This window comes from Emys orbicularis, chromosome 19 (genome assembly GCF_028017835.1).
Source record: "Emys orbicularis isolate rEmyOrb1 chromosome 19, rEmyOrb1.hap1, whole genome shotgun sequence".
Lineage (NCBI taxonomy): Eukaryota > Metazoa > Chordata > Testudines > Emydidae > Emys > Emys orbicularis.
Window position 1 is genome coordinate 23,557,591 of NC_088701.1, and position 115,312 is coordinate 23,672,902.

The 115,312-nt window shown below is 60.6% G+C and overlaps 6 protein-coding genes across 7 annotated transcripts; 5 read left to right on the plus strand and 1 right to left on the minus strand.

The window, feature by feature from the left end:
- Nucleotides 1-10,250: 10,250 nt before the first annotated feature.
- On the minus strand, nt 10,251-15,636 carry TUBA1C (tubulin alpha 1c). The gene is made up of 4 exons (XM_065419342.1): nt 15,535-15,636; nt 12,752-12,974; nt 12,481-12,629; nt 10,251-11,325 (listed from the first exon to the last, which is right to left on the minus strand). Exons 1-4 carry the CDS (start codon nt 15,535-15,537, stop codon nt 10,351-10,353), a joined length of 1,350 nt encoding a protein of 449 aa, XP_065275414.1. The 5' UTR covers nt 15,538-15,636; the 3' UTR covers nt 10,251-10,350.
- Nucleotides 15,637-38,013: 22,377 nt separating this feature from the next.
- On the plus strand, nt 38,014-40,321 carry LOC135891739 (tubulin alpha-1A chain-like). Of its 2 annotated transcripts, none has more exons than XM_065419391.1 (3): nt 38,014-38,239; nt 38,362-38,510; nt 39,341-40,321. In XM_065419391.1, the coding sequence occupies exons 1-3, from the start codon at nt 38,119-38,121 to the stop codon at nt 40,319-40,321; spliced, it is 1,251 nt and encodes a 416-aa protein (XP_065275463.1). In that variant the 5' UTR covers nt 38,014-38,118. The 2 variants fall into 2 exon arrangements, with proteins under 2 accessions (XP_065275463.1, XP_065275464.1); XM_065419392.1 differs by having other exon boundaries at nt 38,022-38,179; nt 38,448-38,510.
- Nucleotides 40,322-48,078: 7,757 nt separating this feature from the next.
- Nucleotides 48,079-53,527, plus strand: TUBA1B (tubulin alpha 1b). The gene is made up of 4 exons (XM_065419301.1): nt 48,079-48,168; nt 50,013-50,235; nt 50,358-50,506; nt 52,325-53,527. Exons 1-4 carry the CDS (start codon nt 48,166-48,168, stop codon nt 53,300-53,302), a joined length of 1,353 nt encoding a protein of 450 aa, XP_065275373.1. The 5' UTR covers nt 48,079-48,165; the 3' UTR covers nt 53,303-53,527.
- A 4,257-nt stretch (nt 53,528-57,784) lies between these two features.
- LMBR1L (limb development membrane protein 1 like) lies at nt 57,785-74,345 on the plus strand. The gene is made up of 17 exons (XM_065419300.1): nt 57,785-57,856; nt 64,371-64,455; nt 68,466-68,502; nt 68,931-69,070; nt 69,173-69,276; nt 69,360-69,486; nt 69,921-69,989; nt 70,882-70,946; nt 71,709-71,784; nt 71,892-71,975; nt 72,123-72,199; nt 72,362-72,439; nt 72,774-72,847; nt 73,085-73,175; nt 73,642-73,708; nt 73,966-74,127; nt 74,287-74,345. Exons 1-17 carry the CDS (start codon nt 57,785-57,787, stop codon nt 74,343-74,345), a joined length of 1,467 nt encoding a protein of 488 aa, XP_065275372.1.
- A 6,324-nt stretch (nt 74,346-80,669) lies between these two features.
- DHH (desert hedgehog signaling molecule) lies at nt 80,670-91,984 on the plus strand. Its single transcript, XM_065419528.1, has 3 exons — nt 80,670-80,978; nt 89,088-89,349; nt 91,317-91,984. The coding sequence occupies exons 1-3, from the start codon at nt 80,670-80,672 to the stop codon at nt 91,982-91,984; spliced, it is 1,239 nt and encodes a 412-aa protein (XP_065275600.1).
- A 7,452-nt stretch (nt 91,985-99,436) lies between these two features.
- Nucleotides 99,437-104,639, plus strand: RHEBL1 (RHEB like 1). Its single transcript, XM_065419724.1, has 8 exons — nt 99,437-99,505; nt 100,532-100,603; nt 101,991-102,058; nt 102,560-102,642; nt 103,176-103,232; nt 103,555-103,602; nt 103,813-103,897; nt 104,356-104,639. Exons 1-8 carry the CDS (start codon nt 99,454-99,456, stop codon nt 104,443-104,445), a joined length of 555 nt encoding a protein of 184 aa, XP_065275796.1. The 5' UTR covers nt 99,437-99,453; the 3' UTR covers nt 104,446-104,639.
- The last annotated feature ends 10,673 nt before the right edge of the window (nt 104,640-115,312 follow it).

Genomic DNA, 115,312 nt, shown 5'->3' on the forward strand with positions numbered 1-115,312 from the left:
CAGACCCTCTCACATGCCAGGGAGTGGGGGGGGTGCAGGGATCTGCCCCCCCTTAACCCTTCCAGTGCTGCCCCCCTTCCACACCCAACCAGAGGGCACTGGGCAGAGCCACGCCCTGCAGCCCCAGAGCAGGACATGGCATCTCCCACCCCCACTCTGACCCCTGGAGGGGGGGGGGGGCAGCTCGAAGGCCTGTCCAGCTCTCAGCCGAGGCTGCTGGTTAGCGTGACACAGCCGCCGGGGCAAGACCCAGATGCTTGTGTCCAGTGGGAGGGGGGGGAGGCTGCTGGTCAAACAGCAAATCCCCTCCCCCCCCCCCATGCACACAGACCGCACTGAACCCAGCCCTGCAGAGGGGCTGAGCCGCTCCAGGCCCCGTTCCCGATACAGCAGGACACTTCCCTCTCCAGCCATGCAGCAACCCCAGGATGAAGCAAAGGGGGGAGCTGAAGCTGTGGTGACCCCCCACCCCGACTCTGCCTGTATCCAACAGGTGGGAGTGGAGGCTGCAAACAGCCCCCCTTGCATGCCATAAACCCCCCGTCAGCCCCCTCTGCTGCACCCCCTCCCATCTGGGGCAGGGGCAGAGCGGGGTGTCCGGCTGCGAAGCGCTGGGGAGGGGGATGTGGAGCAGCCGGGCTCACGCGGGGTCACTGGCTCACGGGGCCCCAGGGGGGGCCTGCCTAGCTCAGGGCTATTAGAGATAATGGAGCTGGATCAGCCTCATGGATCCTTCCCCTGCAGGGAGCTGCCAGCCCAGCCCACAGAGCCAGCCTGGGACAGCTGCTCCAGCCCCCAACTGCCTCTGTGTCCCCCCGACCCATGGCTGTCCCACCCCCCAGACGCCTCCATCCTCGCCATTCCACCAGTCAGTGCTCTGCTTTTGACTCACCCCCCAGCCCCTCTGCAGGGTCCAGGCCTCCCCAGACACCCCCCCAGCCCCACTGCAGGGTCCAGGCCGCCCCAGACACCCCCCCAGCCCCTCTGCAGGGTCCAGGCCTCTCCAGACACCCCCCCAGCCCCTCTGCAGGGTCCAGGCCTCTCCAGACACCTCCCCAGCCCCACTGCAGGGTCCAGGCCTCTCCAGACACCCCCCAGCCCCTCTGCAGGGTCCAGGCCTCTCCAGACACACACACACACACCCAGCCCCACTGCAGGGTGCAGCCCGCTCAGCCCTGTGTGGCACAGGAGGGGACTTTGCTGGGTCCCATCCACGCCTCTCTTGTCCCACGCGGCAGCTGTTTGGAGGCCAGTGCTCCACGCGCAGGAGGGGATGAGGTGCCGTCCTGGCTAAGGACCAAATTCTGGTCCCACCCCACAAGAGCCAATCGGTGTAGCCTTGCGCTATTAAAATTGGCATAATGGAGCAGACACTGGGCAGGAAGCCAGGACTCCTGGGTTCTATTTCCAGCTCTGCCACCAACCTAGTGTGTGACCTTGGTGACGTCCCTTCCCGCGCATCCTGTGTCTGTCTAGCCCGTGAGCGGCCTGGGGCAGGGACTGTCTCACTCCGCGTCTGTGCAGCTCCCGCTGGGGGCTGCGGGTAATCACTATGGCCTCGGAACACAGACCCCCATCTTGCCCCCTTTAGCCCCGATCACTGACTCCCAACGTGTGTGTGTGGGGGGGGGGGGCAATGCCATGTGCCCTGAGCAATCCGGCAGCCTCATGTCTTGTCACGGACCCCCTCCCATTCCTGGCTTCCTTCCCCCCACCTGTCTCATGCCCGTGACCCATGGGGCGGGGGAGGGAACAGCTTTTCTTGGCCCAGTCTCTGCTGGGGAGGGAGAGGAGCTTTGGCGCCGCTCAGCGGGCTGCGCAGACAGACGATGCTGGGCTAATGGCCTTTAAATGGCCCCAGAGCGCCGGACTGGTTTCTTCCTGACGAGCATTTCCCTGCCAGGCTGTGGTCGCTGGGCTGTGTCCCTTCCCCCACAGCTGAAGATTGATCGGGGGGGGGGGAGGGAGGGAAGCGCAGCAGCTTACGGGAAGCGCAGACCATTTTGTGTCTGTGCCCAGGGACCTCGAGGCCTCGTGAAAAGGAGGGTGAGGGAGACGTCAGCCAGCAGCGTTGGATTTCCAGTCTCGGCTGCAGCCCGACCCGCGTGGGGAGGGGAGGAGCTCCTTGGCGAGGCCGCTGCTGGCTTGAACCCCGCTTCCGAAGGACAAGGCTTTGCTTTGGAGGTAGCCAGAGAGAGAGCTCAGCTCAAAGGGATTCCTGGGGAAACTGAGCCGGGCGGACGGGGCTCTTGGCCCCATTGGGGTAAATCTGGTGCGATCTCTGGTCTCACCCCAGCTTCATGCTAGGACCAGAGCACCTTGGGATATGGCTGGATAGATAGAGGGGGTATATCGGGACAGATAAATAGATCGAAAAATTGTGGAAAAATTGGAGAGAGTCCAGCGGAGGGCAACAAAAATGATTAGGGGGCTGGAGCACATGACTTATGAGGAGCGGCTGAGGGAACTGGGGTTATTTAGTCTGCAGAAGAGAAGAATGAGGGGGGATTTGATAGCAGCGTTCAACTACCTGAGGGGGGGTTCCAAAGAGGATGGAGCTCGGCTGTTGTCAGTGGTGGCAGATGACAGAACAAGGAGCAATGGTCTCAAGTTGCAGTGGGGGAGGTCTAGGTTGGATATCAGGAAACACTATTTCACTAGGAGGGTGGTGAAGCACTGGAATGGGTTCCCTAGGGAGGTGGTGGAATCTCCTTCCTTAGAGGTTTTTAAGGTCAGGCTTGACAAAGCCCTGGCTGGGATGATTTAGTTGGGGTTGGTCCTGCTTTGAGCAGGGGATTGGACTAGAAACTTCCCAAGGTCTCTTCCAACCCTGATATTCTATGATTATATAGAGGGGGTGTATGGGGATGGGTGGATGGATCGATAGACAGAGGGAGTGCATGGGGATAGATAGAGGGGGTGTACAGGAACAGATAGACGGGGGTGTGGGGATGGATGGATAGAGGGGGTGTACAGGAACAGATAGACGGGGGTGTGGGGATGGATGGATAGAGGGGGTGTACAGGAACAGATAGATGGGGGTGTGGGGATGGATGGATAGAGGGGGTGTACAGGAACAGATAGACGGGGCTGTGGGGATGGATGGATAGAGGGGGTGTACAGGAACAGATAGACGGGGGTGTGTGAGGATGGATGGATAGAGGGGGTGTACAGGAACAGATAGACGGGGTTGTGGGGATGGATGGATAGAGGGGGTGTACAGGAACAGATAGACGGGGGTGTGGGGATGGATGGATAGATGGGGTGTACAGGAACAGATAGACGGGTGTGTGTGGGGATGGATGGATAGAAGGGGTGTACAGGAACAGATAGACGGGGCTGTGGGGATGGATGGATAGAGCGGGTGTACAGGAACAGATAGACGGGGCTGTGGGGATGGATGGATAGAGGGGGTGTACAGGAACAGATAGACGGGGGGTGTGGGGATGGATGGATAGAGGGGGGTGTGGGGATGGATGGATAGAGGGGGTGTACAGGAATAGATAGATAGACGGGGGTGTGTGGGGATGGATGGATAGAGGGGGTGTACAGGAACAGATAGACGGGGGTGTGTGGGGATGGATGGATAGAGGGGGTGTACAGGAACAGATAGACGGGGGTGTGGGGATGGATGGATAGAGGGGGTGTACAGGAACAGATAGACGGGGGTGTGTGGGGACGGATGGATAGAGGGGGTGTACAGGAACAGATAGACGGGGGTGTGGGGATGTATGGATAGAGGGGGTGTACAGGAACAGATAGACGGGGGGGTGTGGGGATGGATGGATAGAGGGGGTGTACAGGAACAGATAGACGGGGGGTGTGGGGATGGATGGATAGAGGGGGGTGTGGGGACGGATGGATAGAGGGGGTGTACAGGAATAGATAGATAGACGGGGGTGTGTGGGGATGGATGGATAGAGGGGTGTGTGGGGATGGATGGATAGAGGGGGTGTACAGGAACAGATAGACGGGTGTGTGTGGGGATGGATGGATAGAGGGGGTGTACAGGAACAGATAGACGGGGGTGGGGATGGATGGATAGAGGGGGTGTGGGGATGGATGGATAGAGGGGGTGTACAGGAACAGATAGACGGGGGTGTGGGGATGGATGGATAGAGGGGGTGTACAGGAACAGATAGACGGGGGTGGGGATGGATGGATAGAGGGGGTGTGGGGATGGATGGATAGAGGGGGTGTACAGGAACAGATAGATGGGGGTGTGTGGGGATGGATGGATAGAGGGGGTGTACAGGAACAGATAGACGGGGGTGTGGGGATGGATGGATAGAGGGGGTGTACAGGAACAGATAGACGGGGGTGTGGGGATGGATGGATAGAGGAGGTGTACAGGAACAGATAGACGGGGGTGTGTGGGGATGGATGGATAGAGGGGGTGTACAGGAACAGATAGATGATGGGGTGGATGGGGATGGGTGAATGGATAAATCAATATTTTTAAATCTGCCTCAGTAATTTGGGCTCCCAGTTCTCAGGCAACTAGGAACAATCTCAGCCGTGTTCATTTCTCTCTTCGCTATTTACAAGAGCCAAATTCTGCCCCCAGCGGCCCCTTGCCGGGCGGTGACTCCATCACACACTCCACAGCCTCTTGTCTCCCCCACAGTCTAAACCAACAGCCCGAGCCCAAGGCCCGTGAGTCGGATGGAAGAACCCTCGTTAACTGTAATGGCCTTTGGATCAGCCCCAGACATGACCCGCGTCCTTTCCTATGGGCCTTGGCACCACACTGGTCCTTAGGCATTCCTGGGGCAGCCCCCTGGGCACTGGAGTCACAATCTAGCCCCACGGTGGGGCCAGGCCAGGCAGCAGCTCCCCCCATGCCCCAACTGTGATCAGGGCCCTCAGTCTAGGGGCCATTCAGGTCTGGGTAATGAGGGGGCCAGTCAGTGCTGATGAGCTGTGCTGAGAACCAGCGAACTCGCTGCATTGGGGGGGGTGTCTCTGAGGAGGCCAGTCACTGCCCCTGGCAGGATTTGAATTGGCCACCTCAAGGCAAAAGGCTCCATAACCCCATTCCAGGGGGCCCAGGCCCGTTGGGTGTCTTAGCCCTGCAGTATGAGCTTCCCACCCCATGGCTTTGTCTTCCCTTCACTCAGGTGGGGCCACCTGCCATGGGAACCAAGTGACCCCCCTTCCCTGGCAGCACCGGGGTGGAGGCTGCGAGCCCCACAGCTAGAGTAGTGCAGATGGGGCTGGGGAGGGGGACCCCTTTGGGGCCACAGATACAGGGGGCCTATGCCTGATGGCCTGCATGGGGACCCCCTCACCCCACAGTGCAGCACAAACCCCAGCAGACTTGGCCTCAGAGCCAGGGGGCCACTGGTTAAAATCCAACACCCCGACCAAGCGGGGAACATGCTGCACCCCAGAAGTAGCTGCATTTCCCTGGTGCAAAGGGCTTGGGGCGCTCCTGGCGGGGGGAACCACACCGAGCTGCTATAGGCTCTCAAGGCGCCCTGCACTCTTCAGGGAGGAGAAATCAGCCCCCAAGTTCACCCCAGTGCCTCCGTGACAATGGGCTGAGCTGTGTCCCCCCCCCCCCCGGCTGAAATTCCATACAGGAAAATCCTGCCCAGGTTCCACCGCCAGAGAATCCCCTGGGGGCAGCTCAGAGCTGAGCGCGCGGCGCCGGCGCCAGGGACGGCTCCACCAAGCCCCCCGGATCGATGGCCCTGGCAGCTGTCCCTCCCGGGGGCTCCGGCCCCCTCCAGCCATCTCCTTACCTAGTCGGCCTGCTGGGTACCTGCGCGTCCTCCCAAGGAGCGGGGATGGGCAGCCGGGGCTGGGGCTGCAGGGCCTGGTTGGGAGCCTGCCGAATACCTCCCGGGTGCTGACGGAGCAGCCGAGGGTCCCCATCGCCTTCCCAGTACGGCACCGGGGCTGTGGCGGCACCGGCTCTCTCTAGCCCTGAGGCTCGGACCGCTCAGCACCATTCCAACACCCTCCACCCCACAACAAACCTCGGCTCCAGCCCGTCCATCCTGCCCCTCTGTTCCCCCGGCCCCACCAGCTGCCCCGCCCCCCCCCAGCAGTGACTGCATCGCAGTGCTGGATGTGGGGATGGGGTCTATGGGCACCATGAGGTCCCAGCTGGGGTAGGGCCATCGACTGTCAGGGAGGGAGTGGGGCAGGCCCCCAGCTCCTGCTCCAGGGTGACTGGGTGTCATCAGGTGTGGGGGGAGGCATTTGCCCTGCCCCTGCCGTGCATGTGGGGGAGGGGCTCCCTGCTGTCCCCTCCCCCCCGCACTGAGGTCTCCAGGACCTTGCCTCCTCACCCAGCCGTTTTGGGGGTGAAGCAGCCCAAAGAAGGGGCCCTACAGGACACGACCTTCACCCAGCTGCGAAGGGAGAAACGCTGCAAGCAGCATCCTAGGCCTTGGCAGTGATTGCACCTCCTTCCGCCAGGCACCCGAGCGCCCGCCCAGGGCAGAGGGAGCGAGGCTGCCAGGGAACCGGGATTCGCTTGCAACAGGGACTGTCCAGCATCTTTCTAGAACAGCGAATCTGAGTGACAGTGCAGGGAAGGGCCCTGCCAGCATCCCAAACAGCTCTATGGGCGGTGCCCCTCTGTCCAGACCCACAGCCCCCTGCGACCGCAGCCCCGGGCTCCCCCCACAGCTCTGCCGGTGCCCCTCCGTCCAGACCCGCAGCCCCGGGCTCCCCCCACAGCGCTGCCGGTGCCCCTCCGTCCAGACCCGCAGCCCCGGGCTCCCCCCACAGCTCTGCCGGTGCCCCTCCGTCCAGACCCGCAGCCCCGGGCTCCCCCCACAGCTCTGCCGGTGCCCCTCCGTCCAGACCCGCAGCCCCGGGCTCCCCCCACAGCGCTGCCGGTGCCCCTCCGTCCAGACCCGCAGCCCCGGGCTCCCCCCACAGCGCTGCCGGTGCCCCTCCGTCCAGACCCGCAGCCCCGGGCTCCCCCCACAGCGCTGCCGGTGCCCCTCCGTCCAGACCCGCAGCCCCGGGCTCCCCCCACAGCGCTGCCGGTGCCCCTCCGTCCAGACCCGCAGCCCCGGGCTCCCCCCACAGCGCTGCCGGTGCCCCTCCGTCCAGACCCGCAGCCCCGGGCTCCCCCCACAGCGCTGCCGGTGCCCCTCCGTCCAGACCCGCAGCCCCGGGCTCCCCCCACAGCGCTGCCGGTGCCCCTCCGTCCAGACCCGCAGCCCCGGGCTCCCCCCACAGCGCTGCCGGTGCCCCTCCGTCCAGACCCGCAGCCCCGGGCTCCCCCCACAGCGCTGCCGGTGCCCCTCCGTCCAGACCCGCAGCCCCGGGCTCCCCCCACAGCGCTGCCGGTGCCCCTCCGTCCAGACCCGCAGCCCCGGGCTCCCCCCACAGCGCTGCCGGTGCCCCTCCGTCCAGACCCGCAGCCCCGGGCTCCCCCCACAGCGCTGCCGGTGCCCCTCCGTCCAGACCCGCAGCCCCCTGCTATTCCCACCCACTGGGGGGCTCTAAAACCCCCTACAAGCTGCTCCCTCCCAGTGTAAGTCTTGGCCATCCACCCCAACCCTGCTACCAGGGCCCGTTCTGCCCTTGGCCAGAGCTGGGGCTGGTCTGCAGCATCTGCTTCCCGCCCAGGCAGCTTGCAGAGGCGGCGCTCGGACCCCTCCTATGCCCCCCGCCAGAGAGAAAGCAAAACCTGGGGGGAAAGGGGCCACCCCACCCCAGTGACTGGCTAGTGTGGGCTGTTACCACCACCTGCTGGGCCATTCTCCTTGGGGAGCAGCTGAGTCCAAGCTGAAATGTCTCTGGGGCAGGCGTTTCTACCCCCAGAGGTGGGGCTGCTCCACGGGGCTCACAGAGGGGAGCAGACAGGCTGAGGAACACGCTGCCATTTGCACAACCAGGAGCCGTGACAGCATCTTAGCAGGACATTTAAACTACCGGGAGAGCGGCCTGTGCTGGCACCAGTAGGCCTGAGCCCATCCCAGCCTCCCCTTGTCTCTCCCCAGCCTGCTGCCCTTTCAGGCCAGGAGCTGGCACCCTACCAGCCGCCTGGTGCTGGGGGAGGCGGATGCCAGGGGCTGTCTGGAGGGAAACCAGCCTGGGCAGGGCCACTCGGAAAGCCAGCCCAGCGATGGGGCTGATGGAAAAGCAGGAGGGGCGGGCAGGCCCTATCCAAACCTAACTGTGGAGCCAGCCCTCACCCACCGGCTGCTGCTTTAATGCCCAGCCTGGCTCCCACAGCTCCCCACTCAGAGGGGGAACTGAGGTACAAAGTCCTGGCCAAGCTCTCAGTGCATGGGGGGCAGCTTGAGCCCTGGGTCTTGTAGATAAATCTCTGCATTGAGCATTTTCACCTAACTTTCATATGACTTTGTATTATGCCTCTATTTTCCTACCACTTTGTACCAGATCCTTATATAGAAAACTTTGTATCAAGTCTTGGTATGATGATCAAAAAGTGTCTTTTTATTTTATTTATTTAATAGAACTGGAAGGGACCTTGAAAGGTCATTGAGTCAAGTCAAGTCGAGTCCCCTGCCTTCACTAGCAGGACCAATTTTTTGCCCCAGATCTCTAAGTGGCCCCCTCAAGGATTGAATTCACAACCCTGGGTTTAGCAGACCAATGCTCAAACCACTGAGCTATCCCTCCCTCACTGTTTTTGCTAGTAGAATAAGATCTCTCTACCCCCACCCCTAATCAATTGCCCTGTTGAATGTCCGAGGTGTGGCTGAGGAAGGCAGCACCTCCAGCCAGCTGCCCCCCTTGGAGAGGGGACAGGAGCCAGACCCAAGGCCAATAACACGTGGCCCGTGGGCTCACTGAAGCGGAGCCTTAGGGGTTAGGAGCGAGCGCCTGCTTTTGGGAACCCCCTCTTCGCAGCATTGGGACAACCCCCCGAGCGAAGCAGCACAAAGGACCAACAGACAGACTTTGAAGCTGAGAGTGTGTGTGTGTGTGTATAATATATCTCATCTGCAGAGGATAGTGTTGATTGATACGTGTATTACCAATAAATGCGGCACTTTGCCTTCTTCCCCCGAAGAGAGCCTGGGCAGTACTTTAAGTACAACAGTCTGGCCTCTGCAAGGACAGGCCCTGGCCTCAGCCTGGAGCACTGCACGGCCCAGCGTCTGAGCCGCAGGGGAGGGGCTATAGCCCAGGCCACGTACAGGATGGGGGCCCAGGACAGCCATGTTTGGGTTCTGCTCCTGACAAGAGCCTTTTCCCTTTGGGCCTCCACTGCCCCGGGAAGGATGCTCCCACAGGAGCAGTTATGGGTAGGGGCAAGGGGTGGAAAGGGCAGGGAGGGGCCTAGTGAGTGGCTGGAGCCCAGGGCTGCATTATCCCCATCTGGCTTTCTCCAGGACGGTGAGGGGGGGGGGGGGGGGGAAGAGACAGAGAGGGGCATTAACACTGCAGTGGGAGACTACTCTGGACTATCTGCACCCAATAGGCCTAGGCCGCTAGATGGAGTGCAGCCATTGCTGGGGAGAACAGGAGGCAGGACGCCTGGGTTCCCGTGCCAGGCTGTACAACACAGCAGCCTGTGCCTGGTTCCTTTGAGCAGAACAGGCAGCTGCACACTAGAGACTGTACAAGGGCAGTCAGCTTCTGCCCCCGCCCGGCCTGCTGGGATGAGCTGGCGGCTCCCAGGGCCCAGGCACTCAGCTGTTCACCCCACGCACGGCAGGGCCTGGTCACCCCAGTCCCGGAAGGAAGTTCTCCCCATTGCCTGCATGGCCGGCTGGGCCAGTAGGGAGCAGCTTGGACAGGGCTGTGGTGGGGACAGGTCCCAGTCTCACCCCCCGCTGTACTGAGCCAGAGCTGCTGCAAGGGGGATCCCTATCTCCCCCTCCCCCCAAACAGCACACTGGGGGTCTCAGTGCCACACAGGAGGCCGTGACCAAGAGCCCGACATATGGCAGATGGATTACTGTCTCGGGAGATGCAGGAAGAAGCTACAGCAAATGCATGGTCGCCATAACAACCCTGGTTCTGCCCCCCCCTCAGCGGGGCTCCATCACATGCCAAGTGGCTTCAGTGAATGGCTGAAGCGTGACGGGGCACTGCTGGGTCTGAGGTGGCTTTGTCACGGGCTGAGGACACTGGGGTCCCAGGCCACAGTGTTTGTCTTGGCAAGGAGCAGAGAACAGCCCCACCCCCCCTTCCATTCAATAGCTGGTCCTCACTGAGGCTATCCTGGCCCATCCCGAGGTGTCCCCAGCCCCCCCCCAGCCCACAGCTCCATCTGTTCCGTAGGCAAGTAAACGAGACAGCCCGAGTAGGAAGAGCACTTTTAATGACTACAGGACACAGTGGAGAGTTTTACAGGAACAGAGAAAACAGAACTGAAGTGACAGCACAGGGAAGAGACGAGGCAAGTTAATACTCTTCTCCTTCGTCCTCGCCCTCAACACTATCCGCCCCCACCTCTTCGTAATCCTTCTCTAGGGCAGCCATGTCCTCCCGAGCCTCTGAGAACTCACCTTCCTCCATCCCCTCCCCTACGTACCAGTGAACAAAGGCACGCTTGGCATACATCAGGTCAAACTTGTGGTCCAGACGAGCCCAGGCCTCGGCAACAGCTGTTGTGTTGCTCAGCATGCACACAGCCCGCTGCACCTTGGCCAGGTCACCGCCAGGAACCACAGTGGGAGGCTGGTAGTTGATACCAACCTTGAAGCCAGTTGGGCACCAGTCCACAAACTGGATGCTGCGCTTGGTTTTGATGGTGGCAATAGCAGCATTGACATCTTTGGGAACCACGTCCCCACGGTACAACAGGCAGCAGGCCATGTATTTCCCGTGGCGAGGGTCACATTTCACCATCTGGTTGGCTGGCTCAAAGCAAGCGTTTGTGATCTCTGCTACAGTCAGCTGCTCATGGTAAGCTTTCTCAGCAGAGATGACTGGGGCATAGGTGGCCAGAGGGAAGTGGATACGGGGATAGGGCACCAAGTTGGTCTGGAACTCGGTCAGATCTACATTCAGGGCACCATCAAATCGGAGGGAGGCGGTGATGGAGGACACGATCTGGCTAATAAGGCGGTTCAGGTTGGTGTAGGTGGGGCGCTCGATGTCTAGGTTCCTGCGGCAGATGTCATAGATGGCCTCGTTGTCTACCATGAAGGCGCAGTCCGAGTGCTCCAGGGTGGTGTGGGTGGTCAGGATGGAGTTGTAGGGCTCCACCACTGCGGTGGAGACCTGAGGAGCAGGGTAGATGGAGAACTCCAGCTTGGACTTCTTGCCATAGTCAACGGACAGACGCTCCATCAGCAGGGAGGTGAACCCAGAACCAGTGCCACCTCCAAAGCTGTGGAAGACCAGGAAGCCCTGGAGACCTGTGCACTGGTCGGCCTGTTAGAGGGGAAAAAAGTTACAAGCTGCCTCTGGAAAAATGCACGGAACTCCTGGTCACACAAGCCTAGCTAGTGCCAGGCCCTGACCCAGGCCATCTTGGCCAGCCCTGCTCTTTGATTGCAGAATTACAGTTTGGGAAACAGACAGGTACCGCAAAGCCAAACAGCTGGGACAGGAGCATCCGCCACTGGCAAGCCTTTTGGCCACAAGACTGACAGCTGGTCCCCCGCCTTGCCAGTTCACTGGCTCCTAACCTGGCCTCCTGTAAGAGGCAGTGGGTTCAGGGCTCAGACCTCTGCAAGGAGCCCACAGCGACGTCTCACCGCTCTAGAGACAGCAGCTCTTCCAGAGCTGAGTCTTTCACACCCAACCGCCTATTACCCATGATTCTCTGGCTGGGGAAGAGGGTGGAGATGGAGGTAGTTTCCCTCCAGCGTCACACAGGGGCAGATGGCCCCCCACAAGGAAATGGGGCCGGGCAGGCAGCTGTTAGGGAGTTTGAGAACTAGCCAGGCTGAAATCAAGCCAGGTGAATAAGCCTGTCTGCTCCTTTCATGCCCTGTCCCGGGGGGAGGCAGACTGTTCCAACCCTGCATTAAATCCAAAACTGCCAATACCTGCAAGAGGTGGGTGCAGACACCCCCCCCTTCACACCCCAAAACCCTCCCATCTGGGAGATCCGAGACAGGATAGTCACTGTACCAAAGGGCTCATCTATGCTAGACAAGTGAGGCAAAGCTCTTTACACACCCGCTGACCCAATCTGGGAATGCAGAGATGCCTTTTCACCACCACTTTCCAGAAAGTGCTCCTAACACGGCCACCTGCTCCAGCGTGGACCGGTACCTCCGACACGGACTGGGTCTGGGGCCAATGCAAGTCCACATCCCTCCCTTCACCAGCACACTCACTGCCCTCCATTACCCTAGCTATCCCGGGCCACAGGAGCTCAGCGCCTCCCTGCTCCGCTGCGGAACAGGGGAGAAGGGTTCACTCTTGTCCGGAACAGGAGATGTTTGCTAGGGAGCCAATTCCAGCAGAACAGGGGTCGGCACAAACACGCGTCAGCGCCGTTCTCCTGCCGAGACTGGCGCCCCAGACAGTGCTGTGGGCACGCCCCAGATCGGCCTCGCTGGCGAGAGACTCACTCACCAGCTTGCGGATCCTGTCGAGAACCAGGTCGATAATCTCCTTGCCAATGGTGTAGTGCCCACGGGCATAGTTGTTGGCAGCATCTTCCTTGCCGGTGATGAGCTGCTCGGGGTGGAAGAGCTGGCGGTAGGTCCCGGTGCGCACTTCATCTGGGGAGAGGAAAGGCAGAGAGTTTGTCTCCCCGCCATCCACGCACAGCAGCTGTCTGCTATAGGCACGTGAGTTACAAGGGAGCCCAGAAAGCAGGCAGATGATGGCTTCGCGTACTCACCTATGACCGTTGGCTCCAAGTCCACAAAGACGGCTCTGGGGACGTGCTTGCCAGCGCCCGTCTCACTGAAGAAGGTGTTGAAGGAGTCGTCTCCTCCGCCGATGGTCTTGTCGCTGGGCATCTGGCCATCCGGCTGGATCCCATGTTCCAGGCAGTAGAGCTCCCAGCAGGCATTGCCGATCTGGACACCAGCCTGCCCGACGTGGATAGAGATGCACTCACGCTGCGGGGAGAAAGGGACATTAACAGCCTGGCTGGGGGTCGTTTTGCACCCAGTGTCACCAGCTGATCATGGGGCATGATGGTGCGAGATTAGATTTATGAATGAGCCACCATGACCTGCAGTGCAAACACCTGGAGTCTCTAGGCCAGAAAGGAGCCATGAGGAACCCAGCAGGAAGGGAGCTGGCCCTGACACCCAAGTACCCTTCCCCCAGGGTGGGAAGACAGGCATCTACCAGAACACAAGGCTCCCGAACCAGGCCAGACAAGGTTGTTTCCCTGACCACAGCAGCAGAGAAGCCACATTACAGGCTGGCTGGGCCGTCCGAAAGCAGCTAGTCAAAGCAGCTCTGGCTTGCAGGGTCAAAGCAGATTTGACCCCATGTCAGACATGTGATGAGGCAGCAAGTTTTCAGCTGCAGCCTAGTACCCAAACTGTTGCTTCTGACTGGGTCCCACCAGTTTCTATACCGGCAGGCTAGCCTCCAGCTCCAGGGAACATTCCTGACGGGCCCCATGGAAACATGCAAATTCCCCTTTTCAGTCCCTGATCCATGGTCCCCCAGCGATTGTGTAACCCTCACTGAGCTAATGCAGCCTCTGCTTCAGTCCTAGTCTTTCAATAGAAGGCCCTTTTTCCCCTTTAAGCCAGATTAAACCAGCAAGCTCCAGCCATCTGACTCACGGAAAAACACGTCAGATAAGCAGCCGCAAGAGCTGTAATTTGAAGGGCTGTGGTCAGCCGTTTTTAACCCCGTAGGGGAGGCGAGTCTAGCACGAGCACAGCCAGCTGCAAGGTATGGAAAACAGCTTCTCATTTCTTAACGAGAGGTTACAGCGGCCAGAAAGGCCCGCCGAAGCAGAGATTTGGCTGCCCCCCCGAGAAGCCAAGGGACTGAACTTGTAGGAGCCGGAAACGTTCCACAAGCATCTCAGAAAGATTTGGAACGTTGTCTCTCAAAGTGTTTCCTCTCCATATTCGCCAGCCGCAGGGCTTCGGAGGCGGAACTGAGTCGCTGCAGCCAGCTAACGTATTACGGCCTGGCTCACCGTTCTGGGTAACGCACAGCGCAAACCCTGACCCTCCTCCCCAGCAGTAGTAGGGCATTCTCCTCCTCCTTACCAAGGGGAAACTGAGGCACCCAGAAGAGCTGGCAAAGGTCACGTTGCAATTTCTGGTTGGAGGCCACTGAACATTGCCCCTCAGTTCATTTTAAATGTCGATTGCCCTAAATGGCCTTTGAAAATGAAGTCATCACTAGCCCTGCTGAAGCACTGACTAACCCATTGTTCTCCTCCTCCTGCTGAGGACTACTCATCCCCCCTGACTCCTCCAAGCTAGCAAGCACAGGTGACTCAGGACTGCGCGCAAGTGCGAGGTGCAGGGCCCGAAGTCTGTGCGGGGCCACATGGGCAGATCCCCAGGGCACAGAACCAGTATAAAGCGCTGGCCTCCCATGCATGTGGGGGATATTTACATGCTCCTATTTGAAACCTGAATATTGTACCCGAGACAAACCGGGAACAGCCGAATCCCTCTTTAGCCAGCGTCACTTCCTCTTGCCAGTCGTGCTGTAAATCGCCCCTCCTACCGCACCTTGCCCAAGCCCTGGGTCACCTCTCTGCTTCCGTGGCATCTTTCCACTCCCGTCCCACTGCGCCCGACCTGAAAGTCCCCTGCAGCTGCGGATGCCGCGTCGGTTCACACGGCACCAGCTTCCTACTCATTCGGAGCCGCAGGTCCCAGTTCTCTGGGCGGAAGCAGCTAGAAAGTCAGGCTCTGGGCCCAGCAGGGAGCGGTCAGGACTCCTGGGTCCCATTCCCCAGGGTGGCTGCAGCAGCGGATTCCCAGGCCAGCGGGGCCCAGATCTCATTATCCCCGACTGTAGCTGGGGGGGGTCGGTCCCCCATCACTGTAATGCGCCCCCCCCCCCCATGAAATACGCTGCCAGGCGTTATACCCGCCTGCCCACAATGCCCCGACCCAGGGCGCTCCTGGCTGCATCGCCCCCAGCCCGGCCCACATGCGAGCCTGGCCGGTCCCGGGGAACTCCCGCCACGCACGAGCTCCCCCCGCGGCCCTGCCCCCCAGGGAAACCCGCGCACGGGGCCGATCCGAGCTGGCTACAGGGCAGCGAGCTCCCCCCACCCCCACTCGAGCGAGCTTCCGCCTCCGGCCGAGCCCGGCCCGCCCCCACGCCCCGCCCCGCGTGGCGCAGCAAGGAGCCCAGGGCGCGGCCCGGGGATGCTCCGGGCCCCGCGGGGGCCGCCCAAGGTCACGGGGCGCCCCGGGTCTCCGCCGGGCACAGCCGGGGCGAGGCGCCCTGCGCGCAGCGGGGGCCGGGAGCGGCGAGTGCGTGGGGACGGCCCACGCGTGCCCGGGGGGTCGCTACAGCCGCTGCCCGGTGCCCCCCCCGCATGCCGATCTGCGGCTGCCCCAGCCCGCCCCCTCCCCCACACAATGCCCCCCCCAGCTCCCTTCCAGCCGACCCCCCAACTGTGCACGATCCCGGGCGGAAAGCTCGCCGAGGTGGGGTCCCGAACCCGGGCCCCGAACTCACCATGGCGGTAGCTGGGCAGCGGCGTCTCTCACTATCCGACCCTTTAGGGAGTCTCCAGTGAGAAGAACTTTGGGCTGCCCCCCGGGCGGGGCCTTATATACCCGAGGGGGCGGGGCGAAGGGGAAGGGGCGGGGCGTTGTGCCCGAGGGACGGAGGGGTAGGGTGTGTCCCTCCTCGACGCCGCGCCCCTCGCCTAAACCCCGCCCCCGATGTGTCCTGATTGGCAGGTTCGAAAGTTTGAACTCGCACGCAGTGGGTGACGGACGCAGAGTGGAATGTGGAGGGGGAGGGAGGCCTGGGGATGGGGGATAGGCTGGGGGAGGCCTGGGGGTGGGGGATGGGATTGGGGAGGCATGGGGTGGCAGAGATGGGAACCATGGGGGGTGGCAGAGATGGGGGATGAGCTGGGGGTGACACGGGGGTGGGGGATGGGATGGGGGAGACATGGGGTGGGGGATGGGGGAGACATGGGGGTGGGGGATGGGATGGGGGAGACACTGGGGGTGCAGGATGGGATGGGGGACACGAGGCGGGGGAGACACGGGGAGTGGGGGATGGGCTGGGGGAGACACGGGGAGTGGGGGATGGGTTGGTGGAGACACGGGTTTGGGGAGACTGGCGATGGGCTGCGGAGGTGGGGTGCAGAAGGAAGTGAGTAGCTCAGTGTTCAGTGAAGGAGGAGGGGGCTGGACCAGGCACCTCCCTGCAGTGGGGAGGACAGTGGAGGGAGGGGGCAGGAGATCCCAGGAAGGGCCTGAGAGGAGGGCGAGGGGGTGGGACCACAGGTGTTGCTGGGGAGCTCGCTCTGAGCAGTCAACCCCCTGCTATCAACACTCCCGCCTTCTGGGGTGCCCCCCTGTAACGAGGGACCCGGGGGGTCTGTGGGCACAGAGCCCCAGCGACATGCGACGTGGCATCGCCCCCGGTCTGCAGCCTGGCTGTGGGGTGCTGTGGGCAGGCGAGGACCCTGCAGGGGGGGGCGTACGGGGGTCTGAGAAGTCTCTAACGTGCACAGGGCCTGAGCGCCCTGGCTTTGCAGGCCAGCGCTGACCCTGTTCACGGGCCAGATCAGCCTGCGCCCCCAAGCGAGACACCAGGAGCCCGGGCGTGGCTTTCGAGGCATTTCCCTCGCCCTGGCTGCCCTGCCTGGCACACGCTCTCCCCATGGAGGTTCCCCTGCTGCGCTTTCCCAGGGCACTTTTCCGCCCGCCCCTTACCCACCAGGATGCCCGGCTCGTGTGGATTCTGCTGCCTGTTTAACCTGTCAGGTGCCCCTACACGCCTGGGAACCGCCGCCCAGCAGCGGCGGGGAGGGGTTAACAGAACAGTGCTCGGCTCTAGTTAACCCTGGTGACTCCCTAGGGGGCCGATGTTACCCCCACGACCCAGACAGACCAGTGGCTGCCCCTAGGCTCCGGCACCCTCTCCCCTCGCCGGCTGGCCCAGCGGGGAACGCGCTGTGGGGACAAGGAGAGACCGTAGCCTGCAGGACGCGCGTGGAGGGAGCCTGGCTTTCTTTCCGCCTTTGTCCTCAACGCTGGGCCAGTCAAAGGTATTACCTCACCACCTTGTCTCGCTAGCCGCCTGGCACCAGCATGGCTAGGACACTGCGGACATCTGTAATCAGCCGTTGTTTGACAACTGCCCTTTCATAGTCGCTGGATTCGCTCCGGGGCCGGGACCCGGCTTTCTTTGCTGCTTGGTACTAACCACAGCGCGGGTGCTGGGCATCTCCTGTGAAAGCCAAGGCCACTTGCCCCAAGCAAACCCGTCTGTGGGACATTCCAGGGTATGGGCCAGTCGCTACCTGGGGAGCTGGGGCTAGTTAGTCAGAGAAACGAATGACAGAGACATTTTCACAGTGGGATCCTGGGGGGTTTCCTTAGGGAAAGACCAGGCAGCAGGCTGGGGGTGGGACAAAAGCAACTCATCAAGGCAGGAATTGAATCTCCTTCTCCGCTAAAGCGGTAACCTCAAGGCGGGCGGAGTGCCAGCTCTAATGCTGCAATGACCCCTCGGCCACTGGGAACGGGGCTGGGGCAGCTTGGACACCTGCTCCCCAAGTCAGGTCCGGCCAAGGCGGCTGGCGACTGCAAGGTGTCACCTGGCGGCAGCTGTTCGGGGGGGAGTCTCGGCCCACCTGCCAACGGGACTGGAAACAACGGCCGTTTGCCATGTCAGCAGAGATACCGAGGACAAGGCGGACCCCAATTCTCAGTACTCCCGTCCTGGACTGCGGGGCTCCCTATTCTGTGGGGCCCGGCAGGCACTGGCCCCTCCACGCCACTCCATTTCCCATTCTGCTCCCTGTGCCCCCCCGCCATGGCACTTCGGCTGTGCCCCTGATCCACCGTCTGAGCCAGGAGCAGGGCCAGTCCCGTTGCAGCTCTCTATGGGCTATGTGTGGGGGGGATTCCCCCCTTTAAGGCCCCTTCGGGTCCATCCCAGGCCCAGCCCTAGGCGAGGGTCTCTTCAGGCTGGGTGTGGGGCGCACCGTTGGGGGGGTGTTGACTTGCTCCACCCACCCCATCCGTCTAGGGCTGTTCCTCTCGGAAAGGGTTGGCACAACCCCCACCTGCTTGTGAGCCCGTCTCAGAGCGGGAGACGCTGGCGGTGGCAGCTCCAGACCGGCGCCTTGTCACCGTGGGTCACTCAAACCACGGTTCAGTTCGCCCCGGCTCTGGCTTCATGTTCACTCCAAGGGCTGAGAGTCAGGACGAGGCCCCGGGTCTCCCCATCGGTAAAGGGACCAAAACATCCCTGCGCGAGCCACGACCGTGGGGGCCAAGCATATGGTCAGATGGGGCTGACGGCCAGCCTCCTAGCTGGTCCCTGGCCGCCGGGCCACGCTGTCCTTACAGAGCTGAGCTCCTCTGGTGGGGCCAGTGAACCAGGCTCGACAGGCCGGACAGGCCGGCAGTGGGGAGGAAAGGAAAACCAATGTTAAAGCAAAACAGGAATTCGAGAGGACAAACAGGGGCAGGAAAAGAGGAAGTCACAGGGCGGAGTGGGGGGTGCTGGCAGGCGAGAGGAGCGGGAGAGCAGCAGCATGCCCGGTGACGTTCCCCTGGGAGCTCGCTGCCCTTTCTCCAGGTGGGGCACTGATGGGCGATGGAGGGGGCTCCCAGTCATGCTGGGAACATCTGAAAATAGGGTAGTGACATTAATACGCCCCCTCCCTGCTTTTCGCTGCAAATTTTAATCCTTGGTTTACTGGCGTTCGCTAGCCAGCCAGCTGAATAAAGCCAAGGGCTGGCTCTGTTCACAGATAGCCCTGTGCCCTCTCCCTCCCACATGACCCCCGGGCATAGGCGGGTGCTGGGAGCAGCTTGGGTGGGATGGGATGGGAAGTGGTCCATCGGCAGCTGTAAGTTAGAGCAGCCCTTGGGTCCCCTTTGCTTGCTCCCCACGCTGAGCCTACAGGGGCTGTTTCTCTCCAGAGCTCAGCTCCTGCTGGGTTTGCACCAGGACGCAGAAGGAAGGGAGGGGGGGATAATTCTCCTTGGCTGGGGTTTGGCCGGGGTGCTGAAGTTACACCTTGTCCTGAGGGACGGGGGTCGGGGGTCTCTAATGATCAGCCCACCCCTGAAAGCCGGGGGCTGGGAAAGGTCTGAGAGGCTGGTCTCCTGTTCGTCCCCAGAAGAGGTACCACTCAGGCCTTCGCGAGGGGCCTCTTCCTGCACCCCATCGAGCGGGGTTTCCCTAGGCTGCAGTCTGGCTGTGACTGGTTGTGGGGATGGGAACCCGTGCCCTCCGGTACCTTACACCCCTCCCACCGCCTCCCGCAGCAGCCACCATCCCACGGGATCGATCCTCTGCCACCCTCCAGAGGGGCAGCCAGGAGTGAGCCACGCCAGGCCCCCGAGCCCCACGCCTGGCCTGGAGGGAGGGACCGTCTTAGCTGGCGGATTTTGATGGCGGTGCCTTCGTCCCACAGGATGGCTCCGCGTCCAGGCCAACCGGCAACACCTGCCAAGCCTGCGAACAGGCCCAAATTCTGCGCTTCGGCCCGGCCCACACTCGCAAATGAGGTTGGTTTCAGCCCGTGGGTCGGACCCAGAAAGATCTGTACAGCGGCGGTGCCGAGAGCCGCCGAAGCACCCCGAATTCCAGCCCCTGTGTCGGGGTGTTCAGCTGGCCTGACAGCGCAGCCTTTGTTTCCCTGCTTCATCCCCCGGGGTCTTTCACTGCTGCCAGTGCCCGGGTGCGAGTCTCCTTCCTCGGTGCTGTTGGGTCCCGTCGCTTCCAGCAGGTGGCGCCGCAGCTACCTGTTCCCTTTGCCAGAGGCCTGGGGTTCCGCAGGCCCGGGGTGCGGGCAAGGGCCGGTGAGCACCCACCAGCCCTTTGCAAACTGTGGCAACGCCGGTTCTCCACTGGCGAGGCACCTCCCTTCTTGTCATGTCTCATTAGATAATGCCTGCAGCTGTCACTTTCACTCCAGGCATCGGAAGAAGTGAGGTTTTTACCCACGAAAGCTTAGGCCCAAAGAAATCTGTGGCTTTAAGGTGCCACCGGACTCCTCGTTGTTTTTGTGGCAACAGCGTTTGCGACTCTGCGTTACCCTGCACCGGGATGGCTCCATGAGCCAGGCAGGCCGGAGCTCGCCAGCGCAAACACCGAGTCTGGCACTGTGCAGCCAGCGCTTTACAAAAGCCACATGCAGGAATCCCTCCTCCCCTCGACCCAGTCATCTCTGGTGTCTCACCCCGAGGGTGCACGCCGCTAGGGAGCCCATCTGGAGTTTACAGGGCAAGGGAGGGAGGCTAGGGGTTTTATTTGATCCGGTTTCCAGCTGGTCAAACTGAAGCACAGACAGATGACGAGTAAGGTTTTCAGAAGAGCTCAGCCCCCCCTCACACACCCGCCCTCCCCCCCCCCCCCCCCGTGGCTCAGTGAAAGTGAAGTGAGACCCGCCGAGGCCCGGGGACTGCAGTGTGCATGCCTCCTACTCAACACGTTGTCCCCCTTTAACGCACTGCGGAGGGCAGCCGTAGATATTAGTCGCCGTGTTCGGAGGCGGGATTTGAGCGTGTGTTGAAAGAAACCTTTGGCTATTGTCCTGGAGGGGTTAGGGCAGCGCTGCCTCTGCTAGACGGAATCAGAGCAACTTTACTGTGGGACATAGGCCCGGCACTGCTGGGAGCGAATGGAGACTCCCCTTTGGTTCACATGGGTGGGAGCTGAGTTTGGGGGCAGGCTGAGTTAAGGCTGGCACCTGGCCAGGCCCTGGGAAATCTGTCCGGGAGCTCAGTGCCTGCTGCCGGCTGTCCAGTCTGGCAGCTCCAGTTCACCCCGGACATGCCAGAGGTGGCAGCCCTACGCTGAGCTCCAGTGACACCCGCAAAGCTCCTGGGGGGGCAGAGGCTGGCTGCACTTTGCCTAAGCAGCCAGACCTCTGGGAAAGCTCAGCCCCCTCCTGCCAGGGCCCAGTCCCTTTCTCAGCACCCCCCTGCTCGGAGCGTCAGCCCCCCAAGTCCTGCAGCGTGGGGAGAGAGGGCATCGGCCTGGGGGGTTGGCATGAAGGAAAGACCAGGCAGAGCTGGGACTGGATTTTGAGCACCTCAAACCACTGGGCGGGGGGGTTGGGTCCTGGGGATTGGGCCCACCTCCATTGATAATTAGCCTTGTCCACTTGCAAAGCGTTGCACAGACGTGAGTTCTCAGGGGCAGGGACTGTCTTGCTGTTCTGTGTCCGTGCAGTGCCTGGCCCAGCCAGCACAACGGGGTCCTGGGCCAGGCTGGAGCTGCCATGCACATCCCATAATAGCCACCGAAGGGAGTGTTTCCAACACCCCAACCCTAGTGGACCTGCCATGGCCCAGACCCGCATGCACCTGAAATGCAAACACGTCCTATCCCTGTGAGGGGCGTGCCGGCCCCGAGGCTGGAGCAGCTGCTCTCCGGCACTGGTGGCAGACAGGGGATTTCACGCTTCCTACGGGGAGGGCTCGGCCGTTTGTGCAAAAGTAACAGGCGGAAAATGTGCCAGGGTCCGGCTTCGCTCTCAGCTGCGGGGGTATTTGGGGAGCGGGCAGCGTGAGCGAGCCCGGGACAGCTGTCACCGGCCTTTTCATTCTGGCACTCGCCGTCACCTCTGTGTGAGCCAGCGAGAGTGTGTGCGGGGGGGGGGGGGGGGGGTCTGGCGCTGCGGCTGCCGCTTCCTCTCGGTCCTCTCTCCCCCTCCTTCCATCCCCGGCTTTGCCGCAATGCGGTCTTCGGCTCCTCCTCCTCTCCCCTTGCACAGAGCCCACGTCTGCAGCGACACCCCCCCCCCCCCGCCGGCGGGTAGCCGCAAGGAGCCAGCATCAGCCCTTCGGCTCCCCAGCACAACACTGGACTCCCCCACCCCTGACCCTGCTCCTCAGACAGACCCTTCCTCGCTGCCCCCACCCCAGAGAGATCTATGGCGGGGGCATCACCCAGCCTGCACTGGCTTGTGCCAGGGAGGGCTTGGTTTGGTGCTTGGCTGCTCGCTGCTCTGCCCGGGCTGCCTCAGTTCCCAGGGTCAAAGGGTCTTTAATCCACCCTCCGTGGCTCTAATCCACCTTCCCTTGGCTGGGTGGGAAGGGAAGTCCTGGGGTGGGGATGGCCGAGGGGGGAGCAGTCGGTCGGGGCTTTGCAGGGGAGTTGCCTGAACTGGAAACCCAGAGCCATTTCTCCCCCCCCCCCCCCCCGCTGCTCTCCCTGGCTTCCCAGCCAGACCCCAACGCCGAGGCTGGAGCCCTGCTCCCTGAGATGTTTTCTGGGTCACGGTCCTGGAGCAGAAATGCTGGAAACCGTCTGCGAAGGGAGACGCAGAGACAAGGCGCATGGGGCTCTTCCGCCAGGAAATGACTCATCCCCAGCGCGGGAGGCAGAGCTCAGACGCGGGGCATCCCTAGGCCGGCCGGGCCGTCTCTCCCCGCCGGGCCTTGCCATCAGCCGGCCTGAGTGACGGGCGTTGGCCAGGCTGCTGGCCCCGGCTGGCGGACACTCTCCCACCAGGCAATGGAACCCCCCGAGCTCAGCGATAGCCCCCAGCCGGCCGGAGAGCCCAGCCCAGCTGCCAGGCAGAACCACCCTGCGAGCTCTGCCGCCCGTCTGGCCTTTGGAGAAGGGACGAGAGGGGCAGTGGGTGGGTCCCCCCGGGGAGGGGAGCGACTGTCAACGTGTCCGCCTGGGAGATCCCCGGAGCAGCCAGCTGGCGCACAGACCCCTCCCTCCCTGCCGCAGGGCCTGGGGAGGGGAGGGGAGGGGGGACAGACAAAGGGAGAGGGGGACGCAGGGGAGGGAGCTGGGCCGCTTTGTTCTGCAGCAGCACAGCCCCTTTGTCCAGCGCTTTGTGAGGGGATCAGGAACAGCCTGGTATGAAACCAGAGCGACGGGGGCACGGCCGGGCGTGGGCAGGGGGGGCTCCCTCTTGCTCTCAGGCCCACCCCTGATGTCAGCGGATCTTACAGGAGATCAGAGCGGGGCTGCCTTGTCCCCTCCTGTGGGGGGGGGGGGGGTCGGGTGAGACCCTCCCCGATTGTCCCCTGTCATGCAATGCGGGGGGGGGGGGGGGGCCGTGGGAAATGTGTTTCTGACAGGCTCGATGAAGGTGGAGGAGGGGATCTGAGACCTTTCCAATGGCCCCTCCCGGTGGACGGGCTGAGCGGCGATTTCTGCTGCATTGAGGGACCCGGCTCGCAACTCGCAGCGTGGCTGGGGCCAGACCATGTTTACTGGGGTCCCAACAGCCCATGCTCTAGCTGTGTCTGCCTAGACCTGTGGTCCCCCAGCCCTGCTCGCTGCTCCCCGTGTTCTGCGTCAGCCTCCAGCACTCCAGCCCACGCCAGCGCCCAGCCCACTCGGCCGCCCTTCCTGAGACTTGGCAGCCTTGTGACCTGCTTTAGGGACGTGGCTCAAACGTGGTTAGTTCCTGCAGCCAGGCCCAGAGCTGAGTTTTAACCCGACCAACCCTGCACGGTCCAAGCCGGCGTGTGGCTCTGGGCCGTACGCAGTGCAAGGCTGAGCTGTGTTTTCACTGGGTAGAAATGAGAGCGCAGCCAGGACCGAAAAGGCCTTTTGAGGCTGGCACACAAACCCTGTGTCTCCCCTGGCACTGGGCTCTGCCCCCAGACCAGATCTAACCGAGCTTTCCTCTGCAAAGCTCTCTCACCCTGAGAGCTCACAGCGCACGGGGAAAGGGCGGGAAGGGGAGTAGCACAAATCTCCTCTGCCCGGCTCTCGTGCTCCTCTCCTGAGAGCTCAAAGCGTTTTCCGAAGAGTGGTGAGTTAAGCGCCACAACTCCCTTTCAAACCCCATGGGGAAACTGAGGCACAGTGAGAGGAAGTGAGTCACTGGCAGAGTTGGGACTAGAGCCTAGATCGCTGATGGCCAGTCTCCCGCTCTAACCACTACATGGGCTTGCTCCCAAAGGGAGACAGGTCTGGTTTTGCGTTGCCATTGTGAACTGTCGTTTTCAAAGCTTTTAACTCTGCCCTGAAAGCTCCTTTGGGTTCAAGAGAGGCAGGTGGAGACCCTGCGTTTCCTGGAGCGCCAACCGTGCGAACAGCCACCTTGGCTAACAATGGTTGTCAAGCCCAGGCGCCTTTCCCAGGATGGTTCTTGCTGATAGGGTTGTAGCGTGGTTTCCCACAGCCCAAACCATGTGGTAGATGACCCATAGAGAGGTCTGTCTGCGGGTAGCTAGATACATAGCTAGACAGATGGGTCTGTCTGGGGTAGCTAGCTAGATATGCACTGGAAGGTTTTTCAGGAGGAACAGGAACTGCCATACGAGATCAGACCAGGGGAATAACATACATTGATTTTAAAGATAACCATAAGAATGATAAAAACACACTGGCTTGTCAGATTAATTGGTTGATATCTGTTTAGTAATTGGGAAATATTCAGATCTTAATGAATGGTCTTATTAGAGTTATTTATTATTCATAGTAATACTTTTCAGGGTTTTTCCAAATGTGATGTGTTTTTTACAGTGCATCCAGTGGTGACGAGTCTTTTGTTTTAGACTCAGCAAGAAACAAATGGCTTTTGCTTCTCAAATTGTGTGAAGGAAAATGTGCCCCCTTGGCTGAGACCTGCCCGGCCAAGGTATCAGCTCAGGCCTGATCCAGCCTCATTGGGGGCTTTTCTTGACTGCAGTGGGATTTGGATCAGGGGCGATAGCCCCATAAGGGAAGGGCTGGCAAAAGCTGAATGCCGGCCCTGTCCAATAGCACTACATGCTGCATGCACAGAAACCACAGCATGGCGTGCGGCCTCTCGGATCCCAAAGCACCCATCTCCATGTACACCCAGCAGGCACACGCACACGGGTTCAACGCGCTTGGTCCCCATGCAGCCTCCCTGCTAACAGAGCAATGGTGCAAAGGGTCCCATCTGCCTGCTGTGACAGGCGTGTTTAAAAGGATACAAAGGGCTTGACTCATTCCGCTGAGATCCATCAATGCGCTGCCGGCCCAGCTGCTGCAGCCCCGCCCCGAGCCTGCTGGGGCACAAAGCAGCTTCCTTCCCCGAAGCCTTTCTTACTGCAGACGCGCATTTCCTCCCCCCCCCCCCCTCCTTCTGCATTGACTCGCTCTGGGAGAATTCTTCCATTCTGCACCATTACATTAGCTCAGAGGGCCAGGGCAGCTGCCAGCCGAACTAACCCGGCTAAGTGCAATTTCCTGTTCCCCATTCTTCTCCTGTCCCCCGTTAACCCTGACCCGCGCTGCCCCTTTCCCCTCACTAGCCCGCGGCTTTTCCTGCCGTGTCTTCAGGCCACCAGGCTGCAGGTGAGCAGGGCGGGGACAACCTGGCTAAGTCTCTGTGCAGAACGACAGTCCTCCTATTGCCTTTCTAGCCAAGGATCCTGAAGCACTTCACCCTCCCCACCGCAGGGCAGGGAGGAGGTTTGCTCCCATTTCACAGAAGGCAAAACAGAGGCGTGGCATTACCCAGCAAGCCAGGGCTGGGAGTGGGACCCAGGAGTTCATAGAGTCATAGAAGATGAGGGTTGGTAGACGCCTCAGGAGGGTTCAGCTGTGGTAACTTGAATTTTCCCCGGCTAGGTGGACAGGCACAGACCATGTTATAAACATGCTGGGGAGGGGGAGCTGGGTTCGGATGGTTCCGGTACATGGTTATAGCATATTTCACGCAAGCGGGAGAGGTTGGGAGGGGAATACACACACACACACACACACACATACCCCAGCTGGGCCACAAACGAGTTCCACACGGGTTTAAACACCGTGTGTTTTCTGAGTCTCTGCTGGCATCCTGAGCAGCTGCTCTGCCATCTTAGGCCCACACAGATGCCCCCCCATCCCCATCTCCCACCTATGTGTCTCCCACGCTTGGCTGTGCTTATGTCTGCAGCAAATGCTTTCTGGCTGGGAAGCCGCGGGGGTGTCTGTGCTGGGGTTCATCTCAGAGGCTGCTTGCCTCTGGCTGGAACGGGTGTGTGAGAGACAGGAACCTTGGCCCAGCCGTGGGGTCCTGGATCCAGCAGCTGGAAAATCTGATTGCTCCTGAAGCTGCACATCTGGATGTGGGAAAACAAGAGCGAGAGGAATTGCTGAGCTGGAGTTGGTGGAAGGCCCTGCCCTCCGCCAGGCCCTCTCGGCCCAGGGCCGCTGCGCAGAAGGGAGCCTGGACAATCTCTGGATTGGGCTTTAGTATGTGGGTGGCGGGGGGATTTGTTCGCCCCTTGAAGGCTGAGCCAGCCTGGTCCATGCTCCTGGGAGGGAGGGAAAACCAGCTTCTCTGTGCTCTCTGCAGGGTCTGAATGGAGAGATGATCCCCCCACCCCACGCAAGGAATCCGGACACCTCCCTATCTAGTGTGTCTCAGGCTGGGCCCCTCCCTGGTTCCCACCTCTCCATTTGACTTCCCTGCCCATTTCGCAGGAACCCAGCTCCAGCCACGGTTCCCTTCACTTCCCCACCCAAACTCACCGGTTCTGGAGACATTCTGTCCCCCATCCTTCTCCACCAGGCCCGTGGGATCCGCCTTTGTTCTGGGGGTCGGGGGGATTCCCCCTTGGTTTCCAAAGGGGCACCTGAGTGCTGGCCCCACAGTTACCCCCTTGCCACACCAAGCTGTTGGTACTTGGTGGGTGGGCCTGGGATGTGGGGGGTGTTTCATAGAATCATAGAATCTCAGGGTGGGAAGGGACCTCAGGGGGTATCTAGTCCAACCCCCTGCTCAAAGCAGGACCAACCCCAACTAAACCATCCCAGCCAGGGCCGGCTCTGGCTTTTTGGCCGCCCCAAGCAAAAAAAAACGGGGCGGCCAGAACCTGCGGCGCGGCTGGAGTGCAGATGCAGGGGGACCGGCTGGGGAGGGGGGAGGGGGAGGGAGCCGGCGGGAGAAAGAGAGAAGGGGGCGGCCAGGGCTACAGCAGGGGCGCTGCCACGCGGCCCCTCCCGCTGCGCCGCCTCCTGCCGCCTGCCGGGAGGGCTCCGCTTCGGTGGGGGGGAGGGAAGGAAGAGGACTGCCCTGCAGGGCGCTCTGGTTCTCCCGGTCGCGTCCCCTACAGGGGAGCCGGAGCGGAACAAGAACAAAAAAAAAAAGCGGCCGTGCCGCCCTAGGATTGGGCAGAATGACGCCTCCAACAATCTGCCGCCCCAAGCACCGGCTTGCTCAGCTGGTGCCTGGAGCCGGCCCTGATCCCAGCCAGGGCTTTGTCAAGCCGGGCCTTAAACACCTGTTTATGGCGGGAGCACAAGGAATAGCAGTGGGAGAAGCCCCATGAAACAGGAGGAAGCTGGGGGGGCGGGTGGCAAGATGCGGGGGGGGGGGGGAGGTGAGGTTCCCCCCTACCCTGTTGTTTGTTTTGGTTTTTATTTATTTTAAATGTTTTTAGTCGGCCAAAAAAGGAAATCGCTGCGTTTGCAGACCAAGGAAGCAGGTGGCCGGGACAGTGTCGGGCAAACGCCGGCCCAAGACGGGGCTCAGGGCAAGCGCTTTGGGTCTGTGCTGAGAGACGAGGAAGCAGGGGGGGGGGGTGTCAGCCGCCAGCCCTCCCCCGAAAGCAGCAAGTGAAACAAGGGCGGGGGGAAGTGCTGGATGCCGTGAGGGGGTTTGAGCTGCACGTTTGCTCTCCTGGCGCTGAATGCAAAGGAGCCCACCCCTGGGGGCATGCAGCATGTGTACAGATGGGTGCCCTCCCTGCACCGCGCAGCGCTTAGCAGAGAACCCCCCCTCGGGGAGAAGGGATCTTCCCACCAGAGCGAGGGTCTCTCCGGGGTCTGGAAATCTGCATTGGTCGGTGGTTTAAGAGACTAAAAGACACAAAGGATTTTTCTGAGGAGCCCAAACCTCAGCCCAAGCTCCGGACACCGGGGAAGCGTAAAGCTGGGTCCCTCTCGCTACTGAACAAACAAGAATCTCAGACCCTGATCCAAATGTGCTGGCCCGGGCCCCTCTCAGTGCGCACTGCTCTGGCCCCTGGCTCAGCAGATCCGCCCCGGGGAATAATCCAGGAGAAGGGGAAGGTGGTGGTTGGCTGGTTGGAGCCACCAAGGCTGGGGATCTCTGCTCCCCCTGTCTCACCCCATCAGCATGGCCATGGGGAGGGGCAGCGGCACCCACAGCTGTCCGAACTTTGCACACAGGGCAGGGCCACTCCGAGAGGGGGGCAAAATGGGCAGTTTGCACCCAAACCGAGCGGCATTACGACCTGGCACACTGGGTTATGACACCACTGGCTGCCGTCTGGCCCATGGTGGAGGGGAAGCCGGGACAGACCGGAGGGGCGCGGTGCTACGTTTGAGGGAGAGCGTACTCCATGGAAAAGTGCTGGGGTGCAAGGACTCAGGGAACACGGGCATTGGGATGATCTTAATGCGAATCCTAAGTGCCGCTCGCTCTGCCTTCCCCCATTAAAAGGCGGGAGCCCCTAGAGAGGGGAAGATCCCCACTGCCAAGTAACCAATGCAGCCACCACTGTTCTCTGGCCCCCAAAGCCGGCCGGTAGAGCTCTGGACTGAGCCTCCTGGCTAGCCCCAGAAGCAGAGCAGGTTTTCCTAGCCACTTGCCTCCTCTCTGCCCCACAGGACCAGGAGTTCAGTTCTGGGGGTCGTTTGGTGAGGTTGGTACCTGCTGGGAGCCGACAGAGACACCCCCCCTGCCTCATGTAACCCAGGGGCCACCCTGCAGCCACGGATACCGTGAGCCTGGGGCCAGATTGAAGCCAGCAGCCGACGGTGAAAGGCTCTGCCCCCAGCCCAGCCCTGAGCCAGCCAGACCCACTTCCCCAGCGCCGGCTGGGCCAGTGCTACCTGGCTCCCTAAGTTGCTCCCTGCGCATTGCAGCAGGGGTGTAAGTGGCCCCGTGGAGGAATTGCCGGGGTTCGGGGCTCCCCTCCACCTGCAGCAGCCTGCCCTTGCTGTGTAACTCCCCCGCATTGCTTGTTCGTTGGCTGCGGGGCGGTTGGGGGGTAACCGGCTCCTAACGGCCCTGGACACGTTCCTCAAGTGGGTTTTATCGGTGCCTTGCTGGCACTGACCCTGCGCCTGCAAACACAGCCGGAGAGGCCAGGCAACGGTCGCTAGGGAGCTGCTGGTTGCTACCAACAATACACAAAATGCTGCCGGAGGAAGCTTGTTCTTTCTCCTGGAGATGCTGGGTCCAGGGGAGCGTCCGGGGGACACGGCGGGGCTGGGGGAACGTCAGGGGGACACAGCGGGGCTGGGGGAACGTCCGAGGGACAGGGCGGGGCCGGGGGAACGTCCAGGGGGCAGGGAAAGGCCGGGGGGATGTCCAGGGGACACGGCGGGGCCGGGGGAACATCCGAGGGACAGGGCAGGGCCGGGGGAACGTCCAGGGGGCAGGGAAAGGCCAGGGGGATGTCCAGGGGACACGGCGGGGCCGGGGGAGGGCCGGGGGAACGTCCAGGGGACAGGATGGGGCTGGGGGAACGTCCAGGGGACACGGCGGGGGCTGGAGGAACGTCCGGGGGACAGGGCAGGGCCGGGGGAACGTCCGGGGGACACATGGTTCTTCCATGTTCCTCCTCCTTGGGATACAACTTGAAGGTTCCCGTTGGTCCCACCCTGCTTCTCTCTGGGGCCCAGGAGGCTGCCTGCTCAGTTCAGTCTCTTTCAGAGGCCAGGGGGGCCAGTCCTGCCTCTCCAGCTCGGAGAGCCCCAGAGGAGGAGGTTGGGGAAAGAGAGAGGGCAGCGGACGCAGTCGTCTCTGCTCTACAGATTTGGCATGGTTGGGAGAAGCCGGAGGCCCCAGTGCCAGAGCATCGTTTGCTTCTGTTCTCAAGGCCAAAGGTGAGGAGAGCGGAGAGCCCCGGGCTGAGGAGAACCGCAAGTGCTCCCCACGGGGCACAAGAGAAGACGCTTCTCCAGAACTCCAGCAACCCTTTGGAGAGGCGCTCCGACGGCGGGAACCCAGGGAGCCCAGATCCAGGGCCAAGCGGGCAGAGTCAGTGCTGCCTCCTGGTCACGTCCAGGCCCAGGCCGACCGACAGCTGTTCCCACCTCCTGGCTCTTCCCTGGCTGCTCCAGTAAATGAGATTAGAAACTTGAGTTCTTCCTCTATCCCCAGCAAAGGTACAAGGCAGGCTGCCCCTGCCTTGTTCAGCCTCCCTCTGGAGGCCCCCTCCCCCAGCAGGGGAAGGGGGGTTCAGTCCCCAAGGCTCATTCAGTCCTGGGCCTCTCTGCCGAGACTGCCAGCAAAGGGGCCAGTCACTGCTAGCTGAGATGTGGACACCTGGCCAACGGGGGCTGGACTGAGATTCGCCAAACTCACTGCACGCGGGCCACGGCTCAAGTCACTGCTGACCTGCCACGAGGCCTGTGTGTGTGTGTGTGTGCCTGTGTGCATGTATGTGCCTGTGCCTGTGTGTGTGTGCCTGTTTGCGTGTATGTGTGTGTGTGTGCCTGCATGTATGTGTGTGTGTGTGCGCACATGTATGTGTGAATGTGTGTGCCTGTGTGTGTGCGCCTGTGTGCGTGTGCGCACATGTGTGCCTGTTTGTGTGCCTGTGTATGTGCGTCTGTGTATGTGCGTGCCTGTGTGTGTGTGCCTGTGTGCCCGTGTGTGTGTGTGTGTGCGTGAGTGTGTGCCTGTGTACGTGCGTGCCTGTGTGTGTGACATGTGTATGTGTGCGCGCGTGTGTGCCTGTGTGCATGTGTGTTTGTGTATGTGTGTGTGCACGTGTGTGTAGAAGTGGCTGTGCAGATGGGCTGCAGAGCTGTGAGTATAACGGTGCCTGTATTTCTGAACGTGGCTTTGTCTGGGTGTGATGATGAGCGTCTGTCTGTCTGTCTGCCTGTGCATTCCCGGACTAGCATCTCAGACCTGAGCTGTGATAACCCTGGAGGACTCGCTCCTGGCTCTGGCTGGCGTGCGAATGACATCAACCCCACGGAGCTTGCTTGGTCGGAATGTGGGTGCCATGAACCCCGCGCGCGGCTCTCCACTGGGCTAGGAGCCGCAGCAGCCTGGATTCGTCTCCTTCTTCCTACCCCAGGCCTCTCCCGAGAAATGCAACCTCAGCATTCTGTGATGGGGGTGGGGCTGAGAAAGGGCCCAGGCCCAGGAATGTGTCTTGAGAAATAATGTGACCCCCCGTTGCCAAGAAAAGAACCCCCTGGATCTGGCCGTTCGTATTAACATCTGAATGTCAGCCAGCCGGGGGGGCAATAGCTTTCTCAGGGGGGCCCTCCCTGTTTCCCCAGCTGTCTCTCTGTCTTCCAGCTTTTTCTATCCTCCTCTCTCCCTGTCCCCTCCCCTCTCTCTCCCCCTCCCAGGACAGCTTTCCCTGGGGCACAGTCATATGACTTGCTAGGTGATAAAGGGAGACCAAATGCCACCAGGGATTCCTGTTCCGTCTCCTAGCAACTGAACAACTCGTTGCCTAGCAGCGGATGAGCAGGGCTCTGTCTTACATACCTAATTAGAGAGCAAGCATCTCTGGGGCTCCTGTGTCCTTGGGATGGAGCCATGGATTTTATTCCACAGCACACTGGGGAGAGTTCATTGATCTCTCTGCTGCATCTGCAGCGCCTGTACCTCCTGCTGTAATCACAACCCTCGGCCCTTCCCCAGCACCTTCCACCCAGGAGCTGAAGACGCTTCACAGACTTTAATGAATTCAGACTCACAGCTCCCCTGGAAGAGGAATGAGTGGTATGAACTCCATATTACAGATGGGGAAACTGAGGCACAAAGTAATGCGGTGATTCACACAAAGTCACCGTGCGGGGCTGAGGACAGAACCCAGATGTCCCAGTCCTTTGCTGTAACCACTAGTCCTCCCTTCCTCCTAGTGCATGGAAAGGAACCTGGGAGTCCTGCTGCCCAGACCCCTGCTCTAACTCTCACCTGAAAGATGGCACTGTCGGCAGCAGCACAGCCCCCCCTAAACTGCCCTGGGAATGAAGCTGTGCCAGGTGCCTTGCATGAGGCTGGCGCAGGGATAGATCTTGTGGGGAGGGTTCTGAGTGTGCGGAGTTATGGTGTCATCTCCAGTCCTCTCTATGTGGGTGGTGTCCCTGTGCACCCAAAGAGACCCCCCCCTCGGGCCCCACAGCACAGCTGGAAAAGTCAAGGTGCAGCACCACAGAGACACAAACCCGAGCACAGCATGGCCTGTTCTGAAAGGGCAGCTGGGCGTGGCGGGTGGACAGCAGGGCATTCCAGCTTTCCGTGGAAGGATCTAGGAGCCGGCTGTCTGAATCCTGCCCAGCCAGGGCGCTCCGGCATCAAAACCCTGGTTAGCCCACACCTGACCCACCCTTGGCTTCTATTTCCAGTCGCCGTGCTCTGCCCTGGCCTGATCCTAAGCAGGGATAAGCAGCGTCCTGCTGCTCAAGCTCATGTGAGAGCAGATGGTTTGGGGAGGGGGCGGGAGGGAGCAGCACTGAGGGCACACAGGGGCCGAGCACCTGGCCTTGTCGCCCCGCAGGAGCAGGACAAGTTGCTCCTGAAACCCAGGCTGAAAGAGTGGGGCTGGCTTCAGCGGGTGACCTCAGGGAGGAGCAAGGCCTGTGGTTCTTACTGTTTCCATCCAACCAGAAGACTGAAACCCAAGCTCCAAGGACAGAGGGGAGGAGTAGTTGGCTTCCTTGGACATTTCACGGCCAGCGTTAATTTAGGCAAGTTCTGCCTCTGGGCTTAGCCCCCAGCGGACTGTCCGGCAGCACAAGGAGCCAGGAAGGGACAGAGGAACCAGGCGGCTGTACAGAGGCGTGGAGATCTGGGGGTTTGCAGTAGGGGGCAGCCGGGGGACGGGGGGAACTGCATGTTGAAATGCAGTTGATTGTTTCCTGCCTAGATTTTTCCCAAATAGGGGATGATCTGGGATCATAATGCTTTGCCCAGGGTCTTAAAGTGTTTTACAAACATTAAGGAATTAAACCTCACAGCCCCTCTGGGAAGTGGGTCTTTATATTATCCACCATTGTGCAGCTGTGGGTTCAGAGTGACAGCATCATGCCCCCCACAGGGAACAGAGCCCAGATCTCCTGATTCTCAGTTCTATGCCTTAATCAATGAACAATATTCCCTCCCTAAATACATCCACCCTGTTAACCCCACCCGCCCCACCCTGCCCCACCTCTCCGGGTAGGTTACAGACACTGGTGTAGCTGCCCCCGTGCAAACCTCTAGTGTAGACGGTGGGGGGGCTTGCTATTTTCACTGGTGCAGCTACAACAATAGCTGGAACCAGGGCAAATACTTGACGGGTGTAAATTGACACGTGCTGAGGATCTGCCCCCGCGTGTAACTGAGGCCATAGATTAGAAGTAAAATAGAAGGAAGCCAGGGAGGAACAAAAAGGCAAAAGACATTTCCTGTGCTCCATCCCGTAAGCATGTAACAGATTTTGGGGAGTGTTCAAATGGATGATTATGTTTCAGCCCTGGATCTTCCAGTCACTAATGCACTAATGACGAGTCCCCACAGGGAATTGAATGTCCTGGACTCTCCTCCCCTCATGCTGCTCGGATGAGACATGTGTCCAGGAAGCAGCATGTTGTACCATAAATGACTGTAAATGTAAAGGCAAATTTTGCTGTGTCCTGGGGTTTAGCTAGGAGTCCTGACAGCTCTACGTGCTGGAGTCAAGAGCAGGGTGTTTCACTACACCACGTTCGGAGATTGACAGGTTTCCGTGGCTAGAGATGAACTTGATGAAAAAAGCCCAGCTCTGACCATGGCCAAATTCTGAAACCGGATACGGACCTTTCCCTGGGCTGCGTCCTCAACTGGTGTAAATCAGTGCAGCTCCATTCATGTTAATTTGCACCAGCTGAGGATTTGGCCCTTTGGTCCTCAATGAGCCCAGAAGTTCCTTTGTTCAGTTGTGCCTCTGCAATCCTGGATTCTTCTTGTATCTCCTCAGCCCCCTGGGGAACAGAGGGACCCAGCCTGCGTCGGCAGGAAGGCGCATTGGGTCTAGGAGGTCTTTGTCCTTTATTATTCAGGACTCACTCCAGGTACAGTCTACGTGTGCTGCAGCGTTGCAGGTCTTGGCCATTCTTGGGGGCCAGTTCTCATGGGGGTTGGGACCAATATTCACTGGGATGTTGTTGCCCCAAAATAGGCCGGGGTCTGGGACTGATGAGTTATTTAAAAACAAAAAAATGGATCAGGAGGGAAATGTGTGTGTGAGAGAGATAAACGTGTCAAACTAGTGAAAAAGACGGGGGCAGGAATCTAGAGCAGCTACAGAATGTGGGAAATGCGCAGAAAATTTGGATTCCTTGCAGGGAGGGATTAAAAATGTTGCTCTCCAGCCTGCAACAAAGCAGCCAGTCTCACGGCTCCACCTGCAGCAGCTGCTGCCTGTCCTCTCCCTACCCCCTCGCCCCCCCTGCAGAAATGGGTGTGTAAAGGCGCCTGCAGACCCGGGAAAGAGACTCTGATCTCACCCTGCGGAAAAGGGAGACATCAGGGTTGCAAGACACCCCCCATGTGCTACCCACCTCCATAAAACACCCCCGCTGCCTTGCAATCCGGGGGGCTGGAACAATTTGTATAGTGGGGGTGCTGAGAGCCACTGAACCAAACTGTAAACCCTGGATATCAGCCAGGGGGTGTGGCAGCACCCCCAGCACCCCGAGTCCCAGCACCTGCGCTTGCAATGCTCTGGCATTCAGCACCCCACTCCTGCGTGCCACACAAATCTGGAAGGCGAGGTCCCCGCTCGGGGTTGCTGCATCTTGAACCCACCACACCCGAGCTATGCTAGGGACAGCCCTGGCTCACCACAGCCCTGCGGGGAGGGGGCAGCTGGTTCCGTGGGGTGGGCGCATTTCTGAAGATGGGGATGCAGAGCTCCAAGGGTGATCTGGTGCTTGCAGCCCTGTGTGCACCTAGGGTGACCAGACAGCAAGAGTGAAAAATCGGGAGGGAGGGGGGGTAATAGGAGCCTAGATAAGAAAAAGTCCCAAATATCGGGACTGTCCCTATACAATCAGGACATCTGGTCACCTATTGCACCCCCCAGCTCCACCCCCCTCCGTAGAATTCCCCCATGTCCAGAATGCCAACTGCCCCCCAGCAGCTCCCGTCCCTCCCTAGGCTTAGCCCGGGATTGCCCTGCCCCCAGTCTTGGGGGGAGCCATGTACTCCCGGCTCCGCTGGGGACCCCAAAGACAGGCGCTCTCCGTGGGGCTGGGCGGGGGGTTCACACATGCTCCGGATTTCTCGGGCTGCAGAGTCGTGCGGCAAAGCCGCCCCGCCCGCTCTTTGTCTGCAGGACGGGAGGGGGTGCGGGGGGGGGGGGGACAGAGGGGGCGGGGCCATTACCTCATCCCCCCCCGCGCTCTGCACCAATCCCCGGGCGGAGCCGGGCGAGCCGACCAACCGCGGGAAGCCCGGGCCGGTCGCCATGGCGACGGGAGGGTATATAGCAGCCGTGCCGCCGCGCGCCCCCCAAGTTCTCTTACAGCGACCCCCTAAGAGTCGCGCGGTAAGAAAGCGGCCAGCGCCCCCGCCCGGCAGCCAGCATGGTAAGGGGGCGCGCGTGCGCGCTGGGGGGCTGCAGCCCCTCTCCGGCCGGGGCTCGCCTTTGCACCCCCCGCAGAACAAAGGGGGCCCCCCCCGGCCGCCGCTGCAGCCCGTCCCCGCGGGGTGCGGGAGGGAGCCTGGCCCGGCCGCTGCCCCCTCCAGGGAACGGGGCAGAGCCGGGAGATAAAGGGGGGCGCGGCTGTTCCCCCGCCGGGGGGCTCTAAGGGGAGGATGGGGGCACGCGGCTGTCCCCCCCGCCGGGGCGCTCTCGGGGGGGGGGGGGCGCGGCTGTCCCCCTGCCGGGGACTCTAAGGGGAGGATGGGGGCACGCGGCTGTCCCCCCCGCCGGGGGGCTCTCGGGGGGGGGGGGCGCGGCTGTCCCCCTGTCGGGGATTCTAAGGGGAGGATGGGGGCACGCGGCTGTCCCCCCGCCGGGGGGCTCTCGGGGGGGGGCGCGGCTGTCCCCCCACCGGGGGGCTCTCGGGGGGGGGCGCGGCTGTCACCCCACCGGGGGGCTACCAGCTCTAAGGGGGGCGTGGGGAGCCAACCGTCCAGGATTGTCCTGGAGGTCCGGGCATTGGCGCTGACTCTCATTACTGGGATCGGTGCGGTCCGACCGAAATTGGCAGCCCCGGTGCGACGGGGGCGGCTGTACCCCGCGGCTCTATGGGGCGCGGCTGGCCCCAGGGGCGCTCCCGGGGGTTCTGCGTGGAGCTGGCAGATGAGACGCGTTGTCTGGAGCCGGCGGCTCTGGGCTCTGCCCAGCCCCCTTTGGGCGCAGGGACCAGTGGGGCTGCGGGAAGGGGACGTGGCAAACCACCGGGTCCCTCCCAGCTCCAAAATCCTTCCCGGGAGAGCCAGAAACTGCCGGCAGCTGCTGGCTGCCCGGGGGTGGGGAGCATAGGCTGGACGGGCCACACCCTTGCGCCCCAGAGAAGGGCTGTCTGCCCAGCCCCAGAGAGCAGCAGTGCCGGGGCTAATTCCTCACGGAGGTGAGACAAGCAGCAGGTCCCTGCAGCATCAGGCAGGGCAGCCCTGGCAAAGCCCCCGCCTGCCCCCCACTCCCCATGAATTGTGAGTTGGGTCCATGAAGAGGTAGCACAAGGGGGCCTGAAGGAGGACAAAGCAGGGAGAGGGCTCAGGCCAATGTGACCAGAATGATGATTCCTGGGCCAGCAGGACAAGGCTGCGCAGTTACTGGATGGGGCTTGGAAGATAAATGTGCTTCAGAGCCAATATATTTGAGTGCGTGTGCACATGCGTGTGAGCGTGTGTGCACACTTGTGCACATACCTGTTCTTGGTAGCTGTACGTTCATTCTAGTAGTGTAGTATTTTAGCTCCCCAGGCAGCGTCCCCAATGCCTTGTGAAGGAAGGGGGAGCTTTCCAAATGCAATGGCCACGTTTTCAATATTCGATGTAAAGTGCATGAAAGGCCGAATGTAAGTAATGGGGAATTGCATCCAGCCTCTCTCTCACACCCCGATGCTCACTCTCTTGGCCTGTGAATCGAGGTTTGACTTTTGTCCCGCCCGCTTCATTGATTGACTTCGTTCCCATGTGGGCATGTTCTCCGCTGAGGTCAGCGGAGGGAAATTGGCAAACCAGTCTAATGAGATCATGCTGGAAATAGCCCAGTCTGTTAAGCCATTGCTGTCCGCACAGACTCCAGCAGGCACGGGGCAGAGGGCGGGTTAGACTTTTCGCCCAGCTATGCCATTCCCTGGCTGGGTGTGGCAGCTCCGTTCATTATTCCCTAGGGGAGGCTCTCTTGGGGGTTAGCTATCTGTGCATCGTGGGAGGAGGCTGGTAGTGGGGGGACAGAAAAGCAATCGCGGTGGTTTGGAGGCTGATCTTACCAGGTACTGAGCACCCCGGAGGGGACCCTGGGGACCAGACTCCTGGAAGGGTTCAGCACTCTCAATGGGGGCTGGCTTCTCCATGAGAACAATGGGGAGCTGCTCCTTGTTTTGTAGGATTGGGCCCTTATTCACAGTAATACCCATCGCCGCAATCTGCTGTACCCAAATCAGTCAGCGTTTCGCCAGTTACTTCCATGGGAGCAGGAGCAGGCCCCACATAAGGAAAAACTGGGCGTGGCAGACAGACACTTTTCAAGAATTGTGGTACTGCTCAATTGTTTCCAGTTCCCACCTGCCTCGCCACGGTTCATGAGTATTTTCTTCTTTTTGCTTCCTTTCCTGCCAATTATCTGTGCTCTTCCTTTCCCCGCAATTTCGAAAGCATCTGGTGCGTTCAACATGGGGGGTTACACAAAGGGCTGGCATCTGTGTGACATGCTGCTTGCTGCGATACAGCCGAATACTGAGTCTGTTCAGAGCACACCCAGAGACAAAGCTTAATGGTGCCTGATTTTATGCATCGAGGAGCCAAAAAGGCAAAAATGGAGGTTTCAAAGGGAGCTTCTAGAGATGCCTCGATTAATCAAAAGCCACTTATTAACATGCAATTGCAGACCAACCCAATGTGTTTCCATCTTCTCTTCCCACCTCCCACCATCTTCTCTGCAGCGTGAGTGCATCTCTATCCACGTCGGCCAGGCTGGTGTCCAGATCGGCAATGCCTGCTGGGAGCTCTACTGCCTGGAACATGGGATCCAGCCGGATGGCCAGATGCCCAGTGACAAGACCATCGGCGGAGGAGACGACTCCTTCAACACCTTCTTCAGTGAGACGGGCGCTGGCAAGCACGTCCCCAGAGCCGTCTTTGTGGACTTGGAGCCAACGGTCATAGGTGAGTACGCGAAGCCATCATCTGCCTGCTTTCTGGGCTCCCTTGTAACTCACGTGCCTATAGCAGACAGCTGCTGTGCGTGGACGGCGGGGAGACAAACTCTCTGCCTTTCCTCTCCCCAGATGAAGTGCGCACCGGGACCTACCGCCAGCTCTTCCACCCCGAGCAGCTCATCACCGGCAAGGAAGATGCTGCCAACAACTATGCCCGTGGGCACTACACCATTGGGAAAGAAATCATCGACCTGGTTCTCGACAGGATCCGTAAATTGGTAGATCCCATCTCTTTTGAGGGTGATCTGGGCAGGCCGTGAATGGGAAGCTGTTTGAAAGACATAAGTTCATAGCTGATGGTTTCTCCCCCTGCCTCCCATCCCAACTAATCATATTGTTGATGTATTTAGTGTCACCGTATTTCCAGGTGGTCCTAAGGTGAATTAAAAAGTCCTTTGACATAGAGTAGTCACTCAGAGTGGTATTGGGCTAAGAATACCAGGTAGTGAACACAGATTAGTAACTTTGTAACAGATAAGTTATTAAAGGGCATAGTTTTATCTCTGTTACACTGGATTTACACTGATGGAACTCCACCAAGTGTGATGGAGTGGGCCCAGATTTAATAGAACAGAATTTGGTCCTAAGAGGAAACATTTCTAGGATGGGAAGAAAGTAAGTGAACTTCTCACCATGGTATAACTAGTCGGTTCGGTTATCCAATCAACTGATGAAATTACCAGGCAGCAGGTTTAAAACAAAGAAAGGAAGTATTTCTTCACACAATGCACAGTCAACCTGTGGAGCTTGTTGCCAGGGGATGTTGTGAAGGCCAAAAGTATAACTGGTTTAAAAAAAGAAATCTAGTTCATGAAGGATAGGTCCATCAACCCGATGCTTGGGGTGTCCCAAAGCCTCTGACTGCCAGATGCTGGGCTGGATGACAGATGGATCAATCAATAATTGCCCTGTTCTGTTCATTCCAGCATCTGGCATTGGCCACTGTCAGAAGACAAGATACTGGGCTAGATGGACCATTGGTCTGACCCAGGATGGCTGTTCTTATGTTCTTAAAAATAACTTCCTTTGTGTTTCCACCTTCTTCTAGGCCGACCAGTGCACAGGTCTCCAGGGCTTCCTGGTCTTCCACAGCTTTGGAGGTGGCACTGGTTCTGGGTTCACCTCCCTGCTGATGGAGCGTCTGTCTGTTGACTATGGCAAGAAGTCCAAGCTGGAGTTCTCCATCTACCCTGCTCCTCAGGTCTCCACCGCAGTGGTGGAGCCCTACAACTCCATCCTGACCACCCACACCACCCTGGAGCACTCGGACTGTGCCTTCATGGTAGACAACGAGGCCATCTATGACATCTGCCGCAGGAACCTAGACATCGAGCGCCCCACCTACACCAACCTGAACCGGTTGATAGGCCAGATTGTGTCTTCCATCACCGCCTCCCTCCGATTTGATGGTGCCCTGAATGTAGATCTGACAGAGTTCCAGACCAACTTGGTGCCCTATCCCCGTATCCACTTCCCTCTGGCCACCTATGCCCCAGTCATCTCTGCTGAGAAAGCTTACCATGAGCAGCTTTCTGTAGCAGAGATCACAAACGCTTGCTTTGAGCCAGCCAACCAGATGGTGAAATGTGACCCTCGCCACGGGAAATACATGGCCTGCTGCCTGTTATACCGTGGGGACGTGGTTCCCAAAGATGTCAATGCTGCTATTGCCACCATCAAAACCAAGCGCACTATCCAGTTTGTGGACTGGTGCCCAACTGGCTTCAAGGTTGGTATCAACTACCAGCCTCCCACTGTGGTTCCTGGCGGTGACCTGGCCAAGGTGCAACGGGCTGTGTGCATGCTGAGCAACACCACAGCCATAGCCGAGGCCTGGGCTCGTCTGGACCACAAGTTTGACCTGATGTATGCCAAGCGTGCCTTTGTTCACTGGTACGTAGGGGAGGGGATGGAGGAAGGCGAGTTCTCGGAGGCTCGGGAGGACATGGCTGCCCTAGAGAAGGATTACGAAGAGGTTGGTGTGGATTCTGTTGAAGGGGAGGGTGAAGAGGAAGGGGAGGAATACTAAAGTAAAATGTCACAATGGTGCTGCTCTTACAGGGAGCTTAAACTATTCTAAACATTCAAAATGTTTGGTCCGATCAGTTAACTTGTATGTAGCAGTGTATGCCCAAATGTGTGTGTTTGTTGTCTGGTAACTGATCTGTGCTTAAAATCATGGAAATTTTTGGTACAGACCCAAACCGTCCACTTCTCTTGTGGGTTTGTGAATAAAAAAGCATTCCCTGTCTTAGAGGATCCGTGTCTTGTGTATTTACTCAACACACTCTTGACATCAATCTTCATTTAAACCTCCACACCACTGGTAGGGGCACGTAGTTGCACACAATAGACACACTTTGAGGGTCTTTTAGAAGACCATGAAACTGCCCTCTGCAAAATCTAAAACTGCAGACTTCAGCTGTCAAAAATGTCACTTTTGATTTAAAAAAAAAAAAAAAAAAAAAAAGCTGAATGTGTTTTTTACAATGACTGACGCCCACGCTTGTAGGGGAGATCCAGCCGCGATGGTTTTAAGCCACCACTGCGCTTCCTTAAGCTTGAACTGTTTATGAATTAGTGCAGCCCTGAGTCTCACCAAGTCCTGTCAGTAACCCCAAGGAACCCTAGTGGCCGCCTCGCTGTAGGGAAGACCAGGCCATGCCCTCCCCCCATATGTTCTGTAAGCAGGTCTGGAAACTGGCCTCCTGTTTTCACTCCAGAGCAGACTTAATAACATTTCAGCTGGGTCCATTTGGGGAAGAGAGGGGGGTTCAAACCAGCCAGTCACTGACCCAGCAGCTAAAATAACTAAAACCAAATCAGTGCCTCTTATTTCAGGATGTCTGAGGGCTTTTCATAACCCCTCAACCAGAAGTTTATGAATCTGATGACTGTTGCTAAAGCTACATAGCATTACCCAGGCGACAGTGACATCTTAATCCAACATACCCATTGAAAGCACAGTGTCTGGTCAAATTTTCCCTGAAATCTAAAACTAATGGATATGCTTCATTAATTTATTTTTAAAATACCCATTTAAACTATTTTCCTTGACTAATAAATATTCCTCTGCAGCATCTGCAATCAAAACTCTGCAGCATTGCGCTAGTGCATAAGCACATGGGAATTAAACGGAGTACAGCAGAAGCAAATCCAACCATTAGCCAAATTGAGGTGGTTGGAAAAAGCAAATTAAATCTTTCAAATATTTTGCTTTAGTCCTCTAAGTTGTGGCTTGCAACATCCACCGAAGACTTTTTAAAATATACAATTTTTGCCATGAGTGTCACTTCCCAAATGCAGGTGCTTGCAGTCATGACAAATAAGCACCTAAAATTTGCTTGTAATTCTGTGTTGCTATTGGCTTTCACAATTAAGAGAATCTTCCCTTTCTCATTCACACTAACGGAACCCTGAGGTAGAGGAAAGGAAGGAGGATTTGTCATTCATGAATAAAGAAAACACAGGTGATCTTTGAAAAGGGTTGGTGGCTAGTATCTGTCTTCAATGTCTTCTGCAAACAGTGGAGTTTTCTATGAACCATTCGCCCTGGCATGGAGCATTTATCTGTGACCTGGGGAAACACACTAGGGAAGACTGGACTGAAGAGAGGGTGGAATCCTGGCCTCATTGGCAAAACCCCAATGACTTCGAGGGGTCCAGGGTATCCCCCAGAGCCCTAATGCATGATCCACTACTGAAAGTGTAGCCCCAGGCCTGTGCCCATTGAAGTCACGTAGAGTTTCACTATCTGGGTAGCCATGTTAGTCTGTATCCACAAAAACAACAAGGAGTCCGGTGGCACCTTAAAGACTAACAGATTTATTTGGGCATAAGCTATCGTGGGTAAAAACCCCACTTCAGCCATGCAGCTGAAGTGGGGTTTTTACCCACGAAAGCTTATGCCCAAATAAATCTGTTAGTCTTTAAGGTGCCACTGGACTCCTTGTTTTAGAGTTTCACTCTTGGTTTCAGGCAGAAGTTACTAATTTTGGTCTTAATCCTGTAGCCTTTCCTTACTCTGTGTGCCTCTGCCTGCAGAATGAGGCACTGTACCATGCACCTGCCTCCAAAGTTTGGCTCATAAAACATTCACTTGCCATCAGTATTTCAGACCAGATACATATAGGATAATGCCAGGACTGCACTGAGATGAAAGTGAACTGAGGGGTTTTGGTAACAGACTAGGAGAGAAGTGACTGGAGCTTCCACGATTAAAACAGTTCCTAGTTTCACTTCTTTGTTTTATTTCTGTAACATGCAAGTTTAGAATTTTTAAAAAATTCCCTTATGTTTTTGCAAAACCTTCCTGGTCTTTAGTGCCCTTTACGCCAAAGGGGGAAGACAATTTGTCAGCAGCAGCATTGCAATATTACCCTCATTTCACACCTTTTTGTCAAACAAGATCAACCCACCCCCTCCAGCATTGTCGGTTCCTAAAGCCCTTCCTCCTGCAAAACAAACAACAACAGTTAAAGGGCAGGATGCAGGCTACAGCAAGCAGAGTTAAGTACCTGCTTTCAGTTAGAGCCACTCACACACAAAAACCCTTTTTGGTTGGAAAGATTAAAAAAGAGGCTGCTAAGTGGCATAATGCCCCACCTTTGCTATTCAATGTTAGCTCCAAAATGGAATAAATAATGGAAGTCAAACAAGGTGAAATTTGAGAGGGGAGAAAGGGTAGCAGGGGCTGGGCATGCCTTTAAGAAAAGCTCATATTGACAATGAAAATGGGATCAGGGAAACAGCCCTGAATGCAATGAGCACAATGGTCTGTGTGTTCCTAGCCTGAGAAGAATTAATTCTATTCAGGCATGCAGCTTTGAATACAGTATTTTTTTGTAACATCCTGCTGTCATTTGTGTAGGGGAACCGGCAGCTTATAAATGAGTTCCCAACATGTTTTAATAGTTATCAGAAGAACTTTGCTGGGTATAGATTGGGCATTTTGTTTAGGTATTAAAAGCATCAAAGCTCTTCTGAATGTTTAATCAGTAGAAGAATTACCACTGGAGGACAATCACTAATGGGCTTTCTCCAGTATCCTTGTCCAAACAAGATGGCTACTCAGAGATGCCAGATGCAATTAAACACAAAGCACTACATTCTGTGCTGGAGTAATTGGTCATGAGTCTAAAACTACGGATTCATGCATGCACAGGAACCATGCTTCAGAGAGCCACTGTTCAGATGCACCTATGCTGTCCTCCAGTGGCTAGCCCGGAGACAAATAAACACAATCCATGTAAGCCTTTCTGGAGGGCAGTTGTGGCAAGCCCTTTCTTACCCATCAGGACTGAGTGCATGTTCATTCTTGCAAACATCTAATCTTTGAGAGGTTTGCATTCACTGGCTACAGGAACCCCCTAACAAGTTTCTTAAACGCAAGTGTTCATTTCAACTGCCCTCTTTGCTGAAGTTCCCTGAAGGTGATCAGTTTACAGCTTGAAGCATGAGATTATTATTACCTTGTTTTATCAGTGTTGTTGATCAGACAATTATCCAGGTCTTTATAAAAGCTATCCATTGATTTGACTTGACTTCCTGTGGCAGTGAGTTCCACAGGATAACAACATGGTGTACAAATAAGTATTTTTTTAATCTATAGACCTTTTCCTCCTGTACCATAGGACAACATAAGGGACTGAAACCTTTTTAACAATACCCCATGTAGTTTGCTTTTGCTTGCAAGTAAAAACTGCTTTGGAACGTGTAATACTTTTGTGTGAACGATGCTTTCCTAAGTCTTGTCTACATGGGCAAAAATGGAATCTGTAATACTCAGCCCAGGGGTAGCGATGTTAGAGGCTGCAGTGGAGTTTAGAGCATGGTTAGATGATGGCACAGTGATAAAAATGCACAGGCTTACCTGAGCCCTGTCTACAGCTCTCACTTCCACCGGCAGCCCTGCAGCAGTGAGAAGGGGGGTGGGGAGGGGTAGTAAATGCTCCAGCTTTGCCAGTGTAGAAGCAGCCACTGTGTGAAAACAGAGGTTTCTTTGCAGCCTGTGGTGAGAGAGCAGGGAGGTTATTCATAAACCACTCAGAAAAACAACAGGAAATAGGATTATTTAGAATGAGCCGTGTAAGAGATTAGATCAAACACATTTCAGTTTGGAGGTGGGACGAGAGAGGAAATGGAGACAAAGTTTTGGCCTAGTGAAAAATGGACCATTTTTGTTTTAGAAGCCTCTGAAAGGTCTTCAGGTATTCTTGGCCTGCCCCTTTTGTTAGTCATTGTACAAAATACAGATCAAATAACACATCTAGCTAGAGCCGTTTGCAGATCCCGCGAGGGAAGGGAAGAACGTTGACATGTTATCAAACTGCCAGCCAAACACATTCACATGATTCTGGGTCTGTCTGCACTAGCCTTGTTTTCCCCTTAACATTCTCACAGTTGCCTGCTGTCAATGCACTTCCACCAGTAGTAGCAACTGTGGGAAATTTTAGGAAAAAAGCATCATGCAGACAAGGCCTGAGTGCTAAGCTCTGGGACAACAGAAAAAGCCCTGCAAACTCTGCATAAAAGGGGAAGGAGGTGTGGGTTTCCTTTTGTCTATTTTGCAAACCTTTAGAAGGTAGCCTGACAGGTAGCAAACAGGGCTTCCACCCAAGCAAACCTCTCTATCGCTACAAAGACAGCAGCTGCCTGCCCCATTTGAAATCTGAGCAGGGCCCATCCGCAAGAAGTCGCCTGCTGTGACTGCACCAAGCAAGTTCTCCTATCTATGAATAACCTTGAGAGAGAGCTCCACATCTTATAACAAATACCAGAGGCATCCTGCTTGTCTCCAGGCGCTGGGGAGCAGGGAATGCTTTGCATAGCTCAACAGTGTCTCCTCTGGCTGACTGAGGGGTGGCATTGACAAGTTTCTGTGAAGACCCACATCAGAGGAGATGTACCGCAGCTGGGCAGTATGCGGCCTCAAGGGCAAGGGATTAAAATGGGGACAACACAGAACGTGCCCCCAGTCCAAGTTCAAGAGATAAAGCTGGCAGGCTGAGATGAATGCTCTGCAACAAGCCCCTTCTCCCTGGGTTTCGGGTTGTGTTTGTGGGCCTCCTGGGAAAAGACGGTTGTGCCAGGAAAGCAGAGACTGGCCATCACCCTCCCAGACTGTTTTCTAGGTGAGTGTGGCCCTGCTGAACACGAGCAGGGTGCTTTTTACATCTGTCGGGCCCATCTTCAGGACAGAGCAAGGCCCACCGGCTGCAGATTGGCTCCCTTGTGTGTGCTTTGAGGAGGGGGCCATTCCAGATAGGGGAGGTCGGCAACAGGCTCTGGGCCAAGAGCAGCCTGCGGCTTTGCCTTGCAGCTTTTTAAAAGGCCTGCATTGCAACCATCATCCAATGCCCAGGCCTGCCCTGCTAGGTCCCTCCCCCTAATACCTTACATGGGTTATAGGATTTTGGCACTGCAGATACCTGTCCTGTTTGCAACACACCACGGGTCCAGATGCCAAAGGCTCACAGTAGTGCACAGGGGTTTTCACTGCTATTATCACTGAAGTGCAAATAAATATCGTTGTGATTGCTGCTCTAGTTGGACTGGACCATCCCCCAATGCTTCTGCCCTGCCTTCAGTGACAACCCAGGCTTTGTCACCTGTCAATCACACCTCCCAGCTGCAGGCAGGTCCCAGAGAAGCCCAGGTTTGGGAATAAAGAAACTAGACGGTTGCAGCCCCTTCTTAAAACCAGGTTATTATTGGTGCCTATGAACTCCTCCTCCTGCATTAAGGGGGCTACAAAGGGTGAGAGCCCTACATCCTCTCCTTGCCCCTTGGCCTCTGGGCAGACTTGGTGCAGTGCAAGGAGGGGGAGAGGAGTCCCCCACTCCTGCTGCCTCCACTTTGCCTAAGGAAATGGGAATCCAGGCAACACTGCTAGGCCAGGCTGCTGCTGTTGTCTAGGTGAGCCTTGCCCAGAGTGAACAACAAACCGGCCATGCTGGGGCCACAGCTCCCCAAAGGGAGAGCAGGGGGAAGCGAGCTAGACTCCTTTGGGTGCAACAGAAGGCAGAGGCTAGAGGGGAGCTCTACACAGGGGGTCAGACACATGGACAGCAGGGGGAAGGAGAGACAGGAGGATGAAAGGATACGTTAAATACTGAGGGGTCCAGGGTTTGCAGGAAGATGTTTGCAGGGGATGTCCCTGGCTGGAGGGGTATGCTGCTTCCCAGTGTGCCCTTGCCAAAGGGCGGAGTTTACAGGGTGATTGGGGTGTGTGGGGATCAGGGCTGCAGTGGGTGTCCAGGGGGCGGTGGGTGCTGCTGTGGCGTGTGCTTGGACTGGCAGGGAGGGCGTTTGGAGAAGCACTGTTTCCCCTTTCTCTCTCCCCTGGGACTGCTTCCCCTCTGGCTCCTGGAGGCTGGAGTTCTTCCCCAGGAGTAACCCGGGTGTGTGAGCCCAGACTCAGCTCAGCCCCCTGCTCCCCTCTGGTGCGTTTCTTTGCGCATTTCTTTGCTCCCGCGCCCTGCCCATGGGAGCCAGGCAGAGCCAGTCCTGTCCCTGCTGCCGCATTTTTCCTCTGCAGCCTGGAGCCGCAGTCCCAGTCAGGCGGCCTGGCCTAGCTCCCCCGCCCTGCACACAGCTCTGCAGCTTGCTCCATTATTGATGGCATCCGGGAACCCAGACCCGGCTGCCTTTCCTCTTCTTCTGCCAGCCTCATCCTCTGCGCATGATGATGCAGTTTTACTGGTTTGATTTTAAAGCCGAGGACAAAGGCTGGCTGTGCCGCCCGGCTGGCGGAGCTCACGTGCAGGCCTCCCAAAGCCCCTCCTAATGCAGCAGCTGCAATTTTCGATCTGGGCGCTTGACAGTAGCTTGCAAAGTTGCATTTTTCTCTGGTCGCGGCGAATCTAAGCTGGCATCTGCGGGGAGGGGGCGAGGGGCTGGGGTGAGAGCTTCAGCTGCTGCTCAGCCTGAAACGATCCCAGTTATTTGGAAGCCAAATGTGCAGAGAAGCCCCTGGCAGCTGCCAGACATTTGTCTTCCCCACCCGCCGGGAGCCAGCAGCATCTGCCTGGCTTGGGGGGATCTAGTTAAAACCCAACCCGCTCTGGCCTGTACTGAAAGGGCCCTTTGTTTCAAACACGGGTTTCCAACGTGTGGCCCCGGGGCTGTGCAGATGGGTCTATGGGGTCTGTGAAACGCCGTCATGACCCTAGACCAGTGGTTCCCCCCGGGGGTCCTCAGCTTTACAAAGGGGGCCGCAGCGAAGGTTTCGGGGGGCTGCAGAGGAGCCAGGTTGAGCAGCCTGGTTTGTGCAGCCGCCAGAGCCGGGTGCGTACAGCACCAGGTGCGTACAGCGCCGAGCGCCGGACCCATCCACGCCCCCACCCTGCTGGGCAAACGGCCCCCGACCGGCCCCGGGTGTTCCCCTTGTACGGGGGGTGTCCCCCTTTGGGGGCCCGCTCTGCAATCTGGGGGGCACGGGGGTACCCCAGCTCTGGCTGCTGCTGGGGGTGTCCCTGGGGTGAGGGGGCGCTGGATCCTGGGGACCCCTGGGGTGGGGGCGCCCCTAAACCCAGATCTTCTGCTGGGGGCGAGGGTGGGGCCGGCTGGGGGTAGTTAGGGGAGGGGCCGGCTGGGGGGGTTCAGTTGGAGGTGCCCCCAACGCCCAGCTAAACACGGGGTCCCCCACAGCAGCCCCCGCATTGTGAGCTCACAGACGGACGGGCCCGCCCGCCAATGGCGGCCGGGCTCGGGGATGACGCAGGCGGCCGGGCCCCGCCTCCCCGGGGACGCGGATAGAAAAGGCGCCGCCGGCGCCCGCTCGCCTCACTCGGTTACTTCCAGCGACTCTTCACTTGTCGGGAGAAGTAACGTCCCCGCCCGCCCGCTACCTGCGCCCGCCCGCCCCGCAGCATGGTGAGCGGGGGAGGGGGGGGCTGGGGGATCTGGCGAGGTGTGGGGGGCTAGGTGGGGGAGGGGCCTGGATCGGGCCAGGGGGCTGCGTTGGCGCCAAACCCTGAGGGGAGGGGCGGGCGGGCGCGCGAGCCAGCCCCCATTGGCGCCTCCCTCCCGCCGGCCGTTACATTTCCCGCGCGCGGGGAAGGGGTCGGGCGCGTGGCGGCGGCGGCAACGGCCGGGTGCGCGCGCATCCCCCGTCCCTGCAAACCGGGGTGTGGGTGTTTTAAAAGGCCACGTGTTGAGTCGCGTCTGCACGTGCGGGGCTCCCCGCCCCGCAGCAGCTGTTTCCTGGTCCGACCTGTTGTATAATCCTCCTCCCCCCCCCGCCAGCTGCCGTGTCTGCCGGTGCCCCCCCCCCCCGCCATCCCTGCAAACTGCCCAGCCTAGGCATGCGCCACAGCCCCTCGTGCCCCCTCCGCACACTCCTCATTGCAAATACCCCCCCCCCCCGTTGCTGCTGCCCTAATTCCCGCCCTGACCCACTGCAGCTCCTGCAACGTCTCCCTCCGCCGCTCCTTGGGGGGGGGGGGACCCCTACGGCTCTTGTCAAGAGAAACCCGGGCGGCTCCGAAGGGCCGAGTGTTCCCGGGATCAAGTGGGGCGTTGCAGGGGAACAGGACGGCTCTCCCTGGCATCTCCTGCTAAAATAGATCCCCCTCCTGCAGCTGCTGGAAACGCTCGCTGGAGAGAAGTGGCCACTGGGTTCATGCTGTGGGTCGTTTCCAGAGGAAACGGAAGCGCTGCATTTGGGGGGGTTATGGGAGGCTGTAATTCCCTGGTCCAGTCGCCTGGGCCCCCAGTGCCATCTGTTCGCAGAGGCAGATCGCAATGGGTTGGGAGTGGGCCCCTGGTGGCAGATGTTCCTGCAGAGAGTAAATCTGTGTGTGGGGAGAGGAACCATTTGCTTAGACCTTTCTGCTTTGCAGATGTGGAAGCTGACCGCATCAGTTCTATTTTTTGAGAGTGGGGAGACGGTCAGCTGATGGCTTGCAAGTGGTGTGATTGCTGGTAAACCACTCAGAGGCTGGTCGCAGTTGCTGCTTTATGCTGAATAGTTCATTCATTTTTAATTTTTTTTTTTCTTTACTAGACCACAGGGTGGAAAGCTCCATTGCATATTTCCTCCTTCTCCTCTGACTAAGACTATTCTTCCTATGCTATGAGAAATGTGATCATGACATGAGATGTAGCATTCTTTATTTAGCTAAATAAAGAAATTCCCTCCCTATGCCAGTGGAGGGGCAGGTGCGGGGAGGGAAAGTGGGCACATGCAGACCAGAATCTGGATGCAAAATGGTAATCCAATCCCAATGTGTGTCATAGGAAATCTGTTCTAAAGTGCAGGAAATCTGACCAGAGATTAGTTCACTAACTACAGATCCAAAACTTACTCCTTCCTGAACCCAGCAATTCAGAGCTCATGCTGTGACTCAAAAGATCTCCTGAAGCACTGACCACATGCTACTGGAGATTGGACCAACGGCCCCGATATCATGATCTATAGACATTGAAGGTGAATAAACAATACTATTCCTGCCTTGTGACTGGGGAAAACCAGGCACAGAGCTTGCAGTTGGGGGAACTGATCCCCTGATCCCCAGTGCAGTGCCCTGCCTGTCCATTGGACCACATCACCCTGTTCCCTTGCTGCCCTTTTAATACAGCGAGAGGAGGTCCTTGTTCCAAAGGGCAGGGTCTAACCCAGAGCAATGAGGTACTTGGGAGTAATGGTGCAGGGACACCGTAGACACTGATTATAATGAACTCATGTCACTAACTGTTTCCCTCCCTTTCTTCCGCAGCGTGAGTGCATCTCTATCCACGTCGGCCAGGCTGGTGTCCAGATCGGCAATGCCTGCTGGGAGCTCTACTGCCTGGAACATGGGATCCAGCCGGATGGCCAGATGCCCAGCGACAAGACCATCGGCGGAGGAGACGACTCCTTCAACACCTTCTTCAGTGAGACGGGCGCTGGCAAGCACGTCCCCAGAGCCGTCTTTGTGGACTTGGAGCCAACGGTCATAGGTGAGTACGCGAAGCCATCATCTGCCTGCTTTCTGGGCTCCCTTGTAACTCACGTGCCTATAGCAGACAGCTGCTGTGCGTGGACGGCGGGGAGACAAACTCTCTGCCTTTCCTCTCCCCAGATGAAGTGCGCACCGGGACCTACCGCCAGCTCTTCCACCCCGAGCAGCTCATCACCGGCAAGGAAGACGCTGCCAACAACTATGCCCGTGGGCACTACACCATTGGGAAAGAAATCATCGACCTGGTTCTCGACAGGATCCGCAAGCTGGTAAATACCGCTCATCTGAGGGGTTTCGTTGAGTGTCTTTATTGGTGTGTGGTGGGGAAGGGAGAAATCTTCAATCTGTAGTACCCCTCCCTCTGGTTACACTTGCGGGAGCAGCTGCCATTCCAGAGGAATCTAGAGACCCACTCTTGTCGTCCAACAGCTGGTTCTTCTTTCTTGGAGTGTTGGAGATCTGTATTAGTCCGAGCTGGGCGTGGCTCTGAAGGAATGTCACATGTTGGGTACTTGGATGTTTACATTTGGTGGAGACCTCGGCACCGTCTAGCACAGGGATGTCTGATGCTAGGGCCACTCGGTATATTTGTGACTTGTGGGACTTACTCATGAGCTGTAGAATAAGCTTTTATTAGAATAATGTTCCATCCTCGTGGCTGTAAAGTTGATCCTCCACATATGGGACTGTAAACCAATGCAAGGCAGTGTCTGCTTGTGCCTGCAGACCGGCTGGAATGGCAGCTCTGAGACGTGAGAACTCCTCCTCCTTCTACCAGCCTCTCACTGGGTGGTCACTTAAACTTAACAGTAACATTTTACCTGTCAACCACTCACATTCCTGAGCATTGTGATAGGCTAGGGTGTGGCATGGGAGTGACCTAGGCTGGGAGCTGGTGCAGGCGAGGAGAGTGCAGAGGAGAGGTAATTTAGCATGGGGAAATCAGCAGCCTTCAACTGAGCACATCCTCCCCACTGATGTTCAGAGTGCCGTGAATACTGAGCAAATCACTAGAACCCTAATTACTGCATACAAGAAAGGTGCTACCCTTGGTCTCTGCAATTCTCCCATTGACACAAGTCCTTTACCTATACAACTGGAATTTGGCCCCCTCAAAAGGGGTCTGCCTGCTGTCCTTGCACCTGTATGTCTAATGGGAGGGAGAACTGGTGACTCTGGGTGATGCTTGCATTTAGAGAGCTTCATCCCCCTTCCTAGGGTATCTGATCTGCTTGAGTGACTTTGGCTCTCTTGTAAAGAGGAAGGAGCTGTGCGACACAACTAAACTACTCTGATGTGGCCCTCCTAGGACTGCTGCCCTAGAAAGGGCTTAACAACGTGAGGCTGAGGGAGTCTCCTGCATCCAGTCTACTGCAGCCTGTGGCGCTAGACATGTGCAGTAGTTCTACTTCAGCCTCTTCCTCCTGTCTGGAGACTGGGATTTGCTGGCTCACCTCCAGCAGCTGGGCACTGACCATTGCTCAGGCAGATCTTCCACACTATGTAAAAGGAGGCATCTTATGGGATCAGGAGGAGTAGCCATGTCTTCCACCATGTCTTAGGATGAGCTTTCTAAGGGGTTGGAGTTTCCACCTGGCAGATGCCGCCAAAGAGGGGCAATATGGCCTCTGATACTGCAAATCTGGGCTGTGTGGGGTCTGAACAGAGGCACAGTGGTCCCTGGCAGTCTCTTCTGATACGGCTCCATCTAGGGATGAATGATTGACAGTTCAGTAAGCGTGATGGATCGGTATTAGGTGGAACTCGCAACAAAGACCGCCTGTCGGGAGCATTCTGCCCCCTGGCGTAAGGGCAGATGTGTAGTGCATGTAACTGACTGGGGACTAACTAGAGCCGGTCCTGCTGCACAGATTTAAACTATGCTGGGGGTGAGGGAAGTAGACACTCTTCTCTCCAGCCTCAAGCCCTACATTCAGGCATCTCCTCTTCAGTGAACACTGAAATGTGGAAGAAAATTGTCAGCCGTGTGGGATGGAAGACTGTTCTGTTCTCTCATACTACATAGCCTGTATTTGCAGCACAACTTGTACTAAATTCCTCTTGCTTTTCTTTCCACTGTCTTCTAGGCCGACCAGTGCACAGGTCTCCAGGGCTTCCTGGTCTTCCACAGCTTTGGAGGTGGCACTGGTTCTGGGTTCACCTCCCTGCTGATGGAGCGTCTGTCCGTTGACTATGGCAAGAAGTCCAAGCTGGAGTTCTCCATCTACCCTGCTCCTCAGGTCTCCACCGCAGTGGTGGAGCCCTACAACTCCATCCTGACCACCCACACCACCCTGGAGCACTCGGACTGTGCCTTCATGGTAGACAACGAGGCCATCTATGACATCTGCCGCAGGAACCTAGACATCGAGCGCCCCACCTACACCAACCTGAACCGCCTTATTAGCCAGATCGTGTCCTCCATCACCGCCTCCCTCCGATTTGATGGTGCCCTGAATGTAGATCTGACCGAGTTCCAGACCAACTTGGTGCCCTACCCCCGTATCCACTTCCCTCTGGCCACCTATGCCCCAGTCATCTCTGCTGAGAAAGCTTACCATGAGCAGCTTTCTGTAGCAGAGATCACAAACGCTTGCTTTGAGCCAGCCAACCAGATGGTGAAATGTGACCCTCGCCACGGGAAATACATGGCTTGCTGCCTGTTGTACCGTGGGGATGTGGTTCCCAAAGATGTCAATGCTGCTATTGCCACCATCAAAACCAAGCGTAGCATCCAGTTTGTGGACTGGTGCCCAACTGGCTTCAAGGTTGGTATCAACTACCAGCCTCCCACTGTGGTTCCTGGCGGTGACCTGGCCAAGGTGCAGCGGGCTGTGTGCATGCTGAGCAACACCACAGCCATAGCCGAGGCCTGGGCTCGTCTGGACCACAAGTTTGACCTGATGTATGCCAAGCGTGCCTTTGTTCACTGGTACGTAGGGGAGGGGATGGAGGAAGGTGAGTTCTCGGAGGCTCGGGAGGACATGGCTGCCCTAGAGAAGGATTACGAAGAGGTTGGTGTGGATTCTGTTGAAGGGGAGGGTGAAGAGGAAGGGGAGGAATAGATTAACCCTCTTAAATCCCTGCAGCACGTCCTGTGTCCACAAAAGTTCATCTTAAAACACTTAGCTTACTTGTTAACTAGGGAAGCGATGGATGGTACCACAATGGTATGAAGGAGCCTTTAAGGAGTACAGCAATCTGACTAGTTCCCACTGTTTCAAATTTTGATCATGTCAATTTTCCATTTGTCTTTGTAAACGTATCATGTCTGAAATAAAAAAGGCTTTCAAAAAAAAAGATTGCTGTGTGTGTCTAATACAAATCGATCCTATGTCCCAGAGTGCATGTGGAGTCCAAACTGTAGGCCCACAGATCAGCCGTTCCAAGCTGCAGTGAACACCTGGCTAGTTCCTTCCCTAATGCTTCTGTCCTTCAATGTTGGCTTCCTTCGAAGACTAAACACCAGCCCGGTGGCGGGCATGTGCCTCCCGCCCCTCATTCCACTGAGAGCCACTGAATGAGAATCTCAGTTCTTCCCTGCTTTAAGCTGACCTTCTGCCAGAGCTCTCCCTCAAGCGGCTTAAAACAAGCCTGGATGGTGAAGGCGCACTCAGCTGGCTCTGCAGGTACTGTGCCTGGCAAGCTAAAAACATGCGCGCAAGACCCCACATTGTGAACAGCAGCCTTCACTACGCATTGTGGCATGAAAGGGACCAGGTGGAATGTTCCTAGTGGAAAGCCAGGATTTGCTAGGCAACATCCCAGCTGCTGGATCCTGGTGAGTGCGTAAGAGGTCTAGTCAGGTGCCTGATGAATACGCTTCTGGCTGACCAGCCCTTTGAGAGTGGCACAGCTTGTTACAAGTTTCACAGACCCGTGTCTTGAATGCTAGGCTGTACGGTGCTCTTAAAGCAGGCTCCATGCATTGAGCCCTTGCAATAACCCAGCAGAACAGAGCTCCAGCTGCATTTTGAATAAACCAGTTTTTGAAATGACTGTGGGCCTCACCATAGTCATGGCAGCTGAACAATCGGGTAAAGACTCACAATTTCTGCCTCAGGCAGGAGGTAGAACGGCTTTCTTGCAGCAAAGGATGTTTTGGAGTTTGTGGCACAGCATCTCCCAGTGAGGCTTGGCTGATGTGATGTGATCAGGCCTAGAAATTCATAGCTCAGTATCTCAATTTCCCTTCTAATAAGCCCTGAGCTGCTCTCTGACGGCAATGGCCAATAGAGAAAGATGTCTCCTCCAAACCTTGCAGGCTGGATTTTTATAACCTGCAGGTTGGAGCAGTCTGCAGTGATGGGTGTTAACAGATGAAACTATGATGGTGATAAAGCATCTGCAACTTGGGGGGTGGAAGGTGACTTCCCCTAGGGGCAGTTTATTCCATAACTACCTGACAGGCTTTCTTGCACCTTGCTCTGAAGCATCTAGTACCAGCTGGTTGGTGATCGCATGACAGGCTAGGAGCGTGTATGGGAATTCCTGACCTGCCTAGGGATTATGCAGCAGCTTTCTGCCAAGGTGGTGGGGGAAGCTGACAAGCTGCTTATCACTTCTATTCCTTGCGGCTGCAGCAGCACCTCCTTCCCTCCCTGGTCATCTGACTCACCTACCTTCTGTGACTCAAACACCCCCTCTTGCGTGGTGCACAGGCTCTTGGTGCAGCTCAGAATACCCCAGGTTTATGGGGAGACTAGTGACGGTCCTAGGGCCTGTCTGCATTAGGGACCCTGCACCAATGTCGTTCTGTTGCTGCATCTACAAGGGAAGTTTATGTTGAACTGTGATCTGCTCTGGTAACCAAGTTGAGCAAGCACCATATTCTACCCCCTAAGCACCAGTGCAGCTACACTGCTGGAAATGCCCCTACTGTGGATCGACTCCAAGGACTTGCTGTTGGCCACGGTCACCAATGGCTCCATCCAGCCCTATCACCATCTCTTTTAAATAAACATCCCCTTAGTGCTGTATGTTTGAAATGCTGGGCAGGCCCTAGGTCTCGAGCATAAAATGGAGAGGAGGGTGGTTATGGAGTCTTTTTTTCTCCCCACTATTTCAAAATATTAAAAAAAAAAGAAACGTGCAATCTTTCCTGGAAGGGGAATTGTCCTTTTAAGAACATACGCCCTAGGAGCAAACTAGGTGCTGTAAATATATTTTAAAACATGGTTGTCATATGCAAAATACTATACAATGTTTTCTAATCTATAAAGCAGATGAGAGCATACAGCAATGCTCCCATTGTGTGCTGGAGACAATAGGCTTTACTGTGCCTGGCTATACAGCTAATGTTTGTTCAGGGTTAGCATGTGGTCTATCGGGTTCAGACATTCTCACTCCTACCAGGGATCACCTCCCAGGGAAATTCAGGGAGCACTGTCAGCATATGATTGCTTGTACAAGTAGGATCACATGTTCCCTGCCTGAGAACGTTAATCTGCTTCATCCAGAACACGGTGGCTGTTACATCCTGGGGTATAAGGTTCCTGGAAGAAGTGCTGCTCTTCTGAAGCGAGGGAGTGGGAAGGAAGCAGGTGTGTGTTTGGGGCATGAGAGGGAAGAACCCAGTGAACCTGTAGAAGGTGGGGTAGCAGGAACACCTGCAGAGGGATTTGAGATGCTTGAAAGCAAAGATGAGGTTGGGGAAAGCAAAGGGGTACTGGAATTTGAAGTGGAGAGAGATCTGGAGTGAAGGGAGGTGCACAGAACTGGCCAGTTTGCATGTGAAAATGTTTTCAGTTTGTACTTAGAAGGTGAGACCGCTGGGGCAGGGGCTGTCTTTGGTGGGTGTGTGTGTGTGTGCAGTGCCTAACACTGGCTACTGGGTGCCTAGGCGTGGCACAATTCACATAATAAATAATGTGTGTTAATTAATCCCCATTCAGGAACCAGAGACCAGACCAGCTACAACAACAACAGCCTAACTCCTCCTTGGCCTGCAGATGGTGCTATTTGCACATGGCTCTTTCCAGTGGAAAGCCAGGCTGGGATCAGGGCCTCACAGGGCGGCGTGAGCTCTGACCTGGGAATTGCAGCAGCTAGGACTGGTCATCAGAAGAGAATGAAACTAGGCTGTTCTCGCAGTGGCCCTGCATTATATAACACTGGGCTTGGTACCCCCTCATTAGGTGACATTACATATTAGAGAACATGGACCCTTATTAATATCATAGACATATTGTCTGGCTTTAAGTTTCTGGGTTTTTCTTCCTCCCCAACTTTGTTTAAGGAGTAAAATGCAGTTGCTCGCCTCGTGTATTAAAAAATCAGTTGTGAGTCTCCCCCACCACCCCCACACACACAAAAAGCATGAGATCGGCTTACAAGTCACGAGGACTGTAATAACAACAGCTGGGGTGCTTTGATTTGCCTTTTGGTGCTGTAGCCTTTCGCGTTTACATTTTCTGCATGACCGTGCTGCCTAGAAGCGGGTTTTTTTAGTTACAAGCGAGGTTCTCCTCTCAATTATGGGACCCCGGGGAACGGGGGCTTTAAGAAAAGCACAGAATCTGGTGAGACTAGCTATAAAATCATGAGAATGGCAACAATTTAGTCATTTTCCACACCCCCCCCCCCATTAGGGCTTTAGGTTCAAAGTGATAACCCCCCTTCCAAAGCCAGTGTCTAAGAACCATTTAAATTTCTTATAAAATTGGGCCAAAGCCTGAAATTTACTCCCCTTCTTCCCATTGGTGAAATCTGCCCACAAAGGGTGTCATGAAACCAACAGAATCTGCCTGCCCCCTGGCCCCACCCCACTCCAGCTTCCTAGGAGCTCATCCCAGGAGCAGACACACCAATGCAAACCCATAACTAGTTGACCGCTGGGTGTGTGTGGGGGTAGGGAAATCCGCTCTCCGAGGTACCAGACACGTGGTCACCCCATGGTAAAATGGGGAACTGAGGCACACGGGGCGAGTGACTCCCCTTGGCCAGTCACGCGGGAAGCATGGGGCAGCGCAGAGCTGTGACCAGGGCCGCCCGGAGGCGGGGAGGGCAAGAGGGGCAATTTGCCCCTGGCCCCACAGGGGCCCCCATGAGAATATAGTATTCTATAGTATTGCAACTTTTTTTTATGGAAGGGGCCCCCAAAATTGCTAAGCCCCAGGCCCCCTGAATCCTCTGGGTGGCCCTGGCTGTGACCCCGGCTCTCCTGGGCTAGTGGCCAAACACGGGCCCATCCCCTGGTCTGTGGGACCGTCCCCCAAGTCTGCCCCTGGGTGCAGCCGGCGGGGCCTCGGGCCCAGCCCCGGGCGGGGGCGGAGCTGCGAGCTCGGCCTATGGGGACAGCTCCCGTCCCAGCCAATGAGCAGCGGCCGATTCAACCTGCTGCAGCCAATGAGCCCTTCGCACGGCTGGGACTGGACGGCGTCACCCCGCCCCCCGAGAGCGGCGCGGCGCGGGGCCCTTTAAGAGCGGAACGCGGCGCCCGCTGCGCGGATACAGTGTAGCCAGCGCCGGGCAGCGCCTTAAAGGGGCCGCCGCAGATTGAGCCGAGGGGCGCCCCCCAGACCTGCCCCAGCCATGCGGGGCGGGGGATGGAGCCGGCGGAGCTCGACGTGCTGGGGCTGCGGGAGCAGCTGTTCCACGAGCGGGTCCGGGAGTGCCTGGTGAGTGGGGGCCGATACCACGGTGATGGGCTCAGGGGAGGCAGGGCCAGCCCCTTGGTCGGCATCTGCTGCTGGAGGGGCACAGGGGGCTGGGCAGAGCAGGGGGTGGAGGGTCCGAGGGGGTCTCAGCGCGAGGGTCTGAGGGGGTCTCAGCGGGGAGAGTCCAAGGGGGTCTTAGTGGGGTCCTTGCTCCCTTGGTGGAGCCCTGGGGTGGCAGTAATGTGGGTGCTGGCAAGGGCCAGGTGTGGCCCTTTGCCTGGGGCCCTTGAATCCCACTCAGGGGTTCAGGTGCCTGGCCCAGGTTGCTGTTGGTGGGGCTGGGCCAGTGGTCCGGGCTGGGAAAACGCCTGGTGCCTGGCTCTGAGTTGGAGTAAGAAAAACAAAACTTTTTGCCCCCCTTCAGCCCCCCACCTTCGGTGCCCTGCCGAAAATGTGCTCGCTCAGGAGTTCATAACCGCCTGTGGGTTTGTAACGTGTTTCACCCCGAACCGGGGTGTGAGGTGCCTGCGGGAGCTGCTTCGGCCTTGCTGAAATGCAGCTACTTCTGATGCGTGGCGTGGCAGGACCCCGACAGCTGCACACGCTGCCTGTTGGGAGAGGCCTTGGGTCAAACTGCCCGAGCCTCCATGTTTCCACCCCCTACCCCTCTCTTCCCCCCAAAAAGAGGGAGCCTTGGGGAGCCCTAGGAGCAAAGCAGCAGCCAGGTGAGACTCTGGTCTGAGTTACCGTGGTCACTGGGTCTCACCGTGGCCCCCGCCCTGTGCCGTTACCCCCGGCTTTGGAAGTCTTGCTCGTCTGTGACCGTTCTCTCTGCTAGACACCCCTCCCTGTCCACGCGCCCTGCTTATCTCTCTTGGAGGCGTCGGGAGCTGCGGCTGCCTTTAAAGATTGCGCCTGTACTGAGTCTGCAGAGCCATTTCCCCCAGCCCGAGAGGGGCTGCCCTGCGGTGGATCAGGGGAGCCACCCGTGGCCGACACCTGCGTCCGTGGGGATCAGGCTGCACTTGGGTGCAGATCACGGCGCTGCTGCGTCACGACAACATCAGCCGAGGGCTGTGTTTTGACACCCGATGCCTGCCGCGGCTCGGTTTCCCAGCGTCAGCTAGAAAGGGGGGATCTAACGAGAAACTTTTTCTGGGACATGCCTCTGCCCAGAGGCAGCTGCCCGGCTAGTCTCTGTGCCACGGGCAGGGTTTCAAGTGTGGTAGCAGCGACCGTGATCTGCTTAGCAGAGAGAGTTTGGGCCTTATGCAGTGTGAGTGGATGTCCCAAGGGTACCGCGTCTGCACAGAGACTGCACTTCCATGGGGTATTGTCCCTGGTACCCGAAAACATCTAGGCAAAAGAATTCTCCCTCCCCACCCCAGTGCAAACCGTGCAGGGCCACCTGGGAGCCCTTCGCCATGGGACAGTGCGGCAGCACCAGCTTGTACGGCTGGTGCCAAGGTCATCGCTCTCAGCACGATTGTAGCTGGTTAGTTTGGGAATTCGGAGGCTCCTGGCAGGATCCTCGCCTCCTTGGCTGTGGTGGGATCCGGACTGGCCAGCTGCAGTCATGCCTAGGAATGTGCCCTCTTGCCAGCAGGGCTCTGGTGTCCGGGGGGGGGAACATGCTAGAACCATTTGACCTCTGTCCTAACCAGCCCCCCCCCCACTCCAGTGTCCGCTGGGCGGGGGGTGGGTTTCTAGCCCCTCCTCTGTCGGCAGCCCCTTGACTTGAGCTGTGTTGGGGGGTGGAGGGGGCCTTGGTTACAGATGGCAGCCTGCTGGCATTGTTACCCTGTCTTGCAGGGCTCCTGGCATTTGTAACCAGCTCCCCATGCCCCACATGGTGAAGTTTGTGGCTTAGAGGGGGCCTTCCCGAATGGAGGCCCTTGGGTCAGCCGGTCTGAAACAGCCCAGTGCTTGGAGCAAGGCAAACTCTGCTCCCGCTGCGCTAGCTCTTGATGGCCCAGAGGCAGGCAGCCTGCACACCAGGGCCCGGCTATCCTGCTTGGCAGGCGAGGGGGAGGGAAGCAGCTGGGTTTGTTTTTCCTGCTGAATTAACATCAGTTAAAGAGTTCAGGGCTGAAGAATTTCCCAGCCTGTCCTGGCGGATCTGTCTGCACGTAGCCATTGCCTGAGCCCCTCCCGTTGGACTGGGAGGTCCACATGGCTGCTGCTCCATGGGGGAGGGGCGCTATTCAGCTGGCTTCCCCCCCCCCCCCTTCGGTCTCCGCATGTTGGTAAAATAATCTCATTTTATTGAGACTGAAGCACCTCCAGGAGAAGCTGGGTTGGAGTCAGCGTGAGTGCCGAGGGGGACAGAACACCCAACGCTGCAGGGAGTCGAGAACCCAGGAGTCCTGGCTCCCTGACCCCTCCTGTAACGCCTAGGCCATGCTCCCTGTCTGGGGAAGAGAACCCAGGAGTCCTGGCTCCCTGACCCCTCCTGTAACGCCTAGGCCATGCTCCCTGTCTGGGGAAGAGAACCCAGGAGTCCTGGCTCCCTGACCCCTCCTGTAACGCCTAGGCCATGCTCCCTGTCTGGGGAAGAGAACCCAGGAGTCCTGGCTCCCCTATCTCTTGCTATAGCCATGAGGTGACGCTGGCTCCTGTCAATTGTGGGTCCCCCAAAGAGGAGCTTTGGTGGCAGGCTGTTGGAGGTGGCGTGGAGGGCACATTCATTCGTGGAGTCGTGGGGGCTGGTTGCTTTGGCGGGCCCCACGGGGTTGGGCAGGCCTAGCAGCTAAAGCAGGGCTGTGGCTTCAGAACGGCTGGGTTCTGGTTTCCCAGCTCTGCCACTGACTCACCGTGATACCTTGGCTGAGTCACTCACCTGTGTGTGAAGGGGATGAGGATGCTGCTCTGCTGCCCGGGCGGGGCGTGGGGGAGGATCCCCGGAGGAAGGAGCACTGCTGGCCTGGGGCCCATGGCAGGGAGGGAGGGGGGAAGTCAGAGTCCAGGACCCGCTCAACTCTTGCTGTCCCCCCCCCTGCCTGGCTCTGTTGCTGGGGCAGCAGAAACTCCTTTGCTTGGCACAGGCAGCAGGGAGTAACTTGACCTTCCAGCGCACACGCTGTGCCTTGCATAAGACTTAGCGCCTCGGAGCCGGGGGGGAGCTAACCCTGCTGGGAATGCAGGTGCCATGCACCGAGTGTCTCCGCTTAGCCCTTTCTCCAGGGGCTGTAAGCTGGGGGCTGGGCAGGGCATGTAGCAGCGGGGCTGGGGGACCCCCCAGATCATCCAGCGGCTTTGCATGAGGGTCTGTGCTCACTGGTGGCCCCGGGTGCTCTGCGTGTGTGGTTGCCGTGGTGCGTGGGCGCTGCTGGATGGCAGCCGAGCTCAGGCTCCGCACCTCTTCAGCCCTGTCGCCCATCGAGGAGTCCTGCTGGCTCCATCGCCCCGGGGTGCTAAGGCACTTGGGGGACGGGGTCTGGACAGTGCTGAAAGCTCCGGATGCGGTGGGGGGTTTGCAAATGGCTTTGATTTCCCTGCATCCCCGCTGCTCCCGCCACAGAATCCTGCCCGGCGTCCCTGGGATTCTGAGCTGGAAAAGACTTAGCTGGGTCCCCTCCCCGCTCTGCCAGTGGAGGGAGGGCTAGGGCATGCAGGCCAATGTGGATACCGGCCCTGGGGCTAGGGGCCGACATGGCCGGCGGTGGCGGGAACGGGGCTGTGGGGTCCAGAAGCAGGACTGGCCTTCGGGGCCTGTGGGTCCCTGAGGGGGTATAAAGAGCCGTGCGGAGTATTAGCTCCCTGAGGGGCATGCGGGTGTCGGGGAGGGAGGTGCTGCTCAGAACTGAGGTCCCAGCCCTTGGGTGCCTGCGGCCGCATCCGGGAGCAGCAGGCTGCTGCCCCGTAGTCCCCTGGCCGTGCGCGCTCGCTCTCCGGGATGGCAGGATGCCCCACTGGGGTGCAGGGGACTCGCTGCGGAGCCGGGATTGCCGCTTCCCGTCAAGCAGGGCTGGGGGCCGAGGGATCCTCCCGGGGGGCCTGCTGCACTTCGCAGCAGAGGGGAGAGGCTGATCTGGGGCAGAAGGGGAACCCCGGACAGCCCCACAAATGGGCCCGTAGCAGATCCATGGACCCAGAGAGGGGCCAGGCCAGGAAGCTGAGGCCCAGCTGGCCCCTTCCAACCCTCCAGGAGGTCCCCAGCCTGAGTCCCCCGTGCCGGATCCGAACCCCGCTGCCGGCTGGACCCTTGAGCCTTCCTGTCTGTGTCCAGGCCTCTAGCAGCTGCTCTCACCGCTGCCCAGACCCGCACTGGAGAGGAGGGAGAGTTCTCGCTCTCTCATCCCTTCCCTGAAGGCGCTGGCACTGGTGGTCTAACACTGGAGAGGTTGGTTCTCCGTGCAGCTGTCCAATCCCTGTTTGAATTCTGCTAACTCCTGTGGCAGGGAGTTCCGCAGGCTAGCTAAGTATTGTGTGATTAACAGGCTTCCTTTGTACGTATTGAACTGGCCACCCTTTAATTTCTGAACCCCTGTGTCCGAAGGGCTGGGCCCCCATCTGCTCCCTGCTAGAGGTGCTGGCAGGCTCCCAGCAGCACGAGAGGTCAGATCGGTCTCTGCCACCTTCTAGCATTGACCTATTAGGAGGACGTCCGAGCGGGTGTGGCCCCAGAGCCTTCAGGCAGGTGCAGCCTTCGAGCGGTTGACCCTGGGCCAGTTCTTTGAGAGCCCTAAATTTAAACCACCCAAACCTGAATGACTGCCCGGCTGGTGGCTGCTGCGAGCTCCGGGCTGGGACGTCTGACGTGTGTAGCCCCTGATACCAGCTCATTGGCATTACAGCCACTGCTGCCTCTCTGCAGAGGCATTTCCTTTGCCTGGGGAAGCAGAACCAGCCGTGCTGGGACCCAGCCTGGGTTTTCTCCAGCTGCTGAGCTTTTAGCAGCGATCGGCCTCTTCTGTCATTGGGGTTTCAACCCCTTCGCCCCACGCGCCAGGCTTGGCGGCTCTAGGAGAGGCTGGCCTGCCAGCGGGGCCTGCTGCTTCTGGAGGGGTTCAGGTTGTGCTGATGTCCAAGGAGTCTCCAGGCCTGCTAGGGCACGGTCCAGAGTGCAGTGGGGAATGAGTTTGTGGTGATGCAATGCAACCTTTACGCCCGGCCTGTCTGACACGGGCTGCAAGTGATCAAAGGTCCTTGTGTTCTTAAAACGTCGCCTGCTCTGCGTGGACCTCGGAGCGCGGCTCGGGGCGGGTGAGCTGTGTTCCCAGGTGCTGCCTGCAGCTCCGCGAGGGACTTTGCCGGCTTCTTTCCAATCGCTGCCACGGCTCTAGTGCCGGTGGCAGGCGGGACTGACCGCACCGGGCCCCGTGTGTGTGTGTGTGTGTGTGTGTGTGTGTAGCACATGCTTCCCTGGGCCCCTCTGAATCCCCCAAGAAGGGGTAAATTACAGAGCAGGGGCATTCTATGTGGCCAGACGTCTGTCCTGCTTGGCATGGCCTGGCTTGGACCCGGCAGAGAGGAATGCCAGCAGTGAGCCAGCCTGACTGTAGTGTCGCGGTTACCAGGCCCCAGTGACCCATTCGGAGCCTAAACACCTTTGTGGGCCTGGGCCAAAATCTCCTCTGTTTGTTCAGAGACTGATTTCTCCAGCTTGCCCTGAGATTTATCCCCCCCCACGCCCTGCTCCAATTGCCCCTGCAAAGTGCAACCCCCACAACACAATCCCCTCCCTCCCTGCCCCTGTCCTGTCGCCCTCTGCGGCGAATACCAGGTTATGGGCTGAGCGCGCAGCCAGGGCTCACAGGCCATTCTAGGCCGACGGATGCTGTGGAGCGGCAGGGCCCAGTGTGGGGCAGCGTCTGACAATGGACCTGGGGGTGTCCTGAGCCACTCGGCCAAGGGAGCCCCAGAAACGTGTCCTGGGGGCGTCAAAAGATCCGGGCAAAATGTCTGGAAATTCTGGCATGTGCATGTGCAGGGCCTCTGGGCCACCGCGTTGGTCGCAGCCACGGTGCAAAGGGGATGCTGCTGGGGGTGGCTGAGCGGATCTGGGGCTGGCCACTTCGTGGGAGGTTCCCTTGTAGGTCCAGGCCCGGACTTCCTAAAAGAGCCCAGGCTGGCAGCTCTGGGTTGGAGGGTAACTTTAAACTGGAACTGCGTCACCCCCGCACCTCCCCTTCTGCTCGGGCACCGGTGGGACAGCAGCTGCAGGGGCAACCCACAAGGGCCTCCGGGCTGCAGGTTGTCCCATTTGCAGCTGGGATGGAGTCAGGCAGAAATCGGTATAGAAGCCCTGTCCCCGCCCCCAGTGCAACGCTGGGTATTGTGTGGTGGGCAGGCCGGGGGCTGCTGTCCTGCGAGATACCCAGCGCAAGCTGCTCCTGGTGGCGGCACCACAGCTCTGCGCTGGGATCCTGCCCGGGGTGTCGGCGCTTTCCCTACAGCTGCTCTTCAGGGCTTGGATAGTAGCAAATGTGGGGGTGGATTGAGGGGGGGAATGGGGAGCGTGGGGGGGGTGGGGGGGGAGATCCAGCTGCCTGGGCCACCTCTGACCCATGTGTCCCTCCCTCCCTCTCTGCAGATCTGCACGCTGCTCTTCGCCAGCCTCTACATACTGTGCCACTTCATCATAACCCGCTTCAAGAAGCATGCGGACTTCACCACAGGTAACAGGCCGGGCCCCCGCTCCTGGCTCCGGCTGGGCCCTGGCTCTGGCTGCCCCTTCCTGCACGGGGCAGTGCCCGGCTCCGAGCCACGGCTCCATCCCCGGGAGTGGCAGACCCATGCGCCCTGGCCTCCCTGCGCGTGGTGTGGGAGGGACAGCGTTTGTTGAATTCCAACTCCTAGGCCCCCAGCAGCCCCCCCCGCAACCTCCCCCCCCGCCCCGAGCTGCTTGAGCCAGGGGCCGAACCTCCTGCAGCAGCTTTGCTGTGTTGTTTGGTGCATCCCCTGGGGAGATCCCGTCCCGCTGGGGAGGGCCCCTCTTGGTTTGTTTACATCGCTGCTGTGTTGTGGTTGCCATGGACAACACCCCCGCCCCCCCCGGGAGCTGGGCTCAGAGACCAGCATCTCCCGAGTGTTGCCCGGGTGCTGTCGCTAAGCGCGGTGTCGTCACTGTGGTGTTTCCCTCCCCGGGCTGTGCAGCGAGCCCAGAGCCGGATGTCAGGAGGCCGGGGGGAGGAGCAGGGAGATGGGGCCGAAACACCAGGCCCCCCCGGCAGAGCCCGTGGCAGGAGAGCTGCCTAGTGGCCTCTCCGCCTGACCCAGCACCATCCTTGTCCTCCCTGAGGAGTTGTCTTACCAAAGGCCGAACCCGTCCCGTCCCCGGGGGTCCCCCCACCGTGCTGGGGGCTGCGTGAGCTGGGGCGGGCAGGAGCCGAGGGGGCGTCTGGGCACAGAATGGGGGAGGGGGCTGCAGGCTCTGGCGAGAGCCGGGAAGGGGACCCTCTGCCCCCTGCCAGCCCTGCATCTCTGAGCGGAAGCTGCGCTCCCTGGGGAGCAGCCCAGTGCCGAGGGTCAGCGTGGGGCTTGTGGGCGACAGGCTGGCGTATTCTGTGCCATGGGTGCACAGGTATCCTTGGCTGTGCGTTGGGGGGTGTAGCGCGTTCCCTGCCAACTTCCCTTGCACACGACTCCCCTGGGGGGCTCTGCAGACCCCTGGATCTGGCCCGACGCGCTGCGTTCCCCGGGCACAGACCCCCGTGTGGTCAGGGACTCGTGTGCTGAGGCCGGGTCTTGGCTTCCGCCGTGCCTGGCAGGGGTCCCCGGGCTGCTCCCTGCTGGCTTGGGAGCGGGCCCGCGTCTCCCAGTGCTGTGTGCACCCCAGCTCTCGCCAGGGCCTGCTGGCAGGGCTATAAATAAATAAGAATTGGCCCATACGTCCCCCCCTCTGCCCGCCCTGCACATGTTGACCCCGGCTGTCTTGCCCTCCCCCCACGACGCTCCTTTGCCCCCACAAGCCAGGGTGTGTGGCTCAGGGCCCAAGCATCTGGTCTGAAATCCAGAGACCCCCCCCCGCCCACGCACACACCTCCTGGGTCCTGGCCCAGCTGGGCTGGTGCAGCCACTTGCTCCGATGAGGCGAGTCCTGTCATCTTTCCCCCCGCCCCATCTGCGTCTTTCCAGATGGTGCATTTCCCAGTCGAGTGAAGCTCCACTGTCTGTCGTGTCTGGCCTTGCCCTGGGGCTGGGGGTGGAGCGCGCTGCCCTCTAGGGTGGGGGTCCGTGCCCTGGCAGCGACCCTGCTGGCGGAGTTGCAGGCCCTGACTCCTCAGCTCCCGGGACGGGGCGGCTTGTCTCTCCTCCCACTCCGTTCTCCAGTCAGCTCCTGAGCAGGTAACTCCGCAGCCTGGGCGAGCGGCGCGGCGGGGGGCCAGCGTGGAAACACACGGTGGAGATTCAGTCAGGAGAGCGCTTCCCTCTGAGCCAAAGCCGGTCTCTGGGGGAGGGCGTGAAACCGAGCTCCTGGCCTGGTGGTGGAGATCCCGGGACCCTTTTCGTGAGAGTCGAGGTCTTGTGTCCGACACGCTGGCCAAATTCCACATGAATCCTGCTGCGCCCATGTCAGTGGGCTGCGGGATGGGCAGCGATGCTGTGGGCTGTTAATCAGCGGCCGGGCCCCACCCCAGAGGTGGCTGCTTTTCAGGCTGGGGGAAGCAATCCCTTACCTGCTGTGCGCAGAGGATGAGGCTTAACTGGTGTCTGTAAAGGGCTTTGGCTGAGAGAGGAGGGGGTATTGCAGGGGCTGGGGGTGGGGGGTTGACAATGCCTGTGTGCCCTGCTCCCCTTCCCTGCCGCGCTGCCCCCCCCCCCCCAGCTCGCTGGCTCTTTTCCATGGGAGTTGCTACCCCTGAGGAAACTCTGCCCTGAATAGCTTTCCTGATGGGACCATTCCACCCTCCGCCAGGGTCTCTGGGTGCCCTGTGGGGCTGACCTGCCTTGGGGACCGCCAGGCAGGGGGTGACAGCCCCGGTGCGCTGCCCCTGCTTTGGGGGTGCTTGGGGTGAGGTCTGCCTGGGCAGACAAACCCTTGGAAACGTAGCCTCCCTGTTCCCCTGCCCTGTGCTCTCGCTGAGCCGCTTTCCCGCGGTTCTCTGGGCAGCATTTCCATAGTTTTTACTGCTGCCCTGCGGCGGCCCTGGTGCCGACCCCTGTGCTGTGCCGGCACTGAGCCGCCTGCCGCACGGATGGGTTCCGGGGTGCGAGGAATGGCTGCTGTAGCCGGGGTTGGGGGGCTTGGTGAGCGTCGGGGGATGGGAACTGGGCTGTGAGCATTTGGGTTGGCACGGAGCTGGGCGGGGCTGGCCAGGGAGCAGGAGGAGAGGAGACGTGTGACCTGAATACGGATGGGAGCTGCTGCTGGCTTGGTGGGAGTGAAGGCGGAGCGGAGATGGGGGAGGGGGGCTGCTGAGCCCTTTGTTAGGAGGTGCTATCTTGTTATAGCCCCCCTGCTCCCCCCAGCCCCTTCCCCTTTTCCCATCGCTCAGCCCCCAGCAGCCTTGGGGTTGGTTGGTTGGTGTAGTGAAATCCAAGCCCAGGATGATTCCTGGGGTTCGGGGTGGGGGCTGCGCCTGGGCTGGGCAGAGCTGGCCCCCTGGCCTGGCTCGGCTGGGCCTGGCCTATGTTGCTGCCCAGGAGATCTGTGCACAGGCCCGGGGGGCGTCAGGCAGCCAGGTACAGCCCCCAGGAGCCTGCCTTGGGGAGACACCAGTGGGCACCTGGGCTGGTCTGAGTCACCGTTGCCCCCGTCTCTTCACTGCGTGTGGGTGGCAATGGAGGTGCCCACGTTCCTGTCCCTGCCGGTTCGGGGTGCCAATCGCTGCTTGATGGGTCGGCTCCTTTACTAAGAAAATGGCAAATAATCCCAGTCCACCAGATTTACCGAGTGTGAGCCAGATCAGTGAGCACAAATACAGAGAGGGGGCTAAATCTTCCCCAAGCCAGGGCTACAGCCAGCATTGGGACGCTGCTGAGGTGTGCGTCTGTCTGTCTGTCTACACACCTCTTAGCCTGTTACCGTGGGCACAAAGTCCCCAAAATTACTTGGTCCTAGTACTTCAGTTCCTGGGCACTCTGACCTTGCTGTCCCGGGCTGTTGGAAATCCGTGCTGTTTTTAGCAACAATTCTGTCTGGTTTTTATTATTGTCTCAAACCTCAGCACAGTTCTCTGCGTGCCCCCAGAACAAAAGTGTCCGTGTGGTTTTTAATGTGGCTCGGTACAGCGATGCTGGGGACAAGGGCTCACTTTAGCAGAAGTCTGGATTCTCTTAAAAACACCTAATATTGGCTGAATAATTCTGGTCCCAGCGCTCTCCGGCCCCGTCCCTGCGCCAGGACGTCCGGCTGCAGGGCAGCGAGGGAGGGGTCTGTCTGGGACAAGCTGCGAGCCGGGGTATTCCGGCAGCTCCTGGGACCCCCGCTGCGACCCGGTGCAGAGAGACCCTGCCCCTGAGCAGTGTCCATTTCCCGTAGGCAAGGCAGACAGAGGCCCCTTCTCCCCATCTTAGCGCTGGGGGAAGAGGGGCTTCGCCCTGGCCCACAAAACCTCCCGCCACACCCACCCCACAAAACCGAGTTGCGGCTCTTGGCCGAAGCTGCCCCGACTCTGCCCCGTGAGGTGTAACGAGCGTGAGGGTCTTGGCCGAGCTGACTGGATTTCTCCCCCCCTCTCTGCAGTTGAGGATGACGAGGATGCTGCTGTCGACAGAATTGCGTAAGTTCCTGGCTGTCCTTCGCCCCTTCCTGTATTGACGCACTTCCCACCCAGCGTGCTGGGACAGGGATCGCAGCTTGAGCAGGGGGGTGGGGCTCAGGACTCCTGGGTTCTATCCCCAGCTTGGGGGGGAGGGGAGGGAGGCACGTGCTGGTTTGAGTCTCACTGAGCTGCTCTGCGCACTGAGACCTGGCAGAACTCGCGTCACCGGCTGCCTCGGGGCGAGGAGCGGCCGGCACTCGCCCCGGGGTGCTGCCTGCTCACGTTCCAGCCATGGCGGGGGCTGCCACCTCTCCCGCAGCCCGGTCCCCTCGCTGGCTCTGCCCTGCGCCCTGGGGGCCATTCGGGGGGCTGGCTGGGGTAGGGGCGGAGGAGACGCGTGGGGGCAGGGCAAGGCTCAGGCACGTCCACCCCCTCCACCCCCCCAGGCTGTCGATGTGCACCTTCACGCTGGCCGTCTCGCTGGGCGCCGTCCTGCTGCTGCCCTTCTCCATCCTCACCAACGAGGTGCTGCTGCTCTTCCCGCACAACTACTACATCCAGTGGCTGAACGGCTCCCTGATCCACGGTGAGCGCCCGCCCCGCTGCCCGGGCGGCTCTGCCCCGGAGCCCACGCTGGCCTGGGGCTGGTCCTGGGGGGGGCTGCGCTAACCTGCCCGTCTCTCTCCAGGCCTCTGGAATCTGGTCTTCCTCTTCTCCAACCTCTCCCTGGTCTTCCTCATGCCCTTCGCGTATTTCTTCACCGAGGCTGAGGGCTTCGCGGGATCCAAGAAGGTACCAGCTGCCCGGCCCGTCTCCTCCCCCGCCCCCCCCCGGTGCCACCCACACCAGGTTAAACTCTCGCCCTCCCCTCGCAGGGCATCCTGGCCCGAGTCTACGAGACCTTCGTGGTGCTCCTGCTGCTGACCCTGCTGGTGCTGGGGATGGTCTGGGTGGCGTCGGCCATTGTGGACGAGGACGCGGGCAGCCGGGAATCCCTCTATGGCGAGTGACTGGGCAGCGTGAGCTCCCCACGGGAGGGGGCAGTGATGGTGGGAGGGGGTGTTGCGTGCTCTCAGACCGAGGACTCCTGGGTTCTTTTCCCAGCTCTGGGAACAGGGAGTATGTTCCAGGGGCTGGGCCCAGACTCCTGGGTTGAATTTTTCATCTCTGCCAGTGGCTTGTTATGAGAGGGGCAAAACTCTGCCCTGCCCCATGCCTCAGTTTCCCTATCTGCATAGTGGGGTGATTGATACCCCCCCTTGCTGTGATGCTCTGGGGTCAAAGGATGACACGCCCTATCAGAGGTGCTAGTTAATGTCCTCCCCACACGTCTCCTGCTGAGTGCCAAGGAATCCCAGCCCCCTGCACCAAGGGTCTCCCAGGCCCCCGGCTTACCCCAGCCTGGGTGTGTAACGTTAACCCTCTCCTCTCCACAGACCTGTGGGAATACTACCTCCCCTACCTCTACTCCTGCATCTCGCTCTTCGGGGTGCTGCTGCTGTTGTGTAAGTGGAGGTTTGATTGCTTTGGGGGCGCAGGGGGATCTGTGGGGTCCAAGCTGAGTTACCAGCCTCCCCCTCCCCCCCCCAAGCAAATGCAAGGGGGCAGGCTGGCCATATGGTTGGGGTGCCGGGCTGGGATCCCGGAGACCTGGCTTCTGTTCCTGTCTCTGACATAGACTGCCTGGGTGACCTGGGGGGGTGTCGCATAGTTCGACTGGGAGCTTTCTGGGACAGGGTCTGTCCCCTCCCCCGAACAAAGGCCCGTGCAAGCCCCTGTAGCCAGACTCTGCCTCCAACCCTGATCCCTGCATCTCCTGCTCGGTCTCCTGGACGTTTTCGAGATGGCTCTGGTCCAGAAAAGTCCTGCTGCGAACACAGAGGCCGGAATTTCCCACCCCCCACCCCCCGACCTGGATAACCTCTGGGTGGATTTTTCTGACCAGTCCCTTTCGGGTGGTGCCGGGGTCTCCGTGACAGACAGGCCAGGTACCCACAGGGTGGAGCGTGCACTCTAGCCAGGCTGGCACCTGGAGGGGGCAGTGCCCCTCCCGGACACCCTGCCACACCTCATGGCCATGGAACGGCAGCTGTGTTCATCAGAGGGGTCTCCCGCTGCTCTCCGAGCCTGATCCGGGTTAGGGAAGGAACTTGCGGGGGGGGGGGGGGGGGTGATTTCAGGGCAGGGGCCTGTTGTCCCAGCCCAGAGCTGCCTCTCCAGCTCTGGGTGCCGAGACCACGCAGGCCCCAGGCTCGAACCCGCCCTGCTGGCATGAACAGACCGGTCCCGGTCCCTTGGGTTCCTTTTGCCAATAGAATGGCGCCCCTTGCTGGTGGAAGGGGGTGGGGGTGCCGGTGCCTGTTCTCACCCTGCTCCTTTGCTCTGTGCCCCCCGCAGTGTGCACGCCCGTCGGCCTCTCCCGCATGTTCACCGTCACCGGGAAGCTGCTGGTCAAGCCCCGGGTAAGGCTCCCTGTTCCTGCCCTCGCCCCATCTCCTGCGCCCCCACCGCCGCGGGGGACCCCCTTGTTTGCTTGGGGCCACGCCCCCACTGGGTGCCGGCTGGTGGGGCAGCCGTTCCAGTCTCTCCCTGCGCTGTGGGGAATCCGGCAGGGGTTGGGGTGTCTGTGGGTCGAGCCCTCAGTGGGGGAGGGACGGGGTGTTGCTTCCCCAGCTGCGTGGTGGCTAACGGGCTCCGTGCTCTCTCTGCCCCCCCCCGCCCCCCCCAGCTGCGTGGTGGCTAACAGGCTCCGTGCTCTCTCTGCCCCCCCCGCCCCCCCCAGCTGCGTGGTGGCTAACGGGCTCCGTGCTCTCTCTGCCCCCCCCGCCCCCCCCCAGCTGCGTGGTGGCTAACGGGCTCCGTGCTCTCTCTGCCCCCCCCCACCCCCCCAGCTGCGTGGTGGCTAACGGGCTCCGTGCTCTCTCTGCCCCCCCCCCGCCCCCCCCAGCTGCGTGGTGGCTAACGGGCTCTGTGCTCTCTCTGCCCCCCCCGCCCCCCCCAGCTGCGTGGTGGCTAACGGGCTCCGTGCTCTCTCTGCCCCCCCCCCCGCCCCCCCAGCTGCGTGGTGGCTAACGGGCTCCGTGCTCTCTCTGCCCCCCCCCCCGCCCCCCCAGCTGCGTGGTGGCTAACGGGCTCCGTGCTCTCTCTGCCCCCCCCCCGCCCCCCCCAGCTGCGTGGTGGCTAACGGGCTCCGTGCTCTCTCTGCCCCCCCCCGCCCCCCCCAGCTGCTGGAGGATCTGGACGAACAGCTGAACTGCACAAGGTTCGAGGAAGCCGCCCTCTCCCGCAAGATCTCTGCCAGTGAGTGTCCCCCATCCCCCGCCCCCGGGCTCGCTCCAACGGGCCCCTTCCCGGGGGGGCTCAGCCCCCCCCCCCAGTTCATCCCTCGGGACTCTCTCCTTCTGCAGGCCCCACCTCCTGCTGGCTCAGCTTGAACGCGGCTCTGCTCCGGGAGCGGTTCCTGGCCATCCAGAGCCGGAGACTGGCGCTGGGTAAGGAGTGGGGGTGGGGAGGGGGCGGAGCCGGACTCCTGGGTTCTCTCCCTGCTTGCTGGGCGGTGAGATCAGTTGGATGCTCTGATCTGGGGGGGTGGAGCCGCGACCATTGCTCACCTGGGGGTGTCCTGTGCTTCCCGGCAGAGCTGCGGCGTGGTGCTTCGCCCTGGCAGCGGAACCTGGGCTACCCCCTGGCCATGCTGTGCCTCCTGGCGCTGACGGTAGGTGCTGCGGGGGGGGGGGGGTGTGCCTGATGTCTGTGCCTCAGTTTCCCTGCTTGTTGGGGTGTGGGGGGGTGATTCTCTGTGGAGCTCCCTGGGGAAGGAGCCCCCCCGAGGGTGCCGGGAGGAGGCCGCACTGACCTCCCGTCTGGTCCTTCCCAGGGCATCGCCGTGCTCGTGGTCTGTTTCCATACGCTGGAGCTGCTGCTGGATGACGCTGCCATGCCGCGGGGGATCCAGGTACCGGGGGAGGGGGTCTGAGCGGAGTTTAACCCTTCCCTCTCTGCCCTGGGCTCAGGCATGAAACAAGTTTGCTGGGTCTTAGCCCAGCTCCCAATAGACGCACCATCAGCAACAGGGAGACCCAGCTACCTAGCCCCATAGCAAGGCCCCTCCAGGTCGGGGGCGGGAGGTTCACCCTGCACTGCATGGATCCGGGGGGGGAAGTGCTCACCAGGTGACCACGTGAAGGGGCTCCGGGACGTCCTGTGACACCAGCCCAGAGCTGGCTGATTGGTTCCTGCTCCAATCTGCCCCCCGCCCCGACCCCCTTCTCTGCTCTCTCTCCCTGCAGGACACACCCCTGGGGCAGGCCTCCTTCTCCATCTTTGGGTCCTTCGGTGCCGCCCTGCAGGTGGTTCTCATCTTGTATCCTTGGGGTGTGCAGCCCCAGCCCCTCTGTCTGATCCCTGCAGGGGGGCTGCTCTCTCTGGCCCCTCGGGAGCAGGGCCTGGGTTTGAAGTATCAGCAAGCCCAGTGCCCCCCTCCCCTGCCCCTCTGGGTGCTGGCCCACAGCCCAGCCCCTGCATCGGCTCCCTGGGCCCAACAGATCTCCTCTCCCCTCCCCTCCCCACTCCGTTATTCCTCCTTAACCCCTGGACTCAGCTATCTAATGGTCTCCTCCGTCGTGGGGTTCTACAGCTCCCCCATGTTCACCAGGCTCCTCCCTGCGAGGCAGGATACCCCCATGACCAAGGTAAGTGGTACCTGCCCCTCCGCCACCGGGTGCCCCCTGCCCCAGTGCAGCCACTGGGGACCACGGTGCCGTGGGCCCAGGACGCCTGGGTTCTCTTCCCGGCCCTGCTGCTGGGGGTGGCTGCACTGCATCATCTCGCCACACGAGGGCGCCATGCACCCGGCACCAGGCTGGATGGGGAGAAGCCCAGCTGTGAGCTGCCCCCTGTCAGATGCCCCCCAGCTCGTCGTGGCCACTCAGCGGGAGCCCCCCACGCGCCCCAGGGCCAGAGTCCAGCTGAGGATCTTGGTTCCCTAATTCTAGGGGTGGGGCCGCAGGTGTCTGGTGGCTCGGTGGGCGGCAGATACGGAGTTGCTGCGGTGATCGGGGGGGCGGGAGGGGTCCTGTGCCCATACTGGGGTGCAGCACCCATGGGGGCAGGGGGAGTCCGGCTCCCAGGTTCAAGGCCTGTCTCTCCCCCACCCAGATCATTGGGAACTGCGTGTCCTTGCTCGTGCTCAGCTCCGCGCTGCCCGTCTTCTCCAGGACACTGGGTGAGTCTCGCGCGCCCCTGGGGCGGGACTGAGTGGCTCCCGATACGCACTGGGCCAGCAGAACTGCCCCATCCAGTTTGCTGGGGGTTGGAGCTCTGGAGCAGCTGCTGTGGGGCTGTAGGTCGGGATTGAGGGGCAGAGGCAGAGCTGGAATAACAAGGGGCTGTGGGTCAGGAAGGGGGGGGCTGGGGCTGCAGGGGGAGGTGCAGTGGGGCCCAGCCTCTCTGAGGGGAGTGCTCAGCCTCTCTCTCTTGCAGGAATCACGCGGTTTGACCTCCTGGGCGACTTCGGCAGATTTAACTGGCTGGGGAATTTCTACATCGTTTTCCTCTACAACATGCTCTTCGCCACCCTCACCACCCTGTGCCTGGTGAAGAAGTTTACATGGGCCGTGCGGGCCGAGCTCATCCGAGCCTTTGGTGAGTCCTGGGCTACCTGTGGGGGAGCCGGTTGGCCAGTGAGCCGGGGGTGTGGGTGAATGGGCTCCTGGCCCCAGCCCAGGCCCTGGCTGCCTGCTGGGTGATGGGCAGGGAGGGGAAATGTCAGCATAGCCCCTAATCAGTGTCTTCCCCCCCCAGGTTTGCACAAGCTGCCCCTGCCTGTGACACGCACCCGCCAGCCCAGCAAACTCTGCTAGGATGAGTGTGGCGCCAGCCAACGGCTGGGACTTGGGGGATACACCCCCATGGGGCGGGGGGGGGGCAGCCCCACCCTGACTCGATGGATTTATTTGGGTCTCCTGCATTCTGAGCCGAAGGACCATGGACCCTGCGGAAGGGGCGGGGCCTGTCTGACTCCGCCCTCGTCTGCTTCTGACCAATGGCCTGCGGGCGAGAAGGGGCCAGTAGCCTGCTGTGGTGCTGATGCTGCACTGGGATGTGGGGCAGTGAGGGGGCCCCATCCCGGGTTGGGGAGACAGGAGAATGCGTGACTGCTGCTGATCAGTACCGCCCCCACCGCTGGAGCCTCCTGGGGCGGGGGGGGGGGGGGTGGCAGCTCTAGGTACCATGCAGGAAGATGTATGGGATTATAATGGGAGCTGAGGGCCAGCACGGGGTGCTGTGGGGAGGGGGCAGGGCCTTGGCTGTGGGGGGCTCCTGCCTAGTCCAGCCCCAGCCTCTCCCAGCAGGGGGCGCTGTGGGGAGCGGGGGTTTAGTAGGTGCCGAAGTTGCCTCATTGGACGTGTTGTTAAACTCCTCCGCTGGCCCTGAGCCCCCGGGCAGACCCCCGGAGCGGCGGTTACATACCTCACTAAGCGGCTGCCGGCCGCGCCTTTGTCTGCGTCGCTGCCTGTGTCTTCGGTCTGGGCTTTTTTATTTTGTTTTAGTTTATTTATTTATTTTGAACAGCTGTGGCCCTGATGTTTTATGGGTGAAATTACCCCTCCCCCCTACAGTAAGGCCCTCCCCACTCCCCTTGCCCAGTGAGCTCAGCCCCTCCCTGCTCTGGCTGTCTGGCCCCCTGAGCCCTGCGCTGCTCCTGTCTCTGACACTCAGTAACTTAGTGTGGGGCTGTGGGGGGGGGCTCATCATTCGAACACCTGGGGTTTCTTTCTCACCCCGGGGTGGAGGGGGAGGGGAAGGAGGTCTGGCTACAGACACCCCTCATCCAGCAGGGGCCAGGCTGGTGCCTGATCCTGCCTCTGAGCGGGAGGAGTGTGTGTGGGGGGGGTTACAGGCCCTGGAGGGGAGGCTATAAACTATCAATTCCCCCCCCCCCCCCCCCGTGGCATTAGAGCTGGGGGGGGCAGAGCTGGAAGGGGTGTGGGCCGGGGTCGCCAGTCCTTCCTGCAGGGCTGAACTCAGCTCTGCTGCGTCCCTCCTCCCCGGCCCCAGAGCGTGGGAGCCCAGGGCCAGCTTGGCTTTGTCCACCGAGTGGGTCAGGTCTCTGCTCCGGCAGGCGCTAGTGACAATGCAGAGCCGCTGTAAACTGCTGTGTGGTTTTTTTTTTAATTTATTTAAATAATAAAAAGTGTCTCTTTTACTACATGGTGGGAGGCCAGCGGCCTGCAAGCCAGCGGCTCGGTCTGTTGCAATTCCTGGTGGGAAATGTGGTTCCCAGGTGCTGGAGCGCTGCATGTCCGTACACACGCACCCTGCAGCTCTCTGCCCTGCACCTGAACACCCCTGTGCCTGCCCCTTGGGTTCCTGCTTCTCGAGCTGGGCACACCTCCTTCCTCCCCTCTCTGGGCCTGCTCTGGCTGCTGGGGCACCTGGGGGTGTTGCAGCAGGAGCAGGGTGTCTGCTCTCTGGCACGTCTGAAGATGGGTGTGTGACTATGCATGCACAACTTCCTCCCCCCCATCATGGAAGGTCCCACACCCTGTCTGACCCCCCCACACCTCCTTTGCTGTTGGGTATAATTACCCATTTTCCTGGCTATAGCTAATGAGCCTCTTCCAGCTCTCCACCCTCTCTCCTCCTCCCATACCCCCAGCCCCAGGGGAGGCTGTGGAAAAAGAGCCGGGGCAAAGGTGAGGGCTGGGCTGCTGGGTGGGTTCCTGGCTTTCAGGGGCCCATTTTCCCTGGCCTGCCCCCCCCCCCACTGTGCCCACAGGCAGAGTCACTGCCGGGTTCTGCGGGTGGCAGGGGGCCCAGGCTGGGCTGAAGCGGTAGCTGAGATGGGGAGCAGGCACTCTGTCACTGAGCTTAGGGGGGCTGTAGGTTGGGATTGAGGGGTAGCAGCAGAGCGATGGGGGAAGGGAGCCCACGGGGGGCCTGTGGGTTAGGACTGGGGGCACTGGCATATCTGGGGGGAGGAAGGGAGCCAGGGCTGGGCTAGCAGGGTTGCCAGTGAAGATGACTTGTTCACCTTTTGGCCCAGCTCCAGTCTGCTCTAGGGGCCTCCCCACTCCCATGTTCCTTTTGAACATCAGAACGGCCAGACTGGGTCAGACCAAGGGGCCATCCAGCCCAGTGTCCTGTCTGCCGACAGCGGCCAATGCCAGGGGCCCCAGTGGGAATGAACAGAACAAGGAATCATCAAGTGATCCATCCCCTGTCGCCCATTCCCAGCTTCTGGCAAACAAGAGGCTAGAGACACCATCCCGGCCCAGCCTGGCTGGTAGCCATTGACAGACCTGTCCTCCATGAACGTATCTAGTTCTTTTCTGAACCCTGTTCTAGTCGTGGCCTTCCCAAAATCCTATATGTGGAGTGGGGGGGGGTCGTGTGAGGGGGTAGCCACAGGCTGTTTCATGGGGTGTTTGTCACTCTGAGTGCAGAGGAAACTGCCCGGGTGCCAAACCTTCCCACCCATCCTGCCCCGGCTCTGCAGATGGGGGGAGCGGCCGCAGGGGGCTGGGAACCGGCCCTGCCTGGCTGTCACAGCTGGGAGTTTGCTGTCTCTACCCCCACCCCACCCAACCTCCTGTTTTTACACGGGCTGATCAGGAAGCTGGGTGTATATTGCAGGAAATGGAGCCATAGCTGCCCGGTTTCCCTGGAACATGATCTCCTCCCAGTGCCCCGGCCCGGCACCGTGATCCACCCGCCCATGGGCACGGCTGGGTGCACCTGCCCCAGCCTGCGTCTTGCCCGCCTGGGGGCCGCGGCACTGGGGGGAGCTGGCTCAGCCCTCAGAGCGTGGGCACTGGGCTGCCACCTGGGCCTTGGACCCACAACCTGCGCTGTAGGTGGCAGAGAGACCCTGGGGACCTGCTGGGGGCACGGGTGCCCTGGGGCGCGGAGCCGGCCGGGGCTGGGGGCGCGGGTGCCCGGGGGCGCGGAGCCGGCTGGGGGTGCGGGTGCCCTGGGACATGGAGCCGGCCGGGGCTGGGGGCGCAGGTGCCCTGGGGCGTGGAGCTGTCTGGGGGTGCGGGTGCTCTGGGGCGCGGAGCCGGCCGGGGCTGGGGGCGCGGGTGCCCTGGGGCGCGGAGCCGGTTGGGGCTGGGGGCGCGGGTGCCCTGGGGCGCGGAGCCGGCCGGGGCTGGGGGCGTGGGTGCCCTGGGACATGGAGCTGTCTGGGGGCGCGGGTGCCCTGGGACATGGAGCCGGCTGGGGGCGCGGGTGCCCTGGGGCGCGGAGCCGGTTGGGGCTGGGGGCGCAGGTGCCCTGGGGCGCGGAGCCGGCTGGGGGCGCAGGTGCCCTGGGACATGGAGCCGGCCGGGGCTGGGGGCGTGGGTGCCCTGGGACATGGAGCTGTCTGGGGGCGCGGGTGCCCTGGGACATGGAGCCGGCTGGGGGCGCGGGTGCCCTGGGGTGCGGAGCCGGCCGGGGCTGGGGGCGCGGGTGCCCTGGGACATGGAGCCGGCTGGGGGCGCGGGTGCCCTGGGGCGCGGAGCCGGTTGGGGCTGGGGGCGCGGGTGCCCTGGGGCGCGGAGCCGGCTGGGGGCGCGGGTGCCCTGGGGCGCAGAGCTGGCTGGGGGTGCGGGTGCCCTGGGGCACGGAGCCGGTTGGGGCTGGGGGCGCGGGTGCCCTGGGGCGCGGAGCCGGTTGGGGCTGGGGGCGCGGGTGCCCTGGGGCGCGGAGCCGGCTGGGGGTGCGGGTGCCCTGGGGCGCGGAGCCAGTTGGGGCTGGGGGCGCGGGTGCCCTGGGGCGCGGAGCCGGCCGGGGCTGGGGGCGTGGGTGCCCTGGGACATGGAGCTGTCTGGGGGCGTGGGTGCCCTGGGACATGGAGCCGGCTGGGGGCGCGGGTGCCCTGGGGCGCGGAGCCGGCCGGGGCTGGGGGCGTGGGTGCCCTGGGACATGGAGCCGGCTGGGGGCGCGGGTGCCCTGGGGTGCGGAGCCGGCTGGGGGTGCGGGTGCCCTGGGGCGTGGAGCCGGTTGGGGCTGGGGGCATAGGTGCCCTGGGGCGCAGAGCTGGCTGGGGGCGCAGGTGCCCTGGGGTGCGGAGCCAGTTGGGGCTGGGGGCGCAGGTGCCCTGGGGCGCGGAGCCGGCTGGGGGCGCAGGTGCCCTGGGACATGGAGCCGGCTGGGGGTGCGGGTGCCCTGGGGTGCGGAGCCAGTTGGGGCTGGGGGCGCGGGTGCCCTGCGGCGTGGAGCCGGCTGGGGGTGCGGGTGCCCGGCCCCCCGGAAAGCAGAGGTCGCTTTCTGCTCTGCCCCTTTGGTGACTTTATTTAACTCCGGGTCCTTTGAACAGCATCTCAAGGCAAATTCGAATGAAAGGAGTCTGCCCTCTGCTGGCCAGAGCTGGAAATGCTGCTGCAGGAGACGCGCCGACCCGTGCCGGGGGTGTGTTTGGGGGGGTCTCTGCAGGTTTCAAAAGTGGCTGCTGAATTTTTGGGGCCCCCACGCTGGAAGCGCCACCTCCCCCGCCCCTGGGGCCTGGCCTCTCGCCAGGGCCCAGCGCCTACGACTCCAGCTAGGACCCCTGGGCGAGCAGGGCTGCCAACCCTCCAGGATTGTCCTGGAGTCTCCAGGAGTTAAAGATGACTTTTTGATTAAAGATTATGTCATGTGATGAAACCTCCAGGAATGCGCCTACCGCAAATTGGCAACCCTTTGGGCGAGGCAGGTGCTGGATGGGGGGGGACACCCTGGGAAAGGCCAGGCTGGCTCAGACCTGGGCCCATCTACCCGGGTCTCCAGCAGCGTTGAGGGCACCCTGCTCCCAGGCTAAACTCTCACCTGATCCCCCCAGAGACTGGGGCCCCAGGCCCTGGCGTGGGGGGCTCTAGCCCTGTGGGGGAGGGAAACCCCAGCTAGTTCCCCTCTGTGCATTAGGATCTTTAACCTTCCTGGCTGGGGGGGGGGGGTTTACATCTGTAATGGGGGCACCCGAGCCCCCCTCCCTGGGTGCAGGCAGCCCCTGGGAGACCAGAGGTGGGTTTACGCTGAGCTGTAGGGGCCCGCTGCGGACTTTACCCCGGAGGGGAGGGGGTGCAAAGGGGGGTAGGAAACGCACTGAGGTGGAAGAGGGCAGGGAGACGGTGGGGGGCTGGGAAGGGGCGGAGGGTGCAGTGGGGGGAGGAAGACTTGGGGGTGCAGGGACTGGGTGGGATGAGGGCTCGGGGGGCGGTAGTGGGGGTGCGCTGGGCCCCACTGTGACAGGAGTAAGGACAGCTGTCAGGAGCGCGCTTCGGAGAAGGGCAGAGGCGCGTTCCCGCTGGCGCCAGGTGAGGAGCGCCGCGCGCGGTTGGAGTTTCGCGCAGGTGAAAGGGCGGGAGCGCGCTCAGGTGCACCGAGGCTGGTAGTGCGCTAGGACGCGCATGCAGGATCCAGAGGGATTACGCGGGGACGCGTGCTGGGTGCTCGGTGCGGGGACGCGCGCTGGGTGCAAGGCGCGCCAGTGAGCGCTGGCCGGGGCCCCGCGGGGGCGGCACCGGGGGGATGTGGCCGCCGCTCCCGGGGGACGGACTCTTAAAGGCGGAGCCGGGAGCCTGGCAAGGGCAGCAGCAGCAGCGAAGGACCCGGCGGGGCTGCCCAGTGGTTGGGAGCAGCAGGAGGGGGGACGCTGCCCGGGGCGCACGGCTGGCACCCAAGGGTCCCTGCACCAGAGGGCGCAGCCGAGCACCTGGGGATGGCGCTGCCAGGAGGGGTCCCCGGGCCCTAGGGGCGGCGGTGCCAGGCGGCGGTGCCAGGAGGGGTCCCCGGGCCCTAGGGGCGGCGGTGCCAGGCGGCGGTGCCAGGAGGGGTCCCCGGGCCCTAGGGGCGGCGGTGCCAGGCGGCGGTGCCAGGAGGGGTCCCCGGGCCCTAGGGGCGGCGGTGCCAGGCGGCGGTGCCAGGAGGGGTCCCCGGGCCCTAGGGGCGGCGGTGCCAGGAGGGGTCCCCCGGGCCCTAGGGGCGGCGGTGCCAGGCGGCGGTGCCAAGAGGGGTCCCCCGGGCCCTAGGGGCGGCGGTGCCAGGAGTGGTCCCCCGGGCCCTAGGGGCGGCGGTGCCAGGCGGCGGTGCCAGGAGGGGTCCCCGGGCCCTAGAGGCGGCGGTGCCCGGAGAGGCTCCGGGCTGTCGGGGGTCCCTGGCTCCGGCCCGATGCGGGAGCCCGGAGCCGCGGGAGGCAGCTGAGCCGTCGGACAGCCCCCGCGATGCCCTGGCACGGCCCGCTAGCGCTCAGCCTGCTCTGCCTGGCCTGTTGCCTGCTGCTGCCGGGCCGGGGCTGTGGGCCGGGCCGGGGCCCGCCGGGGCGCCGGCGACAGGCCCGGAGGCACCTGGTGCCGTTGCACTACAAGCAGTTCGTGCCCAACGCGCCCGAGCAGACGCTGGCTGCGAGCGGGCGGGCCGAGGGCCGGCTGGGGCGCCGCGCCGAGCGGTTCCGGGACCTGGTGCCCAACTACAACCCCGACATCATCTTCAAGGACGAGGAGAACACGGGGGCCGACCGGCTCATGAGCCAGGTAAGGGGCGCCCGCCCCCGCGGACCCCCGGCTGCTGCCCGGGCAAGGCAAGCGCCCTGGGGCCCCCTCCCCTGCGCCCCGTTACCCATTAACCCGGCCCCTGGCGGCTGGTGCCCGGAGCCCGGGTGCTTTGCAGGGCGAGTCCAGGGCCGGGGCCGTCCAGGTACAAGCGGGGAGCGAACTGGCAGGCTGGGGTCGCTCTCCGGGGGGCTGCCCGGCAGCGAGACCTTTGGAGCTGGATCCCGAGCGGCTGGGCCCTCCCGCCTCACCCGGCTGGGGGTCAGTTCCCAGGCCGTGCCCTGAGGCGGGGGGGACCGGCCCGGACCCGCCTGCAGCTTGTTCCCAGACCGCAGCGGGCCCCGGCCATTTGCTGCCGCTTCGCTCGGGGGTTGGCTGAGATCTCCCGGGGCTGCGTGGAGCTGGTCTGGCGGCCCCCGACTCTGCACCCCCCGAACCCCCCCGACTCTGCACCCCCCGACTCTGCACCCCCCGCACCCGCCCTCTGCACCCCCCCACTCTGCACGCCCTCCCCAGGTGTCCCAGCCCCAACTCGGAGGCCTGGGACCCCCCAGAGCAGCAAGGAGCCCTGGAGGCTCCCGGGAGGGGTCCGGCTGTTGGGGGTGAAGGGGGCACTCAGGCTGGGGGGCCCCTCCGGCCGCTCTCTGTGACAGGTGAGTAGCAGCCGGGGGGATGGAATCGCTGCTCTCCCCTGCCACGGCCTCGGAAAGCACCTGGCCGGCACCAGTTCAGCGTTTCCACCTCCTCAGAGCCCAGCTCCTGCAGACTCCCCCATTTCACAGACAGGGACACTGAGGCCTGGGCCGGCCTGGGCCCAGGTGATAGTGTGCTAGACACAGGCATGGTGGCTCCCAGCCCTGCGCCCTATGGCCCTGGCCTGGGATCTCCGCCTGGGGCCTGCTGCAGGGCTGAGCAAAGGGGGCAGACCCCTCCTCTATGCTGGGTGCAGAGATTCGATCCCAGCCCCCCCCCCAACCCCCCCAGGGACCCACTGGAGCCAATGGGGCGGAACCGAAATGACAACAATTAACATGAAGTGGTTTGTGAGACCTTTTGGGGCGACTGACCCAGTGCTGGGGAGGCGGGGGGGGGCGTGATGAGATGGGGGGTGGATTAGAGCAGAGAAGCTGGGGTCTAGTTCTGGCTCTGGTCTGTGGAGGTGTGGGGGGGTAAACCTGAATCGCCTCCCTCGAAGCCAGCCTGGATTTACACCGGAGAGGAGCTCAGGACCTGGGCCTTGGCGTCACCATCTGCCTCGGCCCCTGAGATGTTTGGCACCCTGGTCACTTTCTCTTTGGCAGCAGTGTCTGGGTTGCCAGCGGGGGGGGGGGGGGGAGGAGGTGTCCAGCAGGGGGTGACCAGGGCCCAGTGGAGACAGGGCCCAGGGAGCTTCCCCCCATGTAGCCAGGCTGGGTCGTGGCTGCCCCCCTCCCCCCCGTCTTGGCAGCGAAGATAGGGCCGAAGTGGCAGCTCCTGGGGCGGGGAGGGGGAGAGAGCAGAGACCCCGCTGCAGAGCAGGCAGGGTGGGCAATGGGCGACAGGGATGTCTCATCCCATTTCATCTCCCTGCTGAGGGCTCCATGGCTTGGCAGGGGAGGGGAAGTGGTGCTGCGGCCCTGGCTCACAATAGAGCCGTTGTTGGCCCCTGCTAAGTGCTCAGGGTTACATGGGGAGATGCATTTTAACAACAGGGCCCAGGAAAACCTGCACCTGGCCCCCTTTCCACCCCCTCCCCCAGGACGTGTTCTCCAGGCTCTGAACCTCGGCCGACCCTGGGGACATTCACCGAGGGCTCTGGTTTGTTGCAAAGGTTACGAGGAGACGACTGGCCCCATGGCTTGGCCCCGGGAGACCTGGGGTCCGTCGCAGCTCTGCCACAGATTGTAGGAACACAAGCCAGTCATGCGGCTTCTCTGTGCCTCAGTTTCTTCACTGCACAAATGGGGATAACGGCCCTGCCCTGCTGCCCAGGGGGTGCTGGGACAGTCGGGCAGCGGGGGGCAGATAAGTCCCTTGGATGGATGGAACAGTGCCCCTAACAGGTCTGTTAGCTGGGGAGTGGCTGCCTGGGGGCTGAAGGCTCCAGGCTGAAACATGTACAAAGCAGAGTTTCCGATCCCAGCACAGCTGACTGCGCTTTCTGCGTCTGAACAGTCCTGGGGCAGCGAGTTCCACGGGTGAACGTAGTGCTAGCAACAAGTAGAAGTCATTGGGTCAGGACTGGCCAGCTGTTCCATCAGCCCCACTCACCGGGATTGACCCACATTGGCGCTACAGGGTCTTGGCGACAAGCAATGTCATACGGCGGAGGGGCTGCAGCTGTGCGGGAAGCCCCCGGGCACCCTGGCGGAGGAGGTGCAGGTCCATCTGGGGGCAGCCCTGGGGCCAGGCTGTGCCACGCCCTTTAGTTACGATAGTTGGTGTAACCGCCCCCTAGGGTGACCAATGCCAGGTCCTGGCAGTGCCAGGGGACCGCTGGCTCCTGGGCCGTGCGAGCCGATGACATTTCAGCCTCTCGCGTGTCCGTGGGTGGGCACGCTGACTGCATCGCGGATTCATTTCCTCCTGCTGAGTCACCCGATGCCCGTCGCCTGGGCAAGGGGGGAGGCTGGCAGCCAGACTGGGTCTGGATGGCACAGGATGGTGGGCGTGCCGGCTCTGGGAGTAGAATGAGCCGGCTGTGCTGGAGGAGAGACAATGGAGCGTGGGGGCGCATGGAGAGCGCCGGGGTGGGTGTTTCCTGCCGCGGTGCTGGGGTGAGGAGGGGAGTCTGCTCGGCGAGGGGGCCACACTCCGGGGTGGGCCCTTCCCTCCCGGAATGAACCAGCACCCTGGAATATTCAAGCCGTAGCAACCCGGGAGTGGGAGGGTTAATGGGATGTGTCCGGTGCTGGTTGGAATGGGAGCCAGGACTCCTGGGTTCCGTTTGCAGCACTGGGAGGGGAGTGGGGTCTAGTCGTTGTTGGAGAGTCATAGACACTAACATTGGAAAACCCCAAGTCCCTCTTCCTGGGCACGTTAGTCCGTTACAGCCGGTCCTTGCCTGACCAATTCAGCTCCATCCTTGGGGTTTGCACTGTGGGGATCCCCAGCGTATCAGCCATGGTGCCAGGTGCTTCAGAGGGAGTGAACGGAACAGGGAATTAGCGAGTGATCCACCCCCTGGGGGCCAGGCCCAGGTTGAGGGTCCCTCTCACGGTCTTCACTAACCTCACCCCCTGCTCAGCCCCTCTTCCAGGTCATTAATAACGGCTGGCTTCTATCCCTGCCTGCAGCCCGGACTCACTGGCTAGTTCCTGCCCTGCTCTGTGCCTCAGTTTCCCCAGCTCTGAAATGGGGATACCATGGTACCTATATCCCAGGGCTGCTCTGAGGCGTCAGGACTGTGCTTTGAGAGTCTTGGGTGACTTGGGTCACTGGGGTGCAAGCTGCGCTGGGCAGGGTCTGTGCAGTGCCCAGCCTCCCCCCGCGGAGGGGTTTTGCTGCTGGGGTGTTGCTCCCCCGCCCCCTGCCCTGGCAGCACTTGCTGCTTCTCTTGGTTCCCCCGTCCCCGCCTCAGAGGTGCCTGAAAATGCCCCTATTCAGCTGCTCCGGGACCGTGCTCCTGGCAGCCTCTGGCCCTCGGAGCCATGCAGCTGGTGACCTGCGGCTGCCTCTGCAGGTCAGAGCTCCCAGGGCCACGCAGCTGGACTTGGCCGGCTGCCATGCGGGGGTGCAGGGACTCAGAATGGAAAGCAAAGGTCATGGGGTCCCATACCCCCACTGGGGCAAATGGGGGGCGGGGAGAGCTGGCAGGAGGGAAGTTCTGTCTCCCCATCCTGGGAGGCTGGGGCAGCGAGGGGGATGCTCTTGACTGCCCGTTATCCTGTTGCCATGGCGATGGAGGAGGCTGCCTCGGGCTCCCCTGGTCCTGGTCCAGGCGGCTTGGCTCTGTCTCCATTCTCTATCCATCCGCCCTGCTCCCTGGCTCTTCCCCCCCTTCCCTTGTTCTCCCGCTCGATCGCTCTTTTCACTGCCTGTCCCTCTCTCTCCTTCCCATGCTCCCGGCTCCCCTGCCCGCCGCGCCAGTCTCGCCCTCCTGGTATGAGAATAATGTCAAGGCTAGAGGGAAGTGGTTACTTTTTTCTTTATTTGATTATTCATTTCGTGATAAACCTCCTCCCCCAGCCGGAGCTTCCCGGGAGGGAGCAGCTGGTATGATTTCCCCTTGCTCCTGTCTTGCCTTCTTCTGGGCTGCTTCCCCCTGCAGCTGCCATGCTGTGGGCAGGGACCAGGAGGGCATCGTATTCTTGCTGGGGCAGGGCATTGGGGTATCTCGGGGGGATGGAAGGAATCCAGTTTTCAACAACCCCAAACTGCAGCTCAGAGGCCTGTGGGAGGACTTGAAAGACAGCTAGCCCCACTCCGCCGGCATGTGACAGATCACCCAGGCAGAGACCCCTCGCCCAGGCTGCCCTCTGGGGCAGAACGCAGAAGCCGTTCCAGAGTCGCTCAGCAAAAGGGATCACTTGCCCAGCACTGAGATGCAGCCTCTTCTGGGGTGGAGTGTGGCGGCTGGTTAAGGGCCATGCGGCTGTTTAGGACGAATATTATCCAGCTGGAAGTGTGGTGGCAAGTGGTGCTGCTGAGTGAAATTAGCCACCTTGAAATTTGGCTGCTGCACCCTGACTTTTATGGGGTGTCTGGCCATTAGGGTTCAGGGCCTGGCAGTTCATCCATCCCTTGGCTGGTCTGGGTACCCCAGAGAGTGCCTCCCCCAGCCACTCTGTTCACCCCTATGGAAAGTGCATGCTATTGGGGGGATCCCCAGTCTAGGTGCGTGTGGGGAGGGTGAGTCTAGCTAAAAGGGCCCCCCCAAACTCCCAAGCACTCCTCCCCCCAGGGGATATTCTGCTCTTCCTCTGGCCTGACCCCCTGGTGGCCAGCACACCAACCACTCCTGTGCACTGCTCCAGCCCCCAGCCTTGCAGGGCCCCGATCCTGGTCAGTGGCTGCTGCAGTCCTGCAGGGGGGGGGGGGACTGGCCGGGGAGTGGGGTCCTGTGGCTGCCCCTCCCAGGGTGCACTTTCCCCCTTGCTGACACCGGCCGGGGGGTGCAAGGCCACTGAATGGGCCTTTTGTGGCAAAGCTGATGACTTTGCTGTTCTTTCCCTGTTGAACCGGAGGATTTGAAATTCTCGCCGAGTTAAGTAATTCTCGGGCTGGAAAACAGCTATTGTGCTGCGAGGCGCGAGAAGCGCAGCACATTCCTCCGCCGGCCCGTCCCTCCTCCCCTGCACGCCATCAATCTGACTTTGTTCCCTTTCTAGTTGGTTTAAATGCCACCCGCGCCCCCCCATCTCTCCGTCTGCCCCTCTTTCGTTCCTTCCCCGCGCAGCTCCCCGCCCACCCTGCCTGCCCCCAAGGCCCCGGCTCGGCTCGGCTCTCTGGCTTTTCCGAGGCCTGAGCCGGGCTGGGTTACAGCCGCAGGTGGCTTGGTGCCGAAGGGATCAGTGGAAGGAGCCCAGGAGGAGGGAGGGAAGAAGGAGGGAAAGTGGCTGCTAGGAGTGAAAGCTGCAGGAGAGAGTTAATGATGCTTGGGGGGCAGATTTGGGGGAGCGCTGGGGGTGAAGAGGAGAGGCAGAGACTGGGCTGAGGCCTGTGCGGGGCAGGAGACTTGGGATGTTTGCTGCCACTCCAGCCTTTCCCTTTGCCTCTAGGCTCTGCTTTTTGTTGCCAGTTGTTGCATTTCCACATTGGGAGAGAATCGAGCGGGATTCGGATTTTAATGTGCTGTGTTGGTTTTTTTTAAATCTGCTGTGCAGCGTTGGTGTTATACAGAGCTGCTCCGCCTCACCCCAGAGGTGGCTGCAGTTCTGTGAGGGAGGAATGAATGGCATAATAAATCAATAACCTGGAAATTGTTTGAGGACAAAGTGTACGTGGGTCTGCAGCAGGATGGATGAATCTATGGGCATGTAGCACCTTTCAATCAAGAGATTCATTGCTTTGCAAAGCGGGGAAGCGTGGCTCTCCCCTCGGCCCCCAAAAAGGGGAGTGACTGGCACGAGGTCACAGAGGGAGACAATTCCAGAGCGGGGGGGGCGGGGGACCCAGGAGTCCTGGTTCCCGCCCCCCTGCTCTAAAGGGAGGGGCCCAGCCTCAAACAAGTCTGATGCTCCTGAAACACGGATTAGCCATTCCCTCTGGGCCTGACCCGAGTTAATGAATCACCCATTAAGGAGCTGGTCTGTGTGTTTCTGGGGGGAGCTGGTGAGCGCTGGTTTGGGCCGGGTGGGGGCAGCCAGACCTAGGCGTGTCCCGTCCCCATGTGGCGCCGTCCCAAGCACGGCTCTGCGGGGCTGTGTGGCGTCTGTGCCCGCCGGGGTCCCTGCCCAGGGCATTTGGGTGCCAGCTGCTGACGACAAGCCCGGCCCTGGAAAAAGGCCCCCACTTGGTCTCACGGGAGCGCTCAGAACCCCCACGGCGCTCTCCTCCGGGCCCTGGCCTCTCTCCGTTTCAAGTTTCCTTCCGTACCGATGCCCGTGGCTGTGGGAGGGAGCCGGGCTCTGCTGAGGGGGCGCAGTCGAGGGGCCGGGGGGGGGTAGAGCAGGGGGAGGGGAAGGAGCCGGTTCTGGGCGCTGCCCAGACACGTCTGGCGAGTGCAGCCGGGTGTGGCTGGGGGGGGGGGGGGGTGTCACACCTGGGGGGGCACCGGGTTCAGCCGGCAAAGGGACAGTGGAAGCACCAGAAAAGCGCAGGGAAAATCGCACCTCAAGCCTTGTGCAGCAGACTCAGTTCCCGAGCTTGTGAATTGGGGGGGGGGGGTCACCACAGCCCCCTGCATTTTGTGCCCCGCTCGGGGAGCCAGCCTGACTCAGTGGGTGGGGCATCACCTGTCCCGTCCCCTCTGTGGGTGATTCCCTACCCACCTGCATCTGCCTGGTCCGTGGGCCTCCGCTGTGCTGCAGGGACAGGGGCCCTTCGCCCAGGCTGGCTCCAGGTGACCCTTGTCTGCCGAGCCGGGGGAAGCTGCCGGCTGCCCTGGCCTCGGGCGGCTCTCCGGGCGCTGAATGCTGGAGACGAGGCCTTAGCCGGTGAGCCGCTGTGGGTGGCGGCGTCCGGCCTGGCAGTGCCCCCGAATCTGCTGAAATGCCCCTGAAAACCTGGGCTGGCTGCCCCAGCGCCCGGTGGCACTGGCTGACTGTCCATGGCGCACGCGCGCCAGTCTAGAGAGGGAATTAGGCTTGTGAACCAGCAAAGCTGTGGGACTATGGGGGTGCTGCTGCCTTTGCCCTCCCCTGTCTCCCCTGCTCCCTGTCCCTGTCGGTGACAATGGCCAGCTCCTTGGAATTAAAAATTGGCCGGAGGCCTGGCCTCTGCCCCTGCAACAGCATCTCCATCGTCCTTCCTCTGGGTGCCCCCCAGCCCCCCAGGGGGCAGCTGAGGCAGGGCTGTCCAAATCTCTTAGCACATCCTTGGACCGTTCCTCCTCTGATGTCAGGGTCCCCGCTCCTCGCAGCCCCCCAGCCGGCTGTGCATTCTCCTCCTGTCTGCCCCACTGCCTCCCCCGCGCCTCCGGAGCAGCAAGGCTTAACGTATGAGGAGAGATTAATACGACTGGGACTTTTCAGTTTGGAAAAGAGACGACTCAGGGGGGATATGATAGAGGTCTATACAATCATGACTGGTGAGGAGAAAGTAAATAAGGAAGTGTTATTTACTCCTTCTCATAACACAAGAACTAGGGGTCACCATATGAAATTAAAAGTCAGCAGGTTTAAAACAAACAAAAGAAAGTATTTCTTCACACAACACACAGTCAACCTGTGGAACTCCTTGCCAGAGGATGTTGCGAAGGCCAAGACTATAACAGGGTTCAAAAAAGGACTAGATAAGTACATGGAGAATAGGTCCATCAGTGGCTACTAGCCAGGCTGGGCAGGGATGGGAATGGGCGACAGGGGATGGATCACTTGATGATTCCCTGTTCTGTTCATTCCCTCTGGGGCTCCTGGCACTGGCCGCTGTTGGCAGACAGGACACTGGGCTTGATGGACCTTTGGTCTGACCCAGGCTGGCCGTTCTCATGTACATGCTCTCCCTTGCCAGCGCTGCAAGGACCGTGTGAACGCGCTGGCCATCGCCGTGATGAACATGTGGCCCGGCGTGAAGCTGCGGGTGACGGAAGGCTGGGACGAAGATGGGCATCACCTGCCCGACTCGCTGCACTATGAGGGGCGGGCGCTGGACATTACCACGTCTGACCGGGACAGGGAGAAGTACGGCATGCTGGCGCGCCTGGCCGTGGAGGCCGGCTTCGACTGGGTCTACTACGAGTCCAAGGCCCACATCCACGTGTCGGTGAAAGCAGGTAACGGGAAGCAGGGTGATACCGTGGGGGACAGGGATCCTGGCTCTGGATGGCATGGACCCATGGCCTAGGGTGTTCCTTGACTTCTTCAGGTTGGCAACTCCTTGTTTGAATTCAGAAGTTTGCTTCCGTTCACGTGTCAGAGTAAAAAATGTGTCGCTGCTGCTCAGTTGTGCGATTGCTCGGTGGGTGTGTTCTGAGCGAGGGGCAGCACCGGAGAGTGTGTGGGGAGGGGGAGAGGGCAGATTTTCTTTGCCTTCATCTGAAATAAATTTTGCAGCACCTCACGACCCCCTCAACTGCCTTTTATGCCCCCGCCCAACACCTCCGGTGGGCAGAGCACTAGGCTGGGGCTGTGGACTCCTGGGTTCTAGTCCCATCTCTGCCAATGACCCTGCTTTGTGACCTTGGGGGAGTCTCTTCCCAGCTCCATGCCTCAGTTTCCCCTCCCACCCGCTGTCTACACGGACTGTCGGCTCTTTGGGGCAAGCCCTGCCTCTCTCGCTAGCGCTGTGCTGCACCTGCAGCGGTGCCCTGATTTGGGGGGTGCTTCTAGGCACTGCAGTGACAGAAGCAGCAGAATTCCTTCCTCGCCCCATTAGCGTTCAGGGTTTCACAAAAGTCTAACATGAAGGGAACCGTTCTTATGACTGTTGTCAAGAAATTCAGCGCAGAGAGGGGTCTTAGTTAGTAATTATTATAGTAATACTAACTGCTAATTACTAACTAAATAATTAGTAATACTCATCAAGAATATTTTTGTTAAAAGCCCATCTTCCCTCCCACCCCCCCTTCCAGCAGCCCCCGAAGCCCCCGGGGGTGCACTGGTGCCCAAGCCAAACTGAGAAGAAACAATACGTGAACTTGGCCAGGCTCGTGCTTGTCCCCGAGCCAGCGCGGGGGGAGACTAAGACAGAGCACGACAGCGCTGGAAAGTCCTCCAGACTCGAATCCTCGGTTTGAGAGTAAATGATTTCCTGTGTGTGAGTGACGGGAGGAGAGAGACCGTGTGCCGTTGTAAACACCTGCTTTGTCTCTTGAGAGCCAGTTTGTGTTTGTGTCATTTCAAAGCCCCGTTCAACCCCCCCTCTCTTTGTCAGAGCTGTAGTACCTTTCCACACTCCCTGTCCAGTTCACTTGTGCTCCCTGCAGGCAGCAGACAAAATACGGCAGGGCCTACGTAAACAGGGGCTGTGGTTTGGGGCCTGATTCTCCAGTGCTCTGCACCTTGCATTGTTGGCTCTGCTGATGCAAAGTGAAACAGCCGGAGATCACATGGGCGTGTTGTGCCTGGTGTGGCCAACACCCCCAAGGGGCAGCACACTCAGGCCCCCTCGGTTTTAACCTCCCGTGACAGAGCTGCTGGCGGAGTGTTGATACATCTCGAGGTTTCCCCACCAGGCAGCCGCACTTTAAGGCAGGATCCCCGTTGAAGTCCCTGTTAAACGGGGCGTTCCCAAGCACCAGGCCCTGTTGGTTTGTTTCTGGATTGAGCCCGTCAGGGGTGAGCACTTCCCCTCCCTAGAAGCATGACCAAGCCAGACGACAGAACGAAGAGGTTCCAGACGCGGGAGGTGCCCACGGCTCCCGCTGCCTTCACTGGAGGCTGAGAGCGCGCGGCGCTTCTCTGGAGCTGCTCCATCCCTGGCGTGAGCAGGCATCGCAAGCCGGGTCTGTCTGGGCTGGGTACTGGTCTCTCTGCTCCAGTGCGAACCCCAGCAATGATGTCCTGTGCTGTGAGCCAGGCCTTGTGCTGGATTAAACTGCCCCTGTGCAAGCCCTGTTTACACCTGGTGCACCAGCCCTGCTCCGGGGAGGGCTTGCACCATGGGAGCGAGGCAGGTGCAAATATCCCCCACGCGGACAGGCCGCGGGCAAGATGCTGCCCGCCCGCTCCGTGCCTCCATCGGGGTGTTTTCTGGCCCACGCGTGCCGCAGTGCTGACGGGACCCTCTGTCTTCCCGCAGATAACTCCCTGGCCAGCCGGGCCGGCGGCTGCTTCCCGGGCCACGCCACGGTGACGCTGCGGAGCGGCCAGCGGAAGGGGCTGTGGGAGCTGCGCCGTGGTGACTGGGTGCTGGCCGTGGACCGGAGCGGCCAGGTGGTCCCCACCGAGGTGCTGCTTTTCCTGGACCGCGACCTGCGCCGGCGTGTGTCCTTCGTGGCCATCGAGACGGAGAGCCCCGCCCACCGGCTGCTGCTCACGCCCTCCCATCTGGTGTTCGCTGCCCCGGCCCCGGCCAACAGCACCGCCAGCTTCGTGCCCGTCTTCGCCCGGCGGGTGCGGGCGGGCGACTCGGTGCTGGCCCACCACGCTGGCGGACACGGGCTGCAGCCAGCCCGGGTGCTGCGGGTGTCGCGGGAGGAGGGCGTGGGGGTGTTCGCCCCACTGACATCACATGGGACCCTCCTGGTCAACGGGGTGCTAGCCTCCTGCTACGCCGTCCTGGAGAGCCACCACTGGGCCCACCGCGCCTTTGCCCCCCTCCGGCTCTTCCACGGCCTCCTCTCACTGCTGCCCCCCAGCGGCGAGGCCAGGAACTGCAGTGCGCCGGAGATGGGCATGCACTGGTACTCGCGGCTGCTCTACCAGCTGGCGTGGGGGCTGCTGGGCCAGGACTCCCTCCACGCCTAGCGACCACGTTACAATCAGTGACGCAGACAAAGTTAATGTAACAAACTGGAAGCAGGAGGCGCTGGACCGAGAGCGGTTTCCAAGCTTTATTCCAAGTGCCTTGGGATCCCTGCAGGCCTGGGGGTCGGGGGAGGGAATGGGAACCCAGGCCTTGGGGGTGGGGAATGGGAACCCAGGCCTTGGGGGGGGAATGGGAACTCGAGCCCCCAGTAGGGGAGCGAGGGGGTACTCGGTTCCTTGTTCCAGCGTCCCGGGAAGTGTTCGCAGAAATGCACGCTGACTGGGGGGGGGTGTCTCGCGGCCAGCCCCGTGCGGGTGGGTGCACTCTGATGCTTGCTCCTGTGCCCCGGACGTGTATGACTGGCACCGTAACCACGCCTCTGCAGGGCGTCTGGCCCCCGCCGCGTGGAGCCGATGCTGCCCCCTGTATCTGCGCATGCTTCGTGGCACCCCTGGTGTACGGGTGACCCTGTCCGGAGGGGGTGGGTGAGCCCCAAACCACACCCCGGTTGCACCTCTCCCAAGTCCCTGTATTTCTTGCTTCACTTAACCAGCATGACTGGGCCTTGACTTGCTGCTTTCCCTGCCCGAGATGAAATCCCGAGGCCGGTTTTGGGGTGGTGCCCACCCGGGCTGACCAAGGGGCAGAACAGGGCCCGGAGGGTTTGCTAAGAACAGCCCAGGAGCTGGGCTCCCGGCAGCAGGCCCAGCCCAGCGCCAGGCCAGGTTCTCCGCTGTGCTCCCCAGCTGTGATTCCACCAAATGCAGCAGGTCAGACCCGGGCCATCCCGCCCTCCTGTTACTAATGCTCCTGCCAGGCCCCAGACCCTCCCCCTGCAGCCCCCGGGCTCCTCCTGGGGCGCGGCACCCACCTGCCCACCCTCCTCGCGTCTCCCCCAAGCGTTCATCGAGGGAGTCTGCCCTGGCCCACTCTGCCTGGGAATGGGCACCGCCAGCAGCCAGCTGGCACGGCCGCCCCCTTTGCACCCACGGGAGGAGGGAGGGGCAGCGCTGGGCCCAGTTAGCACCCTGCCAAGGAGTTCGTGCAAGGCAGGGGTCCTCGGAAGGAGGAACAGGGGCAGGGCCCCTGAGCCCAGATCCCACCAGGGAAGGTGGGGGGCCGTGCACGCAGTCATGCTCCCACAGGACGCTCCGAGGTTGCATCATCACCCCAAGACCCTCTGCCCATCTGCGGTTCTCGGCCGCGCAGGAAGCCGGGCTCTGCCGGGCTGTGGGCTGGCTGGACCCTCCCCGCATTCCTCCAACACCGGGCCCAGAGAGAATGAGTTCCCCGGGGGCTGGGTGGGGGGCTCCAGCCAGGCCCGCTGGCCCAGCTGCCCCATAACTGGGGCAGGAATAGCTTTGAAGTCAGAGGGGTTCCCTTGTGTGGGGGTTTCTCATTGGCTTGAAAAGCCAGACCCTGCCCATGCTGGGCTAGTGGCTAGAGGAGGGGGGCTGGGCATCAGGACCCCTGGCTTCTATTGCGGGCTCCGGGAGGGGAGTCTGGGCTAGCGTTCAGAGCGGGGGAGGGGGGAGTCAGGACGCCTGGGTTCTTTTCGTGGCTCTGTGAGGGTGGCACGGCAACGCTCACGCGTCTTTGTGTCCTGCCCGGCCAGGGTAAGCGCCTGGCTTCCTTGCCAGCCGGTTCTAGGCTGACGTGTGCTGGCCCATGCGGGCAGCGCCAGGGCGGGGGATGGGACTCTCTCCTCGCAGCGAGGCCAGTCAGCAGCTGGGGGCAGGACACGCGAACTGGGGCAAGTCGTTCCACTGAACTCGGGGGGGCGGGGGCTACTCCCCCGCTGTGGCTCATGCAGGGAGGTGAGTGGGGGGACGTGTATCTTGGTAACAGGTTAATTCTGCACTGCTGGGCCCCGACACTCTAACCCCCTAACCTTGCCCCCCCACCCCCGCTTAAGAGTTTTATTTTTCTATTTATAAAGGGTAATATAATTTTATACGCTGTTCGTCTCTCCCTGGGCTGCCTGGGCTGTGGGCTGTGGGCTGGGGGGTGGCGGGGTGCGGGGGAGGGGTTAAAGCAGTTTTAACTGTTTGGGTTTTTCTTAAATAATATTTAATTTTTGTTAATGATGAAATTGTGTCTTCTGGTGCTGGAGAGAGGCTGCTAAGGGGCTGCACCTGTGTCGTCCCCCCCGCGACCCCCACATGGCTAGTTCCTCTTTCTCCCCTCCAGCCCAGGGGAGTGGGCTGGAACTGCCCAGATTGCCCGCTCCCCCCATGGCTGGGGAGGGTCCTGGGGCACCTTGGTTTTCCATGTCTTACCTGGTGCCCAGGACAGGTGACCCCCGCAGCACTAACACTCCCCTACCCCATTGCAGCTGCATCACCAGGTCTCCCACCCCCCCACTGCTCACACCCGCTGCTGCTTAGCTTGGGGAAGCAGTCAGGTCCATCCTACCCACATGCAGGACACGCACCAACCCCCTTTCCCCATGTCTCCCGTGGGGTGGCTGGGCCCCGGATCCCAGCCCCGGTCTCTGACTCCGCGCCACCGGGATCCCATTGCACATTCCTTGCTTCACATTTGCATAGTGAAGGTCAAGTGGGCGCTGGGCTGTGAGAGCAGCCAGTGTTTGCTCAGAGGGCGGCAGGCTGGGCCTCCCCCCCCCCCCCGCTGGCCTGCTCCCTTCTGGCTCCTCTCCTGGGGGCGAGCACACGGCTAAGCACCCCAGGGACCTGCTGCCAGCGGATCTGCCTCCCAGCGTACTTTGGGGGGGGTATTGCAGGAACAGCTCGTCCCCCATGCCCTCCCCAGCTTGGCACCCAGCAGCTCCCATTCCGCCCCAGGCACAAGAACAGGTGCGTTTTTCTCTCTTGCATTGACCCCACCCCACACCCCCAGCACTGGGGCGAGACCAGCCCTGCAGCCCCCTCCTGAGCCCCGGCACAATCCATCCGCAGGGGGAAGAGGGTGACTCGTGCTGGGAGACCCGGAAAGGACCAAGCCCAGAGCTTTTTGGCTTATGAGCCGAAATGAAGTGTGGAGACTCTTGGGAGCAAGGGGGGGGGATTCTAGGCCCAGAGGGAAGGGGGCTGCCTGGGGGGGTTGAATTTGGAAGGCCAGGAACTGTGTGCAGAGGGGAAATCCTGCCCCCCCCCACAAAAAAACCACCCATACACCTGAGCCTTTTGCACTGAGCCCCTTGGAGGAAATGATGCAGGAAAATGTGGGGCGGGGTGGGGGGAAATTGACCCAGATTCAGGTCTAATCTCAACCCACACCCAGCAGGAATTAGCAGATCCCATCCCCCATCCACTGAGCCCCCCCCTCCCCCCCGATCACTGTGGGCACCTTTGCATAATCAACCCCCTTCCCCACCATTTGCTGGGTGACCCCTGCCCCAACCAAAACCGAGCAAGGCCTTACCCATGAGAGGAAAGGCTCCTCTGGAGAGTAACCCCCCCCCCCGGGAGATGGGCAGGCTGGAAGTGGGGAGGCTGTCTCCTTGCCCACAGGCCCCAGGGGGCTGGCTAGTGCTGGGAGTGCAGAGGAGGGGGCAGGGGAGGCTGAGCTGTGCAGGAATTGGGATAAGACAGGCAGAACCTCCCCCGCCCCCACTGCCCCCTCGGCTCTGCCAATGCCCCGTCGTCCCCGTTTCCCAGCACCCCCCAGTCACCTTGTTCTGCCCAAGCCCCCTGCAATCTCATCTCTCCCCGTATCACCCCCCACCCCAGCCTGCCCATTTCAGCTCCCTCCCCCACGCGGTCAGCTGGTGTCTCTGCCGCGGGGCTGCCCAGTGGGAGCTGGGCTGAGAACTCCCCAAACTCATCTCACCTGTGAGCGGCCGCACACCAGTGCTACGGCCAGGGGCTGGATTCGAGCAGGCGACCCAGAGGTGTAAGGCTCCATTCCCCTGCCCCGCATCTCCCAGGTTTGGGCTCTGCCAGCTCCCACCTGTCCCCTGGTGGGGGGGTGGGGGGGGAGGCGTACAGGTGTTTAGAGACACTGATATGGCTGAGCTGGTGTTGGCTGCCCCCTAGTGTCCCAGCAGAACAATGCAGGAGACTGGCCTGCAGCTGGAGGCAATGGGCCCTGCATGGCATCCGCCAGCGCCTGGAGCAGAGCCCAGGAAGGGCCCCGGGACCTCGCCCCTCCCGTGGCCCAGGCCAAGGGGGCAGAGGCAAGATGGGTTAAATCTCCGTGGCTGGGATCCCCACACAGAGCCAGGCCCGGCACAATGGGGCAAGATTCTCCCCTCCAGGCTCCACCCCCACCCTGCCATCCGGGTGCCCAGGAGGCCACGAGGGACCAGCACACAGGCAGGGAACTAGCCCCAGATTGCAGCCCTGGAGCGCAGGCATCGCCCCCTGCTGAGGGCGTGTCACGGGGGAAGGGCAGAGCAGGGCCCTGAGGCTGGGAGCTGCAGGTGCCACAGACCTCAGGGATCGCTGCCCTGCTGCAGAGAGACCCTGGTTTCCTGCCTGGCCTCTCCTCCGCTTACACAACAGGGCAAGACCAAGAGCTCCCACACCCTGTCCCCAGGCTGCCCTCACCTGTGGGGGGGGGGGGAGGGACGTGGGGAGACTGTGTCTGTCCCAGGTGAGAGGCATGTTTCAGTCTGATACAGACTAAAAGGGGATATCGCATAAGGGCCCCCCTTCCCACCCTGAGCCCACCACGGCTGCTTTCCTCCCTGCCCCAACCCGCCCTGAGGATGGGACGGCCGAGCACTGTGCCAATGGGTACGTCTACACTAGTCACAGCCCCGCGGCAGGCCCAGGCCAGCTGACTCCAGCTCGTGGGGCTCGGGGTAAGGGGCTGGTTAATTGTGGTATAGACGTTCAGGCTGAAGCCTGGGCTCTGGGACCCTGCCGGGGGGGGGAAAGGCCCTTGGCCCAAGCCAGCCCCGGCCCAAGCCCGCCCCGGCCCAAGCCCGCTGACAACTGCAGTGTAGACAAGCCCTGAAGCTTGCTGCTGGGTTTGCACTAAACAAGGCTGATTGCTGCAGACAGGCCCAGCAGGAGCTGATGTGCTCGGACACTTCTCCGAGGAAGGAGCGCCCAGCCCCTGGGGGCAGGCTCCAGCCAGGACCTTTACACTTGTTTACAAGCAAAATTCTTCCACCACCTCCACATATTTCCCCCTCCCCGTGCCCACCCCACCCCCCAACTGCGTGGCTGTCCGCTTTGGAAAGAACAAAACAGGCTCCCACCTGCCCCTAGTCTTATCTGGCATGTGGTTTATTTACAGGGAAAGTTAATTTATTACACACACACACCCAGGCCAGGCTCAGGGCAGCTAATTGTAACATAACAGCTTGGGATGTTTCCATCCCAGCATGGGCAAGTCCCGACTCCACTCTGGGCTGTGAATCCCTGAATACTGGGGCTGTCTCGCCCCATTGAGATGGCAATCCATCCTCTCCCTAGAATATTGGCTAGTGCTGGTCATGGCCTCTGTGGCCAGCCATGCCCATCATACTAGCATGGAGACCAGGGGACCTACAGAAAGGGGGGGGGCAGTGCATCCTGGGTATTGTGCTGGCAGGGTACCAGTACCAGTCAAATTGTTTGAAACTGTGGTAAAGAACAGAGTTATCAGCCACACAGATGAACATGATTTGTTGGGGAAGAGTCAACATGGCTGTTGTAAAGGGAAATCATGCCTCACCAATCTACTAGAATTCTCTGGGAAGAGAAGAGGTCAACAAACATGTGGACAATTGTGATCCAGTGGATATAGTGTACTTGCCTTTCAGAAACCTTTGATAAGGTCCCTCATCAAAGGCTCTTAAGCAAAGTAACCAGCCATGGGATAAGAGGGAAGGTCCTCTCATGGATCAGTAACTGGTTAAAAGATAGGAAAAAAAGATAGGAATAAAGGGCCAGTTTTCACAGCAGAAAGAGAGAGAGATATCCAGGTCTCCCAAGGAGCAGTACTGGGATCAGAGCTGTTCGACAGATTCCTAAATGAGCTGGAAGTGAACAGTGAAATGGCAAAGTTTGCAGATACATAATTAGTTATGCCCAAAGCAGACCACAAAGGGATCTCACACAACTGGGTGACTTGGCAAGAAAATGCCAGATGAAATTCAATGTAGATAAATGCAAAGTAACGCACATTGGAAAACATCCTCACAATTATCTATATGAAGTGATGGGGTCTAAATTTGCTGTTAGCACTCAGGAAAGAGATCTTGGAGTCACTGTGGATAGTTCTGTGAAAGCATCCACTCAGTGTGCAGGAGCTGTCAGAAAGGCGAATAGAATGTTAGGAACCATTAGGACGGGGATCGATAACAAGACAGGAAATATCCTAATGCCGCTATATAAATCCCCAGTATGCCCACACCTTGAACACTGCCTGCAGTGCTGGTCGCCCCATCTCAAAGAAGATGTATTAGAATTGACAAAGGTACTGAGAAGGGCAACAAAAATGCTTAGGGGGATGGAACAGTTTCCATCTCAGGCAAGATTAAAAAGACTGGGACCGTTCAGCTTGGAAAAGTGACGACTGAGGGGGATATGATAGAGGCCTATAAAATCATGACTGGTTTGGAAACGGTGAATAAGGAAGTGCTGTTTACCCCTTCACATAACACACAAATCATAGGCCACCCAATGAAATGAACGGGCAGCAGGTTTAAAACAAACAAAAGGAAGTTCTGCTTCACACAACGCACAGTCACGGGTGGAGCTGTTTGCCAGGGGATGTGGTGAGGGCCAAATGTATAAAAAGAATGAGATCAGTTCCTGGAGGACAGGTCCATCAATGGCTATGCTCTGAGTGTCCCTAAACCTCGGCCTGCCAGAAGCTGGGAGTGGACGCCAGGGGGTGGATCACTCGGTAATTGCCCTGTTCTGTTCGCACCCGGCACCCACTGTCAGCAGACAGGACCCTGGGTCGCTGGACCAGTGCTCTGAGCCAGTCTGGCCGTGCCTAGGTTCTGGGTGCTGGGGGGGGCAGAGGCAGAATTGCAGGGGGACAGAAGGCGACAGGACTACAAGGAGGAGGCCAGGTCCCCATGGGGCAGGGAGGGGGACCAGAGCTGGGGTGGGGCAGAAGGGGGCAGATGCCCAGCAGGGCGGGGGGTGGGGCAGTCAGTGTGTGGAAGCAACTCTGGAAGTGGGGGGTCAATTCCGGGGGGGGGCAGAGTCAGGCTGTGGAGACAGCCCCCCGCCCCGTGCTCTGTGCCTCTGTGTGTGTGTAAAACCACGTGGTCCACTTTCCGCCCCCTCCGTTTTAATGAATGGAGCCTGCCCTACTAGCGCGCATGCGCCCTCCCCGCCCTCCTCCTCGAGGGAGTCTCCGCCCCTCCGGCCGGGACGCCGGCCAATAGCCGCGGCGGCTTTCGCAGTGTTGTGGCCACGTGGGAGGCCGGGTGTTGTGGTTGCGGTGACGGCCCCGCCCGGGCGGGCTCTTATCGGTCAGGTTGTCGGGCCCGCCCGCGTTGCTCTCCCCCGGTCTTGCCGCCCCCGGGCTCAGCGGCGCGGTGCTGTCCGCGCGGGCCATGCCGCTGGTGCGCTACCGGAAGGTGGTGATCCTGGGCTACCGCTCCGTGGGTGAGTCCGGCGGGGCGGGGCTCCCCTGCAGGGGCGGGGGGCCGGCGGGGTGGGGCGCAGGGTGCATGCGGGGTCGGGGGGGGGGATGCACGGGCTGTCTGCAGGACGTGGGGCACGAGGGGCTCCGCACGGAGCATGCGAGGGGCTGCGGGGGGGAGGGGGCTGGTGGTGGCCTGCAGAGGCGGGAGGGGAGGGGAGGAGGGGACGGGCCCGCCTGCGCTGCGGGTTTTCCTGCTGCTTCCCGGCCCAGCCCTTCGCACGCTTCTGCGGGGGGATCGGGGGGCCGGGATCGGGGGGGTCCTTCCCCCCCCGCCCCAGGCCCCCTCGGGGGGGGGGGTTATGGCCACGTTCTGGGGTGTGCAGCTCTCCGTGTCTTTGCTTTGCCCCCCCAGCTCTGATCCTGGGGGGGCTGGGGGTCATACGGGGTCAGTTTGCCATTGAGCCACATGGCAGGCAAAGGGAGAGAGGAAATGACCCGGGGTCAGAGGTCGTGCTCGGGGAACTGACTCGTTTCCTTAGATTTAGTGTGTCACGTTCAGCGGTTTGTGTGCGGGGGTGTCCAGCCGGGGGTGTGTGTGTGTGTGTCTGACGTTTTCTCTCCCCCCGGGATGGGGTCTGGGTGGGTGGGTTCGAAGCCCTCTGATCAGGCTGTTGCCTAGAAACACCCACCCGTGGCAGCTGATTGCCCCCCTTCGCGCTGGTGCGCATTTGGTGGGTGCGAACTTGGCAGGCCTCGCCCTGTTGTCTCTGTGGGTGGCTCCTAGCCGTGGACAAAGCCGCCTTTAAGGGCACGTCCACACTGCAATCAGACACCCGCGGCTGGCCCCTGCTGGGCTGACTCGGGCCAAGGGGCTTGTTTAGTTGTGGGGCTTAGGCTCTAGGACCCTGGTTTACACCGCAGTTAAATAGCCTCTTAGTCCAAGGCAGCTGGCACGGGCCAACTCCGGGTGTCTGATTGCAGTGTGGACGTACACTAAGAGACTTGCGGCATTCACAGCAACGAGGTTTCAAATCTCTCCCCTCCAGGTAAAACTTCCCTGGCTCATCAGTTTGTGGACGGGGAATTCCTGGAGTGCTACGACCCTACAGTGGAAAGCAGTGAGTGCAGGGCCCTTTCAGGCCTGATTAAATCTGTAGCGGGCGTCTCTACCGTGGGGATTGTAGTTGTCTTTGCACATTATATTTATCCCCATAGTGTCTAGAGGCCTCACCAAAACCTGTCTCCATGGGAGGTGCTGTGGAGATCCCCCCCCCCCCCACATTGTTTAAAGATGGGGTGGGAGGGCACCAAAGAAGGAGGGGATGGGACTTGGCAAAGTGATGTGGCAGAGTCCTGGACAGAACCCACCCGCTCGACCAGGCTGCGGGATCCACACGTTGCTGTTCTTGGAGAGGACTAGGAGTGTGCGGTGTCCACGCTCCAACTCGCACTCACTTTCACGCCCACATGTTAAAACACCAGCCAGGACACCAGCCGTTGGGGATGGGATGGGTGCGAAGGTGGCTTCCCTGCCTAGCATTCAGAGCCGTCTGCAGGGGGCAGGGAGGGGCCCGGGGCGAGGTATCCAGCAGGGCTCTGTCGCCAGCTCCCTAAAGCCATCGGTTAGTTGCTTTTGCCTAGGATGAATGGAAACCACTTGAGCTTTGCTTGGGGTTTCACTCAAATAGATCTCGACCGAGGGCGAGAATCTGGCTCAGAATAACCAGACAAGGGGCCTTTAAACTGAAAGGCCACGTGCTGTGGGTGGGTGGGTGGGTGGGGGAGGGGGATTTTTGCTTTTGTTGTGCCCCCTCCCTCCTTCCTGCCCTGGGATGTTTCGAGCCCCTTCCTGCTTTTCAGGAGACCTCAGCCCCGCCAATAGCGAGGAGGTTGGGTGGACCTTTACTCAGGTCTGCTTGTTGTCAGGAAACGCAGTGTTGAGTGTGTCTGCAGCAGCTCGTCCTGTGTGTGTAATCGCAGGAGACCTGCTGGTCTCCATCCCAGCCCTGCTCCGGAGCTTCTCCTTCCTTAGCTCACCGCGGAGCCTCTCTGGCCCGCCACAGGGCTGGGGCTGCATCAGGCTTTGGGCTCAAATCCATCATCGCCTGAACATCCATGGAGAGAGCTGAAGCCGCTGGGACTCCTCCAGCTCCTGTCTCCGGGCTCGGCTCTGGTTCTGCCGTGTGGAGCTGGCTGGACAGACATGCCCATGGGAGCTGATCTCAGCCTGGGGGGGCTGGTGTAGCTGAACCCCCGGGTTGCGTACAGAAGCTTCCAACTTCTTTCCAGGGGCCTCATCGCCTGCAGCAGCCGGAACCCTGAGGTAGGAGGGGACGTCCTGCAGGGACTGACCCTGGGCCCGCCGAGTCCAAAGGACCAGGCCCATTCGCTATGGGGCAGTAGCGGACTCGTAAACCAGCCACCAGAGGGCAGCAGGGAGCCGTGGGGCTGTGAGCGGGGGGGCCACACCCTGTAACTGACTCTTGCTCTGTTGGTTCCCTCCAGCCTACAACAAAATGCTGATGGTGGGAAAGGATGAATTTCACCTCCAGCTAGTGGATACTGCAGGGCAGGTAAGGCCTTGGGGCAGCGAGGAGGGACTAGTGTAGCTTTTCTCCATGGTGGCTTATCCTGATGGGTCTTCCCTCTCCACCCCCAAAACCGACACGTGCTGCAGCCATCTCTGGGGCGGAATCCATCACCTATCAAGGCAGCAGTTTAGGTCAGGAAGGGGGAAATCATGTCTGATGACCAGAGGGAATTTAGGGAAGGGGGATTTGGTCAGGCCCTTCCCCCTCCCAAAATAATAACACCTGTTGTGAAAGGTTCGGTGTTTCCAAAGGAATTCATCTCCAGCACCAACGCTGTCCTTTAGCATGGTGCTGGGGCATAGGGGGCACTAGTGAAACCTTGAAATGCCGCTCTGGCTTTCTGCAGCCTGCTGGGGGTCTCCCATCCGCGTGCCGCCTGGACTGGGCTCCCGTGTCTCAGTGGGGTGGGGTCCCGTGATGAAGGAGGGGAGTGATCTTGTCTGTGTTTGTTTCTCACCCGACGCTGTGCCCGCGGCTCACCAGGACGAGTACACCATCCTGCCCCCCTCCTTCAGCATCGGGATCCATGGATACCTGCTGGTCTATTCGGTCACCTCGCTCAGAAGGTGAGGGCTCCCCCCCTGGGGGGGCGGGGCTTGGCTCCAGCGCGGAGGAGGGGACGTGCGGCGGGGCTGGGAGCTCAGTGAGCCCCCACGCTGCAGCCAGCCCGTGTCCTCGGCTGCGACTCCGGATCAGAGAGGGGGCTGTTCTCCCAACTGCCCCAGCAAACTGCCCCTGGGGTAGCGGATCTGGAGGGGGCCTTCCAGGCTCACGGGTCATCACCAGCAATACAGCAGCTCCCCCCCACCCCGGGTTGTGCCCCCCAGTCATGGCGGGGCTGCCTGCTGCCCAGGCTAATCGATGGCTCGGCCAGCTCCAGGCTGGGATCCAGCCGACTGTGCAGGGGGATCGGGCCCACCCTGACTCGACACAGGGATAGGCCAGTTTAACAGTCACTTCTTGGAGCAGAACCTGCCCAGCCCCAGGGTTCGCCCTGAATCCTGTCATCAGCATTGCTGGGCCAAGCCTGGCGGTGGAGCAGCGCGGCTGCAGCTCCGTGGCTTCTCCTTAGCGACCGCTCCCCGTCTCCCCTCTGCAGCTTCCAGGTGGTTAAGACCCTTCACAACAGGCTGTACGAAAGCAGAGGGAAAACCCGGTAAGAGTTCCCCTCCCCTGTCCGGGGCCCGGCCTGTCCCAACAAGGGGGCTCGGGGAGAGGCTGGGGCTGCAGCTGCCCTGGGTGGACCCACTCCATCCCCGGCCATCGGACTCCAAATGGGGCATGTGCCTGCCCCACAACCCACCGAGGCTGTGGATGCTAACTGGGCCCCTTGGCTGAACGGGCCATTGCCTCGGGGGTCCTCCTCAGGGAGGGCTGGACACCTGGCCGGCTGGGTGTGCCTGGGCCATGGCCCACTGGAGCTGGGGAGGCGTGGGCTGGAGGCAGCCGGATCCCAGCTCACTCTGCTCTTCTGACAGGATGCCGGTGGTGCTGGTCGGGAACAAGGCCGATCTCTCCATGGAGAGGTAAGAAGTGGCTCTGCTGTTGGGATGGCCCTGTGGTCTGTCAGCCAGTTCCTCCCTGCACCCCATCTCCCTAGAGCTCCCTACCAAGCCCTGGGCTCCAGCCCGCTGCCCCCTCCCTCCTCTCACGCGTTCCTGGGGGGTGGGCAGCTCTGGTCTAAGGGATCTTCACTCCTCATCCGGCTCCCATTCAACCCCCTGTCGTGTGTCTAGCCGGGAGGTGAAGACAGACGAGGGCAAGAAGCTGGCGGATTCCTGGGGGGCCGTGTTCCTGGAGTCGTCGGCCAAAGAGAACCAGGTCTGGTATATTTCACCTCTTGGTCCCACACTCAGGGGGGCGGGAGGGGGGGAGAGTGAGATGCTGAATGGCCCCGGGAGCCTATGGACCGTCTCTGCAGCATCTCCTGGTACCTGCAGGCTTGGGGCGGGGGGTGGATCTGCCCCTCCCAGTAGAGCTGAGGGGTTGTGGGGAGGGCAGGGGGCTGCACAGAGGGGTGAGGTCCCTGCACTGCGGAGACAGGAGTGACTGAATTCCCCCCGAGCGCAGCCTGATGTAGCCCAGCAGCTGCTGCCGGAATAGAGGCGCTCCTGGGGGGGGAGCGGGGGGGGGGGGGGAGGCCGGCAGATGCTGGGCGGGTGGATTCCTTCAGGACCTCCCCCAAGGGGGCTCCCCAATGATCCCATCCCTCAGAGGGCCATGGGGCTGGCCTCCCAGCTGTCATTCAAACACCCCCCCCCCACACTCCATCCCCACAGATGACCCGGGGAATCTTCACCAAGATCATAGAGGAGATCGACCGGGTGGACAACTCCTACGGCACCGAGCGGAGCTGCCTCCTGATGTGAGCGCTGCTGCCTCGAGCTTCCTGCGGGGGCAGGGAGAGTGGCCGCCTCCCTGCCTCTACCTAGAAGTTTCCTCGCAGCCCCGGGAGCGGGGAACCCAGGGCCCCCTGGCCTGGCGTTGTTACGGGTAACCCACAAACACACTGTACCTCACTGCCTGGCCCCGCGCTCCGCGGAGGGCAGGGCCTGCGTTTGCACATTCCCAGGTTGGAAGCAGCCCGTGTGTATCCGGCGCACTGCGTTTATGGAAGGGGCTTCTCTTGCCGAATGTATTTATGGGGTTTTTTTGGGGCGGGGGGGGCTTTGGATATTTATAGCCGATGTCTAAGCCTGCACACGCACATGTTTACAGCAGTCTCTGCCACGGTCCCCAGCATGGGCCCAGTTCCCCTTGGCTGCGGGACTCCCTTTTTTTCTAATGCTGCTGGAACCGGAATCTGTTTTACAGTCCTTCCAAGACCTGGTCTGGTCTCAATTTGGCTGTGCCAGCGGCGGCAGCCGAACCCTGATCCGGCCAGGGTTCCGCCTACCCTCCTGCCTCGCCATCTGCTGCCTTAGTTCTCCTTAAAACCAAGAAACGGTTGTGAATTTCAGGCCGCAAAGGGGATTTGAATATGGATTCTTTTCTGATGTCGGAGTCTCTTCCCCAAGCCCTCTTGACAGGGCAGCACTCATGGGTGGGAGCTGGGGTGGGGGTGGCTGGATCAATTAAACTTTGTTTTGTATGCAAAAAGAATTTCCTGGAGTCTCTGTGCTCAGGGTCTGAGAGCGAGATGTGGGGGTTGGGGAGCATGGGGAATGTTCGCCGAAGCTGGTCAGCACTCTGAGACCGTGGTGCTGGGTGCTGTATATAAAACCTTAGAGTAGTCAGGGGAGGGGGAAATAATTGGTGGTGTGCTTCACCCACCATCTCAGAGCAGCTGCAAAAAAGATCGGCAATGGAATAGTGTTATCATTAGGTTTCAGAGTCAACATCCACTGGGCCTGGATTAACACTCTGCATGCACATAGCCCTGTCAGCGGATCTTAGTGCTTTGGAAGAACTGAGCCAGCCCTTGGAGGGGTAGGTCAGAATTATTTCTGGTTTGGGGGAAACTGAGTTAGAAGGAGTAAGTGACCTGCTTGGGAACGTGCTGCCTAGGTTGGAACCGAGGTGTCCTGGGGCCCCTGCTCTACCTCAGCTTGGCTGAAGAGCGAAGGGAAGGCATGGCTCTCCCCGATTCACGCTGTTGGGTCACTGAACCCCAGTGCCGTGACAGGGCGTAAAGGAGCAGGCAGAGCCTCTGCTGTGGGGGGCATGGAGGGCACCTTGTCTCTGCATTGCTAAAGGGGGGCTGGTCAGCGACACTATCTTGGGGTCTCACAGGATTGGCCCCATTTGGCCTGGCTGCTTTTCGCTGCGACTCTTTGTGATTGGGGTTGGAGGGTCTCTGGCTCCGGGGGTTGTGGACGCTGGTGTAGACAGAGCCCTGCTGCTGCACAGGAGACCCCCCTTGTGTGGTGGGCTGGGGGGTCTGGCCAAGGTGGCGGGGGGGGGGGAGGGGAACAGGAACCAAGGAAATAAGGGTTCAAAAGGTGAAAGCAATTGCCTGGACTGTTTTGAGGTTAACTAGCCCCATAAATGTGTGGGGAGGGGCCTGCCCCAGCCCTGAGAGGGCCAGGCTCTGGGCAGGGTGAATGGGGTAGATCCTGTTGCCAGGAACTGAGGGATGTTGAAGGGGGTGCAGCCCCTGGCAAATGGCGCTTGGTCAGAAACTGCGTGCCTCCGTTTCCTTTCCTGTGGGTGGGGGCGAGTCCCCGTCTCCCAGAGCCCAGGGAGGTGTAACTCATTCCTGCCTGGGAAGAGCTCTGCCATGCTGAGCTGTGGTGAACACATCTGTGTTTTAAAATGTAAAACAGCTTCCCGCTGACCTGGCCAAATTCCCGCTGGAGCGGCCACTGTCCTGTTCCCTTTAAAATTCCTCAGACGGGATCTTCCTCCCAATAGGCTGTTAAACAGCTGCTGCACTCCACCCCAGCTGTGGCTGCATCTCTGGGGGCTTGTTCAACTGCTATCGTGCTGCACCCCAGAGGTGGGTGAAGCGGGGCTGGGGATCCGCTGGCCGTGCCCACACCCCCAGAGCCATTCAGTGTTCGGAGCTATCTTCCGGAACCAGCTGCACCGTGTCCAGGTCACTCCCGCCTCGTCCCTTGGGGGCTGGGACCCGGATCCCCCCCAGCTGGCCTCTACAGCGGCTGAGCGAGGGAATTCGGCGAGGAAACTCTGCCCTCTCGTGGATGAACAGGAGCTGGTCGCTCTCGGATCTGGGTTGTGTTGGGGGCCGACGAGCCCCTACTCTCCAGAGGCAAGAGGGGAGAAAGGGAAAGCTCACCCCGGACGGGGAACTGGGCACAGAGAGAGGCACCGAGGTGTCGACCAAGAAGTCTGGGGCAGGGCTTTTTGAACCCAAGTGTCCAGCCCCCCAGCCCAGGAGCCGTCTCACCTGCGAGAGCTCTGGCGTGGGGCAGGAGCTCACGTGAGGGTTGCAGGCCTGTGCTAGGCACCCTGTTAAAGCACCAGACTTAAAGTGCCACGAGAGAGCAGGGATGTGATGGGACATGGCTCAGCCCAAGAGCCAGGGGGCAGGCGGGGCTGGGGCATCAGCGGCCCCGCCTGGGTTGTCGCTGACCCTTGTGCCTGGGCGACTGGCTCTGCAAAGCAGGAGCAGCGGACTCAAGCCCCCGGGGGCCGCATGGATGCGGCCGTGAACGCTGCACGAGTAAGAGATGGGCTTTGCACTAGTGTGGCTCACCCTGGTGCAAGCTCGATTTTGCGCCAGCCTAGACGAGGCCTTGGAAGCAGCTGCCAGGCTGGGGAGAATCGGCCGGGGAGGGCAGGGCCGCAGGGGGCAAGGCAGGTGACTCAGCCACTGCCCTGCTGGGGGGGACCTTGGGTGGAGCTGCCTCTGGGCCTCTTAGTCTGTAGACAGTTTGCTGTGGGGGGCAGGTGCTGTCTCAGCGAGGGGCTGGGCAGCGCCTGGCAGGACGGGGCCCTGACGCTGGGCAGGGTGAGTTCAAGTGCTGCCAACAGCCTGTTGCACTGTGCGCCCCTCCCCTCGGCACGGGGAACAGCCCCCCCTTTGTTGCAGCGTCGGCTCCCCGTCCCAGCATCCAGCCACTCCTCAGTGCCACAAATCCTGGGCTGTAGAGTGGAGAGGAGGCTTTTCCACTGGGAAGCTTGGTGCCTTCCTGCCTCTACTCCCTTCGGAAACACCCCCACTCTGTGCATTGCAACGCGGCTGGGCTGGAAAACGGGACTCAGGCCGAGCTGCCTGCTGGGGCAGGTGGGAGAATCTGGTCATAAAGTGTTGTGAGATCAGTGCAAGGAAACTGCCTGAGATGAAAAAAAACCCGTCAAGGGTAACACGCTGCCAAGTCCTAAAAGGTTACTCAGTGCGAAAACAACCTGTGGAACTCACTGCCACAGGATTCCAAGGCCAGGAGCTTACCTGGATTCAAAATCCGGCTTGGACGTTTAGAGGGATAATAGGAACAGCTGCAGTTAGGCTAGCTAGGAAGCGCTTTTTTGTACCCCCAGAGGTTTCGTGGTGTTAGCTAATAACGCAGGCCGGTTCCTCCTTGGAGGTAGGAGCCCTGGGGCAACTCCCCTGGTTTACAGGTGCAAAAATTGAGGCACAGAGGGGGGAAGGGGCTCACCCAGGGTGATGCAGTGAGTCGATGGCAAAGCCAGAAATGGAACCCAGGAGTCCTGGCCAGTCTGCTGCTGTAACCCCTCCCTGCTACGCCTTCCCCCAAGCTGGAAATGGAAGGCCGGGGTCCTGCTTCCCAGGTCTCCCTCTCTGGCAGCTGGACTCTGCTCCCCTACTCAAGCTGGGACTAAACCCCAGAGGTCCTGGTTCCCACTCTGCCCCCTGGGTCAGGAAAGCAGGCAGCCGTGAATTAACAGCCCCCTCCCTGGGCACAGCTGGAGGCTCCCAGCAGAAGCCGTCCCAATGGGGCTGGGGGGAGGAGAGCCACAGAGCCCGTGGGGGAGAGATGCTCACATGGGAGCCTGCCTGCAGTAGAATGGGGGAGCTGTGGGGGCATCGGACGCTCCAATGGGGCAGCAACACGGTGGCCAGCCATGGACGGTGGGAGCCAGGCCCTCGTCCCCAGCAGGACCAGGGTGCCAGGCTCATGGGGCTGGACATCCCAGTGCGGCAGGATTGGCAGATGGAGGCTGTGCTAATCCCACTCTGCAGAGCCCAGCAGGCTGGCAGGGCGACGGGAGCTGGCTGCAGGCACTAATCCGGGCCCTGGCTGGGGCTCAGGCCGGCTCCCTGCTCAGCCTCAGCCCTGCGGCTCTCCCTGGCCCCTGAGCCCCAGTGATCTGCGTTTGCTTTTCCCTCGGCCTCTTGCTGAAATCCATGGCTCTGTCCCGAACTGCTGCAGCCAAGTGGAAAGTCCCAGGCTGAGCCCTTAAGCTGGGCTTCTGCTCCCGGGAGCGATTGGCACTGCATCTGATCGTTACTGGTGCTCAGACTGGTTGGATTGGCTCTCATCGTTCCAGCCGCTGGCTGGCTGTCCAGCCAGGGCTCGAACTGGGCCAGTGCATGGCTGCACCGTGGATGAGCCTTTCCCAAACTGCCCTTGTGTTCTCCACAATCTCCGCTTTCGTGTATGAGATTTCTAGCCCTCGTCGCTCCCCTAGGAACTGTGACAACGCAGCAATGGCTGCCTGAGTTTGCAGAGAGCCTGAAATGCTAGCTGTGAACTGCCCTGTTCACCCCAGGCCCTGCTCACTCCAGTGTCAAAGATGATCCTTTCAGCATGACTGTTCTCTAGCCCACTGCCCCTCGAAGCCTCTGGCGAGTGATTAGGAGCAGGAGCAGACTACGAAGATCTGCAAAATATAGTTTGGGTAACTGCTCAACCAGGGGGAGGGGAGGGGCTTTGAATACCCCCGAACTCGTACGTTTTTCCTGTGGTCAAGCAGGAGCCCTGTGGTGCTAAGCACGAGGAGCCAGAGCCGCCGGGATCGTACTTTGAACATCTGCACAATCTACTTGGGCCCTTGTTTGGCATCTTAACCAGGCGAAGTTGTTTAGTGGGTGGGGCTTGGGAAAGTATTGACTATTGTTTCCCCGCTTCATCCACCCCATCTAATCTTTCTGTCCCCCCCACACCTATCTAATCTCCCCTGGGCTCTGACCTCTCGACTCCCGCTGCAGTTCCAGGGGGATGCAGGATGATACTTCACTTCCTGTTTTAAACCACTGCAGAGTGTGGCTGTCAGACAGCTGCCCATTCCACCCCAGAGGTGGCTGCATTTCAGTGGTTGGTGGAGCAATTCCTATATCGAGCACAGGACTGGGTTTAGGAATTTCCTTCCTATTGGCTTATCCTTTTCTCCCCCACTCTCTAAGAACAGATGCAGCTAGTGGTGCCCTGACCCAGCATCAAGCAAAGCCCCAGGGCATGAGGTTAGAAGTCCGACTGTTGTGGAAATTGGTTGCAAGAGAAAGTTTGTAGGACACGTTGTAATGTAAGGCAGCAGCCTGCGGTAGGGATTAGTGCCCCAGTAAGGGGGGAGGGATAGCTCAGTGGTTTGAGCATTGGCCTGCTAAATCCAGAGTTGTGAGTTCAATCCATGAGGGGGCCACTTAGGGATCTGGGGAAAATCAGTACTTGGTCCTGCTAGTGAAGGCAGGGGGCTGGACTCAATGACCTTTCAAGGTCCCTTCCAGTTCTAGGAGATGGGATATCTCCATTTATTTATTTATTTATTTGGAGTCCGAACTCCTGGGCTGTATCCCTAGGAGGGAGTGTGGTCTCGTGGTTAGAGCAGGGGACTGGGTGCCAGGACTCTGGGTTCTATTCCCGACTTGTCCAGGGAGCGTAGGTGAATCTCTGCTCTGTGCCTCAGTTTCCCCCTCTGTGAAATGGGGGTCATGGTGTTTACTTTCCTTGTGACATGCTCTGAGCTCTGTGACTGAGAAGCTGCTGGAGGAGGGCACTTACACGTTATTGTAAAACTCCCTTGGCCGGGAGGGTTGGGGTTTCATTTCCCCCTGGTTGCAGGTCTCCAAGGGGTGCCTGGCTAGAAGGAGCATTAGCCTGGTGTGAGTGTGCCGGGGCTGCCTTCTCCCTTCCAGTCCCAGGGCATGGCCCTCTTCCCCCTCCTCCCGGATCAGTGTCGGGTTCAAGGCTCAGGCTCCCGTCTCGGCACCCTTTGAAATATCCCTTCACGGGGTAGCTTTGATCGTGGTTATTCACCTGGGCTGGGGGAGGCGGATCAGCCTCAACCCAGCACCGGCTCCACCCTAATAGGGCTGCATTCTCCAGCCTCCTGCTTGCTCTCCGTGACCTTGCAGCTGGGGTCTGAGCTGGGACCCGATTGTCCAGGGGGCCATTGGCTGGAGTGGGGGAGTTGAGCAGGCCGGGGGGCTGCATCCACCCAGCAGCAGGAGAGAGCCAAAGTGACCCGGTGAAGGCTTGGCTGGGAGTGGGGGATCCAGCCAAAAGCTTCCCGGGGCTTGGGGCTTTGCTCCTCTGCAGTCAGAGGGTGCTCGGGGGGGGGGGGGGCTGCCTGGGGCACGCAGCTCTTCCCCTGTGGATTGCCAGGGCAAAGCCCAGCCGAGGGACACAGCAGCTGCTAAACGCTGCTCCCAGGTGATGGCTGTTCAGTGAAACGCGCTCGCAGCCTCCCACAAGCGCCAATATTGGCCCCAATCGGCCCCTTGGGCTGAGCAGAGAGGCCCAGGACACAGTGGGGCGGCTGAGACCCGAGGCCCCTCTCCCCTCTGGAACAGGGCTGAGGCTCGCCTGCTTCTCTGCAAAGTAGAGGCAGGGTCTCCCAGCCATTGCATTGGGTTTGCTCTGCCCATGGGAAGCTGGGGAAGGAACCATCCCTCCCTGCTATTCTAGACAGCTGTGAGCTTGGAGAGACCCCCAACCCATGGGAGCGTAGCGCTCACTAATCGACTGGGCACCGCCGCCCTCTCCTGGAGGGAATCAGAACTGGCCAAGTGCATGCACTGCCCTATACAGGTAACAGCAAATGAAGATCCTTGAGCCGGAGGGGTGGGGCCTGGGAGCTGGGAGATCCCACTTCCAGCCCCCTTCTGGCCGGGCGTCCAGTCCTAGTGATGGTGACGAAGCTGGATCTGGTTTTTCCAGACCCCTGTGAGAGCAAAGCGAATAAACCCAGATCCTTTCATGTCTGACACTGCCCCGGCTACGGATGCGTTTTCCCAGGGATTTGTATTGCAGGGAAGTTTCCTTTGAAGCTTCTAGGTTTGCCAACAAAAAATCCCAAACCAACCGAAACCTGCCATCTGTTTCACCTCCACAGGCTGCATTTTGGGCTCGTTTAGAAAGCCAGGCTCCAATCTTGCACGAGCGCCATGCAGCCTGGTTGGGCTGGGCCCATTGCAGGATCAGGGCCTAAGGCCGAGATTTCCAAGCCATCTAGGGGATTTAGACACACTGTTCCCATCTGTTTCAATGGGTGTTGGGCATTTAAATCCCACAGGGCGGCTTTGAAATTCTCTGCCTGTGAAAGTCCATGTGTCCATTCTCCAGCTGCAGTGCTCCTTCGTCCAAACGGTGCTGGGTCAGTAACCAGCACCCCCCCGGCCACAGGACCTGCATTCATAGCCTAACTCATCCTGTATGCAAAGAGGAAGAGCTGCAGATACGCAGAAGATGCACCCTATTCTCCTGGCTTTCAGTGCATAACAATCGGAGGTGGAACAGCACGGCCAGCCCCTCCTCCTGTGTGTATATGCCTGTGCGCACCCCCAATATACACCTCTCCAGAGCTTTACATTTCATACCTAGCGACTAACGGAGCAGCCCCTAGGTGTCACTGCGCCCCGCGGGGTGGCCGGAGGGGACGGGGTAATGTGCTCACCACCTGGAGCTTGTTGCAGTCCGAAAGGGTTTGTTCCCTGCCATAAGCTCACCCATGTGTTGCAGTATCAGGTATTTCTCGGCTCCCCTGGAACATGCTGGTTCCTGCCCTCTACTGGATGGAATCAGAACTGCTCAACCATGCATCCTAGGGTCTGTGTTGCTAACCCTTGATGGGGATTCTCCTTCAGCTGGGGGAATGGGGGGGCTGGGGCTTTTGGCACAGCGGAAACTGTTCTCTCCCTGCTCTGGATCTGAAGAAGAGCTCTGTGCAGCATGAAAGCACGTCTCGTTCACCCACAGAAGCTGGGCCAATGAAATATTACCTCACCCACCTTGTCGGTGCCTATATTCATCCAAGAAGCCGCATCACCATTCTTCATGGGCCCGGCCCTCCGTTTTACAGGTGGGGGAAACTGAGGCACGGAGCAGCACAGCGGCTTTCCTGAGATCACACAGCAAGCTGGGAACAGAACCCAGCTCAGAGAGACAGTGAGACGTGCCGGGACGGACAAATCTCCTGCCGCCCCCCCCCCCAACCTGGGCTTTACCCCAGTGTCCGTCCTATGGCGCACACCTGTTCCAAGGCTCCCGTGCCAACCTGAGGCCGGACCCTGAACAGACCCAGGCGGGCAGAGGGGCAGGGGATTACACCGAGGGGGGCAGAGCGGACAAGGGGGCGGGCTCCCACCGCTGGGGGCGCTGTGGGACCTGGGGCCCCCCGCGCTCGCTGGCTCTGCAGCGTCCGGAGCCATGTGCCTGGGGCAGGGCGCCCCCCAGGGGATTGCAGGGGTATTGCACCAGCCCTTTGCCCTCCAGCCTGGCACGGGGGGGGGGGGGCGCTAACCAGCCCCCCCCACCCCGGGACCCATCTCTGCGCGCTGCAGGGCCCCGGGGGGCGAGGCGATGCCTGCTGCAGGGGAGAGGCGCTCCTGCCCCCCATGCTCCCTGCAGGGAGGGGCCGCGGTCCAAAGCCCCCCCGAGCTGGCGTGGGGGGGGGGGGGGGATGAGCAGCGCTCAGAGCTCAGCCCACGTGCGCGCTACCACCCGGCCCGGCCAGGGCAGGGTTAACCCGCGCGGAGGGATCGCGGGCAGCGTGCGCTGCGGTTCCGTCCCGTCACATCCCCCCCTTCGAAAAGCTTCGGCTGCGTGAGCGTGTCCCTCCGCCCGGGCCCAACACAAAATAGAGCCTCTCCCCCCTGCCTCCGCCCCCACCCCCCGGGAAGGGGGCCGGTGTGGAGCCCCCCCGCGCCCGCCCCGAGCCCGCCCGCCCGTGCGGGGCCGCCCCCGGGGCAGCGGCAGGGCAGGCGCCCGGTCCCCACGCGGGATCCCCCCCGCCCCTCGCAGGGGGGGGGGCCCAGCAGGACTACTTTCCTCTCCGAAAATGGCTGCCTCGGCGGACACTTTCCGCTCCGCTCCCTGAGCCCGGGCGGCGGGGCCGGGGGCCGCCCGCGAGGCCCCTTTGAACCCCCCCCCAGCAGCCGCGGGGGGGCCGGCCGCGAGCGGGGGCGGGGACTTCCCCCCCCCGTCCTGCCCCACTTCTGCCGCCCCGGGCCGGAGCAGGGGGCCGGGCCCGGCGCGGCGCGGCGCGGGGGGGCCCCGGCTCTTGCGTGTCTGGTTCCGTCCCCGCGCGGGCGGGGAGGTTCCAATGTAGCCAAGCCCGCGACGGGCGCTCGCTTCCCCCGGGGCAAGAAACTTCCCAGCGCCCCCCCCGGGCCGGGCTCCCCCCCCCGAGGGAGCGGCCCGCGGCGGCCAGGCCAACCCGGAGCTGCTCCCTTTGTGTCCGCCCCGGGATCCGCCGCCCCGCTCGCGCGGGCTGGGGGGCGCCCCGAGGGGGCCGCGGCCCACGGAAGTGACCCCCCCCGAGGAGGGCTGGGCCCTGCCCCCCCCCCCGGTGTGATCCCCGGATTTGGATCTAGCGGCGTTTCCAGCCCACCCGATTCTTCTGCCGTCGGGTGAAGATTTTTGCCTGGCGCGGGGGGGGGAAGGACAATCAGACCCCCCCCCCTCCCCTCGTCTTGTTTTTGTTTTAATTATTTTGTGGACAATGTTCTCGGCGGCCGCCCGGCGCTGGAGGGGACCGGGGGCGGGTTTCTGGACGGCCTTGTAAAGCGGTGAGTGGGGTCCCCGGGGCGCTGGGGGGGGGGGGTCCCGGCCATGCCCGGGTGGGGGGGCTGAGAGGAAGCGAGCGGAGTAAACTAGAAAGAGCTGCTCCTAGGCCTCTCCTGGCGCCGCGGCTCCCCCGGGAGCGGTTCGAGCGCCGCCCCCGGCCCGCGGTGGGGTGCAGCCCCCCAGCCCCCCTTGAGGAGTTGGGGGGGGCGTTGTGTGGTTCTGTTGTTCATCCCCCACCCAGGGCCCAGATCGAGTTGGGGATCCCTTTGCACAGCCATGGATCTCGGCGGAGGGGTGGGGGGGAAAGGGGGAGATTGGGGTGTGGCGAGGGAAGAAGGGGGATGAGGGGGCATGGGGGGTGAGTCTGTTTTTTGCAGGGGGGCCTGGGTGGGGAGCTTTTGTTATGTATAAATCCTGATCCTAGGCCTAGGTTGAGCTTTCTCTCCATGGGGCAGGGTCTCTCTGTATCGCCCCCACATTCTGCTGCATTCGGAGCCTGGGAAGAGGGGCTGACGCCTGTCCCGAAAGGGGGGTGCAGGGGGGTATTATGGGGGGGGGCTGACTCTGCTCACTCCCTTCCCCTTCCCTCCTGCCTTTTCGAGGTTGTTGGCTGTGTTCTCCCCCTGCTTCCTGTAAACATACCGGGGGTGAGGGAACGGGGCTCCCCCCCTCCTCCGGCTGCTCCCCCCTAAATTCCTCACACTGCCCTTTACTAGGAAGTGTACACTGGGGGGTGGTTCCCCCCAGGAACAGAGTGACCCTCGGTGCGGCCTAGGCGGCCTTGGGCTCTCCTGGGCTGAGTGTAATCTCCAGAGGATTAGCAGGGAGCCCGAGGAGATTTGCTCAAACAGAAAGTGGTGGGATT

Excerpts from the sequence above, each read along its gene's own strand:
- TUBA1C (XM_065419342.1), bottom strand. Across the intron at positions 12,630-12,751 it reads CTTGGAGCCAACGGTCATAG|ATGAAGTGCGCACCGGGACC; the intron begins GTGAGTACGCGA and ends TCCTCTCCCCAG. Across the intron at positions 11,326-12,480 it reads TCGACAGGATCCGCAAGCTG|GCCGACCAGTGCACAGGTCT; the intron begins GTGAGTGAGTCT and ends CCCCTCTAACAG.
- LOC135891739 (XM_065419391.1), top strand. The coding sequence starts at position 38,119 with ATGCCCAGTGACAAGACCATCGGCGGAGGAGACGACTCCTTCAACACC. Across the intron at positions 38,240-38,361 it reads CTTGGAGCCAACGGTCATAG|ATGAAGTGCGCACCGGGACC; the intron begins GTGAGTACGCGA and ends TCCTCTCCCCAG. Across the intron at positions 38,511-39,340 it reads TCGACAGGATCCGTAAATTG|GCCGACCAGTGCACAGGTCT; the intron begins GTAGATCCCATC and ends ACCTTCTTCTAG.
- TUBA1B (XM_065419301.1), top strand. Across the intron at positions 50,236-50,357 it reads CTTGGAGCCAACGGTCATAG|ATGAAGTGCGCACCGGGACC; the intron begins GTGAGTACGCGA and ends TCCTCTCCCCAG. Across the intron at positions 50,507-52,324 it reads TCGACAGGATCCGCAAGCTG|GCCGACCAGTGCACAGGTCT; the intron begins GTAAATACCGCT and ends ACTGTCTTCTAG.
- LMBR1L (XM_065419300.1), top strand. The coding sequence starts at position 57,785 with ATGGAGCCGGCGGAGCTCGACGTGCTGGGGCTGCGGGAGCAGCTGTTC. Across the intron at positions 70,947-71,708 it reads AGCTGCTGGTCAAGCCCCGG|CTGCTGGAGGATCTGGACGA; the intron begins GTAAGGCTCCCT and ends CGCCCCCCCCAG. Across the intron at positions 73,176-73,641 it reads AGGATACCCCCATGACCAAG|ATCATTGGGAACTGCGTGTC; the intron begins GTAAGTGGTACC and ends TCCCCCACCCAG.
- DHH (XM_065419528.1), top strand. The coding sequence starts at position 80,670 with ATGCCCTGGCACGGCCCGCTAGCGCTCAGCCTGCTCTGCCTGGCCTGT. Across the intron at positions 80,979-89,087 it reads CCGACCGGCTCATGAGCCAG|CGCTGCAAGGACCGTGTGAA; the intron begins GTAAGGGGCGCC and ends CTCCCTTGCCAG. Across the intron at positions 89,350-91,316 it reads CCACGTGTCGGTGAAAGCAG|ATAACTCCCTGGCCAGCCGG; the intron begins GTAACGGGAAGC and ends GTCTTCCCGCAG.
- RHEBL1 (XM_065419724.1), top strand. The coding sequence starts at position 99,454 with ATGCCGCTGGTGCGCTACCGGAAGGTGGTGATCCTGGGCTACCGCTCC. Across the intron at positions 99,506-100,531 it reads CCTGGGCTACCGCTCCGTGG|GTAAAACTTCCCTGGCTCAT; the intron begins GTGAGTCCGGCG and ends TCTCCCCTCCAG. Across the intron at positions 100,604-101,990 it reads CGACCCTACAGTGGAAAGCA|CCTACAACAAAATGCTGATG; the intron begins GTGAGTGCAGGG and ends GGTTCCCTCCAG.